We start from the raw sequence: 142462 nt of genomic DNA on the forward strand, positions 1-142462 counted from the left end.
TGATTCTTGACGATATTCTTCTTATTCTTACAATTAAGCTTACGGTTCTTTAAGTTCCACTGTTTTACTGATCCTTGTTTGGTCCAGACGTGGTTTATTTCAAAGGAGGAATTTTATGGATTTGTAACTACTTTTCTTGTCATTTTCTCTGGAACTAAGTTTTCGCATTTAACTTCCTAAATGAAAACACATATTGTAAGCATGCCCTATGGGACAAATCACTTTTTTTACTCTTGAATAAAATATGCATGAACTAATATTGTCTTTCCCCTTGTGCTGCTGGAAATATTTGCTGAAAACCTCTCAAAGGTGCAATGTGTAATATTTTGCAGGATCTATTGACAGAAATGCAATATAATTTACATATCTATGTGTTCAGAGGTGTATAAAGACCTTACATAATGAAGCCTTATCTTTGTATTATCTGAGAACGACCTATTTCTTTATACACACACGTGGGTCCCCATACATGGAATTCACCATGTGGTTTCTACTGTACCCCTAAACGGACAAACTGCTATTCAGAGCGTGTTTCCTAAATACGTGATCTCCTTTGACAAATATGCGAAAAAGTGATGACATCTCAGTTCTTTGTCAGCAACCATAGTGCTTCGAAAAGGCGAGCAGTGGTGAGCCGTTGGTTGCAATTTGCAACCTCACCACTAGATGTCACTAAATTTCATACACTAGATATTAAAGGGATGTTTCTTATTTACTTAACCTCATGGCACTCTAAACCTGTGTTCTGTGCTGTTCTTTTCCACACAAAGGAAGTGCATGGTGACTAAGGCACTCTCTGGTCCCCATCCACTTTCATTGGCTGGAAAAATTCAGCCTGTCCTGTTTGGAACGACTCAAGTAATTAATATCAGAATTGAAGGATTCGTCACATTATTACCCAAATTTATTTTACATGATTTTATTATAGGCTACACATGTGCAGTTTATGAAAAATAAAATGCCATTTAAAATGAAGATTCTCTGTGTTTAAAACACTCAACCAATGAAGGTTTTTTCCATGAGGGCATTCCACCTGCTTCCTGCTATTCTTTCACAGGAACTCTGGAGGGCCACAGTAACCTCCCCCTTAAACCAGGGCTTGGCACACACAAGCCATGCACATCCTTCTCAGCAGGATTGTTTTACTTCTCACATAGAATACTTTAAGAACCCTCATTACAGGAAACTGATTTAGACACATAGATTTACACCTTCACGTATGAGTATCTCTATGTGGTTGTCTGCATTTCACCACGGTTGAATTACTATAGTACTTTCAGCGTTGTATTTCCTGATATCTGGTAAACATACGTATGACTAGTGCACACTTGTAATTAGTCCATCAGACGGATGAGCCATTTGGATTTAGTCATGGAGCAGCTCCTCTATCTTCTCATTACCATCATTGCATCTTCATCCATCATCTCAGCAGGTAAGTTCATTAGAAACCAAAAGTGTGCCAGGTTTCTAGATCCAGTCCTTCTTGGTCAGGGTTTCTGCTACTTGTGAATCGCATATTTCTTTGACAAAATGATAATAATATTAAAACCCTGTGATCTTTGAACATTCAAAGTAAAAAGTTATTGGACCTGCTAGTGGATAATATTATGAATATGGTTTAAAACATGTTTTTTTCTGTTCTTTCGTGTTTTTCAAACGTTAGAAGTGCGATTCTCACAAAATGTTAGGACATTTTTATTTCTAAATTAAATTAAAATGACTTGATTTTTGTGACAATGTATAATGTAAATGTTTGGAGATAAAGGTTATTGAAAACTAAATATTGGCATAAATAGTCTCTTAAAACATGCAGTGTTTTTTCTCCAGGAAATGACACAAACTTCTTTATCTCAACTACTACACTACCAAACACAACCGCTTTGTCCACACAGCTTGATGATTCAAACACAGGTCAGTATTCCTGTAAATAGTATCTATTAATAATTACAGTGTTTAGAAAATCTACTTAATTTTAATTCCGGCAGTCTACATGAATCATTTTGGCACAAAAGGGAGTTTTACTCAAATTGCATATAAACCAGAAAGTGTCACTATCTCTTCAGCAGTCTACCAGTAAGATGCTGTTTGCAAAATACACTCTAGAAAGAAGAGCATTTTAATTGTTAGTGTGTATTTTAGATGATGTTCTTTTTTAAATTTGCACATTAGTGTATAATTTGCAAGTAATTTTAAGGAATATAGTTCACACAAAAAGGATAATAGTATTTTTCATTTGCTCACTGTTGTGTCATTCTAAACCCCTGTGACATTTTTCCATTCAACACCAAAAACATACTTAAAGGAACGTTGACATTGAAGCCCACTGACTTCGACTGTATGCACAAAACCACAGAAACATTTCTCAAAATATCTTTTTGTATTTCCCAACAAGTGTCACATAAAAGTTTTAAACGACCTGAGATAAATAATGACAGAATGTTTCATTTTTGTGTCAATTATCCCTTTAAGTGAAATGACTCTAAAAAGATTTCCAATGCAAAAATGTATTCAGTGGTTTAATTTAACAACGTATATGATATGTTTTGGGATTTAGAAGAATTTGCATTATGTACTACCGTACTTGATGAGCAAATACAGTAAAGGTATTGCAGTGACCTTATTTTGAAGACAAATACTTAGTTAATCTAGGCAACTATATGTTATAAATTCATGGGAATAAATTATCTTTTGCTGTGTAGACACACTCTTAAAAGTTTAACTATGATTATATGATTAGTTTAAGTTGAGTAAATGCAAGTACAAAATTTCCAAATAAAAATAATATGTGTATATTAAAAATATAATTTGTTAATTGAATACTTATTTCTTTTCATTAAATAAACTTAAGGAATATATGTACATTTAAGAGAAATGAACTGTTTAATTTTTTGTAATTCTTTTCTCATATTGAAAAAATCACTTAAAGGATTTTAAAAGATATTATCAAGTTAATATAGCTGTTTTATTTTTGTGATGTTTACTAAGCCACTGGATTATTTCTTAGAATGTATGTGCATTCAATGCTTTTGTCACATTTCAGCCGCCCGAACATCTCCAGAAATGTCTACGACTCCTGCATCTCATCATGACTTTATTAAGACCATCCACACCTTAAAAACTGTGAACACAACTACTACGCCTCTTTTTACTTCCAGCCACATTACAAGTAAGAAACAATGATAATATATCTAGCAATAATGATCCATCAGCTTGAAATAAACAAAAAAGATCACACACATATCATTGTAAATTTTTATTTAAGCAGGTACTACAGCTGTGCCTGCTGAAAACAGACAGTCTTCTTCAAACGGCACATCAGAAAGTAAACATTAACCACTGTTAAGTAAAATATTCAGAGCATGTGATGATTTTGACCTTGTGTGTGTGTGTGTTTGTAGATGCAATTTAATCTTTTATCCTGTCAGGATAACTAATGTTTTATCTCACTTCTCTACTAAGTTAAGATTGGAATTTCAGTAGAACTTTCAGAAAAAAGGGCATAACAACTGTATTTATTACAGGACAAACCAACATCACCAGCTCCCCTTTAACAAGTTCAGAATCCTTCACTGAAGCAACTCAACATACTGTCTCATCCTTGGCTACAACAAAAGGTGTCACTACTTAGCTTTATATTTCATATAAAAAGAGAAATGTTTAAAAATTAAAAATTAATATTTCTATTTGGTAAAATAAGTAACCGTTACCAACGCACATTATGGACAAATATATGGACGGTTTCAGCGGCAACATAAACATATTTTATGTGAACTAAAGCTTAACTTCCGCTTGACCTCCACAAAATATCAAAAACCTTTGAGTAGTATTAATGTATTTTACTCAACTCAACTCAACTCAACTTTATTTATATAGCGCTTTTTACAATTTTCATTGTTACAAAGCAGCTGTACATGAGACACATTTAATACAAGTATGAATTCTAAAGCAGCCCCCCCGGCCAGGCAGATAGTGCAAAACAATATGCAAACGGTGGTGAGGAACCCAAAACTCCCATCGAGAAAAAAAACCTCAGGGGAACCCAGGCCCAACCAGGGGATTCCAGTTCCCCTCTGGCAAAAGCTGCTGCCTCTGCACAAGCTCATCAGTGCTTGCACAACAAGGCTTAATAAAAATATAAAAATTAAAGATTATCATTAACAATCTAATAGCATTTGAAATGTTGTAGAAAAAAACAAAGTTGTCGCGTCCTTTATCCAGCTCTATCCTCTTAGCACTTGTCAGGTCACCGCTTCCCATTCTCAGCTCTGCCATCAGGTCTGGGCATGAACTGCATCCTGCGGTAACCTTGGAACAAAGAGACAAGACTGGCTGAGAGTAGAGTACTGTTCTGCACTCTTTGATGCAACAAGTACATCATTTGTTGTTGGATGTGTTCCTGGTTCCGGTTGATCTAAATAATGCAGCCTAAATCCTCTGAGGATTAATATTATGGAGGTGTAGTGTATGCAAGATTAAAAAGATGAGTCTTTAGTCTAGATTTAAACTGACAGAGTGTGTCTGCCTCTCTGACTCTATTAATTTTAAACAATTAATATTTCATATAATATTAATATTAACTAATATTAATATAAATTGCTATATAATAACCAAACAGACGGGAAGTTAACTTCGGGCCAGGATCATGCATCTGATTAAACCATAGCCATCTTATAAATTTTTGAAACTTGCATTTCTATTTAAACTTCTGTACACCTAAACTGCTCAAACTTTTATTCCATGCACAGTTGATGTTTCTGGAAATATAAGCCCTACAGTTCAATTATACATCACCAAGTCAGAGGTCACCACTCCACCTGTGCTGCTGTCGGGCAACAGTCTTACTCCACTTGCTTTTGGTAGGTTTAACTTTGATAAACTCTCGATACACATTTTTGGCAGAGCTAAAATATTTTCTCACAGGTGTAATGAGTCTTATACTCATTTTAATTATTGTCATGGTGATTCTGGTGATTACAATCAATCTCAGGGGACAATGCAGAAGGACAAAACAGCAGGAGGGTGAGTTTCTCTCTCGTCCTGACAGTTTCAACATTACTTTTCAAAGTACACTTTACTTAAATCAGTAGACTAAAATCAGTAGAATCAATGTGTTTACTTTATAGGTATTAAAAACTATGACTCTGTTGTGTCCGAAAGGTAAGGGCTTGCAAACAAACAGAAGCCTCTACATTTTAAAATTAATGAACAGATTACATGCAATTATTAAAATGAATTATTTTCTCATTTTTGATGAAGCAACACGACCAACAACTGTGAAAAAGAGAGCATCACTCTTGTTTCTGTGCGGACAATAAACACAGACTATGGTAAGAACAGCAAGAATTCAGATGCGTAAATGTATTTTTCATGACAGACAGTATCCTATTTATCATTATTGCAATAGCACTGTACAGTCATTCCTTCTCTCATGTCTGCAGACACAGATTCTCCTCAGGTCTCTTCAGTTCGCAGTACTATAGTGGACCATGAGGACCAAGAATTTAACAGAGACCTGCTAAACATTAAAGGCGGACTTTGATTTCTCTTAGATAACAGAACATTATGCAGCTCATGTTATTTTACATATTTATAATGCATCTCAAGTCCATCACAACAACAACATGCTTAATGTGATAATATATGATTGAAAAGTGTCATTCCTTCCCGTCTCAAATAAAACAGTACATTTGTTTCTAATGTCACGTGTTTATGGGCGGCCAAGCCGTCTTGTTACAACAGTTGTATCTTTGTTACAATGTTTTTAGGTCAAAAGTCCAAACAAACCGATGTTTAATTTACTCTAGCAGTCATTTTATATCGTCACTTCCTTCTGAAACCTCGGATGTCCAAATTCACTGTTTTTCAGGAAATGGAAAAACCACGGTACTTTTTATTGGTTAGCTATTTTCACAGCAAAAATATGTTGGGAGATTTGTCACTATGGGTTTTAAAATAATCATTTTCCGGATGAACATACAGGTCCATCTTTGCTGTTAAACCAACACTTACCAAACAGTTTCTAATTCAAACACTCTGTTATTGTTTCTTTTTAATCACTCAAGCTGTTGATAAATTATTATTCATATGTGTAAACATTTACCACTTTATAGTGAAAACCCTTAACTCTTATCTCATGCACCCAAGGTATTGATTTGATATTAATTAAACAATACAAATATTTTGTAATTTGAAACAATAACTTAGAAAATATGTAAAAGATGTATATTAATATATCTCACAAAAAGACGACAAGCATAGAAATATAAATGCATTTACTGGATTACATGTATTGAATAGTACATGGCTTTCATTGGTAACCACTGCAATAATACATTCAAATAAAAATTATAGAAGTGAAACTATGGAAGCAAATAAGAGACATAATGTTTTGAAATTTAACAGCCTATGAATACTTGATTTTGAATTATTTTACTTTGGAAACCATGTATCTGAATTTATTGTCTAATTCGACTGCTCAAATTCAGATCGAAAAATTCAAGTTAAATATTCACATGGTAACATCCGGGCTACCCAGGATAGGAAAAACAGTTGAGCCCAGAGCCCGTCTGCAATTGAATCGAACCATTGAACCGAACCAATGAACCGAACCGACGTCGGTCGAGAAATAATAATAATAATAGTTCCAAAAAATAATTAGCAACAACATACTTTTGTTCTGTAGAGTCTGATTGTACATAAACAGCAAACTTACCGGAGCGCCTTCGTTTTCCCTAGAAGTCATCTGCTTAACAGGTTTAATATCCGTGCCTTGGCCTCTTCTTGGATCATGACAGACAGTCAGGTTGTCGTGCTCTGATAGGCCGCCCGACGTCGGTTCATTGGTTCTGTTCAATGGTTCGATTCAATTGCAGACGGGGGGCTCAACTGTTTTTCCTATCCTGGGTAGCCCGGATGTTACCATGTGAATATTTAACTTGAATTTTTCGATCTGAATTTGAGCAGTCGAATTAGACATATGTTTTCTTTGAAAAGTATTAACTTGAAATTTGAGATCTGAATAAGAGCAATCAAATTTGATCAATCTGAATGCATTTTATCTGAAATTCTGTAAATTGTTCTTTTTTGTATCTGAATTTGTGAGCATTAAATTCAGGTTTTTAAATTGGAAATCAAGAATTTTCATATTTAAATTTCATAGAGGTAAATTCGAAACAAATAAATTCAGATACATGGTTTCCAAAGTAAAATAATTCAAAATCAAGTATTCATAGGCTGTTAAATTTCAAAACATTATGTCTCTTATTTGCTTCCATATGAAACATCTCTTGAGTACAGAATTTTAAACAAGATAACACAATTTCTCCCATCCTTGACTCACCATCCAACTAAAGGGAATTTTACAATCCGTGTCCTTCAGATGATTCATAACGAAACCTGTGTTTTTCTGTGCATCACAGTTAAAGATAAAATTAATACTATGAATATTGATTTATTAATTTTTGTTTTTGTAAACTTCTTCACCAAAGCCTAGGCAGAGGTACAAAACAAACGTTTTTAAATGGGTCATATGACACGGCTAAAACAAATATTATCTTTTAGATGTAATACAATGTGTATACATGATTTAAAGTTCAAAAATGCTGTATTTTACACATACTGTGCATTTTTGTATCTCCTCTTTGCCCCGTCTCTGAAACCCACAGATTTTGAACAAAGTTTGTCGCGCTGAAAAGTGAGGTGTGCTATGATTGGCCAGTTAACCAGTGCGTAGTGATTGGTCGAATACTGCAAGCGTGTGACGGAAATGAAACGCCTCTTTCCATATTTGGACCATCAGGTTATTTAGCGATTGTACTGATAGGTACGCCCATCTTACTTGTGTATACATTTGAGAGGTCTTAGTCAAATCTTACCAGAATGCATCTTTTGTTCCGACACTTTGATTTTTGCTATTTTACGTGTCTGATACATGCATGGGCAACTTATAACACATCAAAGACACAGAAAAACAAGTATATAACTCCATCTTTGAAATACATATTTCTCTTGAAGATGAAGAGATCATTATGGAATAAATGTCTTGAACTGAAACACATTTACAAGGCAGGAATAAACACTGCTGCAGTGACTATATCAATACAAAATCAACTGGATTTGAATCATTTATATATGTTTAAAGATCTAAAGATAATATGTATGCTTCATTACTTTAAAAAGCTTTATATATAAAATGTTGGTTTTATAAGAATATAGTTAATGCTAATGCTGTTTGATATGAATAAATATTAATTATCAACTCATATCCTAATTAGTTTTAGTTGTTTTGAATAATATTAATAAAATATATATAAATATATATATATATAAATTGTTATATTATTACCAAACACAGACCGGAAGTTAACTTCGGGTGCATCCGATGAAACCGTCAACCCTTTTTTAACCATGGTTAAACCATGATTTTAGTAATTAAACTATCCTAGTAGAAATGGTAACCAATCTGCCAGAAAATAATTATAAAAAGTAGTCACTACACTTTACATAATGAAAAAAGGAGCGGCTATTGAGAACCATTTCATTTAAATGAACAAGGTCATTGTGTCCAGTGACTCACGTTATTTGTGTTTATACATAAACACATTTATTTACTTCATGCCTTGTAGGGCGGAGAACGCCGTCTTCTCATTGGCTGTTCGTGTTTTAGTCCCGTATTATGTACTTCCGCTTCCGGTGAGCGATGGAGGTTACGAGCAGTATTGCATTTCTGGCTTTCCTGCACATTTTACAATGACGAAGCCAAATATGTTATTTACGCATTCGCTATTAAATTTATATTCGGTTATACCGTGTCGTAGAAATGTCCGCTGAAGCAGTCAAAGCGATAATATCTGAGACCGAAAGTATAATTAGCATAAGGCGATAATTTAGCTCCATGTCAACAACATCGCGAGTGATTATTTATTACAGTCAAAACAGCGATTCCTTTACGTTACATCTTCATCCGAGTGTTTGACTCGTGCTAGCTCCGTGAAGCCCTTTGGTTGTTATTTCGGGCGTGTTTGTGTGTGTTTAGGGCGTTTGTGTTATGTTTGAGATGGACAGAGAGGAATCAGACAGACTGATAGAGAAAGCCAAACTGTGCCTGCGGTCGGGACGGAAGGAGAAAGCCCTGCAGCTGCTGTACGAGGCTCAGAGGATTTACCCCAGCGCACGGGCCAGAGGTTTGTGTCGGTGTTGCTGTTTGATTGACAAATCGGGTGTGTTGTGGGTCGCTGTGCTGCTGGCGGAAATAGAAAGTGCAGCGTCGGGATGTCGAGCGTTATATAATGTGTGCTCGGGTATCCCACTGCTGACAGGGATTGAAATAGACACATTTTAATCTTTGATGCTTCTTGATTTGCAGACTTGTTGAACATCTTCCTAGTTATCAATGTTTAGTTAAAACATGTACATATATGTTTTATTATATATTTCTGTGAGAGTAACAAGTTAACTGTGTTCAGCACTGTTATTGTGGTGACGACAGTTCACCCAATAATAAATATTCTGTCATTTCTCACTCTCATGTCTTTTAAAACCTCTATACACGTTGTTCTGTGGAACACTTTTATAATAAAAAAAAATGTCTAATATTTCTTTAGTACTCATCGATGCCATTGTGAAAAATGGTGGCCCCGTTCCCCCTGAGGAAGAGCGCACGTTCACGCCTCCACCCGGCTGGAGGAACTCCAAACTAAGTGAAAATGGCTCGGCTCTACATCAGCGGCCCAACTTGCATGAGAGAGGAGAGGGGTCCGGCGATGACAAGAAGAGCTACACTGAGGAACAGCGTCAGGGAGTGCTCAGGTAGTTACTGTTCATGCAAACTCCAACCCACCTTTAAACCTGCTGCTGATATAAAGTAATCTGTTTCCTTTCCTCCCTTAACTTGTGCAGGATTAAGAGATGTAAAGACTTCTATGAGATCCTGGGAGTGTCGAAGGAAGCTAGCGATGAGGACTTGAAGAAATCCTACAGGAAGCTGGCGCTACGATTTCACCCAGATAAGAACTTCGCCCCCGGAGCAACGGATGCTTTTAAAGGTATCTCGACTCAAACACGTTCAAGGTTTTGTTTAGGTGTCGGTTTTGTTTAGATCTAGTATTTTTTAATAGATTGGCTTGTCATGTTGTCTCGTTTGCAGCTATAGGAAATGCATATGCTGTGCTGAGTAACCCAGAGAAGAGGCAGCAGTACGATCAGTATGGTGATCAGAGCCCTGCAGATACATCCAGTCAAAATTCAGCACAGCCTCGCCACACGTACGCACACCACCGCAACTTTACCAGGGACTTTGAGGCTGACATCTCCCCAGAGGAGCTCTTCAACATCTTCTTCGGGGGAAGATTTCCTACAGGTCTGAATACGTGTGGAGATCATTGTGGGAAATTGTTGTAGTTCTTTAAAGTGAAAATTCTCATCTTCAGTCATTATTTACTCAACCTTTGGTCATTACAAACCTGTATGATTTTCTTACCTCCACAGAACACAAAAGAATATGTTTTGAAGAATGTTCTTAACTGCCCCCCATTCAGTTGCATTGGTTTTGTCTCCGTACAATAGTGAATGGGTACCGGCATTGTTCGTTAACCTTTTTTCTTATGTGTTCTGTAAAAAAAAAGAAAATCATAATGATTTAAAATTACTAGCAGGTGAGTAAATGATGACAGAATTTTCATTTTTGGGTGAACTATCACTTTAACTACCGAGTGCTCCTCTTTTATGGGTCATACTCATCTGGGTCAAAATGTCATTTTTTCCTAAATATTCATTATAGATTTTAAGGGAATGTTATGGTATTATGTAATTATATTGCAATAATTATGACCTATTATTTATACATTTTATTATGAATAATGTTTAAACATATTATATATAATATTTTATGTAAGGTTGTGCGGGAGTAAAAATATGACATTTTTGAGTTGCATCCATTATTGATTTTTTTGTCTGTTCATGGCAAGTGGCAAACATTTTTTGTACCATTCTGATGAAGTAAAACTCAAACAGAAAACATTTTTTCCGAGGACTTTTTTTTACTATTTAGCCTTGTCGAATCGTGTAGATGTGTTTTTATGTGTGTTTGGATAACCAGTCCCACAAAAGGCATCAAGTTTATTTTATTTTTTATTTTTATTATGACTGTTTAATTTAGAAAAAATTCAAAACATATTTTTTTTCAGAATAAGGAAGACCCACACTTACACTTTCACAGCCATTTAGATTATGTTTTTACAGGATGATAACAAAGACTATCCGCTAGAGTTGTGTATCATGTATTAAAAGCAGAATACATCTCTTATCTCCTTGTAGGCAACATCCATGTGTACACCAACCGAGGAGCCTCTTATGCTAATTATTATCAGCCCCGCAGACGCCGCACATTTGAGAGAAGAGATGAGGAGGTGGAGGAAAGCCGCAGTCAGGTGAGAAGTTCAAGCAGGTGTTAAAACCATGTAGCAAATTGTAGTCATATTTACTAAAGCCATTTTCTGTTTCTTCACTCACCCTCAATGCAATAAAATGACTTTATCTGTGCAGAACAACTTCACAGCTCTCCTGCAGCTCCTGCCGGTGCTGGTTCTCATTCTAATCTCTGTATTTACTCAGCTGATGGCCACCAACCCTCCATACAGCCTCTCCTACAAACCGTGAGTCACTGCACCTATGCAAACGTCCTGGGTGTCCAATATTTACTTTGAAAACGCATGAGTGACAATACAGACACACATCTGCTCTGTGATTCACCATGGTTGTTTTGCGGTTCAAAATATAATGTGTTCTCTGGCTCATAGGTCCATGGGGTTGGTGGTGTCCCGGGAAACCCAACACAGGGGTGTGCCGTATTATGTGGATAAGAGCTTTGAGAAGGAGTACGGTGGTGCCACGCTGGAGGAGCTGGAGAAGAACATTGAGAGCGACTATATTGACCATCTACAGAACAGCTGCTGGAAAGAGAAACAGCAGAGTAAGAATTCTCGCACACAACGATCAACCAAATTGGACCTTTGTGTTGCTCATGTGTACTTCTCTGTGCATCTGGTGTTACAGAATCTGATCTAGCTAACCTCGGGCAGCTGTACCGCGACGAGCGTCTGAAACAGAAGGCCGAGACAATGAAGCTTGATCACTGTGACAAGCTGCATCGCTTCTTGAGTCGACAGAAAGGAGAATGAGCCCGCGTTCCCTCCCAGCAAGCACGGCCAACCTAATAAGAGCTTTTAGTATCTGTTATATATTTCCTCGGGGGTCAACTTTTTTGGAATGAAGAAAGGAACAGTGAGATGATTACAGCAGTGTAGCCCAATCTGATATTCTTGTAAGTGCTGGTACCCGATTCATCCCTGAAGGCTGAACTGATTCGGATGTGTTGCACAGCTTCAAGGTATGGAGGGTGTGACTGGTTCGAGTGCCTGGGATTTTTTCCTTACATTAAGGAGTGCAGGCATCAGGCTGGCAGACAGGGTTAAGATAGCTATTGTTGAGTTCACACTCCTGGTTTATTGCTTGAGGTTTATTGTTAATAGAAATATTGTATTTAATAACATTATTTAACTTCTTTTTCCTGAATCTGTGCTGTGAGTTAAACATTGACAAGATGATTAAAGCTGTTACTAGGAAAAAGCGATTTTTCTTTTTTTGTAGAAAACTAAAAACAACTGTTATTAAAGACAGGGACATAAACCACTACACAGCTTTTAAAAACTCTCAAAGTAGCGAAAATAATCTTTGTATACATTAACTCAGTGTTTTAGTCATTTGTTACAATGTTGTACATTTTGGAAGGAGAAAAAATACTTTTTCTGGGCATTGACAGACTTGTTGGTTAATTCACCTACAATTTTGATTTCTATTTTGGCACTTTAGTTTCTCTTTAAACTTTATTAATATATTGCATGCAACAGTTCATCCCTGCATTCTCCTGCTTTTTGCTCAGAAGTGTTAAGAACCGTTAAATATCAGTAAATATGACCATGGGAGTCTGTTTTGATGTAGAATCCATGTTTAACCACATGTCACCGTCATAACACTATAGTCATAACGTTCTGAATATAATGAACTTTAGCACAAATTGAGCATGAATGTTGAGATGTTCAGAAGTGCTAAGGCAGAATCCTGATCTCAAGTGTTACGAGAAAGCGTCAAAGGTGACGTGTGAAGTTTGTGTCAGTGGCGGTATTGTGATCTTGTTTCTACGCAGTACCCAAGCTGTTGGTGCTTTAGTTTGGATTGAATGCATATTTTGTGCTGCTAAAATAAAACATTAATCAAACGCTTGAGGTCTGTAGTTTGATTCTTCAGCATCCCAGGTTGACTCGATGATGGGGAGACTGGATCTCTGGACCATACCGTTGGTTTTTAGGATCCGTGTTTATATAAGAATATTATTTCTGACAGTGGCAAATAATTTATATCAATATTTTCTACTGACACATTTAAGCAAAAGGTGCTTAGACTTAAGACTTTTGCATAGTACCGTATGCATCATGTCATCTTTATGCATCATTAAATTCCAGTTGTCCTGCCCTTCATCACAGGGTTTATTCTCCAGCCATCCATCAAAACCTTTAAAAGGCACTATTTATACACAAAACAACTCTTGATAACACAATACATCTCACAACAATCACATTTGGACACACATATAAACTGAAATTGAGGCAGTCTTTCAAACGTCCTTGCGAACATGTGGACCTTGGTGGCAAATGCTGTTCTGTTTTCATCACTCGGTCATTTGTGAGGTTTTTTGAACATCACATTGGACAGTCCACCTGCTCATTTCTTCATCTTCAGGTCTGCTTCTATAGCACAGCGTCGCCCCCTAGTGCCCCCATCCTGCAAAGCCAGCAAGAGAAGCAAATGAGTGATTGATATTCCAATATTGTTGTGGTAGTCAATAGGCTCCAAGAACTGTTTGGTTACAAGCATTCTTCCAAATATCTTTCTCTGTGTTCATAAGTGCAACAGAAACTCGAAGATGAGTAAATGATGACAGATTTTATTTTGGGGTGAACATTTAAAGTGCTTGACAAATATTTTCTCATTTTGAACATGAAAAGCTAAACATTACCCAGGAGTTGGATGATTTTATGGTAAAGCTTTAGGTATTTTAAATTGCAATTTCATTGCATTAAATGTTTTTCTTTAAAATAATGTTCAGTACAATACAGTTGATCAGATTGCTGCATATGGCTTGTTTATATACTGCGGCTCCATCAGCCATCAGAGACAATGCATCTAGATTCTAAAAGCTCATGATTTTCATTAAGGAGTAGAAATCTTCATAAAGCAGGTCTTACGTCACTGCTCGTGTGTCAGTAAAAGGTGGAAAGAAAAGACAGGAGATACTTACAAAGAGAGAGAGAAGAAATGCAGGAGATGCCATTGGAACGCAATCCTGTGAGAGGTCAAAGGTCATGGTCAAAGAAAGAGAGAATGGCCTTACACAAGATATTGTACTAATATAATATTTGATATAGGTTCATCGATTATAAAGAATTTCCATCGTCTTTTTCTCTCACGCACACAAAGAAATGTGAAAGCAGTTGAAAGGTGGAAATTAATAGAAAAGATATATCTGGTTGCTAAAGTGTTAAAGGTTTGTTTAAATCCTAATCTAAATTTTAAACCTAATTAACTGATCAAATGCATTTCTATGCATGTAAACAGTTTGTCATTTCTTTTATCTCAGGCCCGGCCATCATCAGTGGTCCAGAATCTCCTGTTGTGTCCCACCTTGTCATTGGGGTCCTGTTTGCGGTTTGCCTCTCTCCCGCGCAGGCTCTTGGCAGTGATGCCTGACTCTGAAGTCTGCATGATCAGCTGCGTGGCCAGAAATTGCTGGATCTGCTCCAGCACGTCCCTCTGCATCTCCAGAGCCATGTGGAAAACGTCATGATCGGAGCTGTTGTACATCACAGCGTTCTGAAACATCAGCATGATGTCACGCTGGAACTCGGCTGTTGTGCGGATCAGCCCGTTCTCAATGTTCTTTTTGATGGTGAACAAATCCATGGGCCTTAAGAAGATATTCAAGAGAATAACTAGTTGTTTTTTGAGCATAGAAAGTATATACAGTGTATTTTTTAAGCAGCTAGATAATTATTAACAGGGGTTAAAGCAAAAAAGTCCTGAGCCTGAACGTTTTTTGCAGGGTTGCGACAGCAGACACATATATTATTTGAACATTATTTCCCTTGAAACTAACTAGTAACATGCTGTTTTTGAGCTTCTCAGACAGACCTTAAAACTTTGATGATATGCCATGTGTGTATGGATCATAGATCTAAGTGAGGGCATAATCATAACCCACAAAACCATAGTTTTATGCAATTATGGTATATAAAAACATAACTTAACATACCAATTTCAATCGATTTCATCATAATAAAAATCCTAGTTTTGAAAAATAAATCAAAAAGACTATCGAGGGTGGCATTTTGAGAGTTAGATAAAGTGACAAGATCTATGATGAATTTTGTACTCTACTAAAATATTTTACGCTCTAGTAGTAATTTAATCATTAGTTTCATAGTTATTAATGATGTTGATATCATGGCACAAGTCACATCCGTAACACACAGTAATGAGATCACATACGGTCAAACCAGGTTAGCATAAATGAGCCCGCAAAAAAACCAAAGGGGATATCCTTTTTGAGCTTGTTTATTTTTTAATAATGATGTTTAAACTCCTACTGGCAAATTTTGCACTACGAACTGTGAAAACAATATAAATTCCCATTCGCTTCTCTTTCATTTGTTTTAGTCATATCAACCACATAGAATAGCAGGATTAGGCTGCTGTCACTTATGTATTGACATCCGAACTTTTTACGCTCACTTCAGACAAAAACGACGATGTTTATGACTTATATCTGTGAGATAGGTGCAACGAGCTGTGAAAAAGTATGAAAACGATTTAGACACTTTAGAAATCGATTCTTCATATCTCGATCTCGAAGCGGAGGTCTGATTAAATGATTTGCCGAAACAACACAACGTTATCGATCTTTATGTCACAGTCTCCAATTTGTGTATGTCATATTTATTATGCACTTAAAAGCTGTCCCCCAGTTCAGGCTTTATAAACGTACTCTCCATCCTGCCGAGTGTTCACTTGCTTACGTACTCTCCAACGTAACGTCTCAACTCCGAAAAAACAAGACCCGCCCCATTTAATTTTGATTGGCTAGTAGTGTGTTTGGTTGAGAATGATAGCTGTGTTCCTCTCAAACCATTTGTGGACGAATTGATGAACTCAAACTGATATCGATGAGCTTTTTTACATGTAAATCTTTTTTACCCCAGTCAAACGCCACAAACCGGAGATCCGGCACAGTGCCGGAAAACTTTAAGCCCTGTTTTAAAGGTTTAATCTATTTGATTTTACCTGTGAACAATACTGTGGTAACCAGGGGCAATGTCATCTGTCACCGGTTGCAGGAAGACATTTGCATACCTGTTGAGAGTGACCAATCACCACTCAATTTAATAGTTCATTTCTGATGAGTCAGGTGGAAAGGGGCGGGGTTAAGTAAGGCATCACAAAGACTCCTACCTATGATTGGCTGCTGCTCGCCACACTAGCATAATGGCTTTCTTCCAGATCTTCTGAGCCTGAATAGCTTCTTGATCTTCACTGCAGATCGAGCTGAGAACAAATGAATATATACGTTTTTCATGCTAAAAGCTACGATGAGGTGTAATCAGACCGTATATCTTCAGAACGTACAACTGTGAGGAGGCAGGGCTGCTAGGAATGGATTCCGCAGTGGTGTGGAGCTGTAGGGAAGAGGATGCAGTGAGCATACTACAACCGTCCTCGCTCTCGCTAGCCGGAGGGTCCAACTCTGTTTCCCCCTCTGGCTCTGAGAGGTAGACTCCCTCTGCTTCCTCTTCTCCCCCACAATTATCTGCTCCCTCGAATCCACCTTTCATCTCCAGGAAACCTTCCTCTTCTGCATCGCTCGCGGCCTCTTCCTCCTCCTCCTCTTTCACTTCCTGTCAACGAGGAAAATGAGTTAAAATACTAAAAAGAAGTTAATGCTCTCAGAGTTATTGTGTGCATCGTACATTGTGTATGAGCGTAAGGAGGGTCACAGCATCACCACACCTTTGAGTGCTGTTTTAGCGCGATGTCATCTACTAATCGTATATCTGAAAGACGACAGAAGAAATGCACTTTACTAACGTTATGAGTTCAATCTTTAATAAATGCAGCGTGAGGTACCTGACTGAGACTGTGTCCATTCATCACCTTCACTTTTGATTACTGATTCTGACTTCCCCTTCTGGTCCTTTTCAGTGTGGTGTGTTTTTGGGGCTTCTGGTTCTGAGCAGCCCCCTGATGTCAGAACAGGGTCTTGAGGGACAGTGGAGGGAGATATATACTCCTGTGTCGAGCACCCACTGCCAGATTCGCAAGCCTCAGGACCCTCCATCTTGCCCTCAAACAGATTCAGAGGATTCGAGTCCTGTGGAATGTTGGAGGGGTCAGGGGCGATGGGCCTGAAGGTGTTGGGCTCCCAGGTTCCTGTCAGGCTGTGTTCTGTGTCCTCACACAGAGACAGAGCAGCTTCAACTGCTGCCGCATCCAGCGCCTCTGCGTTCTCATCACCCTGTGTGAATAGGGAAACTCATTTACTGGAAGTGAAGACTTTCAAGTATTAAATGGTTGTTAGTGCCTAATGGGAAATATTGTATTATATAAATGTTTCTTCCTGAATTGTGATAGTTATTGACCTAGAACTCCCACAAACTCAAACTGAGTGAACAATTGTCATTAATTCGTTGATATTCAGAACATTCTAAATTCCCTGTGAACCGGAAGTTGCGATTGCTTGTACTTCCATAGCCTGATGCATTTGAAAAATAATTTGAGTGACAAAAATAGTGAGCGTGGCTAGTGTTTTTCACTGTGAACTGATTGGATGTATAAAAACAGCGGTTGTTTTTTAAATTGGAAGCATCAGACTGATAGTTGAACGGGAAGAGTTAGCAGATGCTCCGCCTAAGCCATCTGACATGCCTCCTTAAAGATGGATAGTCACTAGAGGGCGGAATTGCATTTTCAGATTTTAACTGACGATCATGAGGGCAAATGAATTAAAAAAAAGGATAAGCTACAGTATTTATAAATGCTGCAATATTCCATGAAAAAATAAGGAATTGTGATATTTCACTTTAAAGCAGCCCTGCAACGATGTGTCATGCATTCCGACTTCTTTACAATGTTAAAGGTGCTGTCTTCTCATGCTTAACATGGTCAACTTGTCAAAAACGAGTTGGATGTATTACATAGTATTTCTGTGCTCGATACACTAGCCCAGCGATGGTACAGGTTTCGGAAAAGTTTTTCGAACATGTAAAACTGTTTTGTAACAACTTTTCTTAGAACCTTATTGGACAATTCAGCCGGAAAAGCATGCGGCGCGGCCACAGGAGAAGGAGCATGTGCAGACGTCACTTTCACTTGTAAGCAGGAGAGAGAGAGAGCATACGTTGGTGAAGTTCAGGTGTTTGTTTGTTCACTGTATTTGGATGATGAATGTTATATAATCGGTGGATATAACCCAGCATTTGGAGATCGTTTGAAACTGATATATGGAGCTGTCCCAGCGCTAAAAGATGCCGGACATGAACCGCATGCGGTGAGTGAAACTGATGTCTGTGTTTTGTTGACAATGGGTGCGAACGTGCTTTGGTTCAGCCTACCCCTCCCCCCCGCACGCGCCGTATGTTTTCTGAAAAAATCGTAAAGCTGTATCTATCTTTTATAAATGTGATCAAACTGTATGCAATACTACTCTATAGTAACTCAAGATTAATATGAGATTTGCAGAAACCCTGTGTGTTACACCCGCTTTAAATATTGAATGTTTGATGTCACTCATTCAGTGATGCAATGTCTTATTTGACTCTGTAAAGTTTGAAAAGTCCACTTTCCCACAGTCTACTTGCAATACTTATTGTGGTAAAAGTGCTGTTATATTTTATTTCAGACGTCTTTTGAATTTACCTTCTCCTCAATGATGGCTATAATGTCGCCGACTGTCTCTAAGTCCAGTTCCTCTGCCATATAAGACACAGTGACCAGGTCCTCATCCCCTAAAACTGCATCCTTATTATCCACTGGTGCATTAGGGGCTCCATCCCCTCCTGTTCATACACAGGAGTAATACACTTGAACTTATTGATCAAACACACCTACTCAAACAAATAACACATATCAATCAAACAAAGGTACAAATATAATTCTGTATAAGTTTAAAACAGAGAACGATAATGATCTATAACAGCCCATTTAAAAGAATAAATAATATTTCTAATATAAAACATTGCATAAAAACATTACAAACAAATTAAAGAGGCATGACTTCAGCAAGGACCTATGGCAAGCGGGGCAGCAGTGTCCATTGCAGAGTTGGTAGTGTTGGAGGCGGAGTCTGCAGTGGCCAGTGAGCACAACTGAGAGGGAAACTGGGCGGGGCCAGCTTCCAGCAGACGCGACAGTGTGGGAGCACCTGAGACACACATATACAAACACACAGAGTGCGATATGACGTACCCACGCATATACAGCACGCGAAGACATAAACGGAAAGTAAAAACTTTGAAGCTCAATATTTCAATACTGCTCAGAATGCAGACAGAACATTATAACTCCAAAGCGACAACTAATAAAAGTTACACAGCAAGACAGGAAACATCTGTTACAAAGGCTGCCAATACAGTTTTGTCCTCTTTGTACAATTAAGCCGCTAAAATGTGACACTGGTTGGTGTAAAACAAGTGTGTGAGTTCATACCTGTAGCTGCCTGAGAGGAAGGTAGAGAAGACGTCCCAGAAGTCATCTGAATATCTTGAGTCCCTGTAAGATGACTAGGTGTAGCTTCTCCCTCAACAGCCTGAAATACGGATTTGTTATTTAGATTCTCACCTTTTTAAAGCCTTTAAGACAACAAAACACTTCTAAGTAATGACACTTAATCTAACACTTTGTCCTAACCAGGCGTGCAGGGGCATTTATGATAATATTCACTTATGTCCCACATTCTGTAACAAAAATTCTGTGGTGGACTATATTTTGTTAGAAATTCTTGCCAGTCTGGGGCTAGTGGGCAGCAGACTGCCTTTCTTCAGCAGTTCTGAGAGGAGAGGGGAAGGGGGTGGCGTGATCTTCTGCCCCAAAAGCTTCTTCTGTGTTGATTCATCGAGCAGAGAACCTAAACTGGCCTCCACGACTCCAGGGCCTGGCAACTCCGCCAGGGGCACAGACACTGTCGACCATGCGACCTGCGTCAGGAACAGATGATGTCAAAATAAGATGAAATAACTGATAAAAAACATATTAAAACTCACAGTGTTGCTAGGATCTTCCGATGAGTCCCCAATGGGAAAATCCAGGCAGGGAGAGCAGGCCCCAGAGGGCGAGTGTAAAGTCACACTGGGCACACGTCTGGGAGTGTTCTTCACTGCCTGCCTGGCTGAAACGAAAAGAACAGGCTGCTCTTAAGATTCATAATTTATACTATAAAATTACAGAATTGCCTTTATGTGAGTGGAGCACAGACGAAAAAATGTTGGTCTTGTTTTTTAGTACCCTGGTATGCGGCATCTGTGGCCTTTCTCTTCACCTCAGCTTCCTCTTCCTCTTTTTTTCTGTTCCTAATCAAGATCAAGTATTAAAAGCATTAATGACATACAGTCAGATACAACTGTTTTGACAAAAGATGCAACGTTTCTTACCGTACGATTTCCTCCCATAGCTCCTCAAGCTTGCTGTCCAGATGACCAGTCTGAATGAGCTCGGATTCTCTCTTCAGTTTCCTAAAGTACACAATGATGATGGACACCAAGTATTGGCCTAAGCAAGCACGTAAACATTGGGTAGCCTACCTGTGCTTCTCTTGCATCTCCTTAATCAGTCGCTTTAACTCCTCAATCCTCTCTGCAGTCAGCCTACGGACGATCACGTCCTCCACAGTCTCAACCACCTCTCCTTTCTCCCCTCGCTTTCTCCTGCAAATGTGCACACACACATTATTAAAACCTGATATGAATGAAGTAAATAATGGAGTAAATAAATGGAGGGCTTACTTTGGGGCTTCGGTTGTCTCCAGGAGCTCAGAGTATTGTGATGCACAATGCTGCAAAACAGTGAAGGTAAAAATGTGTGTGTTTAATCATATTCTAGAATGTAAATATTATGAAAATTTCTTCATAGTTGACACTAAAAGCGGTGTGATTTACGTCACAGAAGTATTTGCAAAAATTGTTGAGTTTTTAACATGTGTTGAAAGCACCCATATTTAAACTTTTTTTGCTAAATCAACCTACAAACATAGTTTTGATACTGAATGAACTTCTTGAGGTGTCATAAGATTATCTCTGGATATAATACTGGGTTGTTCTTTAACTCCCCGATACCTTCTGTGAGAACCAGTCGGGCGGTCGTCCGGGCTCTGCAAATGGCTTAATGGCTCGGCTCACAGACACCCTGAAACAGCATTTGTACAAAAATCACACTTTGACAATGACATTGCATTTTAATATTTGGAGGGTTTGAGGAAAACAATATTTGTGTAAATAATATAAAGTGAAAATCACCAGTTTTGGTCTCCACTCTTCATAACAGAAGAGGCAAGGCAGAGCTTTTCTCGGATGGACCATGGCTCTGTTGGGCCCAGCAGCAATTTATGTTCTGTTCAAAGATTGAAAGTCTACTTAGGGAAGATCACAGTTGATGTGTTTTAGTTTTAAATAGCATTGACGCATATGTCTGTCTTTACGTGCCACACTGCATTAGGGAACACATATTCATGACAGTTAATGGCTAAAGATGATGCATTACAAAGATGGCCAGTTTATAAACTACTAACGGGGCCATTTTAGATGGTCGTTGCATCAACATGACTTAACAGAAATAATATGTATCGATTTGGTAAAGAGTCCGACGGTTCAGCCAATGAGCGTCATTCCCATATTGACATATGCTTGTCAAATCCCGCAACACGCGCATCCATTCTGCACGCGCTATAAATGCATGCTTTATAATCCGTTCTCTGTCATATGCATGTGAATAACTAAAATGCAGTTTATAAAAAGATAAGAATGAATCATACTCACTTCCAACTCCGCTCGCCATCTTGTTTCTATTGCTCCTTTGGTATGACAAGTGTCTTGGTATTTAATGTAAACGGGCACATCCGGTGTCAATTTTCCAACAATATTTTTATGAATTGTCTTTGTAACTCCAATTTATTTGGTGCATTGGCGATTGTTTTGAAGTATGATCAGAGAGTTTGCGCTTAAACGCCGATGTGAGTTTAAATAATTTAAACTTAAATTAAACCATTTGTATAATATAACATTATTATAAGTGTTTTTCTTATTATTACTGTTGTTTTGTGCTCAACCATTTTAGTTCTGAATAAGTTTCCTTTTTTTACTTATTTTACCTAATGTTACTTATTGCTGTGAAGGAAAAAGAAATAAATCAAGAAAAAAAGATTAATTCTGTATCATCACGTTGCTTATGAGGAATGTACAGTGCTTATTTAATTTCTATTAACGTTACTAATACCACATTTCTTTGTAGACAAAATTACACGAATAGGGAAAATCAAAATAAAATAAATCAAATAATATAATATAATATAAAAAAGAATACGAAAAAGACGTTAGTCGTATGTTCGGTAAACACAATTTTGTTATAGCTTTTATTTTGACTGACAACTTATTTCCGGAAGTTAAACAAATAACCAATTTATTTGTTGTAACATTTTATTTTCGGGGAAGAACACATGTGACATATTAATGCTCTTTGCTTAAGATAGTCAGACAACTTGCCCTCGCTGTACTGTACCATAAAATCATTTTTTTTATTTTTATTACTGTAGTGTTATATACTATAGTGTACAAAGTATTAGCTCATATGGGGGATTAGCTCAGATGGTAGAGCGCTCGCTTAGCATGCGAGAGGTAGCGGGATCGATGCCCGCATCCTCCAATGTTTTCACATTTTTATATATTTTTTTGTATAATATCCTACACTACTGTAATACCTGAATGGACTACTGTGGTCGCGACAGTTACAGTTGTGGCGTATGCAGTTGTAATCTCCTAGGACGAGTGATACTGTGTGAGATGATTCAGTCACTCTCTCTCGGTAACTGGACGTCCGAGGTTTTCTGTAATTCAGATTTATGGGATGCTGAACCTAAACACCTTTGATGTGACTACATTGCTGCGGTGCCCTAGTCTCGTATTCCGTTGTTTTCGTGTATGTGTGTTCGTCTGGTGGGGATTGCGGGTATACACTCTCTTGCTGCATGTATCTAGTGGTTTGAATGTATAAGCAAATGCATTAAGATCCTCCTAGTCGTGTTGACTAAGGGGGTGTAATTTGCCATGTGATTTTGAATGCAGTAACTGTTTCCATTTGATTATGTGAAATTGATCCCCTTTTTTATCATTAAACTTGTTTCTCTGATTTTATTATTTTATTTTATGTACAGTATATGTTTTTGATTGGTTTTGTTTATTTTGGTTAACTCATGTTTGTAAGGTTGGAGACGTAGGCTGCGGGTAGATGTGTCCACAAATTGCGGTACTTGATATTTTGCTGAGTGTGTGGAGAAAAATTAGCGACCTCTGCTGGCTATCTCTGTCATTATTTATAAGAATGTTAATTGTATTTTTTGTGAAAGAGATCATCTGAAGTGAACTAATAATAAAGATTATATATTTTTCTATATAGTTTCTGTTCTCGTTTAGGTGGCGACGTCGAGTAGTTCTTCCATTTTTTCTGTTCAGCATCCTTCCTGCCCACTTTGCCACATCTAAATATTTTAATCAGTTAACGTGCAACTAAATTTATGTAAGGTGGCCTAATGATGAAGCAAACATTCTGTTCTTTGTAAGATACATGCGGCTTCCAAACAAATTACATAACTTAAATGATCGCAAATTCAGTCATACTAAACAGTTCCAAAACTGTGTGGATTTTTTATTCCCCTCTAAACAAACTTTTTAATATTCAAGGACTGGAAAAGAAATGAGACACTGACCTGTCAAAAGGGTGCCAGTTCGATCTGAAGATTTGTAGCACTTGATACATTAAAGCAGCAATCCGTAGAATTGGCCTCTTTGTCGCCATCTCAGTTTGTAATTCCTATTGCAGGTGATGTGCGGAGGTATTTCTTTACGTGAGTTGTGATTCGGCACTGCTCAACTGCGTGGATGAATCTGATGTTTTGAGTCGTGGCCTGTGACAGTGCAGCGGTGAGAATCTTCACTGTACATCAGTAGCACATAATAAACACAGATAACACGGCAGATGATACAAGACGAAACAAATAAGAACATAAACAGATATATAAATCCGTAAATTGGAGTAAAATAAAATGCTTCACTTGTCCATGCTAATTCGCGCCACATGAAATACAGATGTGGGGAGGTAATAATCAAATCAGACGAGGTCCGCAGATAATACCAATCCAGTGCGAATAAATCTTAAAGCGGGCGTAACACACGGGGTTTCTGCCAATCTCGTATTAATCTGGAGTACCTATAGAGTAGTATTGCAAACTTTGTATCTTCGAAGAGTATTTAGTTTGATCAGATTTATAAAAGATAGATACAGCTTTACGATTGTTTCCGAAAACATATGCCGCGTGCGGATTGGAGGGGTAGGGTAACCAAAGCACGTGCGAACCCATTGTCAACAACACACAGACATCAGGGAGGTCCGGCATCTTTCAGCGCTGCGACAGCTCCAAATCCAGCGCTATATACACAGTTTATGTAACATTAATCACCAAAATTCAGTGAAAAAACAAAACACGTGATCTACGAGAACATATGCTCTCGCTCTCCTCCACAGCGAAAGTGACGTCTGCGCATGCTTCTTCTCCTGCTCTGGGCGTGCCGCGTGCTTTTCCGGGAGAATTGTCCAATACTGGATCAAGAAAAGTTGTTACAAAACAGTTTTTATGTTAGAAAAAAACTTTCCGAAACCTGTACGATCGCTAGGGAGTGTATCCGTCACATAAATACTAAGTAATACGCCCAACTAGTTTTTTGACAAACCTGTTAAGCATGAGAAGACAGCACGTTTAACATTGTAAAGAAGTCAGAATGCATGAAACATCGTTGCACGGCCGCTTTAAATTACATTTATCACAATGAACAAAACAAAGAGAGAAAGAACAACCGATGAAACTGTTGCCGTCTGTATTAACACAACAAGGGAGCTACGGTTTTGTGTAATCTATTGAAATATATTACCCGTTCAGAAGAAATAAAGCGATGTCTTTAAATAATAAATAATACAAAACGTTGTTTGAAATCCTACCTAACAGTTTTGAGAACACCTACAAATCGCCTCTCAACTCGCAGCATCCACTCGCTAATTACAAACCATATAACAAGCTTTCCGTAGTGAATCCCGCAAGGGTAGTGACACACAGTTTTAAACACCGTTCTTTCATGTATTGCTCAATAACTGGTTTTAGCTTATTTGTACTCAAAATAGCTTACAGACTGCCACTTTAAACTTTTCCCAAAACCTGTCGGGAGTAGCCCACAACATCACCTCCATTCAAAATGTGAACCAAACACTCTTCTTGTTCGGGCTTCAGTTGTCAAATGCCGTTAATATTCTCCCCAACAGAGCAAATTGCATTCTGTGTCTCCATGTTCGCTGTCGCTTTAGATTTCCCTAATTACAATCTTAAAATTCAGCGTTTATCGTCGACGTCACGGCTCTCAGCCCGCCCTCTATTCGCTGGTTGGACGGCTGGTATGGAGCCGGAGATACACGGGAAGATGGTTTGCTATATCAGACAGCGAATCATAGAAGCGAAATGAAATTGAGCGGAAGTAGTCAGGCTAGTCCAATGTATTGGCACTTTGGCAAAAACAAATGTCATTATAACAAGCACAAAATTACATAAAAAATCTTTTTATTTACAATGTTCAATGAAATTCAGAATCTTTATGATTTCCTCAAATTGGTTTCATTGGAATTGGAAAATCTGTGAAAAGTTTGAAAAACGCAATGCCATGAACATAAAATTACTTTCTTACAGCAAACTGTGGTAGTGTTCATTCATTTACACATATGCAATTGGCAGATGCTTTTATCCGAAGCGACTTAACATTAAACTATACAATGTCTCTTATTATGCGACATCCCCTGGGATCGAACCCATGATCTTGGCATGGTAAGCGCCATGCTCTATGACCACTGAGCAACAGGAAAGCTAATTCATTATGTGTTTTACGAGTTCGCCTTGCAGCTATTGAACTGGGACGGATAAGTATACATGTTTGGCGGGCTCGTGGTGTGGACGAGGGAGGTTGCGAAACGTCCAAAAGAATGGAGGTGAGGTGTCTTGACTACTTATAGTCTGTTATCGAAAGCCAGCCGAGTTTATTAACTGCACTTCCTCCTCCCGAACGTTGTTTATAAAACATTTATTAAAAAAAGGTAATCTTGACAACCTCACTGCTGTTTTATATCTATATTTTTAATAACAGATGGGTGCAGATGAAATTGTGTAAAGGGATGCTTTTAATAGAGCGTAAAGGCTACATCTAAAACTGCTGAGGCTGTGAAGGTATTTGATTATATTATCCACCAAGGACATTGTTGGCAGTGAACTGTCATCATTAAAAAGAGTACAGAATTGACGAGAAAATTGGTCAGTTTTCACATAAGTGCTTCCAGGTCTATAAGTAACAGTTAAATTGAAGCGGGAGAAGAAAAGCATCATCCGCGCCTGTAGTGGGTTGAGTAGCTCAGCTTCCTTCAGATACTCCAGATTTTTTTTATCCGTTATGGCTGAATAGGGGAAATTGGCTCCCTACAACAAATGCCGCCGGTCCTCTACGGCTAATTTGATGGCCAAAAGTTATTGGTTTCCGATGTCGTAGTTCAGCTCTGCTGGGGACATTTATCTGAGAAGTAGGTCCATGGATGGAGACGTGGCGGACTCCCCTGCCGCTGCGATAAAAGTGCACCCCCTCCAGTGGTGGAAACATCTACCTCTATCATGAAGGGGAGTTCATGATCTGGGAGACAGAAGGTGGGTGCAGAATTGAAGGCTTCCTTGAGGGTTTGAAAAGCACATAGGGCATCTGGGGTTCCAGCCAGGAAAGAGATTTGGACCGCTTGCTGATCATAGAGGTGAGTGGTGATGAGATTATGCTGAAGTTGGCTACGAAAGCGCTGCAATTCACGAATTGTGGTGGGTTGGGGCCCAATTCATTACACCGTCCACCTTCCCCTGGTCCATCTTGACTGTGTTGTTGCTGATGTGATTGGCGAGGAAGTGGATGGTGGACCGATGAAATTCAAATTTTTCCAACTTGAGATAGAGCTGATGTGTGCGCAGTCGTTCCTCCTCTGAACCGAAATATTTGGACGGTTCGGCCATGGTACTGGAGACGTGAACGGGTTGTGAGGTGGAGGGAGTTGTTGACAGAGATACTGGACCAGTTGGGCGAATGGATGGGGGTGATGGTGGTGTGGACATCATGGTCTGTAGGTCAGGTCTTCTGTCATAAACTCACTCAATGCACACCAGATAGGGGCACATTTAACAGTTATTCCACAGGTGAATTAAAAGATAAAATCCACAGGTTATAATCCATAGTAAGGAAAAACACGATTGTACCGAGTCCCAGGTACCTCCAGAAGCTGCTGCTTTCACAAACGAGGTAACGTTTAAGGAAAAAATACTTTGTATGCTATCATGACATTAGACCGTAGAAATGTCAATGCTGTTTTGAGAATTTTTGGTACCATGTTTCTTGAAATTCTGAAATTTAGATCAACATGTCTTAATGGATCTGTATTTAAACCAGCTTTGACTTAAAGTGAGCAATTTTATCAATATTACCCGAAGGCTTTTCAGCGGGACTGTTTCAGTCACTGACAGGACGAACTCGCGATCCCAAAACTGAAGATGATGCGCTTGACGTGGGTGTTGGAGGCGGGGCCGCAAGAGATTTTGTGTATTTTCTTAAGAAATGCAACAATTGCATATACGCGATACAGTTGAAGGGAAAGCAACTACAAAAGCAGCTTGGAGATGTTAAGCAGGATAACAAGTGTGTACGCTAGTATAGATCTTTACAAGCAAACAGCGCTGTGGGAAAAGCACACTGTGTTTGAGCGTATGGCCCTGACTACACAACTGATTAGGTTGTGATTAATCCAAACATTTTTTTTATTGCACAACCATAAAACACACATTACATACAAAACACCTGTTCAATAAACTTCTCTTTTGTACCATATATATATTCACACGAGCACAAAATGCATTTCTAACGTCCATCCATGACGAAATTCAAGCGAGTCCTCCAGCAAACGAACTACATATCCCAGAGTTCCGTACAAATAAACGTCATTCAGCGTGCGATTAACCGGAAGACATGCTATTGCTCCTTTCTAGAAGGTAAGAAAGAAGTACTGAGTGATTCTTTTTGTAATACATGTTTTTTTTAAAATATGACATATATATATATATATATATTACCTGTAAATATTATTGGTGCAATTATGGGTTTTATATTACACATTTGTAGTCTCGAGCTCGTGATATGAAACCAACACTGTCATGAGTGCTAATACTAATAACGTTATGTGTTGGCTGGTATTGCTGTCGGTAGTTTAATAATTGAATAACCATATTTATTGGTATTAACACCTTATTTAACACAGACACACAAATAAACAGTAGCCTACATTATCTGTGTTACTAGCTCAAGGGTTTAGCCTAAGTGTGTATGACAATAGAGTGAGTTAGCAAAACCAGTTGAGACATTACAGTCTTGCAAAATATCATATTTTATATTACATCTCTGACATTTATAAACATACACATCATTTTGTAATAACACCTAATGGCTGTATTTGGTAAAACTATCCTTAGTGGTATTCTGAAATGAATCAAGCATGACCGCCTTCTATCTTATTGAAGTTAAATGTGTAATTATTCTTAAATTTCAGTTTTGCTTTGTTGAGTTTCAAAGAGTTTTGTGGTCACCTCACTCAAATGCTGTCTAGGTTGATCTGACAGGAAGCTGCAGATGGAGAGGGAGTCTGACTCTGAGACGCTTTCAGCCACTATGTCAAACACTTTAAAAGTGTCAGAGACCAGAGGAAGCACTGCAGATCAGGAAGAAGACCGTTTCTATGACTGTGATGACACATTACCTGAGGAAGATACATCAACGGCCGGACAAACTAATGTACAGTGCAATGAGACGGCACAGAGCGATAGACTGGAGTCACATGCTGGAATAGAAAAAGACAATGACTCCGATAGACTGGGAAATACATATAGCATTAACCAATCATGTTTGAGTACCACCTCTGCTGAAAACACACTTGACTCATCAGATACCGATTCAGGGCTTAAGGAGCAAAATAACGAAGATCAGGAAAAATCGGAGAGATTTGTAGACGACGATGAGATGAGAGACGGTGACTCGGATTCAGAATTTAAAGAAGCGGCAAGTTCAGACAAGGTGACCGAGTTTGATGAAGAGTACCTGCGAGAACTGGAGAAAGACCTGACGGATGAAGAAAAGGAGGTGAGGATTGCCCTCTTTCTATTAGGGCTGCCTGTACCATGTTTTATCCAATTGTACATAACATTTCTTATTTTTGTTCCTATCACAGAGCAGAAGAAAGGAGAGCTTAGAGCTGAAAGAGAAGGGAAACACCCAGTTTAAAAGTGGAGGTAAGAAAGTTTTGAAGACAATCATCTCTTCCTGCTGTCCATTCACACTTTGTTAAGTAAGTGCAGTGTCACTAATTTATGTAGCATTAAAAATCGCACAAACGCCGCATTTAAAGTAATTGAAAGGTAAATGATGTCATGAATTCAGCCCCCTCATCTGAAGCTGATGATATTTCAATGTTTACAGAACATGTAGAAGCTGAAGAGTCCTATACAGCTGCTCTACAGGTGTGTCCTGTGCACTATGGCAAAGAGAGATCCATACTCTTCTCAAATCGAGCTGCTGCACGCTTGCATCAGGTAAGCTCTCACTGACGCCTGTCTAAATTATGTCTAATTGTGTTATAACTCATCAGTCTTTACTTTGTTTATAAGGTAAAAGAAACAAAACATAATTTTTTACATTTCCGTGGGTCAGTGGATTGCTGTTTAATAGATTTATTACTGTAAACCTTCCACAATAAAATAAATTAAATGGGATTTTTGGCCTTGTTTTTTGAAGCCAGTCCAATTAAATGTCTTGATACACAACTCACGTGCTCAGATTTGATCATCCAGTATCCATGTGTCTGATTATCCATGCAAGCATACTGTTTTATTCATCGTTTTTTTGTTTTTGATTGACAGGATAAAAAAGAAGCAGCGATCAGTGACTGTTCTAAAGGTGGGATTATATTTTTTCTGTTTATACATTATTCATGTTTTAATGTGCTGTCACTGATTTGACAGTTCAAATGTTGTGCTATGAGAGTTCGAGCTGTTATTAAATGAGGGCAATTGAGGACTATCTATGACTCTACTTTTACAGCCATAGAACTGAATTCAAATTATGTTCGTGCCATTCTGCGGCGAGCAGAACTCTATGAAAAGACAGACAAGCTTGATGAGGCTCTAGAAGACTATAAAACTGTCCTGGAGAAAGACCCGGGTATCCCTGCAGCTAGAGAAGCATGTATGGTGAGTGTGATTCTCAATAGGCCTCGTTAATATCCTTGCTCAGTTCTTAATGTTCTTTAAATGTGAAGGTTAGTCCAAACTCACATGGATTACTTATTGCTTTCGTGCAACACAGAAAATACTATTTTGAATGTCAATATCATCCTTTTCTATAAACTGAACGCTACAAAAACTGTCTGTGATCTGTTGGTGGTGGGAGCTTTATGTGATATTTAAGACATTATTGACAAAAAAAATTGTTTTACAAGTTTGGATTGTTTAAGTGAAAGTAGATAAGTAAATTACAGCTATTACGATCCCTCGAAGAACTTATACTGAAACCATGGTTTCTCACTCAACATGTCTTTCCTCACCAAAATGTTTTTTCTGCTGTCTTCCACAGAGGTTGCCACGGCAAATCGAAGAACGCAATGAGAAGCTAAAAGAAGAAATGATGAGTAAGATTATAATTTCTCATGGTTTACTTTTATCTAATTCTTTCCAAGGTCAGAAGAATCCTCACAAGAATTTTTACAGGATTTTAATAAGTAGGATCTTTAGATGTCTACTCAGGAATCTTGGATCGCATTTACGCCTATGCATCTTCAGCCACAGGAACATAATAAAAGAACAATTAAGGTGTCAATTATCATTAAGAACAGGAAGCATATAAGTCTTTACTGTTGTCCTTTACCTTTGTCATCTTTTGTTAACTTTGGCTTTACTTATTAAATATGTGAGTTTAGGATGCACAGCCCACAAAATCAGGATTTCAACAAGTAGAATTTTTAGATGTTTATCAACAGAATATGCAGAATTCAAACTTGAATTTGCAATTAAACATGTACCTTCAGCCGACAGCCATCAGATTTCACATTTGGGACTAATATTAGAGTTAGGTCTAGGTTAGAGTAAACCATTATGAACACATGTTCCTTTAGTTTAGTAGGACTATAGTTAAGGAATTGTGTAAGGCAACAGTCCTAAGGCTGACGTAAAGGGGACATTGTTATATGTCGGTATATTTTATTTAAATGTTGTGTGGAAAAAAGAAACACTTCCAATTATACTAAAGTTATAGTCAGTACTAATATATTCAAACCGATCGGAGAAAAAACCTTGTTGGATGAATGAAGTGTAGTCTTGAAATTCAATTTTTATTTGACCATAGACTTCATTGCCTTTGACAAAAGCTTCTCATACTAAATGAGTTATAGAAAAAATTATAGACACACAGACACTATTATTCACCTAGAGATCAGATTTATAGCTTCAGGTAAAGACTGTTGCTGTCCAGCTAGGAGGAAAAGGAATTTACTGCAGTTCACAAGCGGCCAGTCAGGGGTGCGGCTTTTCAAACACTTCATATTGATCAAACTGCAGTCATAGCATCAGAGCTGCATTCAAGCAGACAGAACTCTTAAAAGTGTTGACTTTTAGGTCTTGCCTTATCACATTAAACTGAGCTTGTCTTGATCATGAAAACTACAGTGTCTGATTTTTATTTTCTCAGGTAAGCTGAAGGACTTGGGCAACATGATTTTACGACCCTTTGGACTCTCCACCAACAACTTCCAGGTCAACCAAGATTCCAATTCAGGATCCTATTCTGTTAATTTTGTTCAGAATCCAAATAACAACAACAGATAGCAATTTAGAGGCATGCAGCTATTGAATTATAGAGTCACATCTCTTAGTTGCACCACGTAATTCTGATGCCTTTTTGGAGAATCAAATGTGTTACATGGGTTATTTTGAGATGTTTCTGTTTAATTTGGTCGATTAAATCATCAGCTCACATTATTCGTTGTAGGCACCTTTTTTAAAGGTCTCTATTTTTTGCTTAGGGTCCCTTGTATAAGAAGTGTGTATTATATTGATCTATATTCAGTTTTTGGGCATGCCTGGGTGTTGCTTGCTGTATGTGTTAAGCTGGTGTCAATGATAACCAGACCATTTCCCAGTCCTGAGCAATGAGATAATTGCCTTCATTAACCTGTGCAGAATGTCCTGCCGTATTTACTGGACCTGTAACATTAAACCAGAGGTTCTTTAATATACTTGCAGTGTTTGTTATCACTTTTCTTGTCTAACATTCATGTTCGGTGTCTGAATGTAATATTCTCACTTTTTTATAGTAATAATAGCATTATTTATTATTATATAATAAAACGCTCAACATGGTACAAGGCAACAACAGATTTAATGTTCATTTCATAAAGAGATATACATGTACAGTAATAAAACAAATTAATGCCCACGACCACCATCTTCATATGTATAATCGGGACAGTTCTCCGATTGTACTGACACGCATGTATAGCGAGATTGAGGAAAGCACAGCAAGGTGCGAGCGTGTCAGCAGCTGTTCCTCTTAAATTCCCTTTTAACAGGCCTCGGTTCAGCCTGTACCATGAATGATGCTCTCAACATCATAGGCTGCTGGGAAAATACAGGAAAACCTTGAGGCAAACCTTAAATCTGAGAAAGCATTGTATAATTAAGAAAGAGTCTGTGGAAAAGGTGTGCTAGGATCTTTCTGTCATGTTTATTAGAAAAGGTCAAATTCAGCTGAATAGTGGCGTGAAGTGATGTGCATTGCTGTACATTTGAACGTGTTCAATGCCATATCGATGAAAACATCAAGCTCTACTGAGACTTCAAGAAAAGGGTATTAATCCACCCACTGCATTAAGGCTCAGAATTTCTCAATACAAAATAAAAGCACAATCAAAATGAAAAGGAACAGAGGTATTTAGACTAGAAGCACAATAAGACCCGGTCCTCTGTATGTGTACTGTGAAGCATAGCACATGCAATATATATTGCATTTTTAAATATTTGATTTTAAATTAAATGTTCTCTTTGATTTCAAACACTTACAACCCCTGATATATGTTCCTTATCACCATCTCGAATCCATAATAGCCAGAGCTTCCCTGAGCCCTTACTATTTGCAAATGACGTTTCAAGCAAGCTTTAAACATGAATGCCTGCCTTAAAGAAAAATGTGTTTTGAAAAACTCATCTCAGCATGATTGACTGGGAAAAATGTTTACAGTCTGCAATTTATTATTATAAATATATAATTATTTTCTTAAATAAAATATAAGTTCTCCGTTACACCTGTCTCTCCAACTGTGGACGGCTCTTCCCGTCTTCCTGGCTCTTGACCCAATGGCAGTGCTCTAGGCAACAGACTAATCAGCAGCCCTTCAGCGTTGCAGTGCTGGGGAGAAAAGATAAAAAAGAATATTTTACTTAAAGCTGAATTTTTATTTTTATAAACCTTTATTGAAAATGCTATAAAATGTCAAGATATAATAAAGAGTTAAAAGGGAAATGCAGTTTTAAGTATAATTTTATAGCGTATTAACCACCAGTTTCCAACTAGTACCTTTAAACTCACATCTCAAGTTTAGTTGTAAATGATGAGAAAATCAGCATATTACCACCGATTAAAGATGTGTAATGTGTACCGTAAAGACCTAATGAACCTGCATAGAATAGTTTCCTTTTTCTTGAATGCGCATTTGTTTTAATTTGAAAAGTGTAACCAATACACTATGGAATTTATAAACTGACTTAAGTTTAATCTGATGTTATGGGTCACACTATGTACAGTATGTTTTATTATATTTAAAAAATGAAAATGATATAACCAACGTACATGTTTCACATTCCTTCTTATTGTTGATAATTTTTTGCACGTCAAAGCATGCACCTGCACTCGTGCAAACGCAGGCATATTGTGTGCCATTGTCGGCATCAACCTAAAACTTGGCTATAAATAACTTGGAAGAACCAAAATCATACTGCAAAATGTCATACACATTTATGATTTTTTTATACTTTATATTATGCAGTCCTGGTATAATATTATGCATGTTTGTCTGACTATGATGTCTGAACTAAAAACTAAAAGCTTTGTGAACAGTTATGACAACCCTGTGCAGCCATGTATTTCAACATGTGTAGTCAAAATCTTTTGGTACATTTTGTATTTACGATCCCTTAATAATTTCTCATCTGTTTGCAGGTATGAAAATCTGTCTTAAGCACTTTGTTAATTGTAAAATGAAAACAAATCTGTGGAATTTTATTTGGAAAAGATGCACGTTTTTTGACCGTGGGATTTAAAGCTTTTCCCAAGGTTGTGGATTACACACACACCTCATATCAATGCAGTTCAATGGTGGGCTGCAGCCATTGCATTTGAGAACTTTGGAGTCATGAAAACAAGCTGAAGATAAAATACGAAAATAATGACAACTAGATAAAATTCTTGAAGTTCACAGTTTATTTATATACTCTTGAAACATCAGAAAACATGTACACAATATCTTCAACTGTTACTTTTTTTCAATGGTTTTACAGCATTCTCTGACCTGCAAACAGATAGAAATAATAAGTACAAAATAAGATGCTGAAATGAAACACAGCCAACCACCAAATAAATACTCTTTAGACAAACATCTGTCAGTCAGTCAGTGTGGCCTACCAAGCATCATTTTGTTTCTTTCCTTACGTCATTGATCTCAACCTGCTATATCACACATGGAAAGACCTTACAGTACGTCCCTTCTCAGATGTGTAAATATAACTGGACAGATGAAGACGCTAATGGATGCAAAGACATAACCATGATTACAGACACGGAAAAAAGAGATAATACTCATCCACACAAATCAAATTGTTTGTTCTCAGCATTGAGTCTATTCTTCATCCAAACCACCAGTCGAAAAACATTTTCAATACTTTACACAGAAATGTGTACTGCAAACCTTCAGCCATAGTATTCAAATGACAGGGAATAAAGTTCAGGCACAATAATTAATTGAAAACACAATAATCCTTAGCGAAATATTTCAGTGAATGACAATGAATACTGGATCACTGAACAACTAAAGCAGCCCATAATTATGACGAACATATTCACACATGAGAACTATGGCCCTTGCACCAATGCCCTTCTTTTTCAGAAGGACACCACAGCCGTCAAGTGTTTTCTTAAAGTTATTTAATGGAACAGGTTTTGGTATTTGTATTCCATTGCAGCTACATGATTCGCTTGAAAACTTACAGTTTGCTTCTTAATGCGATGTCTAAACTGAATAAACATTATGGTGCCATAAAAAAAATATGCACGCCAAAATCCATTCAAAATGTGGCTGGTGGGTAGGCTGAACGACGGGAACATTTAGCACACAAAAATCAGACGTGGATGTAAAAAACAATCTAAGACAAACATATGACGACAGCAGGAGGGAGCAAAACAAGGTGGGGGAAAGAAAAAGATGCTGGGCAAGTAGATTAGGGAGAAATGAGCTCAGGGAGCAGATGTTGTAGCTGCGAGGGCCGAGGGAGGCGGGCGCACAGATAGGCTGGCATGTTTCTCCAGCTCCGAGCTGGTATTTACGTAGTCGCTATGCTCTCCCCACAGTGGCACTTGAGGTGACTTTGGCTTACAGGCACCTCCCCCCCATAACAGAAGCCCAACTGCCTTCAAATCCATGGCTGGCCAAAAGCCACACCCAGATCAACAGCCATCTGCACAGATCACTGGACTTAGATTAGTCGTCTCAGAACGTCTAAGAAAGATCAGCCCTGATTAAGTCTCTTTTCTACCTGAGCGAGACTCTCTGTATCCAATAGGGCCGGCTTTCACGATTGCACTAACTTCCATTACGAGGAAATGAAAACTGAAATAGTGTAGTAAGGAATTTCAGGACTGTAGTAATCTTAGGGAGATCGAACCGTTCTTCTAGAAACACATTCAAATGACAGGAAATGCAGAAGGGACGATTCGAAACTGAAGGTGAGCACTATTTTTGAAGCATTCATTGTGCTAGGTTAGGGATTCAGACCAAAGATTTGCGTTCACCGTGTCTCAAAGTAGCATCGGTTAGTTGGTAATACCAAAAAATTGATACAGGTAGACAGATTCCCAAACGTATTATTCTTCAAGAGAAAGCTATTCAGCTCAATAAAAATCCCACTCAGGGTGTAACATTGCTATTTGTGCACAGATCAAGAACCAAATTATTTTTTTGTAAAAGCTTTTAGATTTAGATACTATTTAGCTAGCCATAATATCGTGGGCAACCCATAAAATATTTTCCAAGAACTCTCCGTCATCTGTTTTCAGTATTATAATTGTAAGATATGACAAACTCAAAAGACTGATTACATACGGACGAACATCGGATACTCTACATGATAACTGTTCATTTCAGTTAATCGATTCAATCCCCTTCACTTGCCTTTTCAATAAAAATAAATTCATTCTGGTTGCCTGGCTGATGTTTGCCAGGCTTCACTCTGGTAGCTGGTACGGCAAAGTTTGAGACGTTTCGGAAGGTTTACGGGGCCCACTCGGGTGCCTGTGTTTCCTACCTTACCAAGACACGTTGCCTCACGTCTCAAACTGAGTTAGCAAGGCGCGAACCTCTGGGGTGAGCTGCTTGGCAGCTTTGGCAGCTTCAGTGATGGCTTTACGATACAGGCCCTTTCTCTTCTTGTCAAAGCGAGACTGGAAGTTTTCTAGAAATGGGGCAAGTTGGGTAATTGCCAGGAAGGAAGTAGTAGGCGACCCGAACCAAGATACTCTAGCCTCCTGCCTGACTAAGAGCCCATTATCTTTTCGACTAACTGTGATGGCTAGGATGCGGGCAGGCCACCAAGGGAAGCCAAGGATTTTGGCCCACACAATGTCCCCTACACAAATTGTCCTGCCATCCAAGACGACGCACTTTGAGACGTTTTTGGAAAAGACGGTAGCTTTGTGGGATTTACTGCGTTTTTTGTCGTCCTTGGGAGCAGAGGGAGAGGCAGAGGCAAAAGCGGAGGATGTGCCAGGGGCAGGGGCCGACCGTAAATTGCCGGGAGGAGGAAGGTCGAATGTTTCGTTAGAGCTACACTCAGAGTTTGACGACTTTATATCATCTGCACTATCGACGCTGCACATGGAGGTACTAGAGGAGTCAGGCTGGCTGGGGTTAAGGGTCATGTAAACCACTAAATTGCCAGACTTGCACCCGTGCATCTCCCGCTTTTCCTCCTGCCCCTCCTGATCCTCTGGCCCCGCGTGGGTTTCCCTGTATTCCGGGGCCGGGAGCGTTTGGGGATCGGGTTTGGCCGTGCTCAGTAGGGACTCGAGTGCTCTGTCTGACCTCTCGGACTCTACTGCATTGTTGGCTTGGCTTGCAGAGCAGGAGGAGGAGCGTGTGGAGGTGCAGCGGGGTGCTGCTGGTTTGGGCAGCGCTAAACGGCCCTCTCCCGGCACTTTCTCCAAGCAAGGCGGCTTACATGAGGAAGAATCGTTCTCTTCGTTACGGTACCTTTGGGGCTTGATACGCATCCTGGGTGGCAAGGGGTTGGAACCTCCTCCACTGATCTGCTGCAGTCTTCGGGTGAAGTGGACCTTCTGGTGGGCTTCCTGGAGAGCAGCGGCCCGGGTTATGGCCTTGGAATTCCCACCGCTACCTGTGAGTGTGTCTCTCTGTCCTCTCTGAGCCTTGGCCATCTTAAGCACCTCTCGTGCCTTGGAGTGGTCGACGTTTTTGCTCTGAAGCACTTTTTTGGCATTGAGCTGCATGCGGGCGTTGGCCGAGGATTGGGTCGTACTGGACACGCCCTTCACAACTTTGTTACCAGCAGCTGCACCTTTGACCTGACTATGGCCCAGAGAGGAGGTGGACGACGACACCCGTATAGCTGAAGCTTGCCGCTTGGGCCCGTCAGTACCACGACCCTTGTCCTCAGAACGAGGCTCGTAGCGTGGCCGCTTACCGGCAACTGCCGTTGTGTTGTCATTTCGCCGTCTTTTGGCATCGTCACTACGGCAGTCTGAGATAGGGCCTCTGCGTGTCTCACGCTTATCCCCTTGCACTACAGTCCCTTTGCATTTATCGCACAGAACTTGTCTCGGTCGGAGCTTGATGGCATTCATTATAGAAGTGGGCTCCTCTCTGTACAGCCTACGCTTGGGCCGCTTAATTTTGCGGGGTAGAGGCTGAGGTAATGACTGGTTGTAGGTGTCCCTGATGAACATCGGGGGTGGATAAGGGGCCCCCTCCTGAAACAAGGGAGGAGGTTTTGAGGTCCATGGGTTGGGCTGAGGGTTGGGACAGGGCTGGGCCACAGCAGGGGCTTCGGTAGCGTCCTTAAGAGGGGCATCAGGAGCATCCGTCGGATCCTTAACTGGGGAATCAGTATGTCCTTGAGTGACACCTTTATCCGTCTCTGACTGGAATGCTTCCGTCTTTAGCTGCATAGATTCTGGTTTGTCCGTGTACTCTCTCTTGGGGAACACCGTTATAGGAATTCCGTAAGGTCCAAACCTGAGGGAGAGAGAAAGAAATTAAGTTTAAAAAGCACAGTGTGGTCAAGGTGCAATCCCCTCGGTTTTAAGATACTAGAGAAGACAACAGAATGCAGCAGATCTTCATTCAGTCATGTAATGGTAAAGTTTCGGTAAGGTTTGGAGCATTATATTGAAATCTCTATTTATAATGCTCCACAGAGCATTAACAGAAAATTCTCCGTCATTGACAGATTTTTTACCACTGATGGAAAACCGGGAGACCCTTCATCATTTTGATGGATTACAATGAGGGCACTTTGTAATTCTCCTTTATGTCAGGTTGGTGGCATCCAATAATTTCCTTTCATCAGAACGTGATCATAAATGACAGTAGGAAAGGACTCATGTTTCAGTCAAACTTTTGCACTGCACCATAACAGTGTGGTTCGAGCACCTGAATGAGCCGCTTGAAGCCTTCGTTTTCCACTAACGAGTACGGGCTTAAGTCTTTGGAAACAAAATTTGCGCTGGCCTCCGTTATATTTATGGCCCGCAGAGAATCGGCTAGTAATGTTAGTGATTCCTTCAGTTTCTTTTGTTTTGCCCCGGACGGCTTGTTGTCTGAAGCTAATGTTAGCGTATTGTGATACCTTGTCAAGTGGTTTCTGAGGTTTGTAGTATTTCTACCATAAATGAGCTCCACTTGGCATATCTTGCTAACCACTTTGGTTTTATCCAGCTCTTGACGAGCAGTTCTGCATTTTACCCAAAGTTGAAAAGTAAAAAATTATTAAAGACTGGGCAAAAGAACGCGTGAAATATTATTATGATACATAGTGCATCAAAATGCAGTTTCATCAGTTAGTCTAAAAGAATACAGAACATCACGTGCGGTTTAATGCACTATTTACACGTGGTATTGAGCAGGTGTACATTTCTTTCGTACCAACAACATTTTTAGAAATACAAATATTTTCATGAATACGAAAATTTACGTCAAAACCACTTTAGGAACGATTTAAAAAAAAATCATCCTGCTCGTGTTTCATGAATGAGGCCCAATGAGCGGCAGACGCAGCACAATCATAACCGAACAATGGCTTGAAGTAACTTGTAAGTGAACGAATGAATGATATCACAAACATGCTGATTGGCATGTAACATCACCTTGCAAGGGTAAAAATGGATTAATACAGATTTGTTATGAGCCTGTCCATCAAAATGACGGAAAATGAAAAAGTATAGCGCAACCACTGATGCTCCAGTATAAGTGGTTACTTTGACAGTATTAATTCAACAAGTATGTTAAGCATAAAACATAACCTTATTCGTCATTTCTTTATTACAATGTCATTTTATCGGTTTAAGAGTATTCATAAATACAGATGAAAACGAGGACGATTATTAATACATTTCTGTTTTGTTTTCAGCTAAAGATATTCATAATAATTTTAACAATCACACATCCCCATATACCAAAAATTGCTCTAATACGATAAACTCAGTACTAACCACAAAACCTAATATTCTTTACTTTCTTCTGTTCTTGTTAAAGTTCCTTAAAAAGAGAAAAAACAGGCGGCTCTGAAAAAGAAAACAATTCCTGCTTTGTTTATCTCAAAATCTGTTTTTTGAAAGAAAATGAAAGACGGCAACACTGTTGACAAAACTACACTGAAATGTCCTTGGATGCCTTGCACATGTCGTATACTGTACTTTCATTGTTTGCGCATATATTCATACTTCATTGTAGGGCTGTCACAAAGAACTGATATATATATATATTTTATATTTATAATGATCACGTATGACAGGTGTTGCTTTTCAATTACACATTATAAGCGACTCAAACTAGCACTGTTTTTAGATCGAGCAGCATTTCCTACTGATCCCAGAGCCGTGCCTTACGGAGAAGATACGCATTAAAAAAAAATCGACACATTGCATATCACAGCCAGCTTGATTTTAATAGGATTTACTGGTATCGCAATAAATTATTGTGCAGCCCTACTTTATTGTAATACATGTTGTTCTTATCTTCCTATTGTATACATATGATATAGCCAGAAGATAAATAAAAATAAGTAATAAATCTGATTATCAGAACTTAATTCGATATCTTTAGTACATTTTCATAACTTGCCTACATTTTCACTATTGTGAGCATTAAAATGAACTGTAATAAATAAATTAAATAAATCTAAGAAAAATTTGGTATAAGATATAGAATTAAAACAGGTGAATGTAAGGGGCTAACCTTACTACATTCAAAATCGAAAAACGACCGTTTGTGACCTGATTTCGAACAAAATCTGGTCCAAACGACAATTTGTTTCACTAGTTCGCCGCAGCAAACCAAACAGAACTCGTTCGTGTCGGCGGGTAAACACCCTCGAGCCACCATTGGTCCATGGCCATAACGTAATAGGTAGGTGTTATGTAGCGTCATCGGTCTGTGGGAAATAACACGTCATTTTATTTAGCTGAGGCGAGATCAGATAAGGTCTACAAAAAAACAGATAACCCCGCCTCCAGAAACAAAGGGCTGATTGATTGTTCAAAAACACTGTACTGTCTCTCAACGTTCTCGAGCTTTGTTTTACCTCAAAACGCAGAACGAAAGCACAATTTGCCTGGACTATGCAAAGCTCTTTACCGTGAAATACATTGTTACCGTAAAATATAACTATTATTCCGTGAAATATAATTTTGGTCATTCCTACCACCCCTATTATGCACCACTGAACACAATTTTATAGTATAAAGTGCAGGCAGTGGGTTCACAAACTAAACAAAATGTGCACCATGAGTAGTGATGAGGATGGTTTTCAGACGAGGGTTGAACACCATATGCATTCCGTATGCATAACAATCCACTTATTTTTTTCTGTATGAATAAGTGTATCATAAGGGTATTCAGAGTGCATTTGTCTTGTTTTCAGTGAGAATCACACTTACCCAGATATATACCCCAAAAATCATAGTATTTGAATTAGGGCTTGGAAAAGATTAATATCGTGAAATGTGGTTGATATCGGATGCAGCTGAGAGATTCCTGATGTTAGACATTATCGTTAATAGCGCTATCAATATGAATATTTCTCTTAAACAAATGCATCGATTCACTTCATAAGACCTTTTATTAAGACCACGGAGCCATTATTTGATCGATGGATGCACTGAAGTATCACTTTAATATTCCTGCGTATATTGTGGGGCGTTACAGCAGCAACACACTGACTGAACTCAAGTGTTTAGAGCACTGTGGTCATGCTGTCCAGTTTATTAGGGCTATTTTCATGTGCATTTTTCAATCTTAGATTATTCCTAGCACCTGGGTAAACTAATGGGAGAGAGAAATATTTTTGGATGATTGTCGTATTATTTAATTCAGAAACATTCACTTCAGAAGACTTTTGATAAGACAACAGAGCCGTGTCGAGCGGTTCTTTGATAGATGGATGCACTTTTTGGAGCTTAAAACAAATGCCCCCATTTACTCCCATTCTACCACTTGGAAGTAAAAGGATACGTGGCATTATAACTCAGACTGCATTATACCTCAAGAAGAAAGTCATATTCACTCAAGATGCCTTTAGGGTGAGTAAAACATGTGTTAATTTTGATTGATGCCTGAAGTATAACTTTAAAGTGATTTAAATCTATTATAAAATAATTGTTCATATATCCACCCATCACCACTACAAAACATGACAAAATACACTGAAGTCAATAAAGACAAAACACAAAGTAGAACGTGAGAGAGGAAGTTTGTGATTTAACCACAATCTCAAAGATGGCCCTACTCACAAGGTGTAAACAATTGGTTAAACTGGTGACATTCTCGATTAAAGAGTAAATATTTTATTATTGTTAAGGTCCTGTTTAGGATTATGGAGTTTCCAACAACATGTTTTACGTACATACTAGGTGTAAAACTGTCTAATAATAGGCAGTAATTATTACCTTATTTCTTGAGTGACTCTCAAATGATTCGTTAGGTGATTAATCTCTCTAATCCCCTCCTTTTTGTCAGCGTACTTTGATCTGATTGGTCAGATGGTCTAGTCTACTTAAATTGATCTACCACGTAGAGCGTTGCAAATTAAATGTAGCATTACATGGAGTGACACAAATCTGATCCGGAACTGATATTAGAATGACAAACGACTCGTTCGTGTGATTCAGAGTCTATGCCTTTTCTCCCATGCAAATAACTTTGTTAATCGTTCACGTTCGCCTTTAAAACTCGGCAGACAGCTTACATTCATACACAGCAACATTACACACTGCATGAAGATTGTGACATTATGAAATTGTAATAGTTACTGTTTAAAGCATTTCCCCCCCCTTTTTAACATTTAAAGCTTGCCATATTTTATCATTAACATACAAATGTCAAATGAGGGCCTTAAAGGAACATTTAAATAAATCTCAGATGTAAGAATCTGTAGCAAGCTTTCAGATACCAGACAAGACATTTATGACTTAAATTTCTGACCTCCATACCTCAATTTGTAAAATTAATCAACATTCTGATGTACAGAATTGTTGGTCACCAGCTTCTTAAAGTCACCATGCGATCAAACAAGAAAATTATAAGTGTTTTTACACAGTTTTGCAGTGATTATTATAAATGATTTATTCATGCAAACCATATTTTTTTATTAATTTGCACTTGTATAGCCCTCCCCTCCTGGCCCAACTTACAACAAACCAATCAAAAAGGGCAAAATAAAGCCCTGCACTATCTTTTTTTCTAATTTCAGAAGCAGTTCCATTCGGATACACATCACGATACGTAAAAGAAGTATATAAACTTCTGTTTCATGGTGACTACGTTTTCCCCTAATAGTAACAATGTTGTTAAAATATTTATATTTTGATAGAAATCGATACTGAAAAATGTTGCGCGTATTGATACCAGATCAATACACAATACACCAATACACTATTTAAGGTCCAAATCACTGTTTTTTTCCACATTCCTGATTTTTTACAAAGCTTGTCGCTCTGAAAGGGAGGTGTTTTATGATTGGCCAGTTAATCAGTGCATAGTGATTGGTCGAATACTGCAAGCGTGTGAAAGAATTGTAACGCCTTTTACCATATTTGAAACATCAGGTTCCAAAGCAGTTATACTGACAGGTATATGATATGACCACCTTACTTGTGTATAAATTTGGGTTGTCTTAGTCAAATCATACCACAAACTGATCTAGATTTGTGGGGGTGTGGTTATATGAACCCTTTGAACAGGTCTGGGTGAGCATTTGCTTTTAGATAGAATGATCCGTTTTTTCTACACTTCCCGTGTTTACCATAGCGCTCTATGTATGTACGCTGATCAATAATGTCTTCCACTTGTTTCATTGGCTCCGGTTTAACGTTGTTTATGTAAGATAGATGGTCAGTGCGGAGTCTCTGGAACAGTTCTTGCATTCAAAGTTGAATCTATTTATAACTATTTATGTAAGCTCTAGTCAATCAATATTGACAAATACAACTTTAATATGAATTTTACTAATACATTTACTATTTAAAATGAGATTAACAATTATTAAATAATCTTAAAGTACAATATATCTCATTGTCTAGTCTTGTTCAATTGAACTTTTGATTTAAAAAAATGGGGGCCTAATTTTAATGCCAGTTTTTTTCCTGTGGTATCGAATATCGATTTTTTTATGTGTCGAATCGAAGTTAGAAATTCCAGTATCGTGACAAGACTGCTGCATGAATGTCCCCATATTTTTGTTTGTTTCAAGTTAAAACTACTGTCATAAGAAAACTTTCATTATAACTGTAATATTAATTTTAAATGGGGAATGCAAAAGTGTTTCATTCATTCTGACATATTTAAACGTGCTGTCTTCTCATGGTCCACTTGTCAAAAAACTAGTTGGACGTATTACTTCTGTGCTTGATACACACCCCCAAGGTTTGTATAGGTTTTGGAAAGTTTTTTTGCAATCATGAACGTTGAATGTTACGTAATGACTTTTCTTAGTCCCATATTGAGCAATTCTCCCGGAACAGCACGCCCTACTGTTTATTCTCATCACTGTAATAAGACTAAAATGTCAGGTGTGATTTTATGATTTTCCCCCATCACAGTCAAGTGTGACCCTATCAAGTGCCTGGAGTGCAATGAGTTGCTTGACTCATATGAGATGTCAGCATGGGGAAATATTTCCTATAAAAGCATCCTTGCCAGCCAATGCAATAGTCACCTTCTGACAATGTTGTTGTACAGGCTCTTCTGGACACTTTCCTTACAAAGAAACATAACAAGAATGTTATCTCCAGTGAGAACTGAGAGTCTGGTGATACCACACAGCACAGGCCCACATAAATTAAACGATAAATTGGGCACAGCTAGGATTCATGTATGACACAGAGAATGTGTGAAAGAGGGTGTTGAGGGGATTTGTGGGGGGTGTAGGGTGTTAATCACCAGTGTAACACTGATTTCCCAGGGTAGGTATACTTGTTAAAGTCCTGTATATAAAGAGAGTTAATATGAAATCGAGCGGTGACAGCAGCATGACATACTGTACTTACATTCTCCCTATTTTTTCCTAATTTATTAATTTCATGAACGTTATACATAATATAATATAAAGTATAATAACTGAAGGACTACGCTGAACATGTGTACTTATACAATTTCAATAGTGGCAGTCCAGGAGTATGCAGATGAATAGATAAATTCATCAAAAAAGCTCAAATGTTATTGAAATGGGGAAAATTGGAATCAAATTCAAGTACCCAACCCAATATTTTTTCTAATATCCTACAAAGTTGAGGAGAAAGAAAGATGCTTCTCACGCTGATACACACAATGCAAACATAATTTTGACAGCTGTAACGTAGATCACAGTTAAGGGGTGAACATTTCACGCATGTTTACCTTTTCGAAAGGTCCATGAGAACTCCGGAGAAGATCTTCTCGCCTAAACGGAACGACACCACGAGCGCATCGTCGATGATGTGATCCAGTGTGACACGAACCTCTGACCCGAGCACGAGACTGCCAACCGTGTCGGGCTCAGCACACAGAACCGGGGGCTTCGACTCTGACACCCCATCAGGTTCACTGAGGTCCGTTTCAAAACTCTTTTCGTGAAGAGGATGCGAGTGCACCTCCTCCGATTCCGAGGATGAGATGAGCGACTGCTTCACGACCGCATTTAGTTCTGGAGAGTCTGTGCTAGAAACAGTAGAAAAGTCACTAATGCAGCTCTGTCCCACTGACTCCCCCAGTGACGTTTCCTCTGCGTTTGACAGCGAGTCCACATGATCCGATGGGTTCGGGATTTCAAGAAACGCATCCTCGTGACTTTTGTGTTCTGACCCGGGAGCGTCATTAGCGGGTTCGGGCTCCGGCTGCGTGAAGCCTATCAGTTCACACTCGAGATCAGTATGATGGGTCGATACGGGATTAGAGTCATAATTGACAGTCGGTTCGGCTGGCTCGGCGAGAGACAGTCCGGTTTCGGGTTCCGAAGGATGAGTGGGGAGAGAATGCAAGAAGACCACGGAGGGCTGGGAGTCGGGGATGGGGTTCGGGAGAAGGCAGGGGCTGGTTTCGAGAGGATAGACATCGCTCGCAGCCTCCACCTTTGGCGAGTACGAATCCTTTAAACGTTCCCCGTACTCAGAAACGCCCGTGTACCTGTAGTCCATAAGCACGGGCTGCTCGGTTGCGTCCAAGCGCCCCCAGGAATCCCCCTTGTCGGTTTGCTCACCGTCCGCATGGGCAGCGAGGGCTTTTCCCGCGGCTTGAGGGTCCGGCCTTCTGATTTCCATTTGGACATGACTGCATTCCTGAACTGCATCCACATCCTCGGGTTGGTAACTGAGCTCCGTTACTGGGACGAAGTCGGGCGTCGAACGGACGTGTAGTTCGTCCACATGCTCTCCTGGCTCGGGGTCGTACTCCACCCCGTCCCCCGCTGTTGTTGATGCCGCAGCAGCAGCTCCTGGCTCCGCAGCCACGGCCGCCATTTTCTTTCCGCTTTGCAACTAGTACTCGGCCCTCTCCTAGTGATGAGATTTGAACCCGCCCACTTCCAACCACCGACACTTGCCATTGGTTAATTTAACGTGTGGTGTTTTTTTGAATGGTTCATAGTCTTGCCATTCAAAGGAAACCCCTGGAAACATTGTTGCGATTGGCTTTTGTTGTGTCAATAATATAGTATATCGTGAGGATTCAACTTTGGCGCCACCAGAGGCGATGTTGAGTTGTGTATTTGTGACAGGGTCATTTAGTGTGGTGTCCATTTTTGTGTTCTCAGCTTTGATACTGTCAACGGGGATAATAACAATTAATTATAATGCTCTTCATAAAACCATTAATCATGACAACATAGTAAAATATGAGCAGATAATGGATTGCTTTTTTGGCGTAATAAACTTGCAGGCAAAAGCAATTTTGTTCTATTTCAATAAGCACTAGCGGTGTCTTGCTCAGAGAAGCTGTCCTTTGCATATTTAATAAGCTCATCCTAAAGGGATATTTCACCCCAAAATGAAAATTCTGTCATTTCTTCACCTTCGAGTTGATCAAAGTCTGTATAAATGTATTTGTTTTGATGAACACAGAGAAGATATTTGGAAAAATGCTTATAACCAAGCAGATCTCGACCCAATTGACTCCCATAGTAGGAAAAAATACTTTATCATTTTTTATTGTTCCGTCGAAAACAAAAGTAGACATTTTGAAGACTGTAGGACAGAAAACAGTTCTGGGGCACTTTTGACTACCATTGTATTTTTTCCTAGGCTCTCCTGATTTTTGATGTCCTTAGGACAACATCATTTTTAGGTGAAGTATCCCTTTAACTATCTACTACATGACATTATATTTTACATGACCTACTGAAGATGAGTGACCTTTCACCTTCTGTCTGATGATACCTACTCAATTTACTATTATGCAAAATAAAATATATTATAGCTGCTCTACATTTATGAATAAATTCAATTCATTTTCACACCGCAGATTAATTTTTAACTGTACTGACATTTTTACAGTCTTATGCATTAAAATATACAAGAGTTACAATATTTGAACATGACACATTTAGTGCAAACCTTAAAGTGATAGTTCACCCTAAAATGAAAATTCTGTCATCATTTGAATGACTTTCTTTCTTCTACAGAACACAAAATAAGATATTTTGAAGATTTGAAGATACAAAACTACAGAATAAAGAAAGTCATATGGGTTTGAAATTACTGGAGGGTGAGTAAATGATGACAGTATTTAAAATTTTAAGAGAATTACAGTATTGTAAAAGTTTATGTGTTACTCTGGTTTACACTCATTGAACTCGTTTTTTCAATGGTGCCTATTGTAAAGGACACAGTTTAATGATCGTACCGCAATTGTACCATATACTGTTAGTGTTAGTATATGTTCTTTTTAGAGCTATGACATCACAACTGAACTTATTCAGTATGTAAGAGGTTACCAGCCTGCAACTTAACTACTCAATTCAACTGAATGTAAAATACAAAGGGAATCTTGATTTTGGATTACGGCTGTAACAAAATCAGACTTGTACGAAACGGTTAATGTAGAAATATTTCACAGAGGCAATGTTATCGTGATCAAAAGTGTTTTTAAAGAAATAAATATTCTGAAATGTTAAGGAATACCCATGTTATTCAAATCCATATTTAATAACGTTTATTTTGTGTTTTTGGGCAAATAAACTCAAAACACGAGTGAAAGAGAGAGTCTGTTACCTGTAGGTCTCTTAAGTCAAAACTTGAGTGCAAAATTATACATGATATTATTATACGTGTAGAATTAACACAATATCTTTTATCATGGTTTTTATTATCACAGCAATTGACAATACTGGTGTGACACCGCATTAATAACGAACCCCTAAAATCAGTGGTAAAAAACTATGGTCTAGAAGCACCTAATCCTGGTTGGAAGATTAAATTTAAATTAAACTGTAAATTTATTTCTGAATTTTGATTGGTTGATTTATATGTTGTCCCAGGGTCAACATGATGTTGTCCGAAGGATATCAACCACTGTGCAAAAACAGGAGAGCCCCACTGACCCTATCATATTTTTTAACACAATATCTCATCCCCTATAGCCTTTACTTTTACAAAGAAATCTTTCAATCCAGTGAAATGTTGTACCGTTCCCTGTTCCCTTAATGTGGGCTTTCAGAGGTCAGACCTTACAGCTACCTCTAAGAGAGCCCTCATCCTGTTCTCGTTCAGCTTTTATCTCTTTTTAGCTCATCGTCGTGCAAGGCTTGAGATCTTTGAAGCTGCAATTTATCTATACATCTCAACAACAACAATGAAAATGTAAGACATTATTTGCTCTCCCTGTTAAGCTGCATGGCTGCTGAAGGGAAGAGAGATGATGAAATGAAAACTATTGAGAATATAACAGGGGGTTATGTGCTGAAGGGCAACGGCCTGTGAGACAGATAAGAGGATTTGACACTCATCGTAGAGGACACAGCGAATTTCCTGATCTCAGTTTTTTGTTTCTATGCACGGTTTGTGTGTATATAAATTACATTAGATATGTTTTGATGAACATATAGCTTGTCTCAGCAAGATCATTCTGTGTGACGCCTGAAGTAAAGAGCTTTCTGCTCTTCAAAGGCAAGGCAAGTCTTCTGTACTGCCAAGTTTCAGATCTGAGTTGAGCATATGCAGGTGCAGAATGCTGTGAATTTACGAGCTGGTTTGATACGAAAGATACTATGGCAGGAAATATTCTTAATGTCTTAAAATGGTCTTTATTCGGGGTGTCTCATATACAAAATTAAGATGAATTTGACTGGTAGCATTATTGTTTATTTTTTCCAATAGATGTCGTGATCATTATCATAAGGAACATATTGGTACTAAATGTATCTGTACATAATGGTAATGGTACATATTGGCACCTTTTTAAAAGGTACCATCCCAGTGACAGCTTTTGTATTATTTCTTTTAATATTTGTAATGTCATGTCACACTGTACACTCACTTCTGATCCTCAAGATTTATTTAAATAAAAATATTATTTTACTTTTTTTACTTTGCATATGTGGTACTAAGGTAATCAACCCCACGGTCATCCACTTGATGACTTGCTCTTTTGTGATCCCGCCGTAAATGTTTATGGCACGGTTATGATGTTGATGTGCCCATAAAGTCAGGCAGAGAGAGATAGGGGTTGTATATAAGCACAGACCGTTTCCACCATCAGTACCTTTCTCCAAGCTGAACTCCTGTTTTGCTTTTTTCTCTCCGCTCAACACTCAACACACAAACCATGGCTTTCTCTGGCAAGTGGGAAACTGAATCTCAGGATGGATATGAGGAATTTTGCAAACTAGTTGGTAAGCCTCTTCAAACAACTATAAAGTTACTTTGCATAACCAGAGCTGCTGATGGAAACTTTGTGGTAGTTCAGCCATAAATTAAAATTTCTGTCATCATGTACTCATCCTCTTCTCATTTCAAACTTGTGAGACTTTTTTTATTCTGCAGAACACAAAAGACGATATCTTGAAGAACATTGGTAACCAAAAAATAGCGGTACCCGTTCACTTCTATTGTATGGACACAAAACCAATGGAAGTCAACGGGTACCGCCATTTCCATTCTTAAAAACATCATCTTTTGTGTGAGTAAATGAAAACAGAATTTTTATCCTTGGCTGAACTATCACTTTGAACTCCGATGTTATAAATCCAAACATTATAGGATCATTCTCCAGAATGAACGCTACCTCCATCATGTTTCAAGATTCCATCTCAGCACGTGTTGCAATTTTAATGCTGGTGTGCAATAAAAAATCCACAATAGTGGATCTTAACTTGTCCTTTCGGAGCCTTAGCTAATCTTTTGGCTAGATGTTGACTACTGTGAAATGAACAAAATCATGTAAACGTTGCTAGAACTGTACATGTACTATACAAGGTAAAGGTCAATATATCGCAATAAAGGGAGAGCTTCTCTAAATGAAATCATCTATACCGCAGGTATCCCTGATGATATCATTGCAAGAGGACGTGACTTTAAGCTTGTGACAGAGATCATCCAGAACGGAGATGACTTTACATGGATCCAGCACTATCCAAAAAACCACACCGTAAACAATAAATTCATCATTGGCAAAGAGAGTGAAATGGAGACAGTTGGTGGGAAAAAATTCAAGGTACAGCTTTTTAAACAATACTGCACACCATTTACTGAATATTCCATTCATTATTAAGGATCATATTGAATGTATTTAATCTACGGTTATCTTTCATCCATGCAATCTCTTCGCAAACTTTAAAATCATGACGAAAGTAACTAAATTTGTCAAGCATTGTGATTTTAAACATTTCATGTTCAATTTAAGAATCAATGAGCACTCATACTTGCATGATTCAATCAGGGGACCGTCAACATGGACGGGGGCAAGCTGACCATAGATTTCCCAAAGTACCACCACATATCCGAGGTCAGTGGTGGAAAGCTGGTTGAGGTGAGTAGAAACACTATACACGACGTTCGGAAATGTACTGGGAAAGATGTATTATCTAATTCTTTACCTTCTTGTTTTTGCAGACCTCCACTGCTAGCAGCGCTACGGGTCCAGTCGTTCTTGTTCGTACAAGCAAGAAGATCTAACTGCATTGTTGAAATACAAGACATTGTTCTGTATACAACCCTTTGACCTTCAGCTCACTTGAATAAAGTATAGAACTAAACAGACTGATGCTTCTATATCTCTTCATCATTATTACACATGAACAAATAAAAGAATCAAAAATATCAAATGAAGCCACATTTAATGAGGTGACATTTAATCAAATTAAATGATTTTAAAATGTTACGGCAACCACAGGAGGGCAGTCAACCCAAACCCTACATGTTCTCCCTCTGGCAACTCTGTAACAAAGACATTAACATTCAATTTTTAATGCATAATGAGCAACACTAATGACTACAAAAAGGGGGGTGGGGGTGATTTTCAAGGTTACCTTTTAAAGATACAGTAATTAAATAACAGACAAAATGAAATAATGAATTTAAACCCTGAAGCTGTAAATGCAGCAGCATGTTTAATTTGTAACTAAAGTTAATCTTAAATCTCACTTTATACCACCGCCATATACACATCCTCTTGAAAATGTAATATTTGAACAAAGGAGATTGTTTTTTTCCCTGTGTAAAACAATGCAAGGGGTTCGCTTTAGTGTCGATATGCCCCCTGATAATTAAGAAAAAAGGTGCCGGCCCCTCCCCCTTCCCTGCTTTGCAAACAAAGGTTGTGAAAATGATCCATTACCCAACTGCCCCTTTGCCAACTATCAACCCCCTCCATTCAATCTGTGTCTCTTCATCATCACACCACCTCAGACATGTGCCCCCCCACCCACCAGGGCTCCAGCACAAAGGGAGGGCCCTCTGTCTGCTATCCACCCAATCTCCTTAATTACACAGATAAGCGGGGACTCGCAAAAACCCCTTAATCTGGCAACGGTAAAAAGAACTCCACCCTGGAGTATTAAGCAGTTTAACATTTTTTGTGTAAAAAATACATCTCCTTTATGGTATATAAAAAGTTACTTCTGAAACAAGATTTTCCAAATCATGACCTGCATTTTTTGCAAGTCAATAAAAAACACTTCATTATTTAAATTAGTGGTCAAACTTGATTTTTCAAAGGACATGCATTTGGTTCATGTGCACCGAAGGACATGGTTTGTCCTTGACTCAGTACGCTGCACTCTACGAGGCCTCCTCTACCCAATTTTATCTTCCATATCTTGTCCACAGATGAAAAATATTGACAAAATACCCACAAACTCAACGTTTAGAAATAGCTTCACCTTAACTGTAGCTATTGTCAGCCGTCCTTTGAGCCCAAAGGCTTTTATCTCTGAAAAGATCACTGGTGCTCAGTTGGATGCGCTTTATTTGTTTAGTGGTGTTTAGTGACAGGAAGAGCCACCATGTGAGGCAGGAATCTCCCTATTGTCTTCAATCTAGCACGTGACATGCGGGCAGGAAAGGGGGAGGGCAGCACCATTTGTGGGCGTGGCCAAATGAACCCGACCCCCCTTTTCCCCAGCAACACCGCCGAAGACCTTTTCATGTGCAATGAGTCCAGACATCCATATGAAATAACTCGCCTTGAGCTATGCAAATTCACAGCATCTATTCAAATGACACTTTACAAACAACATTTAATGCTCTTTTCATTTTATTTCTGGGGTTTTCATCCAAATTACACCTGTTATCCCGACCCAACATACAGGCTTTTAAATAAAACCGTCAGATCATCGAATGAGCAGAATTATTCATATCTCTGGTTTACTATAAATGTCCAGAGATTCAGGAGACACTGGTTGCAATGTGCAACATTTTCTCTGTGGAAAAATAAATCACTGCGGATAAGCAGTAATAGCGTATCAAAACAAATAAAAACAACTAATACTACATCGTAAAAGAGTAGTGGTAGAAAAGCAAAATGTAGCCTAAAAGTCCTAATGATTACATATTGCACACACAGAGGCTTCAAAAAGAATGAGTTGAAATATCAAACAGTGCGTGTCTGTTACAGTGAACACAGTTCTCTACCTATACAAAAAAAAAAAACATGAGACTTCAATACAAAACAAAGAGGAATTAAACAAAGGTTTGGGAAAATACAAAGCAATGAATGTTCTGACGGATCACGAAATGTATAAAGCAAAAGAGCGAGCCCTGCAGAATCAGCACGTAAATGGCAATATATTGAGGTAGTTCAAAGTTCAGGACTATTGGAGAAAGATTTGATCCAAAGTCCAGTAAAGTGGTTGAAAAGCTTCTCATTCAGCAGGACGTCAAGCAGACGCTTTGGTCTTAATGCCAGTTAACATAAAAGAATTCATTGTGTCGTCTTAAAACCTCATGAACATAAACAAATATAAAAGGAAGTTTGGTTAATCGTATCTTTAACTTAGAATAATAGTAACATATTTTGGACCAAGAATTGCAGTCTGCTTTAAAAGAAAAATCCTGTATGACGCCCCCAATCAAAGTGTTTATAAACAGACTAAATTGAAGTTGTTCCAAATGTGATGATAAATCACTTCAGAGGATCTTTTCTTGAACCTTTTAACTAAAATGATCTCTGAGGTAAACGTGAACGACAGTGTACGAGCAGTAATGTGAGGTAATCTTTCGGAGCCACAGCGTCTGATGGTTTGAGGTATAACGCAACGAAATGGCTTTCATTGCAGAACTGCAGGGTGATCATGGCTATTTCCCTCGGGGTGAGAAACTAGTAAAGCGTGGTTTCCTCTAGCTCGGGAAAGAGGGTAGGACATATGCCTTCGTCCCCTGAGGGGCCTCCCTCCATCTGCCTGAAGAAAAAAAACCTGGAACCTTAGCATAACATCAACATTGTCGACATTGTCGACGGACCGTTTCGCTTTCAAAACCAATTCATGGAGAAACACAAAGGAGAAGCTACTTCATACAAACATAAGCTGTGTCAATGGTTTTGTGTGTACGTATTAGATTTCTGTACATCCCTGCATGTCACTGTAAACATAACCAGAAGGGACACGAGACTCTTAGTCATAAAGCCATCAGTTCATACAAAAGGCAGCAGCATCCATACAGTACATCCAGTGTGAAAGTTCAAGGACTCATTTGAAAAACGCTGGTGTTACGGAATCTCCGCAATTTCTCTTCTTAAGGCTGTGGATTTTAAAAGCGCCAAAATTCAGTCAGTTCAGTCACTGGCAGACAAAATATACATCCTCAGTTCATAAAAAAAGGAAGCATCCAAAAGCTTTAAGAACAGTTTAAAGGTCCCACGTGAAGAAACGTTTTAAGTTAATACTATAACCTCTGAGGGATCCACTCGACTGTTGGTCTTTTTGGGAAGTCTTCGTCTGCGGCCAAGACGTAGTCCCTCGGGGCCGGAGGAGGCAGAGAACGCGGAGGACGGCGGCAGCCCCAGGTTGAGTTTGTCCTCCCTCTCCTGGCGTCACCTGTCGAAGCATCCGGCTGTGAACGTGTGGTGGGAGCTCAGGAAACCGCCCCCGTAAGTCAGACCAAGACAGTGGCGCTCGGGTCCCATGCTAACCTGCATGGAGATGGGACCTTGAAGGGGTAACCCACGTAGCCCGGTCGCCAAGCTTGGGAATGAAGCGAATGAGCTGGCCGGCATCGACGCCGAAAGAAGGCTGGCTTGGTGGGGCTGCAGGTATTCCCGGGAGGCCACGGGTCCCAGGGCCTGGCAATCTGCCAGCATGTGCAGCTGGGATAATGCCGGCGAGTGCTGCGGGTAGCTGCTGGCCTGGAGGAGCAGCTGCTGGGAGCTGGCGGTGGGCTGCCTCTGTAGAGAGGGGGTGATAAGGCTTGGGGGGACGTGAGCTTGGGGTTGGAGGCTTTGGCTGGAGGAGGGGGACGATTTGGATTTGTTGGCCTCTTTCACATCGTTGTCATGGGCACTGAAAAATGGAAAACAAAAGACTGTGAGCTTGACAATGAAATGCTTATTTAAAGAGACTGTACAGTCCAAAATGTATTTATTTTTAATACAATGAAAGGGAAGTGACTGAGGATAAGGGTACGTTTACATGACAACAATGTAACATAAAAACGTATGTCTTTCAGTTGCGTTTTTAAAAGTGCAACGTGCACATGACAACATTGTAGACGATAAGCGTTCAAACAGATCCAAGAATAAATGCATAAAAATGCTATTTTTATGTATTGCAGGCTTGTAGTTGCTGATCATGGTTAAAGCATACAAAAATATAGTTTTTTACTTTTCCTAAGTATGTACAAATATTATGTTTGTATTGCTTAAAAGTTTATATAAATTTTTATGCTTGATTATTTTTCGTCTGAAAAAAACAGAGCACTGTTATTTTAATATGAAATTTGGGAGAATCGTTAGTAGTTCACAAAAAAACCCTAAAATAATTGTTTTACAAGGATGTGTGTTATCTCCTTTACTCTTTATCTTATACACAAATTCATGTTTAAGTTCCTCCAAAAATAGATACATTATTAAATATGCAGACGATACTGCTTTAGTGAGTCTATTATATGAAGGAGAGGAAGAGCATTGGCCTGTTTTGGATTGCTTTTTAAATTGGTGTGAAAAATCAAATCTTCCATTGAATTTTTCAAAAACAAAAGAAATGGTTATTGATTTTAGAGAGAAAAATGCATTCCATCATACATTAATTTATGGGCAGCCAATACAACTTGTTACAAACTATTAATACCTTGGTATAGTACTGGACAATAAGCCTAAATGGGATGGGTGGACTGAGCACTTAGGTAAAAAGGTTAGACAAAGAATATATTTCCTAAAGAAATTACGCCGGTTCAATGTCCACCATCAAATATTATAAATGTTTTGTTGTTCTTTTTCTATGAGTGTTACGACATTTGGTTCAATTCGCTGTTATGGCAATGCTTCTGAGATTGCTAAGGAAGGAGGTGACTTTGTAACACAATCCATTGCAATCTACTTGGCAGAGTATAAATAGTATCTACAAAGATAGAGTGTTAATTTAAACTAAAAATATTTTGAAAGATGAAAGACATCCTATATGCTGTGCTTTTGAATTGCTGCCATCCGGTCGACAGTATTGTGTCCCTCAGTGTATGAAAACAGGTCCACATTTTATTTTATTACACAACCAAATCAGTTTTTAAATTGTACTTCTTTTTAACCAGCTGGTCAGGACAAATATTAGTTACAAAATGCCAGCTGTGATTTTTATTATGTCTGTGTGAGGTCGATGCAACCTCACCTTGCCTAAGGGGACAAAATAAACTGAACTGAATCTAAACACATACATATAAATAGTAAAATCTGAAAAACTAAAAATGTTCCTTGAAATAGTCTCTTAATTTTTTTACGCTTGCCCATAGACAGAACATGTAATACGCACGTGCATGCCATCACAGTTTTCAAAAATAAGTGTTTTCAGGGTTTTCAGACAAATGACCACAATAATGTTGTTTTCATAAACATACATTTTTTAAAGCATAAAAACTAAAGTTTTCCATTTTCAATTGAAAATAACTTTGAAATGACAAACAGCAACCAATTTTTGGGCCAAAAACCTATTAAACACCCCCCCAGATTATACCACATGTACACTAATCTATACTTAGGTTAGCTCTTACAGTAACATGAGCTGGATACACTGCGTCAGATGATCCCAGGAGTAACCCGTGAGCAGGTGGAGAACGGTGGTCCAGCTGGGTGAGATCTGCAGGCAGATTCTGGATGCAGCTATGCAGGCAGCCGCCACCTGAGACGGCCTGAAGCTTAGAAACGCGTGATCTAAGAAAAAGACACGCACATTAACCACGCCATTACCTTATCAGCTGCAAAATACACCAAAACACAGAGCTGGAATAGATATACATTAAACTGACTTTGTTACGGTGCCGTAACGTGCATGTGGCAAAGCTATTATACAATGATGGCAAGTCGAATGATAAATTACATTTATCATTAACATTAATAACCAGAATGAACTATTCAACCACATAATATAGTTCATTAGCTTCACTTTAGTCCGTTCATGGTTGCCTAGAAACATCATAAAAGTTATTTCACGAACATGTAATTTGCAATTTAATTTCCAATTAATGTGCGGTCAAAGGTCTGCATATATCAGCTTTTTCACAGCAGATCTGAATGTTGCTCTGATTTCAACTATCGGTTTAATAAAATTTATCAATGAACATGAATTGACAATCTTCTAAATTCACTTCTGATCTATTCCGCTTAATGTAAGGAATGCACTTAGGGGCCGTTTAAACTACTGTGTTTTCCTTTAATTATCATTGCTTCTGTTACGCCTGGCATTTGCACTTCTCCGGAGTTTTGACTCCCAAAAACTGAGACTTTTGGAAACGCTGCAGACCCCATTTGAGTTTGAAAACTCTTTCGGTTGCGTTTCTGTGTAAAAGGATAAAAACGGAGACTCTAGAATACACAGACATGGTTCCCCCATTCACTTACTTATTGGGTCGTCTGTATCATTGCGTTTGCTTCACTGATTCGTTAAGAATATTAGCCATTACGCTACCTGAAGGCGACAATGACCAGCCTTGTAAGGCTGACATTACAGCAACAGGAGGGAGAAATGAGAGCTGTGTGCTTTGAAATAGCTCATTCAATACTGCGATGTCATCCGCCGATTGGTCTGCGTGGCGCCGGATGATACCAAACAAGACTAATAACATGGATTAGCTCATCTAACATTATTCGCACAATGCTTTACCTCGCCATCGTGTTCATTTTGTACTAGTTGGTCTGTGACTAGTAACCAACTGTCATCAACAACCAACTTATGTATGCGCATACAACTGTTTACATTTATCTGCGCATGCCCAGATAAGTAGTGTAGTTTTAACCCAGATATTTTTCCTAAATAGCATGTGGTAATGGCAATATAAACGAGGATTTTAAAACGCCGGGCTAATGTGAACACCACCTTAAATTGATTTCACAAGAATGACGTCACACTACCTTGTAATGAGACCTCTAGGAAGTAGTGTGTGTATTTGTCCATGAAGGCTTTGGTCTTGGACATGGAGGAAAGAGGCCAGCCGTTGTGCAGGTCACCCTCCTGGACAGCAGCGTGGAGGTAGTAGTCGATAAAGTGTGCGGGTGTGGGCATGCACAGATTCCATCCGAACGTCTCCAGCAGCAGGAGCTCCATCTTGATGAGGTCCCGCTTGTTGAGAGTGAGGTTCAGACTGCACATGAAGCCCAACGTGTTCAGCTGCTCCAGTTTGGGCACACGGTCCTCCTTTTCCTCAAATTTACCTGCGCAAAGATGAGTACATATGTGACACTGGACAACAAAACCAGTCTTATGGGTCAAAATTGAGATTTTTACATCATCTGAAAGCTGAATAATTAAGCTTTGTTTGTTAGGATAAGACAAAAGCCATTTTCACACAGCAATGCTGGCAAATTACTGGTAAAGTCATTCAGGTAAATTTATAGTAAATACACAAATGTGCCATCCACACAAGCAATGGCATTTTGTTAATTTAACGGTAAGACAACGTTCACACAGCTGTCTCAAAAGACCAGTAATATGATGTCATCAAGCAGAGTTTTCCCTTATAGCTTCAATACAACAACCAGAGTCATGTTTGAAAATATGGAGGGGTTTGATTTTATCTCCGAACACAGCTAAATCTTATATATACACTGTGAGAGGTAATTTTACCATTTTTAACACTGCCGATTTTGTTGCGAACAAACGTGTTTTTGATGTTTGGGTCATACACTTGATCCTAACCCAAGCACACTGCGCCGTGCTGTTCGCGTGCGGGTAAGACAGTGTACGGTCACTTAGTGTATTTACGGTAATAAAGATCTGCGCGTGCTTGAGACGGCATGTCAAGACGAAGGGGGCGAACTAACGTGAGATGAAAAAAAGGTATCCGCCGGCTTCTGTTTCGGTGCCCGAAGTTGGATACCTTTTATGTTTTGTCTCTTGAATCTGCATGTATGCTGATGACTGTGATGATGCTTTGGATAAAAGCGTCTGCTAAATGTCTAAATGTAATGTAAAATGTAATGATGCCCAGGAAGGAACTATTACAGCTTTTGCTTAGCGTTAGTCCTTTTCTCTGGTAATTTGACTTCTTTTTCTACGCATCCCAACTTTGCAGTACAACAAGGAGATAGAAAACTTCAAAACTGACCTGAACTATATGAGGAAAAATGCATAGACGCAAGAAAAAAACGCAAGCAGAAACGGTAATGTTCAAACATACAGATACACAGAAAGTGCACAGTGGCGTTGGCAGTTTGGCGAATACATGAGAAAGTGTTTGGCACTGTTTTGGACAACTTCAGCGCAGAAATGTTATGATTGGGCCAAAGTAGTCCGCGTGTAATGCGTTGTATGTGCTCTTAACTCATTACTACTTCTATTACTGGAAATTGTAAGTACCGATTTACCATAAAGGACCTGTTCACACATGATCTGTTAACTGCAATTTTCTTGCAATTTACCAGTAAAGACTGTACATGTGAAAGAGTTTTATATCTGGCGGAGATACAACAGTTTTGAACTCTGCAATCTGAGGTAGCAAAAAATAAAAAATATTGAGAAGATTGCCTTTGAAGTTGTTTATCAGAGGTGCCGTTGCAGGCCATCCACTCGCAAAAATTACGTTTTTATAAATTTAAGGTAGGAATATTACAAAATATCTTAATGGAACATGATCTTTACTTAATATCCTAATAATTTTGGGCATAAAATAAAAATCTATCAATTTGACGTGCATGTATTTTTTGTATTTTTGTCTTTCACTAAATATGTTCTTGTGCTACTTAAGACTGGTTTTGTGGGATTCTAAAAATAATCTCTCTTACGGAATACATCACCCCAACACAAATTCTCGATCCGTCATGATCGTAGCAGTAACATTATGGCTTTTCTCTTTTCTTCTTAAAGAAACTTCATTATCAGCTATCCCAAAGATCTTAGACATTCTTGACCCAAGATCACTTGAAGAATGTTAGGAAAGCACAGAAATGTAATTTCTTTAAAAGGATCTGTGCTGACATTATTAAGGTGAGGTATTTTGTGAATTCTCGTAATGAGAGAACACAGGTGCTCCCTTCTTTGCAAAATTCCTTTGTTCTCCTACCCAATTGCCTTCCTGTCTCTCCTGTTCTAGGTGTTAATATCTTTTCCCTAAAGTCCAAGCTCCCTAGTATTGCTTTCCCCCGCAGTCCAATGCTTCAGCAATAAGGGCCCCATAACCTCTAACCTCTACGACGCATGCTTGAGCGCCCACGGCCCAGCCAACCCCCTCATATCAGTAGCCGGTGTGGAGGAGATTTACAAAAAATTACTGTAGTAAACTGACAGTATTACAGGGTAAACCATGGTACTTTTATGTATACTGCTAAGCAGCTGTTTTGGTAAAATGGAACCTCAAGGTAGTGCATACAGTGTTTTCTATGGTATTTCTCAAAAATAACATGAAAGTACCATGGTATTATTCAAATAAGAGGCCCAATACTTAAAGGTCACACCTTCATTATTTTACGCATACCATCCTATTTAAATTCGACATGCAGCCATTTAAAGTGATAGTTCATCCGAAAATGAAAAATCTGTCATCATTTACCCACTTGTCATTTCAAACCTGTATGACTTTCTAACGCAGAACACAAAAGAAGATATTTTGAAGAAAGTTGGCAGCCAAACAGCACAGGCCCCCATTCACTTCTCTTGTGTGGACACAAAACCAATGCAAGTGAACGGGGTCCAGTTCACAACATTTTTCTAAATATCTACTTTTGTGTTCTGCAGAAGAAAGAAAGTCATACAGGTTTGAAATGACAAGAGGTTGAGTAAATGATGACAGAATTTCTATTTTGGGGGTGAACTTAAAGCATTAAGCATTAAATTGCTGCATTTTAGCAACATTTTTATAGCTCAACATACAATTTATATGTCTAACTTTAAATATTTCACCTTAAGAATTAACATTTTCAAAAATGTGTTAAACGATTAATCATCAATACTACAAGCCACAAATAACTCCACATATTAGCAATGCCATGCACTCCCATTCAAAAGTTTACAGTCACTTGACTGAAATGTTTTTCCATCCTAAATAATTAGATTTTTAAACGAATCCACACTCCATACGATGAATCAATTAAAATATTAATACATGAATCATCAGATCAAATTAAAAACTTCCATACAGCAAAATGTGTTTTTTTAGACATTTATTAAAATTATTAATGTGTTTTGACATAACGCTGTAGATTTAGCAGGATCGTTGCAGGAAATCTGCTCTACCTCGTGTCAGCAATGGCTGACGCTAAAAGCCAACGCATAATGTCTTTTCTTAATTATCCGGGGGTAAACAAATTCTTTTCATCAGCATCAAACCTCAGGGGGGGCATCTGTCACACTAATCTGAATATCAGGAACCCCGCTGAGTGTTTCAGTTCAAACATGCCCCGCCAGGGCCCTCGGCTCCCAACCCCTCCCTCTTCCCTCTGAGGAAAGGGACGGGCCGGCCTGCATTTGACATGCTACTCATGACTGTTTTCTCAAAAAAGATGAGTTGCCGCTCCATTAGTGACAGGACACGTATGTAATTACACAAGACACACCTTGGGATCAGGGCTTCACCAGGTCATGTTGTCTTTTGTCCCTTAGAGGTGCTTTCATATTGTTATAAACTCCCTTTAAAGAAGACACATTTTAATTTCACATACTGATAGTGATGATGATCTTATGAAGGAAAACAGGTTTGGCGACATGCATTGTGCTGTTACGCCTGCGTAAAACTGGTTACCATAACAAAACCTCATCAGGCAGACTTAGGAGAGGAAATGAGACTGATGTCACACCCTGTCCTCCTATAAAGTTAAAATATTGAGGGGGGCGGTGATACCATCAATCTTAAGGGTTCATCCATGCATGTCCAACGAATTGTGTAATTAAAAAAATATATAAAAATTACATTTAAAAGTCCAGATGCATCCATTTTATGACAGTAATTCCCAATAATCGAATCGCAATGTGATCTCAGATGTTTTGGCACAGTGAGATTTCTTCTGACTCTACGTTTCAGCAGATCATCCCTTGAGTTAAACGTAAGGTGACGTCTGGCTTTATCTTTTACAGATACAACAATTCACACCAAATGGGATTTTAATAAAAAATATACAATTAACCTCAACATAGGATTCAGACTGACAAAAACTAGGAAGGCATGCTAAAATAGGTTCTCCCATAAGTGTTATCGACGCAGCACAATATGCGTTCATCAAAAAGAGCAGCGTGTCAAAAGAAATCATGTTCTCAGCTCTCGAGTTCATCGCTGGCTGATGCATGTTAACTGCTGGCGGCTCTCAGAGAAAACCAACAATAGCAGCAGCGGCCTCAATCAATGAGATGGGGAAAGGGAGGGATATTTTAACAACACGAGCAAAGCCATTATTCATTCAGTCCAAAGCAATTAATTAATGCCCGAACACTGCCGACTGCAGCCCTCCCCCAAGTGAGAGCAGACGTAATGACGGCCCGAATAATGAGAAAGATTTGCAATTTAAACATGTGATGGAAAAGTAAACAGACAAATGTCAGGCTTTTCGGGTTTCCAGGGGTGCTCCTCTGCTTCACGATACTTATGTGGGTCATAATTGCGTATTTCTATTAATTTATTACTTGTAAATGTTGAAAGCAATCAGAATTAAATTTCTCATACAAAAACTGGTTATGGATAACAGGCTATTGATTTAAATGCCTTCAAAGCACCAACGCACAACAAGTCCCCCCAATCTTATCTGTGTATGTCAGCAGACATGCTACAGCCGATAACCCGCCTCGTCACATTACTTCAGACAGATTATGAGCCAAGACTTCCTTGCGCCATAAATCTGCTGGAGACATCAGGCGATACCCGTGATGGAATATCTCGCTCACGCTCCACCACCGCTGTGGTTTGCTCGCGAGGCAGCTTAAAACTTGCTACGCCGTGCTCTGGGAAGCAGAGCATATTTCTGATTTGAGAACTGGGTAGGTTGCCGTGGCGACTGAGTGAGGGGTCTGGAGGCCACGGCCTCTTATGCACACAGCTGTCATGCAGCACAATACAGCAGCCAGTCACTGCAGCGGTCCAGACGAGCTCGTTCGGTTCCAGACATGCGAGCAGAAACACCAAAGGTGGTGAAATTTGTTCGTGTTCCGTTCAGTGTGCAAGAATTTTTAGGCTCTTAATATACCACAATATTAGTCACATGAAATGCATCAGATGTGTCAGTGGTTAACCAACAAATGCAAAAAAACTAAGGTACAAACACACTACTATAAATTATTATAATACTCAAAATTTTAAACCAATTAAAACATGCAAATAGGATGGCCTATTATTAAGTGTTTGCTCATGTAAGTTCGCATTTTATTTAATTGTATATTTAATATCATACATATATGTACATTCCGAGTTGATTTAATGCATCAAGGGGTTGTAACCAGTGTTGGGTGTAACTAGTTTCTAAGTAATTAGTTGGTGCAATTTAATAACTTTACCCTTGAAAATAAGGGATTAATCTAATTTTTTCTGTATTTTAATCACGGTTACTTCTGATGTAATTAACCTAAATACTTTGTGTAATATATGTGTGTGCAATAGTGGAATTGACATCAACATTTTGACTTTATAATCAGCTTTAATGTAGAATTCTAACATTAAGTCAATCCTTTATGTAGTTTTATATTATTCGTTTAAATGAATTAAAAAAAGTGGTTTCATGTCTATCCTTGAATCGCTTAACAAATTAAGGTTGATATGGATATAGAAAGTAATTAGTAAAAAGTGATTATATACTTGTTGGAGAGAAATGTATACAGTAATGTAATTACAATATAGAATATGCGATTAGTAACTAGTGATTAATTACTTTTTCAGAGTAGCTTGCCCAACACTGGTTGTAACCATATTAGATTTTTAATACCCAACATATAACAAAAGAATAGATGATAACGATATTGTGACACTTATTGAGATGTCAATAAATTAATTAGATGTTGTCACGTTTTTGCCAAAGGAGATAACATATTTACACTCTCTGTAGAGCAGTTTGTCCGTTTAAGGCTACTGTAGAAAGAACATGGCGAATTCAATGTAAGGGGACCTGCTGTATATGTAGATAGAAATAGCTTTTTCTAAGGTAATGAAACATAAATCTTTATTATGTAAGGGCTTTATACACCTCTGAAGACAGAGTTATGTATATCACATTGCATTTCTGTCAATCCAAAACATCTTTAAATCCAACTTATCATTAAATCTTCTATAAAAAATCAAGTTGCATCACTAGACCGTCTTTTAATACGCAATATTTCTGTGGTTTAGTTATAGATGCTATTTTTCCAATTTGGCTTGATAGCACACATCCAATAAACCAGTTCATACAGCTTGCCTGCCTGCGACGGCACCTTGAATCCTCTATCAGTCTACCGCAAAATCAAATACAGGCAAAAAGAATCACACCGGCCCACAAATTGAAACCCACACACATTAATCTCATCTTCGACTTACTGGCCAGGAGAAGGCAGGAGAGGGCGATGACGTAGAGCTGCCGCACCGCTACATCATAGTGGTCCATGAAGAGGTCGAGAAGGTAGACAGCCAGGTGACGTGCGGTAGGACACAGCTGATAGCGGTTACTGAGAACGGCCAGCAGGTCGGCGAAGTACCGTCGCATCCCGATCTGTGGAGAGTGAGCCTGGTACGTTGGCAATTTTAGCTCCTATGAGGGAAAGAAAGGACATGTCAATGTAATGGGCTTTACGTTATAATTGAATCATGTCAAAAAGGCTTTGAACTGACGGAACAATGCTTACATCATGTATTAGGGCATTTAATGTATAAGGTTTTTTTACACATATTTATTGGTTCTCTGAAATATCGTGGTACATTATTATCAAAGTACCACGTTATTACCATCACTTTTAATAGGGGAAAAACATTCTTCGTTCCAAACAATATTACTACAGCCAAGATTTAACTACACTATACTTTCTTTTCATTAAAAAAAAAATTGCATGAAGGTCTTCATTATAAATTTTTACGAGCATCTTAACTAGTCTAACAAAACCAAACTGAAATAATAATCTAATACCAACATCACAGTTGCCAAAAATCCCTTAATGGTTCAGTCACACATAACAAGCATCTAAAATCTCAAAGTGTTTCCAGACACGAATCACACAGGCAAAGTGTGCTGCTTTATAGTGGGTGTTTAGTAAAGGCACGGTTCCTTCGCAGGCCTAGCCATCATGTCTCACAGCCATCTGTCCCCAGTGGGGTGAGGGGCTGGGATTTGACCCTCTCAAGAAGCCCTTTTGTGGGGCCTGCCTGCAATTTAGACGGGCCTACAGCTGCTGGATTTGAAAGGCCGATCAGTTTGTCAACGACATAGACGCTTTAAATTTAACATCTATAAATGATACCAAGGTAGAGGAGGGTAGCACCTTTTTGTGGTTTTACTTTACGGGTTGCTTAAAGATAGAAACAGGAATTGCCACTTGAACATTACATTGAAAAGAGGAAATGATAATCTGTGTATAAATACGAATAAACCTTATGCTTAAATCATTTTTTAAATATCACATGCAGGTTTGCAAATTAAGCATGAATTTTAGTCAAATGCAAATGTATTGTTGACTATGGCCACATTTCTATGAAATAAAAAAATGATGAATACTTCTGAACTACATGAATACAGTGTACCATATTGCCGAACAGAGAAAGAGACTGTTCAGCCTAAATATTCCACCAACACCAAACCACCCATCTCCACATATTTCTTCCAACAGCTGTGCCGCTTTGTTTCAGCACCGTACCAGCTCAAATAAAGCACGAGTCTGAGCTACCCGTTGAATGAAAATGTATGTGTCAGTCAAACTGACTGAACGCGTTCAGAGGGAAAAATCAGAATAGTACACGGCATCAATTGTCAAAAATATTTTATCACATAACCGCACACAAATCTCGAAGACTGCTGAACAAACATGCTAGGACTGTTTAGTCGTGTAATCCTGTGCTAACAGACAAACTCAAGTACAAACAAACAGAGCACTTCACATTCCAAACCGGATGTGAGAAGCCCCAATAAACAGGCCAGACAATAAAAGCCCAACAGACTGCACTAAATAAATGCACTTAACCTCACTGTCTGATGAGTGCAATTCACTCAGCAGGGGAACAGAAGTTCAGCAACACCAGTGTGTCTCCAGTTTGTCCAAAGTTTACCAATAACCATGCATAACCTAATCTAATGTTGACAATAGCACCAAAAGATATATGATATTTGGTCTGACCCAGATCAGGAAAGGGTTTAGAATGGGAGTGCATGCACACTAAACAATGTGTGGGACAGGAACCTTTATAAAGCCAACGCCAGGGGATGTTCTGTAAGGACTGTGTGACATTTCACACTTAACCATCAAAGTCTAGACAAGTGAAACCTGATTCAATCCAATCTAATGACAGAGGCCAGGATTCTGACATTTGGATTAAAAAACGCAAAGAACTTTATAGAACTCACCTTAATCCTGAGAGATTGATGGATGTCCGCTGCGAGCTGGCTTTTCCACCACTGCCCCTCTGGTTCCATCTTTCCCATCCAGAAAGGGCCCTAATCCTTTAAAAACACAAACAAACGCATGAGAGGAAGAAAACAAGCGTTTTTCGGCTCAGTTTAAACACTTTAACCGCAGCGGTTGTAAAGAACAGCAGCTCTATTCAGGTCTTCGTGGAGAAAAATGCCTCAACCCGTACTGAAGCTGGACATAAGTGAACATTTGGTGGAAACTGCGGCGGTAATTGTGAATTTACTGCGAGCCACCCAGCAAAGTTCACGCAGTTCATCACACACAACGCAGCCGGTCGTTGTATCTCACGATTGCAATCACGACTTCGTCTTTATTCTTTTGCAGATTCGCTCATTCATATGCATATAATAGTTGGCGATAAACTTCAGGTGTCGAAAAGCAACTTCTCTAACTAAAAACGCGAATAAGTCGTAATTTAAAGTCACCGGCGCCGCACATCCAGCGCTACGGCACGCCACGAGTCCAGTGCGATACAAAGTATACATAAGAGTTGCGCATTATACGAAAAGTTTCAGGTAACGAGCGTAAATAGACTACGACTAGCTCCACGTAAAACAAAAGCTTAACGTGCAAGTTAACATTGTATCGCTTTTCATCACAACACATCTGAACCCATACAACAGCGCGTCTTACCTATCAGACAACGACGCTCCAGACCCCTTTGTTTCAAAAGTGCCGCATACTGGACTTATATCCTTCAACTCAGCGCGGTTGTAATTTTCAAAACATATCCCATAGAAGGGAGAAATCGTCTCGTGCACGACACAATCGCTTCGGTGTTCGGCAGGGCGACTTTTTTTATTATTAAAACACCGCCGCATGCGTATCCAAGTTAACCCCTGTGACTTCTTTCGCCGTCCCGTGTAATGTGCTCCCCCAGTGGCCTGAGAGGAGCAGATCTGGGAATGGTGTTGCTGTTCGGAGCTGCATGGTCGCTCCAAACGGGGAGGAGTCCACGGCGCGGACATTGACACGAGCGTCGCTCCAAACAATCAACCTTTTAAAACAAATGTTGATTTGAAGTGCGTGTTTTTCTGTTTATTCTTTGTGTTGTGCTTTTTTTCTTATTATTCTGTGTCAAGGGATATTTTTTAATGTAAATTGTATGCGTTTTTTGTACTTTTGTAAGATTTTGTTATATTTAATTGCAAAAGTTTAAAACAAACATTGATAGGGGATTGAAGTGAATTTCTGTGGGCATATTAAGATGTCATAATGTACATGTGAAGTTTGGCTAATGTGGATTCCCTGAGCAAAGATTGAGATTAAGTCAATTTGATGTAAGGGGTTGTTTTATATAAAACATACACATGAGTGGGACATTTCTTTGCGCATTTAAATCGTGATGTGACAAATATTTTCAATTAAAAATTTCCTTTTAAACCAGTTTTTTTGTTACAATTGTTGCAATAATAATGTTACAATGCGGACTTTTATTGTTTCATCTATATATCTATTTTAGTTTATTTATTTAACTTAGAACATAGTTAAACTGTTATTTGGGGTAAAAGCACGGTAACCACAAATTGACTATGGAGCAACTACCAAATATTATGGTTTAACTATGGTTATTGCAATCATTCACATAATCAATCCAATATATAGATCATTTATATTATAAATTCTAGATACAAATTCTAGATATTGTGATTGTAATCAGCAAAAATAAATAAATACATTTTTAGCATAATTTTTTCTCAAGAATTATTCAAAGACGAAAATGCAGGTTTTGCAGAGTGTTGTTGTGTATTATTTAAAAATATTCCCATGTTTTTGTGTGTTTTTCTCCTGTATGTGTTATGACTTTCTATTTGGCCAGCAGATGGACCCTGTACTCCTAAAGATGACTAATTGTTGCATAAGGTATTTTTATGTATGCAGCATTTCCTAATCAATCCTTTTTTAGCCTTTTTCTAAAGGACCGAAGCAAGTTTACACGTGAATGCACATATAAAGGACCACAGTTTCTGTTCAAATGCATTGCCCACTGTTTCCTGAGCCCAATGGACAAGCAATGGGGCTAACCCCATACAATATATTAGGTGAGTAAATGGTATCATTACAATAAAACTTGTGCCCTTTTTATAATGTACATAAACACTGAGTGCTGACAAGAGGGCGCTAAAATAAATAAAATCACAGAACACTGTGAAATGCTAATATGGAAGTTATGTTGGGCTAATGCTCCTAACTCTCTGTAATGCTATACCGCTTCTCACAACTTAACACCACAGTGTTGGCGATCCCCACAAGTTTGATGTATGTGTTACTATGCACAAGGGAAACTTTTGGAGTATCACTGGTGTGAAACTAAGCAGTCTTATACCCATGCTGCCCACTATATCATGTCATTATATCATCATGCAGCCAAGACCAAGTGACTCAAATGCCAGAGCTGTCATGCCCTGCTCGGTCAAGTCAAATTCAACAAAGTCCTAGAGTTGGCGGCCATTTTAGTGGACATGCACATATGCCTCAAGTGTTAGTGCATCCACACAGAACTCATTAGAATTAGTTCGGCTATATGTACACTGTGAATGCTTCAATTCTACTTCTATGAAAGGACTTATTCTACCCCATGATAGCCACACACCGTGACCATTCCCCTTGCTGTTGCCATTTAAAGGATATTACCACAGTGTACCTAACGGTATTGAGTCCAATCTTCCTGATGATATTATTATGGGCCTTGGGATCTATATTTAGCTAGCTCTGAGACTGCACTGGCCATGTTAGTCAGAAGGGAACGGTCCAGACCACCACCTTCTATCAATGCGGACTGCCACACCACCTTAGCTACTACTAGGTCTGGACCACATGTCCTGATCCAGACCTCAGCCGCCAAAAAATAAGGTCTGATTCATCTCATTTGCAGTCCCTATTTTAGTATATGTTTAAAGTGGGCTCTTGACCTGTTTTCTATTTAAGACTGTTGATATCATTCTTTGAAAGTTTTTTTTCTTGTATTCTTTTTCACCCAGATGTAACATCTCAGGAATATCAACAGAAGATAGAAAATGTATTTCCAGGTTGGTGTATTGGATCAGGTGAGAGGGGTTTTCCAATGGGGGTGGGACAGCTTGCAGCAAAACTGCAGCTGTCTCTCTAGAACACACAGTTTGTCTTTTGAAATACACTGTTAAGTCAAACACAAACAATGGGATGCCTTTTCATCTCAAGTTAAATACATGATTCAAATGAATACTTTAAAGATTTCACCTGTGAAGAAATAACGTGGACATAATATTGAAATGTATTGTTTATAATACCTTAGAATAAATATGACATGGCTTTTCTATTACGTGGTTAAATCTACTCATTTTCATTCTTGTTTCACCTAGATTAAAACATCAGAAGTGACAGTTAGATGCTGGAAACGTTGGTGGATATTTCATTGCTGTACTCAATTGGACAACTCATTCTCTTAACCATAAACATTTCAGCACTTGTCACTGCGGTCCGACCTGTGCATCTCAACAGCTCCTCGTTCCACCACATGCTGGTGTTCCAGTATTGTTGCATCAAAGGTTTTCAGACCAGCATCATGGAAGGACATTTTCCAAGTGACATTTAAGAAGAAATGACTACGTCATCTGCATCTATCAACGGAAAAGTCAGCCAGAATATCAGACAAAGGGATGAAGGTGAAAGTGACCCTGAGCAGGCTGATGATATCATGGATGACTCAGCAAGTTCATACTACACTGCCCTTTGTTCTTTGAGTGAGTATGGTGAAGATATAGATGATAGGACACACAGACTGTCTACAGAGTGTCTTGTTGAAGGTGAGTTGCTGGATTGTACCACCTCTTTGGAAGCCATTACTTCAAAGTCCACAAAGACACCCATGGTTCAATGCATCAAAGACACCTTTCTATCAAACACAAGAAGAACTTGATACCAAGCTGCCTACTGTGAACTAACAGGTTACATCTCCATAATTGAAAAGACATTTATTAAAACCTGATGTAAAACCGCTGCTGTCACATACAGAATGAACAAATGTGGATTTGCAATCTGTAAATACAGACACCAGACAAATGCTGGATCCTTCTGAAGCGACTTATTTACCAGAAAAAGATTTGTCAAAAAACATAAAGGATTATTCCAGAGGCAGTGGGACTTTTTTTCACACTAACATTAGAATCGCTGAGCAGCACAACTATTCACAACACAGATTTACTTAAAACACTATTTAGATTTCGCCTGACAGAGAACAGCATAGCAATATAGGAAACAGGAGCATAGTGGCACACAGCCAAAAGAGGACCACGGGACACAACAGCAAAGACCCAGGGAGGGTCTGAGTGCATGCCTGGCTGAATCCCGATTTGACAGAGATGGGTATATTCGGGGTCATGTGGTAAATGAGGGGTATGGGGAGGGTAGTTGCAAAAAGGAGCAGGCTGAGCTGTCACTCAGGTCTAGAAATAGAAAGTGTCTGCAAGCTGCATCTCAACATTCACAACCAGCAAGCAGGAGTCATGAATCCCGCCACACTGTTATTCAGAGCGTATCCCCGCAACCAGGCACCAACCCCAGATACAGACCCTTGCTGATACTCAGAGTTTGGAAAAGCAGAGCAGGAACAGTGTCTGGCTGTCCAGATCACTCCCCTACAAACAGTTTAGCAGCTTGTGGCCATCCTGCCACATCACAGACAATAGCACAGGAACCAGCAGCATGGGAACAAAGCTTGCCGAGGCCAGTAGTAAGGTGGGAACTCTTGTAAACCTTGCGCAGGTAAGATCTTCCTGTTCTGAAGCTGAACACTTGCATGTTTTCAGTTCAACCTGTAGGCCGTCATATCAGCCCTCTGCCGACGCAAGTCACAACAATTGGACGGACGATGTTCTCTCTTTCAAAATGCAGATGGACTCAAAGACTCAAAACACATCTGCTTTCTCAGAATCCAGCATTGAGTGCATTGATGTTGCAGTGGAAACCACAGAAGAAATAAACCAAGGCTTAAAGACTGTTCCTAAAAGACAAATTCAGCTGAAGAGACGGGACATGTCTGAGTCACATGCCAGAGATAATGACAATGAAACCTGTCAGCTTCCACAGACACCTATGCACACCCGGGACATATTTCAGCGTCAACATAGCATGCCTGCAGCATTTCACCAGGAGTTACACATGGCTGATCAGACGTCAGTCCAGGCTGAAAGAAAGCAAAGGCTACAGAAATCATTTTCCCTGGATGAGACTTCAGGCAAAACCAAAATGGCTTCCTGCATGTTAACGAGTGTCCTATCAAAAAAGATGCAACATGAACAAAATCTACGCAGCATGGATTCAACTGATGCTTCCATCAACGTGAACAGTAAAACTGAGGATTATTGTTTGCATTTTTCTGGCAAGGATGCACATGCTGAAATGACCAAACCGAAACAAAGTGGATTTTTCCAGAATGCCTCTCTCAATGCTGAGTGCAGCTCCTTTCAACAGTATAACATTGTAAACTCCAAAATACAACCCAAACCATTCAGCAAACATAGCTTCAACCCCCTGTTAACTGGAATTGAAAGGTCTGAATTTCATGGCAGCAGCACTGAAATAACTGTCACTTCAGAGAATGAGAAAGAAGAGAAGGCAATCCCGAGAGAGGAGGCGACACAGCTTCCTAACCTGAGCCCCGGAGCAATGCTTTCTTGTGACTCAGCAAAAGGAAGAACGTGGAACTTGAGTGCAGCAACAAGTGTAGCCATCAGCCCAATCCCTCCTGTGAAAACCACACCTGAGGAATGCCACATGGGGCAGAGAATCCATAAACAACCCAATGTAACCCAGAACCTTACACATCTTCTGGACAAGCAGGAGATACAGGGCGGCAGTAAGGAAAGTACACTCCGACCTACAAATATTGTCTGTCTTATCTCTGATTTGGAGGCCAATACGGTTGATGCAGTTCCCCAGGATGATGAGGGTGGTATAAAGAAGGATCAGGAAAGTAACAGAGAGCAAGTCAAGCTTACAAGTGTGGGTGGGCAAGGCCAAAGAAAATTAAAAACCATGGCCCCTGTGCATGTAGTAAGAAATATGAGGAGCCTAGTGAAAAATACATACAACTTGCCCTTTAAAGGCCCAGCAGAATCAACCCATGGAGAAAGCAGAAGTGCTCCTCTTTTTAAGCCATACGCCCCCAATCAAAACAACAACAGGGATGAAGAAAAAGGTGAGGTATACAGACAAGATGAAAAGCCTGTGGTGCGGAAAGTAACTCCTCCCCTTTCACTGGACAAAATAAGAAATATGGCCTCTCATCACTCTATACCAAGAGGATGCTCAACCAAAGCAAACCCTCTTGTGGAATCAAAAGACAAAATTCATACCGTTGGATTTACAAAGGTCAGCCCAACCAAAGCAAACCACTGTGGAATGTCAAAGCCACCATGGACACAGAGTAGCCAATTTGGCTTTTGTAAAGGTGATGTTACTGGCAATGATACAAACTTGAAACCAACAAACAGGAAAGATCGTCCACAGCAAACCAAGGAAGAAAAGTCTTCGGAAGTACCTACAAAAGGAGAGTTGAACAAAGCAGGGCAGGAGACTGGTTCTGACAATGATCAACCGTCTAGGTTCCATAATGTCCCGGTAGCGCTGCCATATTATTCACCTACAGTGAGTGTTGAACAACAAGACCATGCCAAGATGATAAGTGATGACCATCAGACCCCATGCTTGCCTCCCAGGTCACAGAATTCAGTGGGGCCTCTGTCTGGTTGTGTCCTAACAGTCGCTTCAACACCTATGGTTCCGTCATGTTATTACAATGTCAATCCACTGGGTTACCAGACGATCTCTCCTCAAATCGGAGCTGTGCACAGCTACGTTCAAGGGCCTCTCTTGTTCCAAACACCTCTTTTTAACCAGCCGCCTGCATCAAACAGCCATTCCCCTCTACTGGGATCCCTCTCTGAGGATGGCAAAATGCTAGGCCAGCAATTCCCAACAGATGCCTCAACCAATCATGCAGAAAATAAAGAATCTATGCCTTCTCCAGAAAGCATACAAAACACAATCTTTGTTGCTCCTTATGGTGCCGAAGCCAGGCTTAGGGGTGCAGGTGTGTTGGGTCCAGAAGCAGGAGGAAGTATAGCGGCAGGACAACACCCTTGCCAACTGCTGCTGGACCCAGAAACCGGACACTGTTTTTATGTGGACATGACTCAGCTGCAGCAGCGCAAGATACTGTTCGATCCACAAACGTGCCAGTTTGTCGAGGTTCTTCTGCCACAGCAGACGCTAACCAGCGCCACCCTGTCCCCACCCTGTAGTATACCCTTTGCATCTATGCACATCCCACCCATGTACATCCCACACTACTTACCTTACGTGCAGACACATCCTCAGGTGTTTCAGCCACCAGCGCCATAAAACCTGGGACCTATGGACTGTAGAAGATAATAACTACTGCTCATGGATTATCCAGCGCCTCTTAGGTGCAGGATCAGAGCTGTTTATAAGCTAATGAATGAGTGAAACATGTTGACCATCTGCCATCCTCGCCCCAATGGATGAAAGCTAAAAGTGTATTTACTTACCACTGCATTCATCACTTTGTTTTTGCAAAGGCTACCTCTGGACTTGCAACAGGGTAAGGCCAACTACATGTGTTGAAATATGTTTAGATACATATGCCTTCACACATACAAGCTACATAAACAGAGCAGTGGCTGTAAAGAGAGAAAGGGATCAGATCACCTCTGGTATTGGCAACTGAGACTCACAGAGGGATCTGAGTGTCTTTGGCAGGTTTAGCATGCATGACAAAGGTCACAATTTTATTGTTGTGAATTTCAGTAAATATTTATCTGATCTAAACTGTGGCTTTGTTTCATATAAACTATGGCATATATACATGAAGTTAAGCAACTCCTGATAACACTGTTTCATGTACAAACAACTGGATAAAAACTGAATCTGCTAAATAAATGAGTATTATTAACCTCTTCTGGCGCCTGTTTATAAAAGGTCTCTGCAATACACAGAGCTGTTATCTGAGATTCAGACGGGATTATTAACTTTATATTTCTATATATATATAACTTTGTATGTACTACTATTGGCCCACAACAGATAAATCTAATAATGTTAAATCTATATAACTACTACAGTTATTGGGTAAAAATACAGTCATTTCCTTCAAATAAAAAAACACAAACCCTGTATTTCTTAAAACAGCATTGCTGTTTGTTGTAAATTTTTGAAGAATCTAATTTTCTTTGAAGATACCACAAAATATATGATCCAACATTTTTTAATACAAAGTAACGTAAGCACAGCTTTTTCAACACTGAACATCCCACATGATTATCTGTAATGTTCTCATGGCATACAAAGTACAATTATTTATAAACATTATCTGTTACGATAACATGTATATGTACATTATCACATGTGTATTCTAAACACATATGTTCACGATCTTCCTAAACTGAACCTTTCTAAAAACATTTGTTTAGTGCTAAACACTTGTGAATTTTGTACACTATCATTAACCGGACTGTAATTTTCACATTATTTCAATAAAATCTGAATTTGCTTCTTAAACTGTCCTTCAAATCGTAATAGAAATATAAGCGTCCATGCTTTAATGGAGGAGTCGTATTATATTATTAGATGCAGTACTGAACAAACTAACTGAAACAAATCTGGTGTTCAGCTGTAAAAAGGTTAATTTGCTCTTAACAAAGTATTCTACACAAAACCCAGTTAAATAACAATATGGCTACACTTTGGTGCAGATCGTCTCCTCTGGAACATCTGGAGGCACACCTTCATTGCTTGTCACGTTATTCTCTTTATGCCTGTGGCGTAATGCCTTATAGCCCTGGAAAGTGGGACAGATGGGCAGGTAGCGCAGACAGTTCAGCTTCCGGACCAGACCCATCCCCACTGGAAAGTCATACGTGTCTGATGTCAATTTATCTGCTACAGAATTCTCGGCTGCCCAATTGATCAGACCTCGCTCTTTTTTGGTGCCTAGACACAAAATATACATACAGTGATGGGAAACATAAGGTTAGCGATTTTTGTGTCGCTTTTGTGAGTTAGTATGTCGGAGTCATGGAGTCATTTTCACTGATGCATACCTGGGATTGTGTTATCCAGTGCAAACGCTATGAATCCCCCAACAAACATCTCTGTGGTCAGGAGAACTGTAATGATCTGGTCCAGCTCTGGCACACCTGTTCAAATCATTCAAAAAACGTGATTTCATTGCAATGGGGAAGTGCAGCAGCTTAAAACCATAAAATCTCTTGAGGAGAACTTAATGCATTTCCTATTGAAACTGAAAGATTGGCAGCTCATGAACGCTTCCATTTTCTTTAAAGGTCAATGGGCTTTAGCAACATGAACCCACTGGTTTGTAAGGAAGGATTTGTGGTCTGTTTATTCACTGCAAAATAAATGTTATCCATTTGTAAGAGTAATTATAGATGGCTCTTAAGTTTATGGGTATCAAATACAAAACCTGAAAACTCATTTATGGTAGTGTAAATAAATAACTAATAATACTACATGTATAGTATAATGCAATGTAAGTCGCTTTGGATAAAAGCGTCTGCCAAATGCATACATGTAATGTAAATGTAAATATTGAGCAAAGGAAAATAATTCAGGAAACACTTTCAGGCTACACAATGAGACACTGTCACATATTAACCTGTTTCGATGCTGCCCGGATGAGTCTCCAGATAGTTAGGCAGCATGAGGCCGGTAAACAAGGAGAAACCCAGCACAAAAAGATTTCTGGAAGAGTTCAGATCTACACTCTGGAGGTTTGACAATCCAACAGCTGTAATCATACCTGTTCATAAACCAATATATAAATAACAATGTAAGATACCCCCACACAATCCTGCCCACTACAAAGGCAAAATTCCATTATATAGACATCTATGATATCCACACTAATTTCTAAGGTTTAATACATCATCGAGCCTTTGATGCTGCGCGGGACGGATCTTTTCAGTCCCGCTCGCGCCAGCTACCGCGGGATTCTGTCCCGCTCTCACCCGCTCCCTGCGGAAATATGTTCTCGCGCTCATGCCCACAAAAGCCCGCAGTGTAACATTTAAACATGGTATGATATGCTTAAAGAAACAGAGAATAACCAGAAATGTCGTATAGTCCGGTATGTCGTGTCCACAAAGTGTTGCGTTATTTTGAATAAAAGTCGCGTTGGATGAAATTAAAGGAATAAATTGTCGGCTATTTTTTTTTCACTGATATAGCTCAGATTGAAAGCCTGTGTGGTTGTGTAAAAACCCATGCGAGGTTTTTCTTAAACTTTTAAAATGTTTAATTTTAAAGCACGATTTCCGTATTCAGGTAGCCTAATATAAATTCAGCAGCACCGTTCACATCCATCGGCCCAAAATCCTCATAAATGTGAATATGAAAAAAACTATAATGTTCTACAAAGAGTTATCCGTTGTTGTGTATTATCGCGTCTCCTTTGTGCATTTTAAGTAACATAAATCATACAAAGTATGTCTCTCTCTTTTTTGTCACATTAAATCCACTTGACACTTATGATTTACATGTCATTAATGCATGTCATTACATGACATATGTCACGAAAGTCGCCTTTCAAACTGTACACAATTTAAGTTACAGATTATTGCCCCCTGCATGCCTAGATTCACATGTGTCAAGCTCAACATTACAATATTGATATTTATATTATTATAAACATTTTGAGCATATTACAATGCAATTGTTTTGGATGTGTCACTCTAGTTTAGACATCACTCGACGTTTAAATTGATAGTTTACTAAAAAAATGTAATCTATCATCCTTTATTCAGCCTCATGTCAATTCATTCCATTATAAATCTGATGACCCCAGAGAAAGATATTTGGAAGAATGCTAGCAATTATCAATTATCATTGACTACCATAGTAGGTAAAATGAAATGGTAGTCAAAGGCGCCCCAGAACCTAAATTTGTTGTCCAAAATTCTTCAACAGAACAAAAATACTATACAATATATTTTTCCTACTATGGTAGTGGACGATTTCACAGAACTGCAAATTGCTATCTTTCTTACAAATGTCTTTCTTTGTGTTTAACAGAACAAATACATTTATACAGGTTTCAAACAACCTAAGGGTGAGTAAATGATGACAGGATTTTCATTTTTGAGTGAACTAACCCTTTAAGGGATTTTCACTGACACCTTGTGGCCGAAGCTAGAACAACATATGAACGCATAAGAAAAAACACAAAAGTTCTATAACCTTACCGAACAAAGTGCAGAACATCCCTCCGAGGACAGGGTCAGGGAAAGAGGCAAAAAGTGCGGTAAACTTCCCAATAGTTCCCAATATCAACATTATACCTGCCCCATACTGTATCACCCTTCTGCTGCCCACCTGAATGAGGAACCACCAGTTTTATATTAATACACACCACTGCTGTTCACACAACACAGAATATCACTAATATTTTATAAATATTATAATCTAAAGCATGAATAGTTATTCTGTATCTACCTCCTGTAACTCCTCCTACTGAGTCTCATCACATGTCACAAACAAATGTTTGCGAAAACATTTTCACGATACCCTCTATACAAAATGCTTTAAACAGCCTGTAAAGCAAACAATAAATTTATAAAGAGACAACGAGCTCCAACTCTCTCACCTTTGTGATGCCAAGCACCCCTATGTTTGGACTAGAGGACGTTGAGCCATTTCCTGTACCCATAAGTCCTGTGAAAATACAGCACATGCCCTCTGTAAAGATCCCTCTAGAAAAGAAAATGTTAGTAAAAAAATAACCAATAAGCCATAAATTTGCATTTACAAATAAGTAAAGGGTAGTTTTTACTTCTTATTACCTATTGATAGCATGCACAGGAGGAGGCGGAGCCCCAGAGAGGCGAGCACATGCGTAATAATCCCCAATAGACTCAATGATACCGGCTAGAGTTGCGCTGAACATCCCCAGCACTCCTGCCACTGTCACTGTGGGTAAACCCCACTGACCTGTGACACACACAACCATATAAAAACGTGAAAGACTAATAATCCACAGGCACAGATGCATCTAATCAAACCTCTAATCAGTTTTCTTAGAAAACTAAAAGCTTTAGATTAGATATTAGGCCGCTGTTATAAATCACAGGCATGTGTTGCAAGGTGCTTACAGGGATAGGGGAAACGAAACCATGGCGCCTGGGTCACGATATCACCCCGAGAGTCGGTGCGAGCTTTGTAGCCGTACTGAGTTGGGTCATTGGGCAGCACGTCTGTCAGGGTGAGAATATAGCATACCAACCACACCACCATGATGGCCATGATGATCTACATAGAGCAAAAGATATCAACTACAATAGACAACGTGAATTTTTAATAAATGTGTTGTGTGAATGTATGTTCAGCGTACTGGAAACATTTTGAAGATCTGCGCACGTGTCATGTGACAGCCTTTCTTTCTGGTATAGGTGGGCAAAGGACAAGCCCAGTTCCTCAGATACTGAGCAAACAAAACAATGAGGAAGATGCACCTGTAATAACAAAACACACACATCTTTAAAACCATTAAAATAAAAAAGATGAATTATGGGCATGAGACGCTCAAGGACTCACAGCAGAGAGAGACCCCAGTGGCTGCCCGCCCGGTCTCCTGCCGTCTGGAAGACTGACAGGCCGATAAGAGAGACGGTGGGGGTGACAGTCAGCGGTCCAATTGAGTTGAGAAGGATGCCAGGGATTCCAGTTAACCCTATGACCACCTCAACCAGACTAGACACAATGATAGCACCCTGAATCTGTATAGCATTGACACACGGGTCAGGATGTATTATTTGATGATGTTGATAGCTCTTTATTTTAAGTGTGCAGGGCATTGAAATGAAACAATCAAGTCTTTACCAATGGTTTTCACCATATTGATAGGTTAGATGTCAATATTTGGTGTTTTAAAAACACCTGTTGGTGTTTAATAATTTAGTGTCGGAACAAAAGATGCATTCTATCTAAAAGCGAATGCACCCAGACCTGCCTGAAACGCCTTGTGTAACGACATCCCCACAAATCTACGTCAGTTCGTGGTATGACTTGACTAAGACCGCCAGAATGTATACGCAAGTCAGTACTGTCAGTACATTTGCATTGGAACCTGTTCCAAATATGGTAAGAGGCGTTACATATCCGTCACATGCTTGCAGTATTTAACCAATCACTACGCACTGGTTAACTGGCCAGTCATAGTATACCTCGCTTTCAGAGCGACAAACAATCCACGCATTTCAGAGATGTGAGGCAAAGAGGAGATATAAACATGCACGGTATGTGGAAAACACAGCGTTTTTAACCTTAATTCGTGTATATACATATATGCATTACATCTTAAACAAACAATGATATTCGTTTTAGCCCCCTGTCATTTGACTCCTTTAATGTTTTTAAAGTTTTTTTCTTGTGTTTTTAAAGCATAGTTTTCTCTATTCTGGTCACAGAATTGTCACATCCAACGGTCGATATTCCCCATAAATGAGGAAGATTCAAATAAAATAGCTATTTTATATTCTATGAAGAGCTGTCCCTTCTCGTTTTGTTGTATTTTATTGCTACTGGTTTGTACATTTTAATTCAAAGAAATCCCACAAAGTATGTTGTCTCTCAAAAACATGCATTCTTTTTTTGTCACATCCATGACACATGAATTTCACCCTCTTTTCTAAAAGAAATTACGTGACAGACTGACTTCTTTGGATGTCTGGACTCTTTCATCAGGGGTATAGTCAAATATAAACAGATGGTTCAACAATATAATGGTAATAAATACATTCTCTGAGAGTTTATATGTCAAGTTTTGACTGAAAATGTCACATCCATAACGCTGGAAATGCCCACCTCTCTAATTCGTGGATGCCAAATATGGGATGTGTTGAGAGGAAGCGTCCAATTTCCGTAAATCTCCTCTGTAAACCCAAAACCAGTGTTAAGTATTAACTCAGACGCACAATGAGGAATGTAGCGTAGACAGATTTTCAATAGATTAGTTAGAGGGGGTATTTATAAGGGATGTGTGTAATTTCGAAACAGTTGATCTATATAAAAATAGACAAATATACTTTTTTTGGCCAATGTTGTGTATCTTTGTTTATTTACATTTATATTTTATAGTGTGGCCTAATGTTTGTATTGTTTTTTTAAATAAACATTTCCCTAAAAAAATCTCTTTCCAAACCTGTATTAAGACTTTTCTTTCTTAGAATATAAAATTATGTTTATGCATTTTGGCAGAGAGTTTTATCCAAAGCGACTTGAATTCAAACTATACATTTTATAAGTGTGTTTCTTGGGAATCAAACCCAAAACCTTTTGTGCTGCTAACAAATGCTTACCAGTCATGCTACATGAACAGGAAAATTCTGAATAAATCAAATGTAATGATGTTTCTCACACAAAAACATCCAGCGTGCATTGCTCAAAACAATCTACCTTCAGGGGGACATTTCCATCTGTCGAGCCTCAGTATTGCCTGAGCAGGGACAAGAAAGGCAAGAGCACTCGCTTGGAAAAGAGGCAACCTGAACATGATACATAACAAGCATTAACCCACAACAGCAGCGGCACATGATAACCTCTGACCACACGTTTCACATGAAGCACATATTGGATAACTCACCTGACACCAAATGTGGTCTGTATGAGAGTAGTGATGCCCACACAGGTGAACATGGTGCCCACCAATTGGCTAACGGTGTACTGGTCCCGCCCCACACACATTGCATCAGCCAATAGAAACGGTACAGCTATAGTTCCACTGAAGCATGTTAGGTAGTGCTGGAGACATAGAGGACGTTAGTACTGATTTGGAAGGGATGGGGGCTGGTAGATCAGACTAGATGGTCAAAAGAATGAAAATCTGTACCTGAAGTCCCAGCAGCATGCATAGATACCAAGGCGGTACATCTTCGATCTTGTAGATCATGTCAAACCCTGGCGGCTGATTCTGACTTCCATCAGGCTTGTTGTGCGTTTCAGCAGACGTCTCCTGTATCTCCGCATTCACAACCTCATCTGAAGATGGGAGCTAAAGTCAAATAAATGCAAGCATATATCAGTTATTCCATGTAAGGAGTGCATGTGTCTGTTCACAACATTAGTCTGATCAAATATATTTTAAATCTATTACAGTTTTCACTAAATATCATGTGTAACTGTTACATAAAACAAAGCTTAAAAATTCAATCTATTTTTTATCTCATAATGATTGAAAGTGTTAAGTTAGGCTGTAACTAAGCTGTCATGGCCGTTGGTTCTAGTTTGGTAACAAAAATTTTATTTGCAAGGGTCGGCATTTTTTTACGTGACAAGTTAAGTGTTAAACCTTTTTTAAAAGCAATAACGTAAATAAATAGATGGACATCATGACCTGGCATCAAGCAACTAGGTCCTGCAGACATAATGTTTCTGATAAATTCAGATCGAATATTATAACATTACTAACATTACTAATATTTAGAACAATAGACTTGACAAGGTCTTATACTATATAAATATGAAAAGTAATAACATGTATATCTGGCGTTCCATGGCATAGAACAGGGGTTCTCAAAGTTCATATTCAAAGGTCCGAATCTGAATTCTTGTCAACTTCAAAGGTCCGGTATAATTATTATTACAAAACTTGCTTTAAATAAACATTTAAAACAACTTTAAATACATTTAAAAACAAATCAACTCTATATGAAGAGTTTGTTTGGAAAATAAGATACCTCGGTTAAAATAAATAATTTAATCGTGTTTTTATTGTTAGTTATAGCTGTAGTTTATTTGATCACTTAATCAAAAGAACCCAACTGCAGTTTCATCAATATTAATTTGAATGCACAATAAAAACATTGTTTTTGAACACTATTAAAGTTATTATTTGCAAATCAACTCTTCATATGCTAATCATCAAAATCATGGCGTCATCTAGTCGTTCTTGCGTTTACTCTCTCCAGTGTTGCATTTTTATACAACAAAATGCAAAAAGCCGTTCTCGTTTAGCCTACATATTTTCTGCTTATGAAATAGTACTTCAATGTAACTTTTAGTAAATAATGCAGCACAAATGTCCGTCTGGGCAACAAACTATGCAAATATTTACAGACAAACTACATCCATTTTCATATGCCCAGACAGTCTGTAACAGTGGCAGAGTTTTGGAAACGCCGTTTTGTTCGGTCGGTTGAATGTGCTTCTGTTTTCTGCCGGTCGCTACACTGATAGACCAAGAAAAAGACGAGCTGAGTCGGCAAAGCAAAACCACGCGCTCGCGGGCTGTACCGGCAACATTGTATCCACGCGCTTTACATGAAAGAGTCAGTTAACACTACTAAAGCCGCCCGGCGCGCAGAACTCTCTCTGCCAAAACAATTCAAAAGAGGCGCGTCCAACAGCAATAAACGCTTTTTACGTGATCGGTTCCTAAACTGGTTTGTGCGCCTGTGTGTGTGTGTGTGTGTGTTTGTCTGCCTGCCTGCCTGCCTGCATGTGTGTTTGTTTGGAACTTGGCGGGTCCGGATCGAATTCCCTCCCTTAATTCCCCTCCCGGAGTCCGGACTTTGGGAAGGGCTGGCAGAGAAGAACCTTTTGGTTCCATAAAGAACCTTAACATTTGCAGAATAATAAAAGAAGAAGTAGATTAATTTTTCAGACTATCAAGAGTAGAGATGGTTCTTTTAAGTACCTTTGAATGAATGGTTCTTTGCGGAACCAACACTGGTTCTTCTATGCCATCGCTGTGAAGAACCTTTTAAGCACCTCTATTTTTAAGAGTGGAATGTGTTAAATATCTAAAATTTCTGAACGGCTACACCTTATATTAAGGTACACAAATTCGATATTAACTACTTTCTTATTTACATGCATATTGTTATATGTGTAATGTATATATTAATGCCCTTTTCTGTATTACCTTATTGTACATGCCATAATACCTACACCTAAAAACTACCTTATAAGCAGTAATTACGAGTTTATTGAGGCAAAAGTCATAGCTAATAGTTGGTTAATAGTGAGAACTGGTCCCTATTCTAAAGTGTGACACCACCTAGAATGTTTATATAGAATTGTTTATAATAGACTATGCTATGAATGGATTAAACAATGCTGATGTATACAGTTAATGAAATCATTATTAGATTGTCATTTATTTTGAGAACTTCTTTAACAAAGCCAACTTTTAAGCTTGAAAATTTTGAAATTTTAAGCTTTTGAAAACGAAGTTTTATCTCTCACATTTGGTTTCAATGTTTTATACCATTTAGCCATCATAATCTTTCCCAAAGAAGTATCTTTTTTATGATAAACAACAGCAATGTGACGTTCCATAATTAGACCACACAAAAGAGGCTGAAAACAGTTTGAAGAATTGTCAAGCATTAGCCAGCAGGTTTCTTAAAAAAAAACTGAATAAATCTTTGCATGCATTTCTGGATTTATACACATCTCACGTGTTCAGAAACCTCTGAAAATTTTAACTTTATCTGGTACATACAAACAACCGACAAGACACTAATAACAAAACCACTCAAATTAAAACATAGTGACATTTTCAGCAGAGTAAACAAAAGTGATGTTAATATGATATGTAACTAACATTTCTTCCCATGGAATCTCTGTGAGATAAACAACTACAATGTGGTCCATTTCAGTGTTTTGATTCAGATCAATGGCACCATACTTTCAGATATTTTACCTTGAGCTCCACTGCTGTTTCGAATTGATTCATTGGCCCTTGAAGGATGTGCGGGGCTCTACCATAGACTCGGGATCAGGCTGGACGCAGAACAATGGTTTTATGAAAGAGAGAGAGTGTCAGAGAGAGAGAGAGAGAGAGAGAGAGAGAGAGAGAGAGGGACAAGATTAGACAGGTTAATAATCTGCCCTTGGTTCTGGACTTTACTCCCCCCTTTCTGTGCTCATCAAAAGACAGTAGTTGTGTTCTGAGAACAGTACATGAAGCAATGTATCCACACGAAGCTGCTTCGCACGTGTAGCAAAATGCTTAAAAATCTAAACATGAGGTCAGGGCACAGACTTTAGAACAGTTATCTGGAAGAAATGAGGCCTTCGTGAGAAAGTGCTGATGAAGTAATAACTGCTTCTCCAACACTCGTGATTCTGTAAAGAGTGCCAAACATGATCTGCAATATTGTAACTTTTAAAGATAATAACCTCACAATCATCTGTAGGAGTTGAATCATCAGATGCTGTCATGTGGCCCTTGTCTCATACAAGGCAGATTATCGGAGAGGTACAGAATTTAGGTGAAAATGTCCCACTGTGCTGTTGGATCCACCCATATCTGAGCAATGAACACATGACTTCACAATGTCCACACCTAAATGGGACAGATGGTGTAATTACTACTGTGGTCAGTAGATGGCAGTAGATACCAATATGTAAAGTTCACATTTGTGTGGAATACATCTGTGTATTGTGTCTGGGCACTTTACAATACAGTTAATCGATATCCAAATGACATTTAGTTTATAAAAAAGTAGCCTATCACATCTTGCAAAAATAAGTTTGCCTGGTTACATAAATTAGAATTTATAGTTGTGAAAACTAACTAGGGAATTCACTTTAATTATTTACAACAATTTTGGGACCAGTTGGAAGTCTCAGAAAAGGACAACGAGAAACTACAACATTGGTAGGAATGATAATAAACCAGAACCTCGTTGGGAGGAATGATGACCCCAGCTCACCTATTATAAAAGTTTTACATTCAGTAAGTTGTTAAGATTTATAATTTTTTTTAGTAAAGAGTAGACTTAGGATTTATAAACATAGGGCTGGTGATGAATCACATCCAGAATAAAAGTTTGTGTTTACATAATATATGTTATATATTGTATTTATAAACACGTACATTCATATTTAAGACAAATATTTAAATGAATAAACATTCATGTATAATAATTGGTAAATATGTGTACATATGTGTATGTGTTTATAAATACAAAAGTAAAATACACAATACACGGACATATATTATTTAAACACAAACTTTTGTTCTGAATATGATCAATCAAGATATTCAAAAGCTATTGGAGGAAGAAAGAAGGATATCACTCAGACGAACATCTGCATCATCACAGATTGAGACACACAGGAAAGAAGCAGGAAGGAGAGTCTGGAGAAGACTTAAACAGAAGTCTAGCCTATTTCTCTTTTCCAGTTTTAAGGTCATCGTTTAAAAGTTTTCACAGGCTTGTGTAACATCTTTCTCTGGGGGTTATGCAAAAGCAAAGTGCTTTCAACGAATCCTATAATTAAACAAATTATAAACCAGGAAACTGAAATCAGACAAGTAAAGGATGTCCAAAGGAACGGACAGGAAACCAGTGATGTAACATTCCCAAAAAACAGCAATGAATGGTTTCCATAATAACGCATAATATCAGATCATATCTAAATGACTGTCTGTGCTCTCCATGACACACACACAACCATACCGCTGTCTTTTAAAGTCATCTTTATTACCATGTTCACACCTGCTTACACAAAAAAACATTATGCACCCTTTATTGTATTTTACATACCATGAGAAATCTATAAAGAATTCTAACAGCAAATAACAACTTACAGAATGGTGTGAAAGTTCAACTAAGAGGTCACAAGAGGGTATATTAGACAGACTGTAAACAGTACATTCATTTGAAGACTCACTTAAATAAACTTCCTCTCTTTAGCTGACAAATGACTCTTACTCTTGCTCGGCTGTCATGAGTATTCTAGAGCACATGCTAGAAGCATGAATAAACTAAGGGGATGGTTATACAAAGTTGATGGAGCAGGTTTTATGGCGTGTGGATGGGTGTGGAGTTTCACTGGGCTCTCCTGGACATCAGCATCTCTCTTATGTTATCCTCTGCTTCTTTAACACTGCGCTCAAGGTACGTCTTCTTTTGCTGCAGAGAAAACAGAAAAAAACAAACTTCATCAGGTTAAACCCGCAAAACCATGATCGTTATTTGCACAATCATATTTTGCATTCATTTCAAAAGGAGGCTGTGAGTCAGCGCAACGTCAAAAGCTTTGTCAAACACACCCTCCAACTCCCAAAGCTGCCATGACAAGTTGTTAAAATTCTTCGGGATAAGATAAGAATATCCTCTCGATTTAACACGATTAAAAACGTTGTTAACTAACGCATTTTCACCAACAAATTTTATAGTTTTTCAATGTCTATTATAGAATTTTATTATAGATTAACATTAGATTAATATTATAGAAGACAACTAAATCTTAAAATGTCTCAGTATCTCAGTTCTGTCTAAACAAAGGTGTGTGTGTGTGCCAGAGAAAGTCTGAATGTGTTGCGCAAGATAGGTCTCAGAATGTGATCACATTTACTCTGGTTGACACCTGGTTAGCAGTCAGAATATAGAAACAGGCCCCTGCCTGAAGTCTTCCTGCCATGCGTTGTAAAAAAAGTGAGTCAACACACTCACGCACGCACCCACACACACGCACGCACCCACACACGCGCACACACACACACACACACGCACGCACACACACACAGAGAGAGAGTGCGAGAGAGAGGAGGAGTAAGAAAACCTTTGCCCTGGGCGATGTGGCACCCTGACTATCTCTCACATTCACAAGTAAATCAAAAAGCATTTTGTGAAAACTGTTGTCATTTTTTTTATTCCTGACCTTTATATAAACCACTTAGCGGGTTTAACAATACGACACAATCCTTGGGGTTTGATCAGCTAATAAGTCTTTAAAAAAGTTAGTTGGAATTTCATAAGTGACGCTCAAAACACATGGCTTGCGGTCTGATGCATATTTTATTATTGATGTACGCTATATGTTTACACGAGCTGTAACCAAGCAATGCCGTACATTAGCTCAATGCTGTTTGTGAATCCCACCCTTCCTCCATCCACCCTACATTGAATCTAGCATCTAGGAAACTAATGCCTATGAGTAACCTACACCTTAAGTGTTTTTCCACTATTAAAGAACTGTTATTTAGTGGGTTTAAAATCTTTTTTCCTGGCCATAATGCATGAAAAAAGAGCCTTGTGGCAGTGTGCACACAGATGTTCCATTCAACCTCAGCACTGGTGGGATAAAACAATGCCAAGTGTGTCACAAAAAGACATGAAAAGAGACTTGCATCCGAACCGCGTCCTATAAAAAAGGAAGAGGCGATTGTTCTTTAAAGAGAAGGTTTATTTTTGGAATCTCACCCAGCCTGTTTACACACAAAGCATCTTGTGTATTTCTGCATACGCAACTTTTACGTGTGCACGTCTGCAGCGACACCACAACAGACAAGCAAAGGGTGAGGTTTGATGAGAACCACAGGTTTGAAATCAAACTGCAGGCCTTCGATGAAGAGAAAAATACTCGGAGCCAGCACGATTAGAGATATGACAACAACTTATCTAGGCCACTGCTTTCCATTATGCCGCCCGTTACGGATGACTTCAAAAAAGGCACTTTTTTATAGGTTGGAGAGGCCAAAAAAAGGTCAAGAAAATATTTGAAATGGCAACACTGGAACGGAAAACAATGGAGAGGATTAGGAGGGGTGTGCAGAATGTGGGTAACTTCCCCTCTGATCTGATAACAGTGTAAAAACGGTTGAACTGGCACTACGGCTTGTTTGGCTGCCTTTTTGACGTATTACGCATGGAAACAGAACACCACAAGCTATAAGAACGTCATAAGCACACCCACAATTTACCTGCTGAATTCACCCGAAATCATTATTTTGATCTAAATACAACATAAGCTGTATCCCAAGTATGTGTAGCATGCTGCCCATTAGCGCAGACAATAATTTGGACTCCCTCAGTTTGTAAAAGTAATTGCGTTATTTTGTCATTTTTAATGATGGAAGATTTGTCTTCAGGATAGATGAATTTTAAGTTATGCTTCAATAGTATTGTGACCATGGATTGAGGTTCAAGGGGCAGTCAATATTCAGGGGTTAAAGGAGAAGTTCACCCCAAAATAAAAATGTAGTAAGTTTATTCACCCACATGTCATTTCAAACCTATACGATTCATTTTTTTGTGCATAACACAAAGTAAAATATTTTGAGAAATGTCTTGGTGGTTTGTGTTAATACAATGGGAGTCAATGGGGGTCAGTGTTGCTTGGTGACCAACCTTCTTCAAAATATCTTCACAACAAAGTTATACAGGCTTGTACTTGAATGCATATGGACCATCCATATAATATAATGACGTCTTTACACAGCCTAGGTAAGGCGTCTCTGTAGCGGATTCAATTTCTGTGTAAAGACGCAATGGTGCATGAAAGCCGATCTAAAATATGCCGGCTCCAACCTTTCTCAGACCCTAGTATCAAAGGCGACTCTCATGCGGCTCAAGTTTAGTGTAAATGAAGGCGCTATAAAGCCGTTCTAAACTACGTCATCATTGCCATGTCAACAGGAAGCAAGAGAGTGAAGATGAAGCCAAAATCACACATTTGTTTTAGGATCTTAATAACAACGCAGATTTTTTTATTTAATTCAAACATAATTTTTTTGTCTCATTGCTTCATAAAATGATTTAATAAGAAAAAATGATTTAATGAGAAAAGATGTTTGGGAGTATGAATGTTTGTGACTAAGGTGTGGAATGCAGATTTTTTTTATTTGAACATGACATGAATTGTTTAAATTCCTCCTTTAGCTCCTCTCCTTTCAAAGGAAAAACCTTCCGATACTTGTGACACGATCACATGTAGACCTGTGTTACCGCGTCTCAACCTGCATCAAATATTAGGTTTGTCAGCCATTATGCAGTGCTGAGCAGTACTGCAGGAGTTATGTGAATAGGTTTCGTGTTACTTAAGCAGATGGGTCTGCACAACACCATAATAATAAATCACAAACTTAACATTACTCAATTGTGCTTCTCTAACCTCAAAACAGTCGCATCATAATAATGTATGTGTGCTTCGGTCCAGACCGTAAAGTGAGGACAGTAGGAGTGTGGACAGTAGCGCTTGAGCATAGATACCCGGCCCTAGGAGTGTGTATCATTTGAGTCTCATCGGGCTAAGATTGAAATGCAGGATTTTGCAGTTATATTTCCAAACGCATCTCATTGAGGACAATATTTCACACATGACAATGTTCTGGTAACATTTGCAGTAACACCGCAACTGTTCATTTACCTGGTTGCCAGTGACATTTTGGGTCTTTAAAACAACTCTTGGCATCTTTCAATATGCGGTGAGGTGCCCGGTTATAACACATTTCTACGGAGTGTTTGTTAGCTAGGAAATTCAAAATGTTGCATTTATAGCATAATATTGCTTTTGTCCAAAGTATGCATAGTTTTTATTAGTGTCTGAACTTGGGGGGAGTTTATATCGTTTTTATTATATTTATATGTAAGAACTGTGCTTTTGTGGTTATTTTAATACCTGTGTAAATTAATACCGCTTCAGATTCAGTTTCTGTGCCACCTTTGCCGTGTAAAGAGAGGCCATAAATTACAAAATACACATGAAATTAAACAGTGAAAAAAATGCACATTGTGTACATTTCTCAATAATTAAAGCTTAGAGAGCACAAACTTTCCTAACCTTACACATGACCAAAGGCTATAATGTTGTTAACATTGGCGCTAGTAACCCCAAGGTCGGGGGTTCGATCCCAGGGATTGCACATACTTAGAAACAAATGTTTAGTATAATGCAATGTAAGTCTCTTTAGATGAAAGCGTCTGTCAAATGCATGAATGTCAAATGAATAAGGAAGATGTTCCCACAAAAACAAAAAGAGCAAAAATGTCAAGTGTAAGTGAAAGTGTGTGCAGGAACAGAAACGCTGCTAACTGATGCCTCCATTGGCCTCCTACACATCTCTACTGGGCTGAATGTGAAACAATCATTCTTTTGAACTCAATGAATGTCTTTGCTTGGTTTATGTGTGCGTGTCTCTCGGTTTTGGGCATCTCCACTGGCCTCGCACTCCACTGGCCCTTGAAACGCAACCATTTGAATCCTCTATTTTTACCATGTAAAAATCGAATAACGATCAACGAATGCTTCAGATTCTGGTATAAACTGGTTAGCATCAAAGTTATGAAGCCAACAAAAGCTGCCTCTAATGTGGGATTCCCCTCTGCCCGAACATGTGTTATGGAAACACTGTGCTCCATGCGGATAATGATACCTCAGAAAGTTGACCTTCCTTTAACAATGCGGAAGACAACACAAAGAGATGTCTTGTGGCCCTCTCTTTGCAGCTTTGTCTCAATCAGGCCGCAGAAGCCCTCATTGTTGTGGCCTGAATGGATCCTCTTGTGGGACCGAAGTTTGGCAAAAGTAACTTCTGTCAGAGCACAGATAACAGGGCAGATAGTCTGCGCAGACGTTGTCGTAAATGAGCTCTTTGTTGTTGTCGGCTCCGCTACGGGAGGCAGAGGTGGCGGGTCTGTAGCATGTTGACATGCTGCAAACCCGCACGGGCCGGAAAAGCTGCAAAGAAGATAAAGGCTTTCTGCAATGAGCAAAATCGTATATATAAAAGGGACAGAAGGTCAGCAACAGTAACTTCTGTCAGAGAACAGGGCAGATAGTCTGCGCAGACGCTGTCGTAAATGAGCCGTTTGTTGTCGTCGGCTCCGCTATGGGAGGCAGAGGTGACGGTTCTGAAGCATGCTGACCTTCCGCAAACCAGCACGGGCCGGAAAAGCTGCAAAGAAGATAAGGGCTTTCTGCTATGGGCAAAATTGTATATAAACAACTGCCATAGGAATGCTGCCGCAGCTATTATAATTCCAGAAAAAGGGTGGTGGAAGGACTTGCCTCGGGGCAAGTCCTTTAGAGAAAGGTCGCTTTCTGTTCGATTACCTTAAGGTGAGATATGCAAACTGCTTTCGAGCTTCAGTCGTGTGTAATTATGCAGAAACAAAAGGTGTATTCTTACAGGTGTCTTTTAAACAGAAATTCGCTTTTTGCAATCAGTGCAAGAAATGAAAACGAAAGAAAGTCATAGCTCATCTGGTAGAGCGCATGGCAGTCGAGCAAAGGTTGTTCAAGAATGTATAGTTTAAATGCAGTTGCTTTGGGTTAAAGCTTATACCACACTATATGCATAACAAACCTCAGACTTTCAAAGAAAGCAGTCGACAAACCCCACAACAGCCCTGTCAACATGTATCTCTCACACGCTACACTGCAGTCTCCTCCCTACTATGGGCATACAGCCCATCTGCATCGAGGGCCAATTATGACCTCATAAAGGAATTGGTAGTTGAGTCATTGTCACCCCGAGAGTCATCACTTATGCAAGGGCATCACGCGGGCGTTGAGTGGGCCAGGTCACCTTTCAGATGCTGACGACATCATGTTACCTCGGAAACACGCCGCCTCACCCGGACTAAAGAGATCACAGGAGCCATGAGCTCATTCACTCCCCGTGGTCTAAATACGGTCCCGGTATTAGGGGGAAAATGGCATGTGGTCTGACTGTACACAGGCGTGACAAATGCAAGAAGGCCTTCGAAAAATTTGTGTGATGCAGGGCTTGATCACAAACGTGCATCGCAATGTCTTTTAAAGGCCAGTCAACTCATCAGACCTCCCTCTCTCTAAGCAATGCCCATTATGCAGTGACTGCATTCTGCTGGATGAGCAGAAAATGTTTTGTTTTTGAGCGATGTGTATCCCATAGTGACCAAAGGGCAGTGTAATAAAGCAAGCTGTCATCAAGGCGAGGCTGGGCTCGGTTGGTCGAGGGAAGCCCTAGGCCTCATTCCAAAAATCACCCGGACTGCGTTCATGTAAGGTGATGTCACAGCCGAGGTTAACACCCAAACTGCCCAATGCACTGCAGCCAATGCTATACATACTTTATGGAGGTTTGCCATGTTGATCCCCATAAGAAGACAACATGATGGCATTGTAATATCAAATTATACATTTGCATTAGGGATAGCATGAGGGCGAGTAAATTATAGCAGAATTTCCATATTTTGGATCTTTTTAGAACTTTACAGCTCAGACAAGAGAGACGTTTTTTAACATCTCAGTCAACATCTGAATCTATGTTTATAAAAACAACTCTGTATGACACATCAAACCCAGACAGATGAAAGGTGAACTAGATTATTTTACCTGACACCCAATGACTGTAATACGTCTCACCTGTGCTTGGTTTCACTGTACCACAAGACAGGACAAGACAACCGACTCTACACACTCGCATCAAGGGACCGTGATGTAATTTGCTCACACGCCCACACATTTGACACACAGATTTTTCATGATAGTATGCGGCAATGTGGAAAAGAATGACATCCCAGTCGATACGATCTTAGAAAAATATTATAAAATGAGTTAGAATTAGAAGAGAAACCTGCAAAACTGTTTATTTAGACTGAAAGGAAATACGTATGATTCCGGTGTCATCTCTAAACCAACATTGTGTGCGTTGTGAGATAGCAGTATTTTTAGACACGACTCTAAATTCCAAGAACAAGGAAATATGCTTACTCCCATCCTTGTCATGAAGTTTTCGAACACTGCGCCGACCAAAATATCTTGACCATATGTGAAATACGCAGAAAGGCATTAGTGTCGTAGCCTGGCACATAGCAACAGACTGCATTGTTTTTTTTACAAACGAAGATAAGAGGTGTTCGTCATACCTTGAGTAACAAAAGATTAAAGCATGCTGCTTATCTCTCATCTCATATTTGTTAACAATAACTGCTCTGACCGGAAAGCTGTTTGAAACAGGAGACAGGACCTCCCGCGAGGCTACAGGTGGCCGAACTTGCTTTTAAAGATCAAGTAGACACGTGAGCATCCATAGGCTTTTCACCATAAATGATGCGATCAAAGAACTGAAGCTTGTGAATGCCATCTGTGCGTTCTGATGTGGTCATTACTAACATGTCAGAAGTTTCATGTGCTGCGTAACATTCACTTTAATGCTACAACAAACCTCCAACTTTACGAAATAAGAATCAACTTGATTTGCAATAACGGTGATGCCACAAAATGCCATGTTGATATAGAGATTTCAACACAACATCACACAAGAGGAAAACATAGAGGCCCCCATTTGTTAGGGATAATGATGACATTTCTCATCTCTATTTCCTCTAATACGACAAGTTCTTGAGAAGTCAAATCATGAAAAAATGCGTCAACTCTCTTCCCACACATTACAGAGTTTGGTCTGAAGAAAACCACCTACGAAATTCCACCGTATAACAACTTTATCATTCATTCAATTGATCCTCTTCTGCGTCACGTAAATCCCAGTCATATGACAGGTATTTGACAGTCATGGGGGACAATAAACATAACATTTCTCAAGAGCAATTTTTGAAGGGGGCACAAATAATAGTCAAAATTGTACTTACTATGACACAAAGCGACAATATGTGTTAGGTTCATAGGTTTATCATGCAGACTTGAAGGCATATTATAACTGAACTGTCACATACTGTAATACAAGTGAACACCTCAAAAAGCTGTTACCATTTACATCTTTATTTTTTCTGTTGTCAAAACAGGAAACAAATATAAAAACACACCACCCATGATACTACACGTTAACAATGAGTCACTTTTTAAACACTTTTTACATTTTATCCTGATTTATACTGCAACATTGTCTGACAAAGTCACCATATATCTACATTAAAGAGTGGTGGTTATTTTCCAAAGTAGTGCACTGAATAGCAAGGAATGGGACTATTGCTACTCTACCAAGAAGTGGGCGCCCACTCAAAATGACACCAAGAGCACAACGAAGGTTCATCAATGAAGTAAAGAAACAACCCGAATGACAGCCAAAGATTTGAAGGCATCATTGGAACTTGCTTACATCTCGATTCATGAGTCTACAATATGTAAAACACTGAACAAGCAGGGTATCCACGGCAGGACACCACGAAGGAAGCCACTGGCACACCTGAAGTTTGCCAAAGAGCACATTGACACTCCACAGCAGTATTGGCAAAATGTTTTGTGGACTGATGAAACTAAGATTGAACTAATTAGAAAAAAACACGCTACATCTGGCATTGAAAATGCACGGCATATCATCATGAAAACATCATCCCAACTGTAAAGTATGGTGGAGGAAACATCATGATTTGGACCTGCTTTGCTGCATCAAGGCCTGGCCCGCTTGGAATCGTTGAGGGGAAGATATATGCTCAAGTATATCAGACAATTCTTCAGGATAATGTGAGAATGTCTGTACGTCAGCTGAAACTGTGTAGAAGGGGGGAGATGCAACAGGACAACGACCCAATACCGGAGCAAGTCCACAACAAAATGGATTCAGGAAATCAAAATCTGCCTTTTTGACTGGCCAAGTCAGATCCCAGACCTCAACCCAATAGAGATGCTATGGAGTGACTTCAAGAAGGCCATACACATGGGACATCCAAAGAATATGACAGAGCTAAAGCAGTTGTGCCAGTAAGAATGGACTAAAATTCCTCCTCAACGATGTGCGGATCTGATCCACAGCTACAGGAAGCGCCTGGTCGAGGTTATTGCTGCCAAGGGGGTCAACTACTTATTAATTCTAAGGGTTCACTTACTTTTTCCACTGCCATTTTGAATGCTGAATGTGTTCAATAAAGACATGAGCGATCAGATTTTTTTACTTGACTTCGATGAAGATCAGATCACATTTTATGACAAATGTATAAAAAAAAAATGAAATTCCAAAAGGTTCACATACTTTTTCTTGCCACTCATATACTGTATATTCTGAGCACTGTTTTATTAATATAATACATAATAAGTGTAGCAAGTTCCCAACTATTGGTATTTGTTGGGTTTATTACTTTCTGTTTTAACATAGTTTTACTACAAATGTCAAGTTTAAACTGTAGCAATAATGAGAGTAAATTTATAGTTACTGTGCTTACTACAAATACCACAGTTAAACCATGGTTCCTAAAGTAAAAATACGGTATAACAACATAATTTTACACATGCACATTTTCCGAAAATGTTCACCAAGGAATTTTTTGATTTCGATTCCAGGATTGGAATTGATTTTCGATTCATTACCCTAATTGTCACCGTAACGTATATAATACAATGCTTGTTGTGTGCACACATCTTGTATTAAATTAATTTATCACTCTTCTATAAATATTTCACACACCCCCCAAAAAGAAAATTTACATTTTAATCCTTTAGGGTGTAATGGAAAAGTACCAAGACTCATAACACTGGGTTAGGGGTTATTTACCCCTGATCTGTTTTGGGTAATATGATTATAGGTGATCAGTTAAGACACATCTACACACAGGTCCACGTCAGGAGAGCGTATCTCATAATATGAAAAGACATAGATCAGTACACTATTACACAAATGTCTCAAAAATGTAAGATTTACATGTTCAATGTATATATTTCTTTGCCTTTATCTAGAGCATATAATCAAAGACAATTATACAAGATAATGCACTTCTGTAAAGTCTGTATAATCTGCATACGATCTAACACAAAGCCCCATATAAACTGCAAAGTTGGTCTTTTATCAATGGGGCAAGTACTCTTAGCTTCTGAGAACTGTCTGAGAATCATGGTGACATACTGTCATTAACAACAGATATGCAGCGAGTTCACATGCATATCTGACTTCCGCAGAATGTGGTTTGAGTGACTTCTTCAGAATGCGGAGTTAAGGCCATTGAACATCGAGTCTGAATTTTGCATCCGAAAGGACCTCACGTTGTGTCAATCATATTTACACACTGCCTGCTATATTGTTGTCCATCATAAATCATAATTTTCCGTTTTTTTCGCATCCGTAGAAAGCATTTTGAGAGGTGTTTGGACAATTCAGAGACACCGTACAAACGAGATCCAAATACGAAAAAGCTTATACAAAAATTTCGGATTGTCAGCGCAAAGACCTTTAATTCTCCAATGTGGCCTGAGCAAACATATCACATCCCAGTTTGAACCCAGTTCAAAGTGGAAGTCCTCTATAGAGGATGTTATACCAGGTCACATCACTGCTTTTATGCTGAGTCTAGTCGTTTTTTAATAGAATCAACCTGCTTTGCACAAATCATTCCAGTAATTATTTTTGGCTGACGTCCAACTACATTTATCTAAAAGATCTTGTCACGGTGAGACATGTTAAACAGTATTCCTGAGAAGCAAGGTACTTTTACATAGAATGACATGCCTTTAGTGTTTGTGCATGCTTCATATGTTCAAACTCACCTCAAGCTCCTTGATCTTGTCATCTGCTGTTTTCTGCTTCTCTAAAAGCTGATTTGAAATCTCATCTTTTGACTGTAAAATGAACCTGGAAGATTTTTTTTAAATCTGTTATAATCTACAACAAAAGGCTCAATCACATGATATATTTTGAACAAAGCTGATTGGGCGGGTGCACGTACATGCGTCCTGCTCCCTCGTACATGCGGGTGCTGTTGACGAGCAGGGTGATCTCTGCATGTGTGAAGTTGGCGTGTTTCTTCATACGACTCAGCTGTTCGATCTGCAGGTCTGCAAGCTTCGCCTTCTGCTGTGTGTCAATCATTTTGGACTGGAGCTCTGAGAAAGCCTACAGGTAAACACATGTGAGAAAAGAAGGCAGAGTTGAGTGAGGTTTTGCAACTGGTCAGTCTGAATCAAGCAGCCCTCGAATATAGGAAACCTTTTTCTGATGACATCAGCACGTACTGTCTTTGGTAATTAATTGGCTAAATAAATGAAGCAAGAGATTATGTAAAATAGTACTTACACAATTAACTAAATAAAATTCGGTATTGAATTTATACAACATATTCTGTTTATAGTCACAAAGTTTATTACACTGCTTACAGTTTTTAGTTAATAACAAAAGCTGTAATAAATATGGAATATTGTAGTAAATTCACATGGTCACGGAGTATTTTCTGATATAATGACGTAAAATGCATGATAAACTAAACCTAGCTGCCACTATGCTAGCTATTATCCTGCTATATAAAGTCATCTTTACCACGCCATAGTATTATTCGGCTTAAACGTGCATTAAAATCTATTCCCTTACTAATTTATCAGGACTAATGTAAATATTCAACTTATTATTGCTGTAAATCGTCGTTTACCTTCTTTAGCTCGAGGTCCACGGGGGCCGCCATGATGCTGAGGTAAAATGCGCTACTGCGCATGCGTGAAACCAAAACCCGTGTAACAAAACGTAGCGAGCTTTTTATGGATTTGAAAGGGCCATTAAAGTCCTGTCCAAAACAGATTTATAGTCTTTCAACAATACAGCCCAGATAAAATAACTTCTGTGTCTTAATATGCACATAAAACATATCAGATTAAGTGAACACGTGATAACAAAAGACACGACAACGCTGTTTCTCTTTAACGGGCTACTGCAGTTTATTAACAATTTATTAAAAAGTATTAACATTTTGTACAACATATGAGATATTTCTTCATCAGAGCAATATAAGCAAACATTTGAAAGTGTTTGTAATTATTGTCCTGTGTATAGTTGTGAGATTTTTTCCTATTTACAAAATAAATAACAATATAAAGAAACTTTAAGATACTTATGAACTTTAAGAGTAACATTGGTATCCCTATTGCCCTAAAAAAGCCTTTTCAGTATAGGCCTACTAGCAGATTCGTGTGACAAACATACTTTCATACCTCTCTCTCCAATGCCCAATAACACTAAACACTACTGAAATATAGCATTGTTTCAAAAATTACAGTTGCTTTGTTATAAGTCTTTTCAATTGTCTCATTTATAGTAAACATTGTAGATCAGAAATACATTGACAAATATATTAACTTTTTTATTTATTTCACTTAATTTAAGCTACACTTTCTCATTAATACATAAAAAGACCCAACAGAGCTTGTTGATCGACGTCACGCCGCATTGAATTTTGCGCCATCTTGGTAGGATCGCTGCTAGTGTATTCAATGGAGTTTTCGGTTTTTCTTTTTTTGATTAGGAAGCATAGCTATTGTAGGTCGGTCTTGCTGTGTTAAAACTCCGATAGCATTACGTAGTCTTTCATTTTTCGATTTTTCGAATATTTTCCACATATCAAAACAATGATAGCAGCTGAGTATGTTCCTCCCAAGATGGCGGTGCCACTGTAACATGCAAAATAGGGCGTGACGTCTGCTTCAATTCTCTATAGGCAAACAATGTCAAACCCAAGGGACTCTGACATTCACCGTCATTTCTATGATTGTGTGATTGTATTTTTTAAAGCACCTGTTTTTATTTTCACAGTATAGATATATGGTTATATAAAAATAATCTGAGGGTCTTCTATGCAGTATCTGATTTTAAAGAGAATGTACAATATTAGAAAAGTCATTTGATTGTATTCATCAATAATAAATATTCATATATTAAAAACATAAAAAAGTTTAAAAAATTGTTACATTTCACAATAAATAACTATACATAAATAAATAATTACAAGTTTTTTTTTACAAGTTACAAGAAACACTTTTTCAAATAAATAAGAAAATAATAACTTGATGCAAAAGGGGGACATTACATTCATCATGTTCTGTACTTCAGTTCCTTTAAATACATAAACACCCCCTTCAATATGTTGCGGAGAAAGTCCTTGCTCTGCATATTCTTCCAGTGTTGGTAGCCATCATAGAGGGAATACAACTTCCTTTTGGGTGTAACCTTTGGGATGAAGACACCCTGACAGACATTATCAGACTCCTGTCATGTCATCTTCATTTGGTGTTTCAGCCTTCTAAAAAAGATAATAAATAATAACAAATCAATGATACATTATTAACATAAATTATTATGAATAGTTATATACAGTAAGTGTACTATATGTAGCACTTCGTGAAGAACACAAAGAGAATTCAGGGGTATCAGACAACTATGGCCATTTATTGAAAACTATTTACCTTCTATCCCTTATGACTACTTTACTGAGGTTGTCTCAAGTTTGACCTTTTCTTCACTTTCAACATCATCATCATTTTTTTTGTGGTACCTGTAACAAAAATGCACAGTAAACGGCAGTCCTTTCAAGGAATTTACAGAATACAAGTGTTTTTTGTGTAAATTATCAAAAGAAAACTGACCTTAGTGCCAGGAGAATACCAATGATAGTGAGACACATAAGAGACAAGACCACTGCCATTACAGCTAAAGCTGTGGTCCGGTTGTAACGCTGTTCCACTTTAGCTACTGCTAATGTGAACAGGTGACACCTCTCCCCTGAGAAACCTGCTTCACATCTGTAGCACAAAACATTCAAAAATAAAGTGTTAATTTGATATACAAAGGCATCTTCTATAAACAATTTTTTTTTTCTTTTTTTTTGTGCAAATGTTGTACTGTTTTTATATTTATTCATTAGGTCAGATTGGATAAATCACATCTGGAAAGTTAATATGGATACATGCCTTTCTTTGTTAAATAACTTACAGCATGATGCTCATTGATAAAGGAACCCGTCCTTAACAACAAAAGAATGGAGAAGAGAAAAAGAGAAAATAAAAGAAGTGCATGAAACTCACACACAAGTATGAGACTGTAACTCCTTCAGATAATGACACACTCCATGAATGCAGAAATCTTTGTATTCCCTCAGGCAGGGGTTCTTCTTCCTGCCTTTGCCTTTTCCTTTGCCCTTCCTTCTGCCTTTTCTCTTGTTTTCAGTAGTGGGCATCAAAGACGGATGTTTGGGTTTTGTGGAAAAAGCCACTGTTGAGCAAGAAAGAGCAGTGATGTAAGTCCATGATGATCTAATATCGTGTTATAGACTGTGAATAAAACGCTGACTTGAATTCTCTGCGGATGTGTTTTTGTTGTCCAATAATCGTCATTAATCTTTGCAGTTAGCAATCAGAATGTGATGTTACAAAAGTACAAATACCTGATATATCCATACAACAACCACGCTGATATTCACTTAAACAAAATTTAGCAAATTTAAGATTTGACAATATCTGTGCCCACTTTGCTTTAAATGTATTTTTCATCAGGTGTAATTTCAAAATCTACAGAGACTTGTTTTTAAGTAAATTAAGTAAGTATTAATTTAAGTAATTCAAAAGTCTGAGATCACATATAAATCTGGGATTATTTCATTTAACCTTGTTATATATTTAATAACGCAAAATATTTTAAAACATTTTTGGGATTCTATTGGTTTAGGATTTTGGACCTTTTCTAGGTTACTAATCATATGTGACATTAAAGGGATCGTTCACCCAAAAATGAAAATTCTGTCATCATTAACTCATCCTCATGATTGTTCCAAACCTTTTATAAATGTCTTTGTTCTGCTAACACAAAGGGATATTTTGGAAGAATGTCAGTAACCAAACAGATCAGATCCCCATTGACTGCCATAGTATCTGTTTTCCCTACTATCCTGTGTACTCAGCCGAACAAAGACATTTAAACAGGTTTGGAACAACCTGATGGTAAGCAACGGATGACAAAATTTCAATTTTGGGGTGAACTATCCCTTTTACCACATTGACTCAAGTTTGTTTACACAAGATGCTCTTTGAAACATTCTCAGATCATACTGGGAAACACATGCCGATGCTTTTATTAAAGCAAAAAGGGCCACAGCAACAAAAAAACACTCTTAAAAGCAAAAAGATTACAATTTCACTACTGGGCTCTACATGTTCATTTAAATTCAGCAACTATTTGGCATCTCTTATTTAGTTGTTTAGACTATTATAAAGAGCATGATGCTGAATGTGAAAAGAATCAGATTTACCTCTTGGCTGGTAAAGTTCATAATCCCCAGAGATAAAGTCTTCATCATATTCATTATCATCCACATGTACTGTCTCGGCCAGCAGATGTTCTGTTGTGCGTGTCTCCTCCAGAGTGTGAATCAAGTTGACCACTGTTGTACTGGGTTTGGCACTTTCATACCTGTCCACAAAGGCGCCACTGCACACCAATACTGTAACACAAGAAACCATTAAACACATATTCGGTGTGCTTTAGACACAAAACTAAAGAGGCACTACTAAAGGTATGTAAAACATATCTCGTAATAACAGATAAATTAAAAGGTCCAAGTCTCATACTCCCGTAAGAAGCATGCGCACGGAGTCATGCTCATATTGGGCAGGTCCCAATGTAAATGATTACAGCACTCATATTCTGAACAAAAATCTTTTTATGAAACACTTACCGAGACAATGAAAGCGAATGATCCCAACTCGTAACATATTTGTTTCGAGTATAGTCCGATAGATGAGAGGATCAAAAGTTGGTGCTTCCAGCACCGCCCGAGAACTGGACTGAAATGTGAGTGCTGAGGACGAGCGGCGCGTCGCCTGGCACAGAGATCCCGTGCAGTAATATAGACTGACACAGACGCGCGCGCGCACACACACTTCCCCTTTATGAATCGCTGGCCACACCTAATAAATCATTCAGTACACTTACAAAGCTAATATTGAAATAATTCAAGATTAAGTATTAAACTGACTGGCCGATTTTCGGAAGTGACACTTGTGTTGGTCACGGTTTACATCAACTCAACGCGATCTGAAGTGTTAACGTAGTTTATAACATATTTTGAGAAACCTATGCAGCTTTCTGACTTCTGAAGATAAGATCATCGGTGAAAAAAAGTATGTCAAATTATTATATGGATTTGGCACATATACATCTACTAAGGTTTATTTGACATTACAGAATCCCTTATGTATACTATCCCCAAGTGGATCACTGGCACCACCTTGTGCCCAAAAGTCAATTAGGCCAAATATATAAACATAAACCCAGACACTTTAAGAGATGATCATACATATCTGCCAATTCAGTTGCGTTTCAACTATGTTTATTATTGGACCTTCGATCTAATCAGTTTTTGTACTGACATACTGTGAAAGAAAAAATAAAAAGCCTCTTTTATCAAGACATTAATGCACATTTATTAACAATACAAACAAGGAGACCGAGATGTCTACAATAACAAAAAATAAAATATATGGAACCGTCTTGTACTGAAGTAGCCCGACACAAAAAGAAACCATTTTCCAGTTTATTTTTAAAAAGCAGACTCAACAAAGTGTTTTCCTCATTATAAAAAGTGAAGCCGAAACACCCCATGCCATGCAAGGCCAGTGTTTTACAGTCTCCGAAGTGAGGGATACGCCTGTAAGATATTTACACGCACAATCATTACCAATGGAGTTAGTGGACAATCGCCATGACTTGAGCGGACCCCCGCGGGAAAAAATAATACTGATTCCAAGGGGGAGGATCGGAATACAGATGGTTAGGAGTAACTGGTTCTTTATGAAATCGGCACAAAGAATCAAGATGATGGCCTCAGCAACAGACTCATATAAGACACGTTTTCCTTCAGGTGTATCTACATGCCCCATCCTCCTCCCATGCCGTTCATACTAACAGAGCCACGACTACCACCGTAGTAACTGCTGTTCATGCTGCTCTGGTTGTCTGTTGAAATGAGAGAAAATGTGTGTTGAAACCAGAAAACTGCCAACATTAGAGAATAGAGACTGTTTTAAGGTAAGCAAGAACAAGAAGCACATGGCTAAACGCACTGTAGTCATTGTAGCCTCCCATGTTCGACTGGTTGTTGTACCCTCCCGTGTAGCCTCCACTCATTTGTTGTCCTCCGTGCCCATAAGATGACTGGTTTCCTGTATAGTACAAATATTAAACTCAACATTTCCAGTGTACGTGGGTGGATTTTGCATGAGAGATAAATGGCAAACAGACCTGACTTTACACTAATAGACAAAACAATAAGTTTCATATCAGAGATAAACCATTAGCTTACCCATTCCACTCATCATCTGCCCTCCATAGCCTCCATTACTGCCCCCTGCTGTCGAGTTCAAGAACAACTCAACATAACGGTGCTCTAAAAAAAGATAAAGAAATAACATTTAATATGAATACACAAGCTTCTCTCTGCATTACTTGTTTCTGAATTCTTGTAACTTACGCATATTCGCCTTGTCTTTTGACATGGCAGCTACAGCATCCTCATGGGTTGCAAATTCAACATCCGCCTCACCAGTTACCCGACCATCTGGGCCGATCTCAATATGCACACGCACCGGGTTCAAAGGAGAGAAAAACTGCACGAGAAAAACAAGTATTACAGATCAAATATTGTTAGCATTGAAATATTACAAATTGCTACAATAACATGGATCAAACAGTTCACTTACGTTGTAGATGTCAGGTTCTGTTGCCCGGTAAGGAAGCCCCCTCATGTGAACGCAATGCCCAGTGGTACTCTGAAAATTACCACCGTCACTGTAACGACCATCTGACATTCCTATAAAAAAGTAAAGAGTTAGCAAAAACAAATATGAGGGATGACAAAGCAAAAGTATCACAGACTCTGGAATAGCCTTCCCAATACTATTTGAGGGTAAGACACACTCTCCAAATTTAAATCTAGATTAAAGACACTTCTTTTTAGCCAACCATTCACTTAATGCATAATATGCTAAATAAACCACCGGAAAACTGCATTTATTAGATATTATTTACTAGAAGGATCTTGCTTGTTCTATAAACACCATGCACTGTGCTATGTTTTACCTTTTTTGTGTTTTTCTCCTGTAAAGCGGCTTTGGAACAATGTAAATTGTGAAAAGCGCCATATATACAAATTGAATTGAGAGACAGAATCTGAACGCACCTCCACTGTATCCTCCACGTCTCACCCGATCGAAGGACCCCCCACGACTCATACCATTGTAGCCCCGGCCGCCTCCACTAGGTCGATCATATGGGCTGGGTCTCTGCATCCCCATGCCTTTACGCGGGGGCTCATAGTGTGTCCGCACCTCAGCTCTGCTGCTCTTAAAGATCTCAATGTACCTACAAGCGTACAGATCTGGTTAATGTGCCTATTCTTATTTTGTGACACAACCATAACACACCATTTCAGAAGTACAACGGACACAAACTGTACTATGGAACTTCACCTGCATTTACATTAATGCATTGGCAAACGCTTTTATCCAAAGCGACTTTCGATGCGATTGGGTACATACACAGTTCATGCATTCCCTGGGAGCTGGACCAATAACCTTGGCTTTACTAATGCCACCCCATACTGCTGGAGTTACAGAAAAGCCTGTATTGTTGTTATGTATAACAAGAATTCAGAATTTAATATCAAAATTGATAGCATTTTGTTTATAAATCCACCCTGATTTACGTTGCTGCAAAACCGGCAAGATTTTAGACATTCTAGCGTTGCTTGTAGGATTCCTTCACACTGCCCCAACACACCAAAAGGGTTAACGCACAACAAAATCCAACAACCTTTGGAATTTAGGGTTTGTTGGGCCAGTGTGAACTAGCTTTAGCACTTAAACAGGACAGTCAACAAAGTTACTGTGCCAAATCTATAAGATACATTACAGTTTTCTTCTTTCAATCGCATTCAAACAAGCTGCTGCAAGGCACTTGTATGCATACAAATTTAATTCTCCCATGATGACCAAGGCCACCATTGATGTGCATTAAATATGCATTCCTCCTTTTAATTCCAGACATTTTCTTTCGATGGCGATCACTGCTCTACTTAAATGAGGAAAAAATAAAAGAGAGGAAAGGTAGGATCCTTTGAGGCCTGGGAGCTTTCTGGTAAATACGTGTCCATGTGGCGTGTGTAGGTTCATGTTGCATACCACTGTGTTTACTAAAGTGTTTACCATAAGAAAAACAGCTTAACCATCCAACCATCCATCCCCACCTGTGCCCTATTCTTTCCTTGTGTTTCTTTAGAGCCTTTTCAGCTATATCCTGTGAAGCAAACTGCACGAAGGCCTCCCCCGTACTCCTCCCCTGGAAGTCCACCGGCAATGTTATCCCATTTGGCACGATTTCCAACCCTTCAACCCAAGGACAGATAACCCCAACGGGGACATATTAAATAAATCACATGCCCATTTACAATGTTTCTTCTTTTCTTGAATGAAAATGAGAAAATTAAAACAAAAAAGCACATTGCAATGAATGATCCTATTGGGAGAGTTCCACCACTTGGGAGCATGGTCAACAAGTGGGCGAGCATTCCAATAACTTGGTTTAGACTACATGGTAAAGTGGCCATCCCAAGAGTTGGTAGCTGACAAAGAACATATTTAAGTCCCAATACGGTAAAATAATTTGGAAAGACAACGCTGTAAGATAAATATCCAGTCAAAAATGGAAAGGAGGACCAATAGATATTCATAGTGCATAATTATTCAAGCAACCATGGGAATGACCAAATGTACTTCAAGTGAGGTCTATGCGAGGCCATCACTTCTTCCGATGAACATATGAAGGGGTTCTGGAAACGATTTGGACGTACCTGCGAAAAACTGCACAATCTCTTCCTTGCTACATCCAAAAGGAAGTCCGCGCAGTCTGACCAATCCATCCCCTTCTGTTTCTGGACAGTTCGGACCAGTGTGCTTCATAACCCAGTCCATTTCCACATTGTTCGATTTGAATACTAAAAAACAATATAGGAGAATTGTCCTTGAACATTCACTTATATCCAAAGTAACTGTGAAAACGACAAAACTATTCACACCTTCTACATATCTGTGTCCCATGGTGTCTCTGTCTTTTTTGACCGCAATTTTAAGTTCTTCCTCCGACTCCAGTTCCACAAATGCCTCTCCGCTCGGCCTGCCTTCTCGTGTGTATGTGAAGTGAATGGCTGTTCCATTGTTGGCAATTTTGCAGCCTGAAAAGAAACATTCAATTGATGATTTTCTTTAAATGTGTTAAAGACATTCTCTAATGTTACCTAAACATCAAACGCTTGCCTGAAAAAAACCTGGACACTTCTTCCGTAGAGCACGACCAAGGCAAACCCCGTACACGGACAACAAATCCTTCATCATCAGCCATGATAACACAATGCTTTCAAGCTAAATAAAAATAAAACAATGTTTAGAAAATCCCACAAATATTGCCAATACAGAAACATGTATAAATACAAACAGACGCTTGAGCGGCAACAGTTTGCGTTACTTCCAGCATACTGACTATTTATAGTCAAGTCTTTCTGGCGATCATCACACCTTTTCAACCTTTTGTGGTAGGCGAGATACTTATTTAAAACTCGACAAATAGGTAAGCACAATTGGCTTGACTGATAAAATGTCTGCTTTGGAAAATCGTTATCTTTCAAACCTTATAACAAAAGTGTATATTCTATATGCGTTACGCAAATACACGGCAAAAATGAAACAAAGAGCGCGCACGGGCCTGCGAAGGCCGGGAGCTCCTTAACAAACATCCCCTCTAACGTTACATAAACAAAAAACAATTTGTTCACGAGACCCAGCGTAACGTGTGATTATAAATGATTTAGAAACAATAAAAGAGATGATACCTTAGTAAAAATTAAGATTTTATCCCCCCGGCGTGGTCACGTTTAAACGTTTCTCCACTTTTCATTCACCTCAGGTTCGTGACAACTTCCGGCGGTCGGACACGCCCACTTCCGTATTTGTTCCTATGTTCTGTGCTAATGTCAACAACACTCGCCCCCTGTAGACGTCCTGCGTTTACGCCATTTTGGAGTGAAAGCGAATCGGCAGTCAAATACCTTTTAGCTGCCGTGATGGCAATATCAATAAATATAAAATAGAGCTGAAATCCAACCTGAATGATGAAAATACACGAAGAAAAACCTTAGTTTCTAGAAACCATGTGAATTATCAAGTAATAGCATTATAAACACTTTATTAATTCCAACAAAATAAGGACATGCTTAAGATAACTATATAGTGTCCTACATATCAAAATATTGAAAAGACTGTTATTATATTATATTTTATATTATTTATATTTATATTAATAATATAAAACACTATAAGAATGATTTTTCATCATCGTTTTGATCACACATTTCATCACTCATTAAGTTTTCTCTATTGTTTTCTCAGCAGTGCATCCTTGCTAAAAAAAAACAATAGCAATCACAACAGACATTCTAATGGTTACCAGTTTGAACCATTAGCCCTTTCCATTAAAACCATTATAAAATTATTTTTTGAAGGTGTTTTTTGGATTTGACATTAAATTCATGAAATTATAAAATTGTAATCATGGTTCTAGAAGATCATCATGTTTGTAGTGTGTTCAAGGGGACTAAAACGTACAATATTACTTTCAGACCCAGTGGAGTAATATTAACTAATAATAGTAATAGTAAATTAAGGTGAATAAGTTGAAAATATCTCAATTAAGTGGGCTTAATGGTTGGATTCCAGAACTGATATCATAAAACATATATAAGACGATACAACATTACTGTAAGTGTCATAAAATTTACTCATAACTTAATTTGAGAATTCCTAACGCCCTGTTGTGGGTGTCTGCGGCATTTTCACCCCAAAATGGCGGTCTGCTGAAGCGCCACCTAGTGGCTGTTTACCAAAAATACCCCGGGTTTCGCCTCTTGGTGTTATACATTCTTTGCTAATGTGTTGATTCAGAAAAAAACAAGCAATTTGTTTTCTTATACGTTGTCTTTTATGTTCTTTTTTTTGGGTGTATAGTCCCTGAAAAATAAATAAATTAAATAGAAGATGAAGATTTAATCCTATTTGTTTGTATCTTAAGGGAGCCATGGATAACAGAATACCTTTGCACTGCAGTTGAATGACAGTGGTTTGGTGCAAACTGTAGAGGAAGACTCGAAAAAAGACTTCAATTTTCACAGGCAGAAACCAATAAGGCTGTATTTGTTCATTTTAGTTAATGCATGAGCAAACAATGAGCAGTAGTTTTTCATCATTGGTTGATATTTTCTTACTGTTATTATTGCCAATACAAATGTTTATGGAAGTTAAGTGTGCATTGATAATGTTAAAAGATTCAACTTTTGATTAAAAAAGTTTTGCTAACATCCATCACTTATGAGCTATTGAGTTAGGTAGAACTTAGCTAAGGAAGTAGGCTATATCATTGGCATACATGCTAACTTATTCGGGAAACAAAACACTGCAGAATTCACTAAAATTAATAACCTGATCAGAATCGCCTCATTGGTGGGGAAATTAGGTGTATAATTAAAATATACAAACTTGCATACGTATTTCAGGCATTGCAGATGAATAGGATAAACAAAATAACTAAAGCATATCACCAGTTATTAGTTAATATGACTTACATCAAGAGTCTTTTCCCTTGAAATGTTATGTTGAAATATGCAGTTATATATGCAGCTTGTTTTGGTTCATTTAGAATAATGCTACAGAAGCAGACAGACAAGGGTGTAGTAGGCTTAACACAAACACCCAATGTGTATTTGGCAAAAGCAAAATTGAACAACATCTCAGAATCGAGCATTAGCCTACATTAAGTGTCCTGCCTTAAACAATAACTCTGATGTCAGATTCCTAATCTAAAAACCATCCATTTTAAATGTTGTGTATGCTCATAGATCTACACTGTAAAAAAATACATCCTGTAAAATAACGGATAAATTACTGGCAGTAAAACATTTTTCTGACACTTCTAAAATATAATTTAATGCAGAGCAAAATGTAAAATACAGGTAAAACAATTATAAAAAATGAATACAGAAAATTCAGTCATATTAATACAGTATATTGTGCCCTATTTTAACCAAATTGTTTATAGTGTAAACAGCCTTAAATGTGAAACAAAGTTCTTGTCACCATTGTGTGGTTCAGCAAGGGTAATTATAACAACAGCAATAATAATAAGTTAAGCTGCTTTTTGTATTTTGTAATTTATTCTTTGCAGTGTATGCTGACAGCTCTCAAAAAAAAACTACATTCCTCGAGGTGGAAACAATATACTTTAACAAAATAAAACTTGATCAAAACTTAACTTAAAGACAGACCAACGGCATCAGGACAAGACGGATGAAGATAAACAATCTATCACAGGACAGCAAACACAAGGGCATTAAATAGGAGAGGAACAAAAGAGGCATTACGAGGGCAACAGGGCACATTTTATATAAAAGCTAAAAAAATGATAAAATCATCACAGATCCTGTGATGAAGCAGTCTTCAAATGCTGTGGTCACTGAATTGCGTGAAAGGGCGTGAACAGAAATGGGGATAATGAATAAGGAAACAAGGGGGCACGGCTAAGATGCAGGATGTGTGTGGCGATGTGGAGATGGTGGTCTAGTGGGTTAAACCACTGAACTGGTAATCAAAAGGTTGCTGGTTCGATCCCAGCAGCCACCACCAGTGTGTCCTTGAGCAAGACACTTTACTCCACGTTGCTCCAGGGGGATTGTCCCTGGGGATTGTCCCTGTAATAAGTTCACTGTAAGTTGCTTTGGATAAAAGTGTCTGCCAAATGCCTAAAATGTAAATGTAAAAAATGGATGTGAGAACACAATGCACAATCAATGGCCATGTGCTTCCAAAATAAGCATAAGAAAAGGGGCTGTCATGATTCCGTTGGCCTAAACAAAAGATACTGCTGCTAGGATCAAGATAATGTTATTGACTTGTACAAAATAAACTAATTATTAGGGAAAAAAATACGTCCTTTTTCTTTGTACAGTCATTTTATTTTAAACATATATTTGAAACTTTGGTACAACTTGGGGTGATTAAACGATGACACAATTATAATTTTTGGGTGAACTATCCCTATTTTAAAAGGACCCCCATGGGCGACTTGAAAGCCATGTGAAGTTCGTCGCTAGGTCCAGGCTTCATTTCAGTTGGCTCTCTATATAAATTTAGCTGCAAATAGAACAAACAGAGATTTAGTATAATTAAACAGCACATTTGAAGCTCAAGGAGATGCACTGGGCTTTCGCAAGGCAGGACGTTGAACCCTTAAAATACCAGTACTTTAAGTTATTTTTAGTTTCAAGCATTTATACACTTTGAAATCTAGAAAACTTAAAACTTTAAAAAATTAGAACAACAAATAATTAATATATTTCCTGGACCAAAATACATTATAAACGAAATATCAGTAAAATACTATGGCTGTGCTATTTTTAACCATTTGGAGAACTTTTCAGTTAAACCTGTATCAATGACAAACAATTAAACACTTGCAATTCAGACACTGCTGTATTTGAAGACTGCTTCATCACAGGATCTGTGAAAAGAAAGAAGCATTTATTAACTTTTTTTATGTTGATAATTGTGGTGGTCTATAGGCCTTTTAAACCAGTATATTGTGTTCATGCTAACATGCACTCCCTTCACCTCTGTTGCAAAGATTTAAAGAATTATCTTCCATTTTAGACCGGATTCAAAAATCTCTACAACAGAGTTGATAATCCCTGTGTCTCGATCAGCTCCCTTGTTCCATAGGTCCTGAACCAGGCCCCTGGCTCTCTTCAAATTGGGACACTGTTCACTTATTTTCCTGTGACGTGACTACTTAAGCACATTGTGATAATTCACAGCTGGTATTAATCATCAACCGGCAAAACCAATATCTATCTGACTTTATTTTTTTAAATACTGCTTTCATTATTCTGTTACATATCAGTGCACACATTTGGTCGACTAGTAAATTTTCTGTAACTGTTAAGTAGATTGTGTTGCCTGCCTGCTTAGCAACATTTGTTTATACATAACGCACCGTTCCATAATGCCGGACAACCTACGTATAGCGGCCCATAGAAACAGATGCTAATGCGGCATCTAGCTATTAATATCTATGCTTTGAGGTATTGTGTGTGTTTGAATTTTAACACAAGTCGATTTATTGGAATTTTAAGCATATCTTTACAAAATTGATTTGTGACACACTAAAAATGACATTATTGCTCTCCAAATTTTTTTTTTTTCAGGAAACGGGAAAAAACATTGTCATTTTTTAACAATTGCATACTGTGTACTCAATGTTGACAAACCCCTCAATCTTGTGTCTTTCAGTCATAATTCGTAAAAGAATATTAAATGATTTATAGTTTTAGTCAAGATTGTATCTAATTCTTCTTTTTGAGGGGCCCCCTGACAAAAGTTTTGCTTAGGGCCCACAGATGTCTAGGACCGCCCTAGTTAATACCATACCCCTATTATCTTATAACATAGGACAATACCCTCATCTCAGTTAAGTTTGCCCTTCACAAATATAGCATTTTACCGGTTTTACAGTGTATGTAAAATATTATGTGAAATACTGTCTCGAAACATTCTTGCTTGTGTAATTTTTTTTATTTCTTCATTATGCTTAGATTATGTTTTCAGAAAAAAGAAAGGAAGTAGCTATGTATAAAGCAGACAAAACACAACAAATAAATGGTCCACCATAGTAAATAAATTGTACAGGCAACAGCAGAGAAAAACAAGTCTTTGAAGAAGCGTTCACTTGACAGATTAAAGATGTGTCTACAGATGAGCTTACTTTAGGGCAATGAATAGCTGGCATCACATGAGAAATGTTGAACCCAAGATCACATTTCATGATTAAGAGCATACATACACCTATGGAGGAATAACTTTTTTTGCTCATTTGTGTCTATTCTTCAGGCAAAAGTTTCTGTAATCATATACAGTACAACAATAGCATGTCATCTTTTTGATAGAACGTGTTTTATAGTGACCAAGAAAATCCAAATTAATTATAAAAAAGGCCAAAAACACCCTATTGAAGTGTAGATCACAAAGCAGACAAAGGTCCAGTCAGTTTTTGAAATATAGCAGCAATGTTGTAAATTGCAACGGCTCACCTCCCTTATAAGATGTCATCAAGTCTTTTGTTTCCGAAGGAGATAACATATTTACGAAATGTGCCCTGTAGAGCAGTTTGTCCCTTTAGGGCTACTGTAGAAACAACATGACCAATTACATGTAAAGGGACCCGAGGTGTATGTAGATAGAAATAGCTCCTTCTAAGGTTATAAAAAAATAACACTTCATTATGTAAGGTCTTTATACACCTCTGAAGACATAGTTTTGTATATTATATTGGAGACTGTCAATAGATCCTAAAAAAAAATTACACACTTTAACTCACACTGTAAATCCAATTAAAGAATCTTAACCAGCCTAACAGGTAATATAAAAAAAACTGGCCCAACCTGGAAATAAATAACACAAAAGATCAGAAAAAATCGGCTAGTTTCATTAATGAAGCACACGTACGTCTTAAGACATCTATGGACGTAGTTCTGTTCCCTCATGCAGATGTTCCAACAATGACCTCCACTGCACACATCTTTCTAAACCACAAACTCTTCCTAAATTTACAGCAGACGTACACATTACACATACAACTTAGGCAATAAATGGAGCAAAAGTTGTTAGTGCTAGTGATATTTCAAATAACCACATATATCTACCCTTTCCATATAATATCAATAGCTACTGCAACTGCCAAATTCACAATAGAAACATGCATGACAAACTGCGCAATCCATTTCACATTGACAACATATCGAATTAATCCAGAGAGAAATTTGTGTGAAAGTCACTGTCAACATCAAGCTACATAGTAGTCTCAGGTGTTGGTCTCAGGTGTTCCTCACCCTTTGCGTTCTGTCCATTAGCGTGGTGACGTCCTTTGGAAAAAGGGCCATTAGGGAACCACAAAGTTCTGCTGGGTTTGCAGGAATTCGGGGTGATTTCCCCAGTGCCGGGTCTCTTTTTACCAGGAAAGGGGCTCCCAGATAACGAGGGAGAAGAGTTGCCGGGATCCCAGCCTGGAAGATGAGCCGATGCCTGACGAGAGCCCCCTCCTCTGCTGAAACACGGGCTGGGATGCAATGGAGCAAGAGTCTGTTGACTGCCATTCATGCAAATGGAGCTGGTGTCTGTGTAGCCCTGGTTTGAGGAACCCGTCTGGACACGGTAGTTGTATGTCTTCCACCCCTGCTGTTTCCTCTGCTGACAATGGCATCGCAGGATCTGAATGAAAGCCTGCTTGAACTCGCGGTTATAGCAGGGGTAAATGATGGGGTTCAGACAGCTGTTGAAGTAGCCCAGCCAGAAGATGACTTTAAAGAGCGTGTCAGGAAGACGCAAGCTCTTGTTAAAGGATCCTAAAGACATGGGAAATAAAAAACACTTAAAATGTTCCTTTACCAGTAGATGGCAGACTTTGTCAACTGTTTTACATACAAGTGCTGCACAGAAATTGTTCAGTCATACAAGAATACCTGAACCAAAATCTCTTAATCTGGTAGATTCTTAATGCATCAAATCAAAACAATAAACCAAAATTAAAAGATAAATTTGAAGATATCGCTATGATTTAAAATAAATAAATACAGTTTACAGTGGCATTATATTATTTATCTTTCCAATCCATTTTTCCAGAGTTTGACATTCATATTTTAAAAAAGATAACCATAAATAATAACTTGTCATCTTTTATTCAGATATTTTTCTGTGGAGCACAAAATAATATATTTTGAAGTCTTACAGTAGAAGTCAATGAGGGCCAATGTTGTTTGGTTACCCACATTTTTTTTAAATATGAAGAGTTTGGTTCCAAAATGAGATAACTCATTTTTTATCATGTTTTTTTGGTGCATTTCAATTAATATCAATCAAACTGCATTTGATTTGTTTTGAACAAATAAAACACAATAAAAACATGATAACATAATAAAAAACTTCACTCTCGAAATGTTTAAAACAGAGTTATCTCATTTTGGAACAAAAATCTTCAAATCTTCTTTTGTGTTCTGCATAGGAAAGAAAATCATACAGATTTGAAATGACATGAGGGTGAATACATAATGAACGAATGTTCATTTTTGGGCAAACTATCCCTTTAATCCTCTAATTCAACTGTGTGAAGCCTGTCTCTGTCATAAATGTCTATTTTTGAACATAATCCACAAAGAGCTTCATTTGAATATTCTGTTCCTTGCTGCACACTTTGTACGCTTTTATTAATACTGTCTATTTTCAATTCCTTGAAGGAATTATTTAATCTTCAAAAAATGTTTAAAGTGCTTGCATAATTTTACTTGAAAAACATGAAAGCATTGGCTGTTCCAGGTGCCATTTTCAAAACGCAACTCATTCTCAGGTTCATATTCCCTCAGGTTTCCAGAGCATTAAAAAAGGTCACGAAGCTCTATCATACTTTTCCAGACTCTGACTTCGAGCTCATCTCTGCTGAGTTTCACTGGTGTGCAGCTCAAAACTTTTTTGGCATTTGTCTCGTCTACTCCAGTCCTATAGACTAATCTTCTTATTAATTACAAAACATGCTATAATGTATGTTATGTTCATTTATGAGATTGTATTGATTTATCTTATTGGGAAGGAACAGAGTGGATTATAGAGAGAGATGATTTCAGTGTGATTTCAGTCTCGGGTTCATTAGGACACTTCAAGAAGAGCCACAGGTGTGATGCTTCAAATCAGCTTCTCTCCCCGCAAGTAAGTCAATTGCTCCATTAAATTAAGACGCTCCTGTTCCATCTCTAAATCACACGTCTCTCTGACATCTCTCAGCCAGGGCACAGCTATTATTTAAGACAGCCTTCCCTCTAAGCGAACAACTCAAGTCAACAAATCAACATGTCTCTTGCAGCTACCTTTGATGTCTGCAGGGATTTTGTTTGCTCAAGATTGTGTATGTCAACCTCCGTAAAGCTTTTGATATTTTCTGAATTCTATGAGGTATTATTTTGTTGAACACGCATTATCTTGTTGAACATAAAAATGTTGTTTAGTTATTTAGATTATTGGTGATCGAATAAACAGTTAAGTACCTTGAGAAAAAAAAACATGACATGATGCATGGGCTGCTGGTAAAGTGCACATTGATTTTTCAATTATCTGTATTCTCAAACTCTATTTGGCCAAGTATCTTGTCGTACAGAGAAAAAGTGATTTATGCTACATATAAAGGTAATAAATTGCTATTTGTATGCCTTAATCTTATATGTAACATGGGTGAGATAATAACTCACTGTCAGATCACAGCCACGGCTCAACTGAGTATTTGTGATTGTGTGGATGTTTTGTCCTATGTGGTTAAAGGGCAAAGGCCATTAACCCTAATCTAACCTTCACCCTAACCAAAACTTTGACAGATTGCGAACAACAACTTAAAGTAATAGTTTACACAAAAATGAAAAGGCTGTCATCATTTACTCACCCTCTTGTCGTTTCAAACCTGTATCAGTTTCTTTCTTCCGCAGAACACAAAAGAAGATATTTTGAAGAAAGTTATCAAAACAGTGCCGGCACCCATTCACTTCTATTGCATGGACAAAAAACCAATGTAAGTGAATGGGGGCCAGTTAACAACATTCTTCAAGATATCTTCTTTTGTGTTCTGCAGAAAAGATAAAGCCGTACATGTTTGAAATGACAAGACAGCAATTTCATTTTTGTGTGAACTATCACTTTAATAACGTCTTTCAGAGATTCTCCCCCAAATCCACAGAAAGCTAAATTGTAACAGCATAACATAAGAAAACATGCCATTCGGAAAAAGGAAATTAACTCCTGAAAGGTCAAACACATGGAATATATTTTCCGTCCAAATATACTTTTCCTCCACTAATTTGCAAGAAAAACATATCTGCCCATCTCCTAATATGACCCTTGACGAGGGTTACCCAGAGTGAAACCTACAGGTCATAAAAGATATTGGAGTGTTTAAATTTTGACCAGAATGAGGGGTTTTGTGCTGGGAATTGTACCTCTTCTCAATTCCCACACCTCATCAGAAACCTCAGGGTTTAGTGTAATCCTGGGAATGAGAGAACTTTGAAGACATTGGCATCTTCAGTGCATTCCACAAAAAACCTCAGCGAGTTACAGAGACCTTATTCAAATGACCAACCAATAGACCTTGAATCCATTACTGAATTAAACATCCACACAGCACAACACGTGTAGAAAAACACTACATGAGGAAATAGTATATAACAAACAAATTGGACTAAGAGGTCTTAAAAGTACGTTTCAGCTGTCTTTCATAGATTTAAGTACAGGTTATATTTAATGAAGAGTTTTTTAAAAGCTTGTCTTTAATAAACCCATACATAATACATACTGTAAATAGACTAACTTCTGGTTCTATCTCATCTTGTTTATACAGAATATCCTATGCATAATGTCAAAATTAGTATGCTAAGCAGAATGCTGATTCCCAGGAATCAAGACAGCCAAATGTTAAGTAAATCATCACAGATTTTAGATTGTCTACTTCACCAAAATGAAAACCTGAATAAGAACGTGAATTTACTAGCAAGAATTTGAGCTGGAAACTCACAGTTGTTTCTGGCAACAAAATCACATTCTGAAGAGTTAGAAGTGTCACTATCTTGACATTCAATCAGTTAAATTATTTCCCTCATTATTTTGCCAATGATGGTCGATAGTAATGTGATTGTACGAATAACATTCAACGGTGTATGCTACCCTTGTATGTTTTGTTAGTAAATACTAAACAAGAATACGCTGAACATCATAATCTCACGTTATTTAGGCTTGACACGTGGGGTGGCTGCAGAGGCAGATTTTCCCAAATGATTATGGGCAAAACAATTCACGATGACGATATTATGGTGATATTGTTCTAGACATCAGTCAAATACAACTTTAATTGAGTTTATTTTGTTTTCTCTTTTTTGGATCAATGAGGCAGAGACAATTTGTAATCATTAAGGGTCTCAAGGGAAAAACGTAAAAGGATGCTGAATGATGTAAAGGAGGTGTGAAGAGTATTAACATGATATTGATAGATGTGATTTTAAATTCCACAGTTTGCTCCAAATCGGTATATTGTGACACCCCACAACAGTAGGCTAAGAAGTGTACCGAATGAAGTTTATACAGCCTAAATGGTTATAAGTAATAGGCCTACTATACGCTTAGAATCAGAAAAGTATCTGAAAGTGTAAAAATAAATAAATAAAAAAGTCTTGTTAATAAATGTTTGGTTTGTATTATGATTTAAATTCAATGTAACTTTTTTTGTTTTATGCTTGGTATATAAAGATGCCCATGCTAGTGCTTAATAACAAAACCACTTCTCCAAAAAATATTATGTTTTTCTTCACGCTTTAAAAATATTAAGTTAAATATTTTGTTGTAATAAATATGTTGGAAAATAAAACGTTTGATTTGTTAACATATTGGGGAAGCCTACAAAGAGAGTGTCTGATGGCATATGTTAAGCGTAAACTAATAACCAAAAGTTTGCCCGTTTGCTGGACGTATAAAACACTACGTACCAATAGGTAGAGCGAGGAAAAATGGTAACCAGCACAGGATGAACATGCCCACAACGACACCAAGCGTTTTAGCAGCTTTCTTCTCTCTGGAAAACTTCAGTAATTTGAGTGTCAGAGAGCTCCTCATCAGGCCTTTACTACCCGTTGCGCTGCAGTCATCCTGCGTCTGTGAGCCTTTATAGTGAATTCGGAGTGTCAGCTCATTGGAGTCCATGCGCTCCTTCATCATTCCAGCCTCTAGATTTTTAGTGGTTCTTTTAGCAACTACATACACACGGCAGTACATGGCTAAAATAACTGCTAAAGGGATATAGAATGAACCCAGTGACGAGAACAGGGCGTAAAACGGCTCCTCCGTGATGGGGCAAACGGTTTCGTCCTTGGAGGGCGGTTGTTTCCATCCGAGCAGTGGTCCAATAGATATGACAATGGCAAGCACCCAAACCCCCAGCATTGCCAAGAGCGCCCTTTTCTCCGTCACGATACTTGGGTACTGCAAAGGGTAACGCACCCCGATGTAGCGGTCTATGGAGATTACGCACAGGCTCATGATGGATGCGGTGCAGCAGAGTACATCCAGTGCAGCCCAAATGTCACAGAAAATCCTTCCAAATACCCAGTAGTTGAGAATTTCCAGTGTGGCGGATACCGGTAGGACGGTTGTGGCCAGCAACAGGTCTGCCATCGCTAGATTAATGATGAAGTAGTTGGTTGGAATCCGCAGGTGCCTGTTGCACACAACAGAGAGAATAACGAGAATGTTACCCACGATGGCAAACACAATAAAAGCGCCCAGAACCATACCCAGAGGAACCGCACGACGGAGGCTGAAGGAACTCGATTCGGTGCCATTTTTTGCTGTGGTCGAGTTGGAGACGTTGGACGCAGAAAGCGGTTCGTTGAGTTCCGAGGAACCATTGCTTAAGAAGTATAAGGCATGATCCGAATCAGAATTCATCTTGCATCTGCAGTAGCGCCATACCAAAGTAAGATCAGTCTAAACATTTCAGTTCTCAAATAGTTATTTCTTTTCTTGTTTAAAAGAGATTCTGTTGCGTATCAAGCGCGCGTTTAAAATACCAAATTAATGCGAACTAATGTACAGGCAGAACTTGTCCGCTTTGGTCCGGTGAGCTCTCCGCAGTGTCCCTCCCGGTGTTTCAGTGCCATCCAGCGCACTGCTTCTGACCACCCCTGCATTCCCCGATGCGCTCCCGAACCAAACCCCCTCCCCTTCGAACAAATTTACGCGATGGTTAAAGAGAGTCACGGATAAAGGAACAGCACAACGCTGGGTATTTTCAGGGGCTGTTAACCTTTCCACCGGTTCTGCCATCATACTGAGTGCGCGTGCACTATATGAAGCAGGGGTCATTGGTGTCCTACATTGCATAGTCAGGTAATCCAATACAATGTAACCATGAGAGCATGTCAATGAGCGTGTCAACTGCTCTATTCTTAGCATCATTTGCGATTCAAAATATGGAAAACTTGCAGACAATATAAAGGATGTTGAAATGCTGTTATCTAGGTGCAAATTTAGGCCTCACGGGGAATCTGTTTAAATTCTGGGAAGCTTATTTCACAACTATAAACAACTACATACATGCACATGCCATGTGTCTTTTAAAAATTTATTTACAGCACATGAGTGTTTATGTACATTTTACAATGTCCGACCTAGCACATTAGTGATCAGCAGAAAGCTGAAAGTCAATAATTAGCGAAGGTCTCCACACTGTCCAACTTTAAAATACTGCTATAAGTGACCAAATATTTCCACAATTCATCTGTGATTTTATAAACTAGCCACTAACTCAATCTGTTAGCACTGCCAGCCAAACAGGAATGTGCGCTGACAGTGATGAATTACTTTGTGGCTTTCGCCAAAAAAAAGCAACAACAAGAAACGGATAACTAAAACAGATGGATGACACACCTGAAAGTCAACTTATTTGCACAATAATCAAGATAAATTAAATTGAGTGAGAGATGAACTGTGAAGAGGAAACAGCCTTATGTTGTGCATGCATGTAAATATTGAGCAGGAATAAATAAGTGGATCATTATAAGCTTTTCATTAAAAAAAATCTGAAAATAAAGTTTTAAAGATATATGATATGTACAAAGTTTTATTTCTGTTTACTTATACCTTTGTGGAACATACGTGGAGGAAAAGGAAACTATTTCATAGTAGCTAAAGGTAAAGTTGTTTGGATGAGTTTGAGGGTGGCAACACTAAATGTGTGGCTGATGTATTTTGGCCCAGACACCAATGCTGAGCTCAGAAGAAACAGCAGCCAAATTGCCATGACCAGTGCAATAAATACACACACATACACATACATGCGCACGCACACACCTCCATCTACCATATAATTCTTGAAAACTGTCCAACAATCTGTTCAGATACACTTCAAGTGAATTAAGGTGATTACGTTTTCATGCCGGCGCAGCTTCATGTGATGAATGGCAGGAGTGACGTGAAAGGTGAGAAAGGTGAATAAAATGCTGAGCTGTTCGACGCAGAACACTGAGCTGTGGCATCTTTCAGTACGGCTGCAGGCACATGCCAAGAAAATGTAATGACAGCATATTGTAAATGCATAAATTCAGTTACACACACACATATATATATATATATATATATACAGTCCCTCACAGAAGTGAGCACACCCCTCACATTTTTATAAATATCTTTTCATGTGACAACACTGAAGAAATGAAACTTTGCTACAATGCAAAGTGGTGAGTTTACAGGTTGTAAAACAGTGTACATTTGCTGTCCCCTCAAAATAACTCAACAAGTTAGCAACTCAAAGTGTGTACACCCTTATGTGAAAATGTCCAATTAGCCATGGTCGCCTAAGGATTTCAGTTGCAACCTGTGAAGCTCTGGTGAACTCCATGCCCAAGAGAGTTATGGCAATTGCTGGAAAATAATGGTGACCACACAAAATATTGACACTTTGGGCCCAATTTGGACATATTTCACTTAGGGTTGTACTCACTTTTGTTGCGAGCGTTTTAGACATTAATGGCTGTCTGTTGAGGTAGTTTGAGGGGACAGCAAATGTACACTGTTGTGCAAGCTGTACACTCACTACTCTACATTGCAGCAAAGTGTCATTTCTTCAGTGTTGTCACATGAAAAGATATAATAAAATATTTAAAAAATGTGAGGGGTGTTTGATTCTGATTGGCCAGTCGCGGCTTTTGCAGGTTCGTTATTCCTAGATAACAGTGTCTCAGAACTATAAACACACGAAAACCCGGATGAAGCGAATCATTTTGACAGTTTTTTTGACAAATTAAATATAAATATGTCTTTTAATAACATATATGGCATTATTTTTTTCAAATAATTAAATCAAATGACCTGTTCATGCTATTGAACAGAAACTAAACAGCTTTTCCACGCAGAGGGTCTGCATTCAAAAAAATATTTCAAATTCACATTTCATGTCCAGTTTTTTTCTCATGCCGCATGTAGCCAAGAAATAAGCGAGATAATGTACGTGCAGCCGGCTTTAATTGCAAAATAATATTTCTACAATAACAACCATCTGTCTTTACACAATTCCTTACTTGTACCATGGGGCTGTTGAGTGCTTCAATCAGATTGGTTGACAAATGTTATACTTTCAGTTAATGCACAACTGTGAAGGTGTTCCAGGTCTGCTGACCGCATTACAGTTCATATCATATTGCCAAGTTTAAACAACAGAAAGGTTATAGTGTAGCCTACAGGCCATCACCACACCCTGCTCTTGAGCCGACACCGCTTTGCGTCGTGGCCACATTACCACCATGGGGTGTGCATTAACTTTCGAATAATTGTACGTACTGTCGTCAATTATTCCTTACGTTATTAAGTCTGCCTAGTTGATGCAATCTCAGTCTTTGGCTGAGTGATTGAAAGTTTTGGACAAAAATGTATTAAGAAATACATTAAGAAACTCAGATTCCCGATTTTTAACAAAGATTGACGTTTGCACATGTACTAGCAGACCTCCATTACACTTCGATCGATCCGCATGTGTTTAGCTGATGAAGTGATTTTGACGCCATTGTTACTGTTTATTGCTTAAAGCCAAAGTTTATGAATAAACGTGCACTGAGAGGGCCACCGACCAATCACAACAGCCTGAGAAGCTGAAGCTCACTGATATGGTATGGGTGGGACATCCTCACACACACACTCTAAGAGGGGAACCAATCACAACAGACCGGGTCAGCTGTACCAATCAGAGCATTTCAGAAGGATGGACTTTATGTATATCGGAAGAAATCCAGGCGTTTTGTGAGAAGAGGGACATGTGTGAACAATAGACTTGAAATATGTGATCTATAAAGCGTTTTTTGAAATAAAAAAACATGAACATCCATTGTTAAACACCCAAAAAACATAATCAAAGCCTCAAAAACAGCAAATGAATGCTCCCTTTAACCATAAGCTTCCCTCTTTAATATTCAATGGTAACCAAAACAAAAAATGTAAATAACAGAAAAAAATTCTAAATACTAAAACAACAAAACAGTAACAAATGTTTTGCTTTAAGTCTTGCTCAAAAACCACATCAAATAATTTAATTTCAAAATTTACTCTTTTCATTCAGCCCCATACAAAGAATGCTTAGAACTTTGTGAATCTGTTGTCAATGAAATGTCAATGAAAATTAAATCATGCACTTCAAACACAAATGGATTAACTACAATACTGTTTTGCAAACTACGATGGATTGTTTTAATATGAGTGTTTTATGTTCAGAATGTGCATATTTAAAAAAAAATTAAACAAGCAAAAACATGTTAACTTTTATTTTATTCCCATAGCCCATTTTGATCTTAAGGGTTAGGACTTCGTAAATCTGTAAAATGTTTATGACTGTCTCATATCTCTGTCAGTGTAGTTTAAATCTTGTATTCTTGTTTGTATGTTTAAGCATCTCAGGGACGGCCAAAGCACATCTATTCTCTGTCACACCCTTGACAAGTTTATTTAAGACTAAGTGCTGAAATAATCAGGATGAGTTTACAAGCTATTTCCTCATGTAAATGAGGATGAGACAGCTAAAAAATACGCTTTAATATAATGATATCATTTCCATTTCTAGCGACATTATTCACCCAACCAAATCTTGTTTGAAGGGCAGAAGAGAGAGAGCCTAGAATAAATTCACAGGGTCATTGTGGAATCTAAACGATTCTGAGAGGCTCCTGTTATGGAAGTTAGAAAAATTGGTAGTAATTCATCTGTCTGGACCGTGGCCAGGGGTACGACACATTTAGCTGCAGGGCTCTAGCTGAAGGGATGGGAGCTAATGAAAAGCAGTCTCAGTGATATGGAGCAAGAGATGGAACCCATATAAGACTTAAATGTTATGGCCGGGGGGGTAAAAAGAAGGTCTTGTAAAAATTAAATTTGGGTTTTTAATTGACGTGTCTTACCATATGCCGTCGTATGAGAAACAACCGCACATGAGTTAAAGGTGCAATAAGCGAATTCTGAGAAACATTGTTGATATTTAAAATCAACATCCAAAACAGAAGCACGTTGTTTTGCCCTCAAAATAACAAATATATGTTCACTTTTATTTACACAGCCAGGACTATGTGAAAACATAGTATACATTTACAACAAAAACAAAATGCTGCTTTTAATCACTAATGTGAGAACTCCTTTTGAACAAAGCTTTAAGAAACATGATGGAGATAGATAAATAGTAACATAACACATTTGCTAAAATTGATGTATTTACTTACGTGTGTGGGAAAGTTATAATTTTGCTTCTCTATCAGTTCAAAATCCTCCCTTCACCACAGAAAGCCACTATAAAATGATGGGTGTATAAATACAAGTTCAGATGTATGTTAAGATTCCCCAGAGAGCCATTCATTTACTGAATGATTTTAATGTGCATAACCGCATATGGTCTTTCACTGCAGCATCCTATTGCTATTGTTTATGTCTTCCCATGGTTTATTAAACATTTTTTAAATTCAACTCAACCATAACATAAGAGGTTCTTTGTCCAACATGTCTTGTCAAAGGAAAATTGCTGCGCAGCAGTCAGATATTTTGTATTAGTATGCAATATTAACAACAATTGATGCCTAAAGAAATTGTTAATAGATGATTTAACACCAGTGGCTTTGAAATATTTTGTTACTGGGGAATTTTAGTCTCACAGCAGAAGAGAGTCAAAGAAAGCCAAGATTTAATCATTGCACATCACTCCATTAGATTTATCTTGGCTTCACATTGGAGGCTGTTTGTGTTAATATGCCGGATATTATGAGAATATCATCTCATACCTCAGCTTGTGTGAAACGGGAGCTCAAAGTACCAGATGCCGTGTAATTTGCCTGTTGCAGGAAATGGCTTTCTTTTATTCTGTATATTAATGTCACGGAATGCTGTGTAGGAAAGCACGACGAAGCAGTATAATCCAAAATACATTGTTTAATAAAGAATCTACACTGTAAAAAATGTCTGAAGAAATTACAGAACTACTGGCAGCAGTTTGATAAATGATAATTAACCATTAACAAGTCTATATCCTTACAGAAAAAAAACTAAAATTATAAAATAACAGCCTGATGCAAAGCATTTTGGGAACCAAAATTATAAAAAAACAGAGAATTACAAAATAACAGCCTGATGCAAAGCATTTTGGGAACCAGAAATCCACATTTACTTTTTTATATTTAGTCATTGAAGCGTCTGCTAAATGACTAAAATTAAAAATGTGAATGTGGATTTCTGGTTCTCAGAATGTTTGCATGAGGCTGTTATTTCATATTTTTTTCTTGTAAAGATAAAGACTGGTTAACGTTTAATATTCATTTATCATTTTACAAACTGTTGCCAATAAATTAGATAAATATAAATCTACAGTAAGTTACTGGCAACTAGCGGCACAACTACAGCAAAAACATTTACAGTGTAGAATAAAGCACTACACACACAACGTTAACATAAAAAATATACTGGACTATGACCAGACAGAAACCAAAGGCATATTTACAGAGGAGAACCCATAGGAGCAAATTAGATGATTAACAAGACACATGTGAACAGAACAACATGGTAAAATGGTGGTAAAACTAAGCCAGACCAGACAGGGCAAGATAAACCACGAAAACAACTAAAAGTCCATAAATGTTACACTTTTGACCATAAAAGTGGGAAAAACGACCAAATAGGTATCAAATCACTGTAACTTTGTAGCTCGCACAACAGGCATTGACCAGAAGTATGCTTAAAGATAAGAAAATTATCAAATACTTTACTATGGGTTTTTGGGAAAAAGGTTTATAAAATGTATTCATATCGATATTTGTTTTTCCTGTATTCAAGAACCCCGTGCATTTTTCCTAATGCTTTGGGAATTCCATCTATAATTCTCTTCTCCAGATTTTAATGTGGACAGAATGTAATAGTGAAACCGCGAGAAATAATATAAGGGTCATATTGCCCACCAAAAGAGGAAAAATACAAAACACTCTGAAAGAGGAATGTCTCACACAAACAAAACTCTTCATACATCTGAGTAAAATATTCCTAAAAAGTAAGAGACAATTAACCTGGCTTCAGGGTTGTTTCACATGGAAGAGAGTTTAGGTTTACATTTTAAATTAAAGTCAAGACATCTTGTTTATTTAGAATAAGTTTTTTGACCGTATTTTCAAAAACTATAGCAAAATAGAAATAAACCATCATTTTAAAGATTTTTTGAATATATAGAGTATTCTTTAAATCATATATATTTTTAAATAAAATATAGGAAAAAACATGTACTTTACCATGAATTTCGATCGCAAGACTCCTGAAAAGCAATATGCATTTCTGTAAATAAATAAAGATATACAGTATGCAGAACAAATTTAGGCCTTTTATACATTTCTTGGTTGAGTAAATTTTTTTATCTAGAATTTCAATGATTTATTGAGTCAGAGTCATCTCTGTGCATCAATATTCAATGATTTGTCTGTGAAAGGTCCAGGTTAAAAAACTGAACAATTTGTAAATTAAAGTTTTTTATGTACTATAAAAGCAGGTGACTATCTAAAATCTTGCTTTGTGGTCTCTAACAATGTAGTCTTGTTTGACAATGAGGAAACTCAGACTAAAATTATTCCAGATGGCTTTTCCCAAATTACAATGCTGTCCAAACACTGTATTGCTTTATAAATAACTGTGTCCCTCTGAAATAATACAACTTTTATTTACTTCTGTTTGCATCTGACCTAACCCTTAGCCTTGAATCCCTATTAAAAGCAGCTGGTTTTGTAGTGCGATCCTCCCTTGTGCTCCCAATCATCAGCGCCACAGTCAACCCTTAGCTCTACCACAGTTTATTATTGTTAACTAGTATGCAATTGTTTATCAGATTTGATTGTTGGGTTATATTATAAAGCACAATAAACAAACCCCATGGTATCTGTGGTCTGATGATTCGAAAAAAACAACCTTCACCTAAACTACTTAATAAACCACAGCGAAGAAATGCTTGTCATTGGTAGATAAGATCATTTTAATAAATGTGCTCTGTAATGGAGCATGTAAACTAGCATCTTCAGCAGGTCCATGGGGACCGAAGTAGATTCTCCAAGCTTCCTAGTTTAAATGTGTTTTGCACATTTTCTCAGCTCCTGTGAGACTTTCTGGAATAAAAACGCACCAGCATTTTCCAGTCTGTGGCCCAGAAAAGATGTGATTTAGCCGTCCCAGCTTGTATTGCTGACTAATCTTTCTTTTGTCACTATAGATCATTTCATCGGACGCACGCAGGCGTGCCTGACCCCTAGTACACTTCCGGTTTGTGTTTGGGTAGTATCTTTTAATATAACTATTTATATTTAATTTAATTCATTTTTATATTAATTTGCCTTATTAATTTACAGTTTAATAACTGTATTAATTAAATGATGTGTTGAATTTTGTCATATGTTCATTTTATTAAATAAACAATATGTTAAATGGGTCATGTAGTTCAGTCGCATGTCAACAAACCGTAGGGTACATTGACATCTGGTGGTTGAGCTTGGTTTTGGAGTCTAAATTCAAAATATTGGAAAGACAAGTTTAGCCAAGTACTGGTTCTTCTCGGTTTCTTTTGATTGTTATCAGAAACAATCTACAGACACTCTATTGTTTTTGAATGTGTACCAGAAGTTAAATTGGGAGCCACAAAAGTGCACAGTAACGTTTGTTTATGGGATGACGGTGGACGTATGTGTGAACTCCAGGGTCAATGTGCACTGTGTGCCTCTAAAAATAAACCAATATATCAATTTCAGCAACTTAGATTACGTAGCATGAAAAGAGCACAATCATTTAAAATGATAAATAATCTCGCCCCCAATAGAAAGGTTTGGCCATAAGACATGGAAAGGTATTAAAAAGATGGATCCTACTGCTCAGCTTTCACGCTGGAATCAACAACTAGTGCTATAGTTTTTATGGCCACAATAAAGGAAGACTGAAGCCTACAGCACACAAGTACAAAAGAGCCTTACTGTGAACCAAACTGTATAGAGACAGAACTGTTTTACTCCTAACACACTTCTGATGTTATTAATGCTCACAGTTATGGTTTTAGTTTTACGTTACGACTATCGCTGTATCATTTACTTTTGCCAATTGCTGGCTCCCAGGAAAAGGATTCACACTTGTTGTAAAATAAACTGAATGTATGCATTCAACCACATTATTTCTTATAATAGTTTTCTGTGGGAAAAGCACATAATGTGAAACTTTGCTCGTTCTGTTTCTATTCTGGGCTCATAAGTTTACCTGTTCATAGCATGCTTTATTCTTATGGTGTAGGGAATTTTGTCTTTTAATATCGCCGTCTTGATACATTAAATTACGTTAAGCATTTTCCACTTTAAGTGTTTTAGAATGTCCCAGGAACATTTGGGCTGCACAAATAAATCAGGCGTTACAAAGTCAGGCAGCCTATTGCCGTGCCATATTGTCTCCATATGTTCTCTACTAAACATTAAGAAAACTAGAAACAAAACGATTTTTGAGGGGGACCAAGCTGCTGGTTTAATGGTCCTTTTTATTGCTCTCAAATATTAACATTTTATACTACTACAAGATAAACACAGCAGAGCATGTAACCATGAGAACAGATTCTGATTCAGTTCTGTGTCTCTTCTGATTCCTACTAGTCCAGTTTTGAAGAATAAATATGGTAGCATTTTTGGTGTCACGATTCCTGTCCGTATCTTGATTAGTTTGTCCTCAATTTTGTGCTTTGTTTGGCGTTTTGTAGTGTTTTATATAGCCTAGCCCTGATTATGTGCACCTGTATATTGTTTCCATGATTAGTTTATTTAAGTCCTTATCCGTTTCTCGACATATCTTCTTGAGAGTTCTTGTGTCCTGGTTTTTCATCATCAATTTCCGTCAAAGTCTGGTGCCGATACTCAAGAACGCATGAAAGTACCCCGATGTGTTCTCGATATCAAGGATGCATTGTATGTGGCCTTGCACACGTACTGAACCTGCTAGAAGTCCTAGAAGTCACTGCTTTGCATCCATCCAACTTCGTTCTTCCGAGGCTGCCTCGCCGGACCGGTCTCCACAAGAACTCAAGTCCGTTCTTTGCGTTCTTGGAATTGAGAAGCGGCCCCAGCATTTCTCTTGTCAGTTTTCCCATATTTTCTATGTGCATTGTTCTCTGCTTTATTATTCACTGCACATTGTACATTAAACCTGCTTTCATTTTGATCCTACATGACTACCTCAACATTACAATTGTTTACTGAAGAAAAACTGTGACTGTTAAAAGTTTCAGTTCAGTAACAGATGCTCCCGTGGGTATCTGATTCAATTTAGATGGGTTTATTTTGGATCAGACAAATGGGAATCAACCAGCAAGTGATCTCAGTGAAATGCAAATGAAAACAAATGCATGTACACGTAATAACAAAAGCTTTTGCACATTTACACACAGGTGCTCATTGGCTGATACTCACATTTATCTCAAATTCATTTTTTTTACATGAATCAGAATAACTTATCTATGTGATTTTCAAAATCTAAAGAGAATTTCTGGGAGAGTCATAAAAATAGATTTTTCTTTTAAACAGAAATGCATTAATCCAGATGGGTCAACCACATGTTTTTTGTTTGGTAGCTGCAACAGTATTTGTAATGTGTTTATGGGAGACATTGAAAGATGCTTTTGTGTGTTTTATATTGTTCTATGGAATAGTCAGTGGGTTTTGGACAATTTGACAGTGTTTCTCTAAAACACTCATGTTTAAAATACACAACCCCATATGTTTTGATTTACTTCTTCATTACATGTGCAAAAAAATCAGTGTAACTTAAAAGTGTCACGTTGCGGATGTCAAACGCACCAGTATATCAATAAACCCACATGCCTAAAAAAATAACAGGACTCTAATATTAATTATGTATAACAGCATTCTTTGTCATAATCTGTAATATTTTGTTACTCTGCTAAATGTAGGCTACTCAGCAGCGCTTAGCAAGAACACCATAACGGCAGTGGGTCTGGCATGACTAATTTACTGTGAAATTGACGACAGAACTCATAGATTTCTAACTTTCTGCATTACCAGACAGGCACAACTGCTAGCTGAAGGGGTTCAGAAGTGATTTTTGAAAAGGGATTGGTATCAAACCGAGATAGTTAAGGGTTAATATCCCACAGATCTTAGACTGGTCACGCTTTTCCATTTTCAGCTGAAGGGTTTAAATCCTATCAATGATCTCTCTTTTCCAACGTCCACCATCATTGTGGAAGCGGTGTTATGGCGTACATCAGAAAATCAATAGTGGCTGCTAGGCAAGTTAACAAGATCAGACTGAACCATTTTTGGCCCATAGATGGTCCAAAACGGTGATTTTAAGTAGTGTCTCTAATTTGAAATAATATGTGTAATTCAACCTAGTTTAAGCTCAAATAGTACAGTCCCATCTAATGCGGGATGCGCACGTAACACCTTCTTACACAAACCATAGGCGCTTGTTATGTCATTTATCTCTAATAATTCCACTCTTAAATGGCACATAAAAATAAAAAATGTGATTCATCTTTACATGTCAGTCACATGACTCTTACTTAGTAGGCGTTGATACATGTAAGTGCTTTCGCCCCAGTCTCTGATAAGCCCTATAAGAACAAGTACCTTTATCTATGCCTGCAGTATCATGCATTTTAAAAACTGAATTGATTAATGTATTTAATTGAATAAAAACCTGAACATAATTGGAATACTGAATGAACAAAGTGGTCTGGAAAGGATTAACAATGCTTATCAATGGCCGCATACAAAATGGATGTAAAATGAATGAATCATGAGGGTTTCTGAATATTCATGAAGCATAAAAATTACCCCTTAATTAGTCTTGGAGATGGAAGAGTGAAGTCTGAAGTCTTTTCACAAGCTCTCAAAGCTTTGAAAGAGCACACAAAATGACTGCATGGCTTGAGCACGCACAGGGTTTGTGAACATAAAAAACATGCTTATCAATTTTAGATAATTCTAAACACTGAATCACATCTAGAACATCATTTTCACGTTTTTTCTTTTTTGTAATCTTTTCATCCCATTAATAAGATGTGCACTTTTTAACATCATCAAAATCACCCTGAAAGAAACGAATAGCAAAACATGTTTAAAATCAACTCATGAGATGACTCCAGTAGCATCTGATTCATATAAAGTGCTTGTATGAGAATCAGAACCATCTTACCATCACAACATCTCCCCTCTGAGCTCCAGCAGACAGAAGCAGCTATGTTCTTTCCCTCGAGATAAACCCCAATATGACTCCAAGCCAGGTGGAACAACAACCAATTTATATGGAAAACACAATTTCTAATGTCTTTGTTTATATTCTCAATGAACTTTTCAGCTTCATCAGCTCCACAAATACATTTTCCATTAATGTTGCTAAGGATGTAAGAGAACCGCACACTTAATTTGAACTTTTTATTTTGTATACAAAGATAGAGCTTTCTTACTCACAAGACAGTCCCTGGGAAGTCCTACTATGTGAAACAAGATGATTTATTCCCTCTAAAGTAAACAAGTGCTGTGTCTGAGACTGGCGGATTACATTTGGAGTGATTTCAGCGGAAAATCTGTATTTATGGTAGCAAAATAGCTACAATAAAGATACTTACAGCAGTTTAGTTTCTGTATGTTCATGTTTATTTTAATCGTGGGAAATGTTTGTTAAGATCTGAAAGAACATTTAGAGGTTATAATGAACAAGGTAGTGTTGTAACAAATTTGTTGTAACCTTCTTAATTAATTGGAGCTTAATAATTTAATCAACTGAATATTCATATAAATATGATTACTACTATTATTGTTGTTGTTGATGTTAGAAAGATCATTTATTTAAGCCTAACTCATATAATAATAATAAATGTAATAATCAGATTAATTTATTTAAGACAATATTTTACAAATCCACATGAATCTTTGACATCCATTTTTATGATCACAAATCAAATTGTGAACAATCCAACATTTTTTCTTCTGGAAATATAACCTATGTAATGTATTAAGATCTCTGTTGTCTCAAGACTACACAATATATTTTTCGTTCAAACTGTTTGCTTTACTTAAAATCAGTAAACAATGAGGGAGACACCATTCGAAACCCTCTGCCCATTGGCTTGTCTACAAGAACTGAACTTATTGAGCACGACTCACTCAGAGTTCAACTCAACTCAACAGATGGAGCTGTTATATAACAGAATAGCTCATCTACAGCTAACACCATTTTAAAGTTCTTTGTTTTAATTATAAATACAACACGCTTTCTTTTTTAAAACAATGGTAATCTGTTGACATACCAGACGACATATCTCCGCTTGAATCTAAATAAACTTCAGAGTCACTTGCATAGCCATTAGGTTGTATCGGATCTTGTCTGTAAGAGTAAAGGTTGAAAAAATAAATATCAGGATTGGAGATGTTCTGAATTTGATGGTTATTACATTGGCTCTTTCCTTGCTTGTAGACCAGCATTTAGATGCAGGTGTGTGATGTGAGGATTAGGGGACCCCGAAAGCTCTTCATCAAAGGTGGCGCTTTGCGGAGAGGGAGGTCCTGATCCCACGTGTCAAAGTAAATCACGGCACGCAGGGAACTGAATCAGCACTGTCTGATGCCAGCTTGGCCCACAACATTCTTTTCTCTTCCCACTCTGCCTGATTTACTTTCATAAGAGGTGTTAAATCCTAATCGCTGAAGATTCGTTTTATAAACAGCAGGGTTTGCCACCCCCTCATTGTCCTGGATTTGCCTGCTGGTTCAATCTTTCTGTCTGAGGATTCACACATGAACAGACTTTTACATAATCGACAGAAGTGTGGAAATACCAGTTTATTTATTTATTTACTTATTTCAATCTAATTATCAATTGACTGAATCCAATTATTTTGTTGGCTAAAATAACATGGAATCAGAGAACACTAAATGTATCTTCAAGTAACTTTGTTTAAACTTCATTAGCAAGTGTTGTTATCCCATAATGTAGCACAATTGGATAAAATTGGATAAAATTGGCTATTCTGACCAAACATGGCTTTTGTTTGGTGGATCATCATAGCGCTTCAGCACAGAGGGATTTAAATGCCAAATTATGAAAAGTTGTGGTGTAAGTGGAATTGTTGTCGGAGTAAAAATAAATGGATGGCTGCTGGATGAGAGCCATGATGGATGAAACTAAACTTACATGCCTTTAGAAGTAACTTTTATTTCTGTTTCCCACGGTAAATAATTGGACTGCAAAGTTGAAATGAGAATCATTAAGTTTGTCTAAAAAGTAGTTTCATGTTCTTTAAATACAATGAGATAAAAAAACAGAAATAAGAACGAGATATATAACTAAAAAATGTTATGCATTTATAATTTAGCTTTCATCATGCAAATCTACAGTATTTATTTCCATTTCTTAAACATATTCATAAAATATTTAACAAATTCACACCCTGCCCTGCGATGGGTTGGCACTCCATCCAGGGTGTATCCTGCCTTGATGCCCGATGACTCCTGAGATAGGCACAGGCTCCCCGTGACCCGAGGTAGTTCGGATAAGCGGTAGAAAATGGAATGGAATGGAATTCACACCCACGCACACATTTCTCTTGCAAAAAAGGTTATTTAATTTTTTAAGGTTCATTGGAGTTGGCTTCGCTGTGAAGAACCTTTACAGCACCTTTTATTTTAAAGTGTGTCAGTTGTTCAAAATAATAATACAGTAGCTAGCCACCTTCACAGTGTTGCTGTTGTCCATCTATCAAACTCAATGCACACTCTAAGTTTAAAGTGGATAGAATCCTGGCAGGTGGGCACAACAGATCCTGCCCTAATGTTACCCCCCTTTATATATTACCCTGTCACATGTAACATGTAGTGTGTGTGTGGCCTTGAAATATTTAACTATCCATGCCATTACAGTATAATTAACTGCTTCATGAGACATACAGTGTTGTTTTTGACTATATTTGCATCAACGTTTGAGGGGGGTAGAATCCTGGCAGGTCGGCAAAACAGATCCTGCAAATTAATATGTAAATTTGAAGAAATTCTACGAGAGACATACAGTGTAGCATGCATAACACTAGTTGTTTTTAACTATATGCATCAATGTATAAGTTTGAGGGGGTAGAATGCAGGCAGGTGGGCAAAACAGATCCTGCCCAAATATTACCTCCCTTGAAATATTATCCTGTCATGGGTAACAAGCAGTGTGTGTGCGGCCTTGAAATTTTAGCGTATAATAAATTCTATATGAGACATGTTGTAGAGACTGTATACTGTGTAAAATATGTTTACTTTGTGATAATTACTTGTACATATTTTTCATTTGAGATAATGACCAATAACGCTATCCTCTCAAATCCATAACTTCACCAATGTTCACCAAAAATAATTATTTAAAATAACTTTTACATGGTAAAAAATATAGGCCAGAACTGGCTCAGTATTGGCTCATTCAAAAAATAATCTTTCTATAAAAGGTGGATAGAGGGACGTGGCTGACAAAACAAAACATGACGACAGGAACATTGTTGAATGTCTTTTTTCTTCACATACACAATACATCAATGAACGTGTATAACTAAATTTGATTTCATGTTGTATCATCTCCCACAGGATTTCTTTCACCAAAGAGAATAAAGAAGATGAATCCATAAGCCTGTAGATGGAATGTCACACCCTCTCCTGTGATGAAATGAGTCACATGTTCTGCTCGGTCTCTTGACTCATGATAAACGACTGTATGTGAGTCAGATACAGACTGGCCGGGCATACAATGGCTGTACAAAAACAACTCAGCCATCAGTAACAAATCACTACGAGCTATAAAATCCCTATAAATATCCCACAGGCTGCAGCTGGAGCCCACTCTGTAAAATCAACGCTCAGAGACCTCTAATACATCATTCGAATGACCTATTGAACTGTATGTTTTTTAACATACTATACAACCCAATTACACTGAGTTCATAGTGAGCATTTTCAAATTATATTCTATGATTCCACACTTACTGCCTCAACTCCCTCCTTCCAATAGTGGCACCCAGGGCCGGTGCCACTCGCTGGGATTAACCCGCCCCCTCAAACCAAATTAATTTGAATATGAGATTTTTTAACATCTTATTTATAAATTTAATTTGTGAATTGTATTGAATTTCTACTGTGAATTTTAGAATACAAATTAATACTTAGTTAAGGACATTGTGTTTGGTAAAGTCACATTTTGATTGGTTGTTTCATATAGTGCGCTCAAACCATTACGTATGGAAAGCACACATTTCATAATTCATAAGACATTCGAAACTGAATAAAAAAAAAGAACCGAGAGTATCCAGCGTGGACAACGACCTAAGCGCGTCTACGCCACTCACCACTGTCACTCCGCCCGGCAAAAGTAACGACGACTTGCCGTCACCGTTAAGTGTGCTAGAGGACCTTGGCAAAGAGCCAGCCCAGGTTCATCTCAAACAGTTTCCAAAAAAACAACAACATAAGACTAACTGTAAGCGATTATTTTCAGTAATTTGGTACAAAGATAGAGAATGGCTTGAGAGAGAAAACAGATCCCTGTCGGAAATTTCGTGGAAGTGACTCTGTGTTTACAACCGCTGGTTTTAGCAAAACGTTCATGGCTATTTGGAAAGAGCAGCAATAACAACGTTCCACCAGAAAAAGGAGATTTATAATAACCGTGTTATAATTCTTATTCCTGTGTTCTTCTCAAACTTTTCAATTATATTTATGAGATCCAACTAGACCTGTTTATTTCTGTTATGCAATAAATGTATTAATATATATATGATCTAAGCTATGTTTTCATTTTATGTTGTAAGATTAAAAGACAAACGTGCTTTGTCGTCTAAAAAATTCTCACTAGGTTTATTACTTGTGATTGTAGCAGGGACATGTTTGATTACTACATGACATAAATTAGGAACCTCTCATGTATTTTCTAGCTTGGATTACCATGTATTACATGATTGACCCCTCTCATATTTCATACGCCCTCTCTTCAGTGCTCCGCTGGCGCCGGCTCTGGTGGCACCTTGGGTTTTGTCCCTCAGTTATCTGTTTCCTGTGCGTGCGGGTACAAGTCTTTGGCACACTGTCATATCTTCAGCAAAGGCAGACAAAAAGGAGCTCTCTTCACTCTGCAGTCATGGTAAGCAGATAAAGGAGGTGGCCAGCCTGAGAAGTACCCTCAGCTGGGCTTAATCCATCTGTAACAGTGCTCTGATGAAGTGAGGACCTCATCACAGGTGGAAACAAAAAGCATCTTATATCACCCACTATGATTATCCACAAACATGGTAATGATTCTCTGTGTTTGATCTTTGGCTGTGATCTATCAGTAGTTATGATCACTCCAAGCTGCTAATCTAATTTACACTAAAAAAATCATCATTGCAACACGCGTCTCTTTGAACCGAATAACAAATGTATCCACTTCAAGCAAACTTAAACCGCATACTTGGTGTATCCACCAAGCATGATCCATACCACATTTTCCAATTTCCCAAACTGACCATAGACGCTCATTCAGTTATTGGTTTCACACATCAACACCAGAATTAATCTTTATCAGATTTTTCTAGAAAGAACTAGAAAAGCTGTTTTATGGCAGGATTCACGATGTCACAATAACTGTCAGCGCAGCTTATCAGCCTGCTTCAGGTTGTCATGTCTCCAAGTTCAGCCGCACAAATGCTGTGGCCAGTTATCCACAGAGAGACATTATGCAGCATTTGCGGGAATTGATAATTGGCACTTTTTTATGTGAGTGCCGGTCACACTTTCTAGCACTTGATGTTAAGATCCAGAATACAATTATTAATGCCAGAGAACAAAACCCCCTGAAAATTCAGCCATAGGCACATCACTGACATTAAACTAAACAATAAGGAATAATAATACCGATACGCTAAAACTAATAATGAATATAATAATTAGGGCTGTCAAAAGATAAATAGGGATTAATCGCATCCAGAATAAAAGTTTGTGTTTACATAATATATGTCTATGTACAGTGCATATTCATTTTGTATTTATAAATATAAACACATACACATATATACATAATTAGGAAATATTTACATGTGTTTTTTTATATTTACCAACAATTGAAATTATATATAAATGTTTAACAATTTTTAGATTTTTCTTAAATATATGCATGGATGTGTATGTGTTAATAAATACCAAATAATTTTGCACAGCCCCAGATATATATTATGTAAACACAAACTTTTATTCTGGACACGATTAATCGCGATTAATCTTTTGACAGCCCTAATAATAATATAATGCATCAAAAATATAATAGATTTAAAATATATATGATTATATGTGAGAGTTTACTCTAATTTTTTTATTTTCAAATATACATACTTTATCAGATTTTTTTTATAAAGCATATATTATACTTTTACTCCACTAAATAAATGTTTATGTTTTTTAAACTGCATACTTTTACTCAAGTAAAATTAACTAAAAACACTGAAAAGTTTTAAAGGTTAAAAACACTTTCAGCGTTTTCGTAAGCCTGCCCCCGAAGCTATTCTGCCGCTTCGGGTGATGCTGCAGCTGTAGCACGTGTTACAGAAAAGGAGCCCAACGAGGCTCATACTACGCTGTAAACTGGGTCCCCCTCAGTCTTGATAGCGTCCCGGGGTCACAATCGGTGTATGATACTTTCTGCTGATAACTTAAGCCCACTTTTAAAACTACTGCGTATGTTTCCCTGTAGCTCAGTGGTAAGAGCATGGCAAGGGTATGGGTTCGATCCCAGGGTTTGCACATATTTAGAAACAACTGTATCATGCAATGTAAGTTGCTTTGGATAAAAGCGTCTGCCAAATGCATAAAATGTAAAATGTTAATAAAATTAGCATATTTGTCATCATTTACATTACTGTTAGGGAATTGTTGGCATATTAAATTGTATCTAACTAGCCAACTTCACAAAAATTTGTGTGGTGAATTATTAAATGAAGGCGAAAGGGAGAGAAAACTTCTACTACTATGTTCATAATTGTTTTAGATGATAAGAAATGAGAATTCCTGGCCAGCCTTGTGGAAGTCAGGCAAGAGACACTGCCAGCAATCTATAAGTGCAACGGGTGCTTCATAAAACTGCACAAATGTTCATTGTTAATTTTTATAGTTAACAATCAATGTCAATGTCGCGGAGAACTCTGCATCCAGAGAAAAGCACTGTTTTCGGATGGACGAACCAACATTCAGCCAGGACTTGTTGAAGGTCGAGTCGATGCGACCCCTAAGTCTGGAGCTAGAGCTCCAGGTAGTCGAAAAGGTTGAAAAATCGAAGCTCCCGTACCTGGTGGCCCAGCATCCGGAAGACCAAGCTCAGGTCTCCGCAATGTATCTCCGGCTCCCACTTCATCTCTGGAAGATACACCTTTATTAAATAATATGTGTACCATGTTAGAGACTGTTGTTTACATGTTCGCAGCTAATCCTGAGACTTAACATTGGTTCAAAGACAGGTGTTGTGTCGTAACGTTAGTGGTAAAACTTGTGACCGACATACATACTTTCTGAAAACCTTGTTCATTCCAATGAAAGAAAGTTATAGCAGTGTCTTTCTCGGTGAGTTCAGTATTTTCTCATATGTCCTAAGTGCGACAATACTAAGAGCGGATAGAAACAGAGAGCGCATTTGTAAAACAATGAGGTTACGCGGAAATTGCTACTCACAACGTAATAACACCTGGTTGCTGATCTTAACACTCCTGTCTGACATATACTCTGATAGCATTCTCTGATAGCATATGTATGCCTGTATCCGTGTTTATGGCTTTAATGATATGCATGCACATGATTAATCATCAATGGCCAACATTTCATAAAGCAAATGGTCAGCATATGTTGTTCTATCTATGTTTCTGTCCTTTCCATTTAATTCGTATTCATGAACAAGGCATTAAGGTGATTGTTATTGCAGTTAGTGTGTGGTTTGGTTGGAAATGGCATTACAGACTGTAATAAGGTTCATAAAAGGGAAGGAAGGAGTCGGGAACCGGAAGACATTTAAACAAAGATTTAATACAAATAATAACAGCCGGCGGCCCCTCACGTACGACCGCCGGCGAACAAAACATAAATACAAAACACAAGAACATAAATATAAACTTAACATGTGTTCGGGCCCGTTCCTCTCTCTATGACGGTCTGGTCGCTCGTTCCTTTTATATGCTCCCATTCTCCTACGTGATTCGAGCCCGGTGTGCGCACAGCTGGAGCTCATTCACAATGACTCACCGGACTCGAACCACGGTCTCGCCCCGCCCCGCCCCGCCTACTCTACTACACAGACGTAATAGCACTTTCCGCCATATTGCTTGTCGTGATGTCATCCAAAGCACATGTGTAGGCGCTCTACCTCCTATTTTGCATACGGGCAGGGGAGCAGAAGTTCATTTGCATATAAAGAGACACACACAAAAACGGCACGTTGTCCATTGCAGCCACAAATGGCCATGTTCAACATCTTGTAATAAAAGATACGTGATGAGTGGAACTTGAAAAACACATTCTGGGGATACCTCTGACTATTTTTTCATTGCAGAAAACACCTGGGATTGCGGCCCTTTAAAGACAATTTATTATCTGTAATATAATTTTTTGTTTTTTATAATGGTATTTTGATGAAAACCACTAGAATTTATGTAATGGTTTTGTATTTTTTAGCAGGGTGGGTTAATGTAGTACATCACAAATTAATGACTTTATAGCTGGATTTTCACATGGATCACAAATGTGCATTGAAAAAAATTGCCAGCTGATAAACCATGTGCTTTAGGGATTGTGCACATATAACATCTATGGCTAAATGTAACTCTTAACTGGCTGAGAGACAGTGATCAAAAGAACAGCAAGTCCCCCCAGCTGTCATTGGCTATTGAAATCTTGCTTGCAAAAAATCTTTTAGAATGCTCTTGATTACATGTAGAATCATACTCTAGGAATTTTTGAGTGTGGTCTCATGGATTGTCGATCTGGGAAAAATCGGAGTATTCTTACTACAAAAAACTAGACTACACCACTGATGTCATGGAAGTTCGCAATTCTTTTACAAGGTGGCTTATTCATATTATGTGATTCATATGAATGACACAAAAACAACACAGTGTAAAAGCAAATTGTACTAACATGTACACAAAGGAAGGATGTGACTTATATGAAGTTATACGAAGGAGCTATCTCGTCAAATATATATGAATTGCTGTGAGATTATATTGGCGCATCATGGCTCTATAATCTTATAACAAATTTAATGAGATGTCTCTGCTAAAATATGGGAAAATAATCGTCTGTATTATTTCAGTTTTACCCGAGGGGACTTGCTGTTTACATACTACACTGATGATCATTTACAACGTTTGTTCTGGAGCGTTTTGGGGATGAGATGCCTCACTCAAGGGCATTATCGTCGTAGTTCATGGATTGCCCTTTAAAGGTTTTGAACTTACAACCTTTCTGTTACCATTTCAGACCTTCGACCACTAGGCTACACCATCCCTCCAGGCTATTTGTAGTAAATTGTATTAAGGTCATGTTAAGCAATCAGAAATCTGAACAACGAGGCCCAGGCAGATGAGTTGCAAATGTTATATTGGTCAATGACATCATCGTTTATGTCACATTTGAATTGGTTGAATTGAAAAAATCTATTTTTCTACTATAAAAACACAGCCAACAAATATATAAAAGCTGGAGTCATTACAGGTCAACATGCAAGTCGTCCAAGAAAGAAGTGAAACTGCTAGATGGAGAGTTCAGAACGTGTGTTGCAGCGTCAGATGGATTTTTGTCCATATACGTGTCTAACAGGTTCCTTTGTGATACAAATCAATGGTTAAACTACCTCTTCATGGCAAGGTGACAGAAGCACAGTGAGAGTTAATTCCCAGGAACAGCGTGATTAATTCAGGCTCATGACAGCTTTTAGGAATACACAATGTTCAGGGCAAAAGAACAACCTGGTAAATTGAGTTCAATGTGCCATTTAGGATTCTAGCTGGACGAGGGTATGAGACACAATTATATATCAAAAGGTCTGCTTAGTTCAAAACAATTACTCTCAATGACTGTGTCATTCGACAGCAATGTGAAAGACTTACAGCATGACAAGACACATGAAAACAAGTTTTCGTAAAAATATTAGTGTTGTATTGCTTAAAAGTGAACACAAACTTGTTTAATTTGTAATATCTGAGGTCTGAAAAAATACAGAGTATCTTTTCTGTTATTTTGACCCGTTTCTCCAGTTGTAATTTTCTGCAAATAAATGCTAATAGAACAACATATCCTCCAACCCATATGACATTGGTGTGTCGTTTGTCCCTTTCTCAAATACAAACATGAGCGCCGTTTACTAAATAAGGGCCTATACCAGCTACAGGTAAAACTGCAGCGCCTACCATCAATATTATTGTACAGTTTGGGATATTATTTTGCAATATTAGCATGTATTGTGTTTTTTATTTCAAAATGTCGTGATAACTGTATTTACATTACATTACACATACACACATATTCTGGCATTTTGACAAAGTAACCTAACACATTTATTTATTAAATAACAAAAAAACATGATACAGATACAAAACCCATCCGCTGTTTTCTGGTTTATGCAGTGTGTTACCAGATTTTCAAATCTGGTGCCAAGTTATGTCAGGCATATAAGGGAAATAGGGCTTTCGTCTGTCTCGTGACATTTTTTTCTAAGTATGTGCAATCCCCTGGGATCGAACCCACAGCGTTGTTAACGCAATGCTCTTACCACTGAGCTACAGGAAAGATTGGAGTTAGGTGCTCTTAAAATATCCTTGAATCCACAAACAGTTATTAAATCATTACTACTTTTACAAAGGCAAAAATTAATGCGTATTTACCTGACTGCACGAAACGTCATGGGGTTGTTTTCATAACTAAATAGCTAGAGCGCTTAAATTTAAAACGTGAACTGTTTTCGTAATAAGCTACGTTTATAATGACCTTTTGAGTTGTTTTGACCTGGAGGACAGGCTGAAATATAAAAAATATTTTTGGTTGAAATTTGGGAGATATATTGTTATGTAATTAACTAGTGGTGGGCATAGATTAATTTTTTTAATCTAGATTAATCTAGATTAATTCCAAAATTAATCTAGATTAATCTAGATTAAAATGGCTCATTTGAATTCTGCCGAAGGCATTCAGAATATGTGTGCTACCCAAATAATGACTAAAAGTAAGTCTTTGAGAACGGGTTTCTCAAGCCAGGTGGCGCATTAGACCAGGGGCTCATCTCCTGTTTCCAAAATGCATCACAAACTGCTTGAGAAAGCTGTTCTACTATGATAATTGGTGATGAAAATTAAATTATGTTCAATAAAATGAACTTGTGTTTACTTCCGCATTAGCTAAGGGATGATTTCCGTTTAGGTGGTACTTGAGACTGGAAGAGCTCCTACAGTACATTTACATTTAGTCATTTAGCAGACGCTTTTATCCAAAGCGACTTACAAAGAGTGAGGGAGCAACAAGCGATATGTCATACAGG

The 142462-nt window shown here is 38.2% G+C and overlaps 13 protein-coding genes and 1 non-coding gene across 23 annotated transcripts in view; 6 read left to right on the forward strand and 8 right to left on the reverse strand.

The window, feature by feature from the left end:
* The window catches only part of ppp3ca (protein phosphatase 3, catalytic subunit, alpha isozyme), a 42325-nt gene extending 41938 nt beyond the window's left edge, over window positions 1-387 (forward strand). Inside the window, exon 14 of the mRNA XM_056730392.1 lies at window positions 1-387. This exon is cut by the window's left edge and continues 1622 nt beyond it. The gene's annotated coding sequence lies outside the window, so the exon portion shown is untranslated.
* A 730-nt stretch (window positions 388-1117) lies between these two features.
* Window positions 1118-5697, forward strand: ecscr (endothelial cell surface expressed chemotaxis and apoptosis regulator). Of its 3 annotated transcripts, none has more exons than XM_056731503.1 (10): window positions 1118-1432; window positions 1828-1911; window positions 3041-3166; window positions 3263-3322; window positions 3522-3614; window positions 4746-4856; window positions 4921-5019; window positions 5124-5157; window positions 5257-5327; window positions 5439-5697. In XM_056731503.1, exons 1-10 carry the CDS (start codon window positions 1351-1353, stop codon window positions 5537-5539), a joined length of 861 nt encoding a protein of 286 aa, XP_056587481.1. In that variant the 5' UTR covers window positions 1118-1350; the 3' UTR covers window positions 5540-5697. The 3 variants fall into 3 exon arrangements, with proteins under 3 accessions (XP_056587481.1, XP_056587483.1, XP_056587482.1); XM_056731505.1 differs by having other exon boundaries at window positions 4988-5019; XM_056731504.1 differs by having other exon boundaries at window positions 3266-3322.
* Window positions 5698-8699: 3002 nt separating this feature from the next.
* Window positions 8700-13247, forward strand: dnajc18 (DnaJ (Hsp40) homolog, subfamily C, member 18). Its single transcript, XM_056731267.1, has 8 exons — window positions 8700-9182; window positions 9603-9807; window positions 9898-10043; window positions 10145-10357; window positions 11314-11426; window positions 11542-11651; window positions 11796-11968; window positions 12052-13247. Exons 1-8 carry the CDS (start codon window positions 9047-9049, stop codon window positions 12174-12176), a joined length of 1221 nt encoding a protein of 406 aa, XP_056587245.1. The 5' UTR covers window positions 8700-9046; the 3' UTR covers window positions 12177-13247.
* A 274-nt stretch (window positions 13248-13521) lies between these two features.
* On the reverse strand, window positions 13522-24227 carry brd8a (bromodomain containing 8a). Of its 6 annotated transcripts, none has more exons than XM_056731262.1 (20): window positions 22131-22184; window positions 21612-21705; window positions 21432-21501; window positions 21102-21151; window positions 20901-21023; window positions 20751-20831; window positions 20605-20669; window positions 20364-20488; window positions 20106-20297; window positions 19810-19909; window positions 19391-19525; window positions 19021-19160; window positions 17260-17620; window positions 17116-17159; window positions 16735-17003; window positions 16561-16653; window positions 16393-16461; window positions 14737-15019; window positions 14354-14398; window positions 13522-13836 (listed from the first exon to the last, which is right to left on the reverse strand). In XM_056731262.1, the coding sequence occupies exons 1-20, from the start codon at window positions 22147-22149 to the stop codon at window positions 13777-13779; spliced, it is 2418 nt and encodes an 805-aa protein (XP_056587240.1). In that variant the 5' UTR covers window positions 22150-22184; the 3' UTR covers window positions 13522-13776. The 6 variants fall into 6 exon arrangements, with proteins under 6 accessions (XP_056587240.1, XP_056587242.1, XP_056587244.1 ...); XM_056731266.1 differs by lacking the exon at window positions 22131-22184 and adding an exon at window positions 24074-24227 and having other exon boundaries at window positions 13523-13836; window positions 17233-17620; XM_056731261.1 differs by having other exon boundaries at window positions 13523-13836; window positions 17233-17620.
* trnaa-agc (transfer RNA alanine (anticodon AGC)) lies at window positions 22941-23013 on the forward strand. The gene has a single exon. It is a non-coding gene; the product is annotated as a tRNA-Ala (tRNA).
* A 4160-nt stretch (window positions 24228-28387) lies between the features above and the next one.
* On the forward strand, window positions 28388-33892 carry ttc1 (tetratricopeptide repeat domain 1). Its single transcript, XM_056730581.1, has 8 exons — window positions 28388-28471; window positions 29083-29612; window positions 29701-29761; window positions 29949-30061; window positions 30389-30425; window positions 30570-30718; window positions 31101-31155; window positions 32211-33892. The coding sequence occupies exons 2-8, from the start codon at window positions 29106-29108 to the stop codon at window positions 32345-32347; spliced, it is 1059 nt and encodes a 352-aa protein (XP_056586559.1). The 5' UTR covers window positions 28388-28471; window positions 29083-29105; the 3' UTR covers window positions 32348-33892.
* A 1082-nt stretch (window positions 33893-34974) lies between these two features.
* On the reverse strand, window positions 34975-47083 carry pwwp2a (PWWP domain containing 2A). Its single transcript, XM_056730580.1, has 2 exons — window positions 45916-47083; window positions 34975-39039 (listed from the first exon to the last, which is right to left on the reverse strand). Exons 1-2 carry the CDS (start codon window positions 47010-47012, stop codon window positions 37113-37115), a joined length of 3024 nt encoding a protein of 1007 aa, XP_056586558.1. The 5' UTR covers window positions 47013-47083; the 3' UTR covers window positions 34975-37112.
* A 736-nt stretch (window positions 47084-47819) lies between these two features.
* Window positions 47820-51723, forward strand: fabp6 (fatty acid binding protein 6, ileal (gastrotropin)). Its single transcript, XM_056730582.1, has 5 exons — window positions 47820-47835; window positions 48173-50380; window positions 51026-51201; window positions 51427-51516; window positions 51600-51723. Exons 2-5 carry the CDS (start codon window positions 50314-50316, stop codon window positions 51660-51662), a joined length of 396 nt encoding a protein of 131 aa, XP_056586560.1. The 5' UTR covers window positions 47820-47835; window positions 48173-50313; the 3' UTR covers window positions 51663-51723.
* Window positions 51724-53032: 1309 nt separating this feature from the next.
* ccnjl (cyclin J-like) lies at window positions 53033-68110 on the reverse strand. 2 transcript variants are annotated; one of them, XM_056730201.1, is made up of 6 exons: window positions 67823-68110; window positions 67123-67218; window positions 65112-65322; window positions 58540-58839; window positions 57183-57342; window positions 53033-55483 (listed from the first exon to the last, which is right to left on the reverse strand). In XM_056730201.1, the coding sequence occupies exons 2-6, from the start codon at window positions 67198-67200 to the stop codon at window positions 55018-55020; spliced, it is 1215 nt and encodes a 404-aa protein (XP_056586179.1). In that variant the 5' UTR covers window positions 67201-67218; window positions 67823-68110; the 3' UTR covers window positions 53033-55017. The 2 variants fall into 2 exon arrangements, with proteins under 2 accessions (XP_056586179.1, XP_056586180.1); XM_056730202.1 differs by lacking the exon at window positions 67823-68110 and adding an exon at window positions 67356-67705.
* A 7339-nt stretch (window positions 68111-75449) lies between these two features.
* slc23a1 (solute carrier family 23 member 1) lies at window positions 75450-85490 on the reverse strand. Of its 2 annotated transcripts, XM_056731074.1 has the most exons (15): window positions 85388-85490; window positions 84909-84988; window positions 82092-82253; window positions 81846-82003; window positions 81659-81747; window positions 81068-81135; window positions 79799-79980; window positions 79596-79716; window positions 79357-79513; window positions 79048-79195; window positions 78852-78957; window positions 78451-78580; window positions 76866-77009; window positions 76291-76386; window positions 75450-76180 (listed from the first exon to the last, which is right to left on the reverse strand). In XM_056731074.1, the coding sequence occupies exons 2-15, from the start codon at window positions 84939-84941 to the stop codon at window positions 75927-75929; spliced, it is 1848 nt and encodes a 615-aa protein (XP_056587052.1). In that variant the 5' UTR covers window positions 84942-84988; window positions 85388-85490; the 3' UTR covers window positions 75450-75926. The 2 variants fall into 2 exon arrangements, with proteins under 2 accessions (XP_056587052.1, XP_056587051.1); XM_056731073.1 differs by lacking the exon at window positions 85388-85490 and having other exon boundaries at window positions 84909-85029.
* A 1186-nt stretch (window positions 85491-86676) lies between these two features.
* pfdn1 (prefoldin subunit 1) lies at window positions 86677-98353 on the reverse strand. The gene is made up of 4 exons (XM_056731302.1): window positions 98293-98353; window positions 97597-97763; window positions 97418-97502; window positions 86677-87129 (listed from the first exon to the last, which is right to left on the reverse strand). Exons 1-4 carry the CDS (start codon window positions 98323-98325, stop codon window positions 87046-87048), a joined length of 369 nt encoding a protein of 122 aa, XP_056587280.1. The 5' UTR covers window positions 98326-98353; the 3' UTR covers window positions 86677-87045.
* Window positions 98354-98550: 197 nt separating this feature from the next.
* hbegfb (heparin-binding EGF-like growth factor b) lies at window positions 98551-103064 on the reverse strand. The gene is made up of 6 exons (XM_056731196.1): window positions 102361-103064; window positions 101935-102126; window positions 100715-100901; window positions 100277-100432; window positions 100097-100185; window positions 98551-99933 (listed from the first exon to the last, which is right to left on the reverse strand). Exons 1-5 carry the CDS (start codon window positions 102395-102397, stop codon window positions 100113-100115), a joined length of 645 nt encoding a protein of 214 aa, XP_056587174.1. The 5' UTR covers window positions 102398-103064; the 3' UTR covers window positions 98551-99933; window positions 100097-100112.
* Window positions 103065-103204: 140 nt separating this feature from the next.
* On the reverse strand, window positions 103205-107666 carry hnrnph1l (heterogeneous nuclear ribonucleoprotein H1, like). Its single transcript, XM_056731195.1, has 11 exons — window positions 107566-107666; window positions 106994-107098; window positions 106756-106911; window positions 106531-106674; window positions 105928-106066; window positions 104863-105044; window positions 104384-104493; window positions 104155-104290; window positions 103987-104070; window positions 103748-103846; window positions 103205-103640 (listed from the first exon to the last, which is right to left on the reverse strand). The coding sequence occupies exons 2-11, from the start codon at window positions 107076-107078 to the stop codon at window positions 103552-103554; spliced, it is 1224 nt and encodes a 407-aa protein (XP_056587173.1). The 5' UTR covers window positions 107079-107098; window positions 107566-107666; the 3' UTR covers window positions 103205-103551.
* A 5501-nt stretch (window positions 107667-113167) lies between these two features.
* On the reverse strand, window positions 113168-119453 carry adra1ba (adrenoceptor alpha 1Ba). The gene is made up of 2 exons (XM_056731526.1): window positions 118345-119453; window positions 113168-114177 (listed from the first exon to the last, which is right to left on the reverse strand). The coding sequence occupies exons 1-2, from the start codon at window positions 119300-119302 to the stop codon at window positions 113624-113626; spliced, it is 1512 nt and encodes a 503-aa protein (XP_056587504.1). The 5' UTR covers window positions 119303-119453; the 3' UTR covers window positions 113168-113623.
* Window positions 119454-142462: the final 23009 nt, after the last annotated feature.

Source organism: Triplophysa dalaica, chromosome 19 (genome assembly GCF_015846415.1).
Source record: "Triplophysa dalaica isolate WHDGS20190420 chromosome 19, ASM1584641v1, whole genome shotgun sequence".
NCBI lineage: Eukaryota > Metazoa > Chordata > Actinopteri > Cypriniformes > Nemacheilidae > Triplophysa > Triplophysa dalaica.

Bases quoted from the DNA above. Each gene is read 5' to 3' on its own strand.
- ttc1 (XM_056730581.1), top strand. From the start codon at position 29,106: ATGGAGAGGGAGTCTGACTCTGAGACGCTTTCAGCCACTATGTCAAAC. The intron at 29,613-29,700 runs GTGAGGATTGCC...TTCCTATCACAG, and splicing joins TGACGGATGAAGAAAAGGAG to AGCAGAAGAAAGGAGAGCTT. The intron at 30,426-30,569 runs GTGGGATTATAT...CTACTTTTACAG, and splicing joins GATCAGTGACTGTTCTAAAG to CCATAGAACTGAATTCAAAT.
- fabp6 (XM_056730582.1), top strand. From the start codon at position 50,314: ATGGCTTTCTCTGGCAAGTGGGAAACTGAATCTCAGGATGGATATGAG. The intron at 50,381-51,025 runs GTAAGCCTCTTC...TCTATACCGCAG, and splicing joins GGAATTTTGCAAACTAGTTG to GTATCCCTGATGATATCATT. The intron at 51,202-51,426 runs GTACAGCTTTTT...TGATTCAATCAG, and splicing joins TTGGTGGGAAAAAATTCAAG to GGGACCGTCAACATGGACGG.
- brd8a (XM_056731261.1), bottom strand. The intron at 20,298-20,363 runs GTGAGTTTTAAT...TTCCTGACGCAG, and splicing joins CGGAAGATCCTAGCAACACT to GTCGCATGGTCGACAGTGTC. The intron at 15,020-16,392 runs GTAAAATCAAAT...TATCTTCTTAAG, and splicing joins TACCACAGTATTGTTCACAG to GCCCATGGATTTGTTCACCA.
- slc23a1 (XM_056731074.1), bottom strand. From the start codon at position 84,941: ATGAATCAATTCGAAACAGCAGTGGAGCTCAAG. The intron at 79,717-79,798 runs GTGAGTCCTTGA...TTGTTATTACAG, and splicing joins CACTGGGGTCTCTCTCTGCT to GTGCATCTTCCTCATTGTTT. The intron at 77,010-78,450 runs GTAAGGTTATAG...GTTTATGAACAG, and splicing joins GATGTTCTGCACTTTGTTCG to GTATGATTACAGCTGTTGGA.
- hnrnph1l (XM_056731195.1), bottom strand. From the start codon at position 107,078: ATGGCTGATGATGAAGGATTTGTTGTCCGTGTACGGGGTTTGCCTTGG. The intron at 104,494-104,862 runs GTGCGTTCAGAT...ACTTTTTTATAG, and splicing joins ACGTGGAGGATACAGTGGAG to GAATGTCAGATGGTCGTTAC. The intron at 104,071-104,154 runs GTAAGTTACAAG...ATCTTTTTTTAG, and splicing joins AAAAGACAAGGCGAATATGC to AGCACCGTTATGTTGAGTTG.
- ecscr (XM_056731503.1), top strand. From the start codon at position 1,351: ATGAGCCATTTGGATTTAGTCATGGAGCAGCTCCTCTATCTTCTCATT. The intron at 3,167-3,262 runs GTAAGAAACAAT...TTTTTATTTAAG, and splicing joins TACTTCCAGCCACATTACAA to CAGGTACTACAGCTGTGCCT. The intron at 3,615-4,745 runs GTGTCACTACTT...TTCCATGCACAG, and splicing joins ATCCTTGGCTACAACAAAAG to TTGATGTTTCTGGAAATATA.
- dnajc18 (XM_056731267.1), top strand. From the start codon at position 9,047: ATGTTTGAGATGGACAGAGAGGAATCAGACAGACTGATAGAGAAAGCC. The intron at 10,044-10,144 runs GTATCTCGACTC...TCTCGTTTGCAG, and splicing joins AGCAACGGATGCTTTTAAAG to CTATAGGAAATGCATATGCT. The intron at 11,427-11,541 runs GTGAGAAGTTCA...TTATCTGTGCAG, and splicing joins TGGAGGAAAGCCGCAGTCAG to AACAACTTCACAGCTCTCCT.
- hbegfb (XM_056731196.1), bottom strand. From the start codon at position 102,397: ATGTTACGAGTTGGGATCATTCGCTTTCATTGTCTCG. The intron at 102,127-102,360 runs GTAAGTGTTTCA...CTTGTGTTACAG, and splicing joins CATTCGCTTTCATTGTCTCG to TATTGGTGTGCAGTGGCGCC. The intron at 100,186-100,276 runs GTCAGTTTTCTT...TTTTTGTTACAG, and splicing joins GGTATTCTCCTGGCACTAAG to GTACCACAAAAAAAATGATG.
- ccnjl (XM_056730201.1), bottom strand. From the start codon at position 67,200: ATGGGAAAGATGGAACCAGAGGGGCAGTGGTGGAAAAGCCAGCTCGCA. The intron at 57,343-58,539 runs GTAGTGTGACGT...TCTTTTTCTTAG, and splicing joins CCTAGAGGTCTCATTACAAG to ATCACGCGTTTCTAAGCTTC. The intron at 55,484-57,182 runs GTAAGAGCTAAC...TCCATTTTTCAG, and splicing joins TGTATCCAGCTCATGTTACT to TGCCCATGACAACGATGTGA.
- pfdn1 (XM_056731302.1), bottom strand. From the start codon at position 98,325: ATGGCGGCCCCCGTGGACCTCGAGCTAAAGAAG. The intron at 97,764-98,292 runs GTAAACGACGAT...GTTTACCTGTAG, and splicing joins TGGACCTCGAGCTAAAGAAG to GCTTTCTCAGAGCTCCAGTC. The intron at 87,130-97,417 runs GTGAGTTTGAAC...TTTTCTCTGCAG, and splicing joins ACAAGATCAAGGAGCTTGAG to CAAAAGAAGACGTACCTTGA.
- pwwp2a (XM_056730580.1), bottom strand. From the start codon at position 47,012: ATGGCGGCCGTGGCTGCGGAGCCAGGAGCTGCTGCTGCGGCATCAACA. The intron at 39,040-45,915 runs GTAAACATGCGT...TCTCTCCCTCAG, and splicing joins CTCATGGACCTTTCGAAAAG to GTTTGGACCTTACGGAATTC.
- adra1ba (XM_056731526.1), bottom strand. From the start codon at position 119,302: ATGAATTCTGATTCGGATCATGCCTTATACTTCTTAAGCAATGGTTCC. The intron at 114,178-118,344 runs GTACGTAGTGTT...CCATGTCTTTAG, and splicing joins TTTCCTCGCTCTACCTATTG to GATCCTTTAACAAGAGCTTG.